Raw genomic sequence first — 144,179 nt, 5'->3', positions numbered from 1 at the left:
TAAAAAGCTTCGTGATAAAAAATCATGAGATGTGGTTGAGTAAGTCCATCAAACGGTTGCAATATGAACATATGGTTATCAAATAACCATGGTTTTCCTCCCAATACTCTAAGCTTGTCAGATTTACTGGAAGACTTGGTAATGAATAGGTTCGAACAAATTTCCTAAAAAGAAATAGACTTCCCAACTTTCAAGATCTTTGTCATTGTGGAGGGCACAACCACCTTCCCTATAAAACATCCTGAAATGAGTTTGCCCACTAAGCAGAGTTCTCCCTTCCTTGTCGCCACCTCCAAATTCCCTAAGTCCAAATCAACCATAGAATTCTCCTCCTCCATTAGTCGAAGTTGGTCCCAGATGTCTATGAGTTCCTTCATAATCCTCTTCCTCGAGTTGGCAAACTAACCAGAGGACTCCAATCACTCTTACTATATCATTAAGACGTGACTAAATAGGGCTCCAGTTAAAAACCCAACCACTGATCCAAAAATCCTAGAACTGTTGGATATTAATTTGGTTAAACCTTTAACCCTCAAGATCATAACATTCCACTATGCTTTCAAATCCAACGTCCGCGGCGGCCCACTCTATCGACACTGACCTGGTGGTAGCCCTTTCCCTTTTGACGACTTCACTCATCTATCAATATTCAATGACTTAACACTATGCACATACATTATACCAAAACATTTTAATCCAGCCTATAGGTCGCCTTCTCCGTAACTTGAACCAGTGACGTGGTCTGTACTCTAATACCAATTGTTAAAGACTCAACCATTGATCCAAATATCTTAGAACTGTCAGAAATTAATTTGGTTAAAGTTTTAACCTCAGTATCATAATATTATTGTAAGGACAAACTCAAGAATGACTCACGAATCTGATCTTCAAGGGATTAGTTCCTCCAAATTCACTTTACTCTACTTTTTTCAATGGTTTACATCTACAGAGCCCTTCCTTTTATACACAATTTCTATAGTTTATTCTGTTATGAAGATAAGGGCATTTTGGTACACTATGACAGTTAAGTAAGGCCACTATCACAATTATAGTGTATTGCTTATCACCTAACTAACTAACAAAATTAACAGAAGCATCTCTCGATCATTCTCCCTTTCAACTTCATCTGCTTCCATTTCTCTTCAGAATTTCTTCATTTCCAGTTATTAGTCATAACAATTCACCCCCTTCAAAAGACCTTGCCCACAAGGTCTGGATATTGTAACCTCAGCTATTCTTTACAAACCCAAGTAGCATCCTCCTCAACAGCTCCACTCCATTTGATCAACAATTTAATAGAAGGTTTATTATCAACAACAGTCATTCTCCTTCACAATATTGCTTCAAGTTCACTTCTAAATGCACCATGAGAATCTTGCAATGGTTGTAATGGAGAAACAGTTGACAATGGACCTACATGCTTCTTCAATCTGGACACGTGAAATACTGGATGCATAACTGAACCCTCTGGTAATTCCAATATATATGTAACTGATCCAATGCACTGCAGTATCTTAAAGGGAACATAATACCTTGCTGCCAGTTTAGGATTGACAATATTCCCTACTGAATGTTGTTTATATTTCTACAATTTCAAGTAAACCATATCACCCACTTGTAATTGTCTGTGAACATGCTTCTAGTCATATTGCTGCTTCATAGGATTCTGAGCTGTTGCTAAATTCTTCCTCAATAAGGATAGATTTTCTTCTCTTGATCTTAACTAACAATCCATTGCTTCATTTTGAGTAGTGCCAGCCACATATTGTAATAAGGCAGGAGGAGTCACACCATACAAAGCCTCAAATGGTGTTATTTTAGTTGCTGAGTGTGGAGAGGTACTATACCACCATTTTGCCCAAGGCAACCAATGACTCCATTGCTTAGTCCTATCAGATACAAAACAACTTAAGTATTGATGTACACACTTGTTAACATTTTCAATCTGCCCATCTAATTGAGGATGGTAAACAAAACTAAATTGCAACCTAGTCCCATGAAGCCTAAAAAGCTCCTTCCAGAAAGTATTGTAAAGGTAGCATCCCTGTCAGTTGCGAGCATGCAACTTAAAAACTTGGGAGATGAAAATCTTGGCTACTAAAGCTACATTGTAAGGATGAGAAAGGCAAAAAATGAGCATACTTCGTTAAATGATCCACAACTACCAATATTACAGAAAACCCTTGTGACTTGGTAAGAGAATCAATAAAGAACATAGAGATATCACTCCATGACTTTATAGGAATCAACAATGGTTATAGTAAGCCTGGTGGTAATAAATTCTCCCCTTTACATTTCTGGCAGACCTCACATTCTTTAATGAATTGCTTAATGTCCCCTTCTCATTCCAGTCTAAATAAAGTCTACTCTGGCCCTATGCAATGATTTTTGATACCCTGAATGTCCACCAAAGGCACTGTAATGTACAAATTGCAGTACTTATTGCTTCAAAGAAGACTTAGCTGAAAGAAACAACGTCTCTTTCTTTAACAAAACTCCATTCTTGACAGTAAAAGCTTTATTCACCAACACTCCTTGTTGCAACCTCGTGCAAATGTAAAAAATTTCTTCATCTTGTAAATAAGAATCCTTAAATTGTTGCAGCCATATAGGATCTAAGATAGTAATGGCAGCTAACACTGCTTCATTCTCACTAGTTTCATCCATTCTTGAAAGTGCATCAACAACTACATTTTCTTTGGCTCTCTTATATTCAATTATGAAATCGTAGCCAATCAACTTGCTAAGCCACTTCTGCTGTGATGGTGTGCCTATTTTCTGCTCCAACAAAAACTTCAAACTTTGTTGGTCAATTTTTATGACAAACTTAGTCCCCAAAAGGTAAGGCCTCCACTTCTTGACAACCAACACCAAGGCTAAGAATTCCTTCTCATAGGTAGATAAATCCAAATATTTCCCTCTCAAAGGTTGGCTATGGAATGCCAAAGATCTTCCACCTTGCATCAAGACTACTCCAACTCCTCTACCTAATGCATCACACTCAATAAAAAATGGTTTAGTGAAATCAGGTAAAGCTAAGGCAGGTGGCTAAGTCATAGCTTTTTTTAGTGTCTCAAAAGCTTGAGTAGTTGATGGTCCCTAATGGAAGGCATCATTCCTGAGCAGATTAGTTAAAGGGGCAGCAATCAACCCATAGTGCCTAAAAAATTTCCTGTAATAACCAGATAATCCAAGAAATCCTCTTAAGGATTTAATAGACTTAGGTTGAGGCCACTCAATCATGGCCTTTATCTTGGATGGATCAGCCTACACTCCCTTAGCAAACACTAAATGACCAAGATATTCAATTTGCTTACAAGCAAATCTATACTTGCTTCTTTTAGAAAACAATGAGTGATTTGCTAAAACTGTCAGTACCATAGTCAAATGTTGTAAATGATCAATCTTGTTCTTGCTATATATTAGTATGTCATTGAAAGAAACTATGGAAAACTTCCTTAGAAATGGCTGGATTACTTCATTCATCAAGGACTGAAAAGTAGCATGAGCATTGGTTAAGCCAAATGGTATAACCAAAAACTCATAGTCCTTGATGGGTTCAAAAAGTTGTCTTCTTAGTGTCAGATTCCCTCACTCCAATTTGATGATAACTAGACCTTAGGTCTAGTTTAGAAAAAATAGTAGCCCCACACAACTCATCAAGGAGCTCATCACCACAAGAATATGAAACTTATCTTTAATAGTTTCCCTATTCAAAGCCTTATAATCAATGCACATACACCAAGACCCATCAGCTTTCCTAATAAGAATAACTTGGAAAGAAAAAGGAGACTGACTACACGTTATCACCCCAACTTCAAGTAATTCCTTGACTATTTTTTCAACCTCAACTTTTGTACAAACGGATACCTATATGGCCTAAACAGGCATTGTACCCTTCTTTAAATTAATCTTGTGATCATGGCTTCTTCTTGGAGGTAATTCTTTTGGTTCCTCAAAAACTACAGAGAAACTTCTTAAAACCTCTTGTATTTCTCCATCAATTTCTTCTGGAACATCAATCTACTGCTGCTGAATTAACTACAACAACATTCCTTTCATCTCAACTGTGGTTAACTGACATATTTGAATGTCTTCAACTATTTCAGACTTGTTAGCATTCATACCTTGAATGATTACTGACTTGCTACTATGCTGGAAGGACATTGTGAGACCATTAAAATCCCTCAGCACAGGACGTAAAGTCCTTATCCACTGCATTCCCACCACTACATCATAGCCTCCCAGTGGTAATAAGAAAAAATCAGTGTTAAACTGATGCCCTTGCATCTGAAACTGCAACCTTTCTATCATACCCTCACTCCTCATCATATCTCCATTTGCTACTCGTACCTCCACTTGTTGTCTAGCATTTACTATCAATCCCATCTTCTTAGCAACCATGGGATCAAGAAAATTATGTGTATTGCCTATGTCCACAAGAATGGTCACAGAACAGTTTTGAACCCACCATGGATTCTCATGGTTATTCGGCTCAAGGATCCTGCAATAGCATGCAAGGGTATCTTGGGAACTTCACTCTGAGATGTAAAATTGTAATCAACAATTCCTTTTTATATCAAATCACAGTCTTGGACTTCATCCTCTTTAAACCACTCTATCCCTTCCATCAGAAAAATTCTTACTTTCCTTCTTTCACTCTTATGACTAGGGTTCCATTTCTCATCACAGAAATAACACAAACCCTTTTCCATTCTCTCCTTCATTTCATTTGGGCTAACTTTTTGTATAGATAAAGAAAGCTTAAAATTGCTAGCTCTTCGTACCACAGTACTCTCCTTTCTTAAAGTACTATTATTAAAGCCATTCCCTCCAACAAAAAATAGTACATAGAAATTTTGATAATTCCCTCCTCTACTACTGCCACGAGTAGTAAGGATGTACTCTCCTTGAATCTTGGCAAGGCCAAAAGGAGAATTAAGGCTCTGTGGATGTAGAATTCTCACAGGCAACCTGATTTCATCTTTTATAGCACTAAAAAATACACTCAACTTGTAATTTTCATACAACCCCATCAATCTATTAGATATCACTTGAAATTGTGTTTTATAGATAGCTATTGTAGAATTTTATTTAAGTTGAGTGAGAGCTTCCATGGGATCATCATAAGATGAATTCCCAAACCTCAATTGTAAGGCATGCACAAACCCACTCCAAGAATCAAAGATACCAGTAGATTCAGCATCTTGAAACCAAATGAAAGCACTCCCTTCCATATAAAAGGATGACATTAGAATCTTTTACCCATCTGGCATGAGATACAAAGCAAAATAATGATTTACTTTATAAACCCACCCTATCGGATTCTCCCTATCAAACCTTGGGAAGTCAAGTTTAATGGTACAAAATTGCATACCTTTGTGTTCAAACCCACGCTCAGAATCTTCTTGCTTGCTACCCCTATTTTGATGATTTTGATGACCCACTCTACCACCATTAACAGCTTCAATCCCATGTGACTATGCCACTTATGTCAAACACTATTTCATGCAACCAAAATATTAATTGGTAACCTAAAAGAGTGTTTCCAATTGAGCCCACATGGTTAGGCCCATGTTTGGCCCACTAAAACCACCACCAAGCCCTAGCTTCTTGAGCAAGCTTCTTCCTCCACTCAATTCCACCCTTTTTCTAACTTGATAGCCTCAAATAATGAAATTATGGAAATAAAAAGGCTTCAAACCACCAGCAATCCACTCAGCCAAGTTTGCAACAGAAAACCATGGGTTGTGCAGCCCATGTTTTCATCCTCATTTTGGCTACCAACCTCCCATCACTTGGTCACTCAACCACCCCATTTTAGCCACTCTCATTTATTCTCAAGCCCTAGCTTCTTTCCTCTACACTTAAGCACATTTCATCCTTTTCTAGAGAGAAACCATGAGAGAGTGGAGAAGTCATTTCTAGTAGTTTTTGCTCTAGCTTCCCAATCCTTTGTAAGCCAATTTTATGACTCAATCTTCTTTTACTTTGTTCTATTTTGAGTCTAGTTTATGTGGGTATATGTTGAGAATTTTTTCATGGAGTTTTGATTGGCAAAACTTTTGTTTGATGATGCAAAGGTCCAAGCGGTGAATTTTGATGTTTGTGTGAAACTTTGAAAGTTTGGTGAGATTTTGGGTAAATCTTGATATGGTGAAGTGCTAACATGTTTATATGCAAGTTAGTATTTGATTTATAGCATGTTAATATTTTTATAAAAGAGTTTTGCATGTTAATATTTAATACTGGAGAACTCAAAACAGTTTCTATTTTGGTGAAGTTGTGATTTTGGTTCTAAGAGCTAGACCAAATGGCTTTGATCTTCAGATGTTATTCTTGAGGCTTTGATCTAAGTGTTAATGGTCTATTTTTGGATAATATTGGTTTAGATATGCAAGAGTTTGTATATGCAAGAGTTTGTTTAAAACTCCACCTAGAGGCTCTCCAGTATGATATATGTTTTTGATGAAATTCTTGTCATGCCATGCAAGATTTAATGCTTAGATCAAGTTAGAACTTGAAAATGAGGTTTATTATTTTATTACTTAAAGATTCATTGAATGAAAATCAAGGATCTAGTGATTTTGTTTCAAGTCCAAAGCATGATATATCCGCTTTTAGTGTTTTAGTGCAAGCTGATTATTTTGTGAAGCATTTTGTAATTTGTGGTTGTTTAATCAAGCATGCTATTACTTAGGTTTGGATGATGAACATGTTAGAGAGAATATATGGACTTTTGGAGTCCTAGGAGTTGATTTGGAGAGTGTTAGACCAAGTACATCAAGGGTTGGTTTTGTTTGACCTAAACTTTATGTTTTGGCATTTTTATTGATATAGTGAGTCTAAGATTTTTGTAAAGTATGTAAATTGATGTCTTAGCATGATTTAAGAATTAAGGATGTGATTTTTTAAAGTTGATAAATTCGGTTTATGCATGTTAATATGTTATAAGGTTAAATTACATCAAAAATCAAGTTTTTTGAATCCCTAGGTTGACAAAGTACCATCAACAGGCTTCGATTGAGATCTAAGTAACTGGTTTCTGAAATGAAGTAAAGCACCCAATGCCGGTGGTGTCAACTACATGTTTACTAGTTTTAAATTGGTTCAGTTATTATGACGTACTCATAGTTGGGGCAGATGTCTGTGATGTGATGCATTATCGATAGGACATCTGTAGTTTCACGTTAAATAATCATGTACGTATAACATATGTCATATTCTTGTTAAGTCAGATCATATTCATGTCAAGCCATGCCACGTTCAAGCCAAGTTATGTGACATTCATTTGTAGTCACGTTATTTATCAAATCAGGATCACATCATACTATTTGCCAAGTCATGTCCCGCATGTTCAAGTCTATCCCATGATACATACATGTCACTTTACGGTCATAATGCATATGTATACTGTTGCTAACTTAGTATCTCACTTGCTGAGATTTGTAAAAATCTCAGTTGGGAAGCCCAGCACCATTCCCCCGTGAAATGGTAGACGATGTGTCAAGATCTGGAGAACCTATTCCCAATTAATTGGACGAGGTTGAATAGACAACGAAAAGATGATAAGGAGCTAATTGCATCGATACTTCATTTCCTAGACATGATTGTAGAAATTATAGTCGAGATGCTTGAGCGGTTCAATGGTTGAATTCAATACTTGTTATCCTGTCTGTATTTAAGAAGCGGTGTCTCTAGTACTTATTTTGTTACGAACATTTTGGGAAAGTGTAGTAACATTTTAGGTATCTATTTATTATGAATATATGAATCTTGTTTATGTTTTTGGGATATAGTACTCCTGGCACATTGTGTATTGCTCAAAGAAAAAAATATCCATTACGAATATTGCATACTATTAGATGCATACTAGGTGCACTACATCTTTTATTGTCATGAATGAGGGTGTGTGACCTTGTGTTCTATGTCCCGATACTTCAAGCTCCATCAAATCCCAAGCAGAGCATGCGTGCATCACACCAACTACCCAAGATATGTGGAATCAACTCAAAATTGCCTATGGTGGAACATCTGCTACTAGGCTCCATTCTCTCACTTTGAGGTTTGAACAATATGTTATTAACACTAAACATACCATGACTGAGTGTTTAACTTCAATGTCTGCCTTGATTCATGATTTAAAGGTTGCCGACAATAATCTCGTTGATGAATACTACTGTGATACGATCTTTGCCCATGTAAATATAGGGTAAATGAAGCTCATTTTGACACAATGAGAATATTAAAACTTTTACTGATATATCTCGCCATTTGGAGCTAGAGGCAGTGTACATAGCCACGCACCATAGTACTCTTCTTGTTGCCCAAGCTGGGAAGTACAAGACATTTAGGCCTAAGTGCAAGCAATTTGAGAGATCTGCTAGAATGGCAAATAGTCTTGGGCCAAGGGATAGAAATTTAGCAAAGCACCACAGAGGCAAGCGTGGTGGCAAGGACAAGTCCAAATTGAAGTGATACAACTGGAAAAGTGTAACACTTTGCTCATGAGTGCACTAAGGTAAAGAAGGTATCCACTAAATACAATTATCTCATTACCTATGTTTGTTCACATATTTTTGTTGGTCACTCAATCTTTGAATAGATTGTAGACACAAGAGCAACCAAACATGTAGCTTGAGATCGAGTTTAGTTCATAGATTATAGAAGAATACTAGTTGGCAGACAGTACATTCGGAATTCGAGAGAAAGCGCTTGGAGTTGGCATCTGCGAACTCAAGATGCATCTGAGACACTTGTTACTTCTTCATGATGTGTTTTATCCACTTGGTGTTCAATGTAATCTATTTTCAGTTATTTTTTATGTTGGAACTTAGTTTTTACTTTTCACCTTGACGGCCCCTAGCTAGAGTTTTATTTGAATAGGGCTTTGCATGGACATGGTTTTCTTTCGAATGGTTTCTTTATGTTGGGTTTTGATAATTTCTTAGTTTCTTTTATAGTTTCAAATGATGATGATGTTGTTTCTAACTCATTGAAATGGCATGCTAGACTACGCCATATAGGAAAAAATAGAATGGCTAAACTAGCTAGAAAATGCCTATCGGGGTCTTTAACTAATGTAAGTATATCCGTGTGTGGGTCTTGTTTAGTCAGGAAAGCATGTAGGAAGCCTTTTGGAAAGGCTCCTAGGTCTTCTTATCCAATAGAGTTAGTCCATTCTGATATTTGTGGACCTATGAATGTGAAGGCACGCCATAACGTCTCTTATTTTCTCACCTTTATAGATGACTACTCATGTTTCAGTTATATCTATCTAATCTCCCATCATTTGAAGCATTGAACTGCATCAAACACTTTGTGGCTGAGGTTGAGAATAAGAAATAAATGAATTTAGAAATTATAAGAACTTATCGAGATCATGTGTACTTGTCTATAGAGTTTGAGGGACTATGTGAGAAAAAATGGATACATAGGCAATTAATAATTCCTTGCACACCTTAACAAAATGGTTACTGAAAACAACAATCGTACCTTATTGAAAATGGTTCAAATAATGATGGCACTAGCTAACCTGCCCATATCATTTTGGGGGGATGCACTTCTAGTTGTTGCCTACATTTTGAAATGTGTATCTTCGAATGTCAATTTGGATACATGGATAAAACAAAAACCATCTCATCTGAGTTGTAAGTTTTGTTTTATTTGTGTATCCAAACTCCCAAATGTAAAGTTTTTAACTCATCTGTATATCTCTACATTGTACATTGATTTCAGACAAACTTTTGACCCTTTTAACATCCTACTGCTTCATGCCTCCCTGCCCCTGCCAACTACAAATTTTTGGAAATGTCAAAATAATCATACGGTCAATTTTATCAAATCCCTAACTTTATCCTACACCTCCCCTTCCCATGCCTACTTATTTCTAATACATGTTTAATATTTTAAAAATATATTCATAGTAGTGGGACCCACTACTTTATCAAATCCCAAAAAATCTAAAATCATCTCATATCTTTATCTAAACATAAACTTTTTTACAAACCATCTCATCTCATCTTAACTCAAAATCTCACTACTATTCAAAATATCTCATTTCATTTGAACTGCGTAACCAAACGAGGCACTTCTAAGTCTATTCCTTTAACCCAGTATGACCTATGGAATGGCGCAAAATCAGTTTTGGAGCATTTACGGCCTTGGGTTTCTATGTTCACACTACTTCCTATAGATATGGGAAACTTAGCCCTAGAGCAAATAAGCATATCTTCATAAGATATTTAGAGAGTTCAAAGGGCTATGTAATGTATGGTGAATATAACGAAGGAATGGCAAAAATAGAGTCGCGTGATACCACATTTATCGAAAATGATTTTCCTAATATTGGTGAAGCAAAAAAAAATCTTAAACTTTTTAAGTTGCAAGAACTTGAGAGAGTTACACCATCTTTTGGCGAGGGTGGAGAATTATTACATCTTAGAATCATAAAGATTGTGGAAGTGACTTGCTTCCTAGTGGAAGTGTACGTGGAACCATTTCTCGTAGTAATTCTAAAATTTATAGGGAATCTATTTGGTGTGCTCTATGTGACCTTGATGAGCTTACTTCTTATGAGGAAGTACTAAGTTCACCTACTAGAGATAAATGGCTGGCTACTATGAGAGATGAGATGGGTTCTATTGCAAAGAACCAAGTTTAAGAGTTAGGCCTCATTTGCTTTTGGGGATAAAACCAAAAATCTTGAAAACATCTTAGAGTTTTTGTACGGTCAAATGTTTTGCAAAAGCAAACACTCACTTTTGGACTATTGGTTTTCATCTCACAATTCTCACTCGTTCTCTTCCTTATTTCAGAACTGTTCATTGATGCTAAAACCAATCAGTAGAATCTTCTCTCACATCTCTCTCATCTCACTTGTTCTCTGCATTACACTGATTAATATTTCCATGCAAATCTTCCTCCATGCCGCTCCTTTCGATCCCATTTCTCTCGTGTTGCCCTTTTGCATGCATCCTCTTCTGCACAACAGTGTCGTCGCATGAGTTGGCTTCCGAACAAGGCCTCGAAATCAAATCTCCAAGAATCGAAGACTCTGCACTGAACCTTTGTGGAGCTAGTCATGCAAATCTCCCCTATTCTTCTACCCATCACTCAATGATTGCAACCACTTGGTCTTCTCACTTTCATTGCCCCAAGCTCCCAACATATAGAAAATGCACTAAGAGCCCACTATGTTTAGGTGATGCAACCATCGTTTATCCCTAAAAAATGACTGTCATAAACATTTCATCACCGATTCAACGGGCACCACGGTTCCGAGAACGAGGTCATACCAAGTATTCCATGGTACCCTCTAAGCTTTTTTTTTATATCAATAATTTCTGCAAATATTTGTTTATCATTGGTATATGCGCATTGGGACTGATTTGTTTGTAGTTGTGGATCGATTAGTGGAGTTATTTATGTGTTTGAATGGGAATTGTGTGTTTGAAGTTAAAATGGTAGACGGAATAAGGATTCGGTTAAAATTGTATGAGATGGTTTCTTTGAAGTTAAAAGGATTTGCTCAGCAGCCCAAAATGTACTGTAGTTGGCCAGCCTTTAGGTGAATTAATAAATAGCTACTTAAGTTTGGGTTTTGATGGTCTTTGCTTAGTTTTCTTTTTTTCTATTTATGCTGTTTCTAGGAACTTTTGAGGCACATTTTAGAACATAAAATTTTACTGATAGCACATAAAATGCATATTGGTTATAATCAAATCAGTTGCACTATATTTGTGATGCCGATTTTTGCATCTCTCGATTTCAAATCTTAGTACAAACGAGGCCTTAGTACTTTCGATGTATGCACAACTCGGTGGGAATACAGGTCTTCAATAATTAGGGTATGCTTAGCATAGTGTTTATATATTGCAAAGATGCATGCGATACCCAATATAGTTTCGAAGGTTGTTGAATTGAAGGGAATATTTTGAAACAAGAACTTCTTGGTTCTTTTTCAAGCAAAAGGCAGAGAGAATGCTATCTTATGTTTTGAAGTACCCAAATCATATCTAAAGAGAGTCTGAAATTTTATATTTAAAAACCTATGCTGCTATGTTGGATGACCATCTAGGGCTCAAGTCTCATTCTCTCAAAGAAAGTGGAAAGATAACCATAACATTTCTTACACTCAGAGTGGAGTTGTAACTCCAGGAAAATCTCATAGAAGAATGTTGGGCCATTTGAAATCATCTCTTTAACTTTTTTATTTCTTGGATGTAACTATGTCATGAGTAGAGAAACTCATTGTTAACAATGATTATGCTTTCGTCATTTTGTAGTCATTTTTCTTTTAGAACTCTCTAGCTATTTACAGTCCAGCATATCATCTTTCAATACATTGCCAATCTTGTGTATAAGCTTCCAGGAAAGGTTTTCCAACTAAGAGCCAAAAAGTATTGTTTGCTATATAACTCAATATATTTCCTTAAAGTGTGAGTGACAAAAAATGAAGTTTATAGGTACATTGACTTAAAGAGTTTACTTGGATGTTGTGTTTCCCATAGTTTGTTTCTTCTATCGCATATAAAACTTGTTTGGATTTTCAACCTTGTTTTATATTTAAATCTAGTTTTGATTTTCCTATTTAAATCTCTCCCAGTGAAGTTGCTTACAATGTAGACCAAATGATTATGTCCTCCCACCAGGATACCTTACCTATATATATATATATATATCCAGTCCATTTTAATTGTTATCCTGATTTAACTCTTTCTATTGACGATAAACATATGTCAAAATGTTTAACTTTAAATATTTTGACCTCTGGTTATGACATGCTTGAAGGGAGCAAACCCCTCACTTTGATTTACAGGATTTATTATCGTCTTTTAAAAACGAATTTAAATCCAAAAGCAATTGCAAAACCCATCCAGGGAAAAACTCTTCTGATTCAGAGTTCAACCCCAGATGCGGAAGTTTCAACTCCAAAAATGATTTTTTGGAAAGATATAACTCTTCCCAAAGAATGGATTTTGGAAGACGAGGTTCCTCCTATTCCTCGAAACCCTGTTGATAGTTATCCAAGTAACATTCAACAGTATTTGGATAGAACCATTAAAATTAGTTTTGAGCATAATAGATCTCCAGGGCTAAGAAGAAATTCTTATGCTGGATCTAGTTCTTCTTTTGAAGGGTCAGAAATTCCAGTAAGAAGAGACCAAAATCTCAAACAATTTCTGGAAGATTCTGTTAAAACAACCCAACCTGTTAATCCTGTTTTAAAACTGAAAGGACTTTCTACGTCCTCTCAAGTTACTTCTGCTTTTTATTCTGCACAGGATGCTAGATCCTCTAAAGACCAGCCTATTCATAATGAAGCCGATAAAGAAGATGAATCTTCTTTATCACCCACAGTTTCAGAAATGGTAGCTCCTGTTGCTCCACAAATTCACCACAGTTTAACTGTGTTGAATAAACCATTTACGTTTAATCTTGTTTATCTTTTTGAAGAATACAAACTTTCAAAAAATAGTGCTAGGCGAAAAGTCTATCATGCAAGGTATTCTGAAAAAGAAAAACAACGTGTTAAACGGAAATGGAAAGAAGAAATGAATAAGCAGCAAAAGCATATTTTTTTCTTTGATTTTGTTGAAAATATTTATGTTTCTAACAACACTTTAAACGTTGTTCAAAATGATTTTGACCAGGAAGAAGGTAAGATGGTAGTTCAGTCAAGCCATCCACCTTTGGAGACTGTTCTCATCACCCATAAGGGAGTTGAGATATCTGCTTCACCTTTCAAAATCTCGGAAACTGTTTCCAGAGATCCTAAGAAGGACAAGATTCTCAAAGAAACAAAAAAGGTTATTTCTCAAAATAACTTTGTGAATCTTGCTCTTCATACGATCGGACAATAGTTGGATCGGATTGAAGAAAAGGTTGAAAAACCTTATCCTACCTTTGGTTTCCAAAACAGATCAACCAAAGAAAATGATTGAAAAACCTTTGATTATCTTACCTGAAAGTCGAGCCAAAATTGATTTTAAAAACCCTCAGGCACAGACTTTAGATAAGATTGATCAAATGCTTAATGATCTGAAAAAAGAACAGCCTTCTACTAGTGCTTTGTCTAACAAAGAAATAGAAGAAGAAGTTCTTGTTGAAACTACAGATGAGTCTTCTAACGATCACTCCTCTGAAGAAAAGGATCTTGATTTACTTGAAAACAATTTTCAAGATATTGTTTTAAAACCTGAAATCGCCAGATTTTCTTCAAAAGGACCCAAACCAATGAGTCTGACTAAGAACTGGTATTCCAGACCTACTCCTCCTGATTTACAGTTTGAAGAAAAATTTTTTCAAAATCAAGACAGCGAGAAGAAGGAAAGAAGCCGGAGCTGACTGAAGAAGAAGAGAAGGAGAGGAATGGAAGAAACATACAGCGATATTGCACAATAATTAAATTATGCAAGCACAAAATAAACAGGCGGTTAAACCGACCATATGCATGATTATGCAAAATTAATTGTAATAAACATATAAGCTTTATTAAAATTAACAAGCTTAAAGTAATTACAAGCACAAGGTAGTGCAGATTTGCACTTACAGAAATCAGGGTAAATAAGGAAAGTCAAGAACAGGGTAGAGAGGGTCAGAGGTTTTCTCTCAAGTGGGTTCTGGTATGAGCTCTGCCTTAGCTTAGAACGAGGTTCTCCTTTTATAGAGGTAAGGAGTTCCTGTTTATAATAATTAAAGTAAAACAGTAAATCAATCCGTGAGTGAACAGTAGAGTGACTGTTTAAGCACGGGGCTCATAGTGTCATCATTGTGTCTTCCAGCTGTCCTTGTGGGCGGCTGCTTTGGGCGCAAGACGACAAATTAGGATTCGGTCGACTCTGTGTCTTCCAGCTGTCTCTGTGGGCGGCTGCTTTTAGGCTCAGAGTGCCAATTATCTCAAAGAGGACTATGGTCGGTCTTCTTTGAACTCAAGTAGTATTCAATCATCTTCCAGCTTTGGAATGCCTTCTGAATCATGACCGAAAATATTACTGTATGAAGTCTCAGAGGATGCTTCCGAATTTTCTTCATAATTATCACTCGTAGACTTAGACAGTTGTTGTTCCAACAATTTTATCAAATCTTTTTTACCGAGTCTGCTGAGGATGTTATCTTTGGTAGACTTGGAAGATTTCTTTGAGGATGAGCTGGTGGCTTTTCCTCTTGATGAAATGGTTAGTGAATCAGGGGCCTGAATTATCAAAGGATATTCAGGTATTATTGAACCAGATTTGATTGCAGGGAATTCCTTCTTGTCTTGTAAATCAGGGGCGACTTGAGGGAAATCTTTAATCATCTGGTTAATCACTTTTTCAGCACATCCAAACCTATCCCACCATTTTGTGAAATAAGCTCGGTCCATTATATTAGCATTTTTCTCATAAGTCCATTTGAAGATCCACGGCAATTTGTAGTTCTTACAAAAATGGAGCTCATAAGGAAACATTTGTGAATGCCGATTCAATTTTGTATCAGCAACTTGTTGATAGAATGTGAAAGCTCTGGCGAGCTGCTCAGGGAGATTCTGGGGAATTAATCCAAATTGGTCCCACCATTGGTGAAACCAGTAAGGGAAAGTTCCTTTGAATCTTGTATCAAAATTGATGAACCATGAATGGCTCATATCTGGTACCTGAAAGAACATAAAACGTTTCCAGGCAGTTATATAATCAAAGTAATTATAACTGAGTGCAGAGTCTGGGAGTCTTTTAAGAGTGGATGGGTTGGTACCCCATTCCTCTTCTGTGGTAACTCGAAGAATATAAGCACTGTGGTAGATCAGTTTGGTAGAATCATTCTTATCATAAATGGGTTTTATGACAAGAGAGTTGGTGAGAATTAAAATACTGGAATAGTACTGGAGATTTTTGGAGGAATCTTCAGGTATCCAGTGGAAATTAGGGGGAAATATGAAGAGGCTATTTTAAACGAATCTGTAGCATTAGAACGACTGGGTTCTATATGGAACAGATGGATAATAAATGGCTTCTTCATGTATAGAGATTTTCCTTTTGGGAGGAAAAACTGAGGAGTAATCAAAGTAGGTCCTTTTGATGCAATTGCTTTCGCATATGGATCAAAAGGGGTAGAAACCGTAGACGCAAAAGTCGACGGTTGCGCAATTTTACCAAAAGGTGTGAACCTATTGGCAATATCCAGTGCTGTTGTGGCTGCACTGGGCACAATGGAGGATCCAGACTCATTCTTGATGAGTTTTATACTGGGTATTGGAGGTGGGGGGTTCACTCTCTGTTTCTCTTTTCATTTCTTCTTGCTTACGCTCATGGTTGGGTGTCTGCAAGAATTCTCTGGTAAGAAAATCAGGAATAGAGTTATCAGTGCCTTTGATGTATTCAATATCAAAATCAAAAACACTTAATATACCTTGCCATCGTGCAAAAATATGTTTTGATGCAATGTTTTGAACATCTTGTTCTAAAACAAATTTAGCACTCATGCAATCAATTCGAAGTAAAAACTTCTTGTTTAACAAATTAGATTGAAATTTAGAAATACATAGTACTATAGATAAAATCTCTTGTTTAATAGTACTATATTTTTCTTGTGCAGGGTTCCAGGTTCCAGAATGGAATCGAACAATTTGTTCAGAAGAACCTGGTGAAACAGATTGTTTCAGAATGCCACCATAACCAATGTTTAAGGCATCTGTCTCAACTATTTTGAATGAATCAGAAGTGGGGATACCAAGGCACGGGAGAGTTTTAACATGTGCTTTGATTTTCCTTACTATTTTAGTATGGATTTCTGTCCAAGGAGGAGGATTGGAAAGAAGTCTTTTGAACAAAGGACGACATTGTTTCCTCATATCCTTGTAGAAATCAGCAACATAATTAAGAGATCCTAGAAATCTCTGTAACTGGTTTTTGTCAAGAATGACATCGGGGAATTTGTCGGCAAAATCAATGGCTCTTTGGATGGGCCTGATTTTCCCTTCAGAAATATCATAACCAAGGAATCTGATCTTGGTTTGAAACAATTTGATCTTTTTCGCAGAAACGACAAGACCATTGAGTCGAATGATGTCTAGAAATGAATTTAAATGTTTCCAATATTCATCAATAGATTTAGAAAAAACAAGGACATCATCTATGTAGACGATGGTAAAAGTAGTGAACGAATTGAAAATATCGTTCATGATATGTTGGAACTCACTAGGGGCATTTTTGAGACCGAATGGCATCACATTCCATTCGTAATGACCAAAGGGAGTAACAAAGGCTGTCTTATACCTATCTGACTCGGCTATCTGGATTTGCCAAAACCCAGATTTAAGGTCAAATTTGGAAAAGACTACAGCATCACTCAACCTATGAATTAAGTCATTTTTGTTGGGAATAGGGTACCTAATCCACTGTAAGACTTTGTTCAAATGTTTGTAATTAATGACTAGACGAGGGGTGTCTCTTTCTAGTTCAGCTTTTCTTCGGACATAAAAGGCTGGACAAGACCAAGGGGACTTGCTTTCCCTAATTATGCCTTTTTCTTCTAGATCTGCAATTTCCTTTTTGCAGAATTCTAAAGTCTGACTATTCATCTGAATTGGTCTGGCTTTAATGGTGATTGTTTTTTCATCAAAATTTTTGATATAGGGTAAAGAAACGATGTGTTTCTTCCTATGCCAAAAAGCATTTGGTAAATCAGAACAAACATAAAAAACAAGACGCTTGTTAAAATCATCAATTTTTGAAATTAAAATGGGCGAAGATAAATGTTCAGAAATCTTTTTGTATCTTATTTCCTGTTTGAGGAAATTCAGATGCTTTTGTTTTGCAAAAAGTAAAGATTTCAAACATTTATCTTGATCAATCTCTTGACGAGATGCAAATTTGAATTTGACTTTTTGACCAAAAGGGTCGGTAGTAATACCATCTTTTTCAGTCAAAAAAGGATATAAAGCATAAATAAAAGGAATGCCTAAAATCACTTTGTCAGGCATGTTTTTGACTAAAACAGAAGGGATTTTAAAGCAAACATTATCTTGGCAAACATGAGCGTTATTTAGCTCATAGGTAATTTTCATCTGAGATCCATTTGCAGAAAACAATCTCTCAGAAGATTTTTCAAAATACTTGCTAGGAATGAGTCCTTCCTGAATACAATTCAGGTCTGATCCGGAATCAATCATAGCAACAACAGAAAATTGAAAATATGGGCAACCACAATGGTAACCCTTGAAAACCATTTCGGAGGAATGGTATGATGGATTAAACAAATCTGGTTATCAGCAGCTAACTCATGTTGGCTAGAACCAGAGTCGTTCGTTTGCTCATTATCAGAAGGGATGTCCTGATCAAGTTGTTTATCAATTTTAAACACTAAAAATTCTTGTTTTAAAGTCTCATTTTCAGACTTAAGGTTGTTAATCTCATATCTGAGTTCAACAATTTCTTTTTTAACAAGATTTATTTCGTGTTGCAAATCATTTGTGGAAATCTCCTTGGGTTTTTTCTTTTGAAATCTCTCCAAGGTTTCTTGAAAACTAATCCTATGTTTAGAGGGTTCTGGTTCTTGACGAATCAGAACCTTCCTTAGCTTAAGAAGATATTATTCTTTGAGCTCAGGATTTGTAATTTGAGAAATAAATTCTCTTGTTCTTCAGACTTGGTCAGAGTATGAATCGTCTTCCCTTTAGTTTGGCAACAAGTATCATTACAATTGCAACCTAGCTTAGGACCAGTAGAATCTAGAAATTCAATTTCTGAGTAATATTCTGAATCACTGGAACTGAATTCGAGGATATCAGATGATGAAGACGAAGTTATTTCTAGGAGTCGAAATAATTCTTCTTTATCATTGGTATCAATATTCAATTGATTAAGTTTCTTTTTAAATTTTTTATCTTTTTTGGCTTTCTGGGGACATTTATTGGCAAAATGCCCTGGACTGCCACAAATATAACATTTTCCTTGAGAAGAATCTTTAGATTTCTTTTTCTTAGAAAATGGCTTAGAAAATGGTTTTTTATAAGTTTTCTTATAAAATTCATCATGGGGTTTTCTCCTGATACCACCATGAGGTTTAGAAAACTTGTGTCTCCTTTTAGAGGGAGCTATAGCAGGAAGTCCAAATTGTTCACAAAATGTTCCCATTTCATATTTGGCTTTCTTGCTATTTCTCATCTGCTCTCGGAGCATCCTTTGATCATTACACATACTAATACCAAGTTTCTTTATTACTGCACATATATCACCATAGGTGTATGCATCGTAATTAAGAGACCCAGTAATAGTAAGTTCATCCTTCACTTTGTAGGCAAACAAGCGAGGTAAACCATCAATAAATTTCTCCTTCCAGTAAGGCTTCTGGCTATCCTCACGAAGCATTACTTTTAAAATAAAAACATCTTGGTACCATCTATAATCAGACATCTGATGACATCTAAGATTATTTAACTGGTCACTGATACGACTGGTTATATCAGATGGTGTGCCAATAAAATGTTTTAAAATTGTATAAATCAAAGTATTAACTCCATCGGACTGGGCTGTGCCAATCTGCACTACCTATATATATATATATATATATATATATATATATATATATACCTTTATCACCTATCAAAGAAGTCAATAATCTTCTACTAGTGTTTTGGATTTTCAATTAGAATTTAAGTGGTTGCTAAGAAATTGAAATGAATATCTGGGATTTGATTAGTCATGTACTGCAGTTCATGATTTTGACAAAATGCTGAGTGGTTGTGTCATCTGCCCATCCTTCTAAAACTTATCAATAATAGACATAATGTGAAGCCAACGTATATCTCATGTACCAGGTGATATTGACATCATAAATAAGGTCAGAAGATGGTTAATTTCAAGGTAATTAACAAAACCCACATCTATGACTTTCCTCTATATTACTAGTATACTTTTATTTCTAGCACTACTGAAGCTTCCAATCCTTTTTTTAACTCGCCTGTCAGGGGTAATTCACAGTTTCATTTTAGGTTGGGAAGAGATTTATAAATGCATCCAAATAGAATAAAACACTTTATTCCTTCAGTTTTTTAATTCTAAAAATCGGAGTCACCCAAAATTTATTTATTAAAAAAATCATTCATTTTTTTAACAATTAATAATTTGTCTACTAATTTATAACAACATTTTTCATTTGTTAGCGTTACTACCTACACTCCTTTTGACTATCTCACCCTCGTCAGGTATGGCCCACTTTTCCAAAAAATAGCTTGGATTTCATTTATCATTTATGTAGCCACGTATAATATACATGTCTTTGCATATATCTTTCATATCATATTATTAGCATTTTCACATGGACCCCAATTCCAACATTTCACATGTTGAGCGTGAAATATGGGTGAATGGAATGAATGACGTCTTCATTGACATGATGTTAGCTGACACCCTTAATGGTGCACTGAGGGCTGGCAAGATCACTTCTAGGGACCATGCTTCCTATGCTGCACACTTTACGACTTTGGACGTAAGAACGTATGATGCGAGCCAAGTCAAGGAAAAAATACATAGGCTCAAGATGATGCAAAAGCTTTTCACCGACCTAATCCACCAAACTGGTATGTGATGGGACCCCGAAACAAAAAGGGTTTTAGGAAGCAACGAACATTAGGCAAATGCCATTAGGGTAACAAAGCTCTAACCACGCCATTTATAATATTATACAATAATCCCTCTATTGATTAGCATTTTTTTCGCCTTAATCCCTCTATAATATATAGATATTAAAATTTTGACCAGGTTAAACCACAACTGAAGAAGTTCCATACCTCGGGTTGGCCATGATATGCAGACCTTTGTACTATTTTTGGCACTTCAGGGGTACACTCCACCATGCGTCCACTGAACCACCACCAATTTCGGACGAGGAGGAGCGTCTTGACACTGAGATGCGGCGTCTAGGCCTGGCACTTGGCACCCAAGTCGGTCGGGATTTTGTTTATGATGGCTCGTCGCAGTTTTCCATGGACATGGTGTCACCATTGACTCGCTGATCTTGACGTCATCAGAAGGGAGGGCAAAGCAACTAGCAAAATGAGGAGATATCGAACATGGTTGCAGCGATCATGCGTTCCTATGAAGCACACCGAAAGTGTTATGAGGGCAGAGGAGAAGCATCAAGGAAATAGCGTAGTAGAGGATCCACACATGGCATGGACAGTGATGACGCTTGGGATCTTTTTTCACACTATGTGGCCTTGTTGTAGGCACTTCAACCCCCCTGTCGGACGATGTTTTCTCTTGTGCTTTTGATCGATTAATGAATCCCCTGGCTCAGCGAGGATTTCTGACGATGAATGATGTCCATGGGCCATGCATAGTTGATTAGTGACTAGCTTGTGTATTAGGCTATGCATAGTCGCTATGTTGAGTTGTAACTTTTCATTGGCGATGTTATGTATTTTTATTTCTTATGTATGCTTTGTTGTTGTTAACATTTGTTAGTTTGGAGACATCTTTGGAATTGAAGGGTATGTTATTATGTTAAAAACAGTTTGGTATGTTACTTTTACATATCTTTGGACCTAGTCATATTATGTTATATTGTTACCATTTGCTCTAATTTTTCTGCTACATTGTGGGTATTATTTCTTTTTTGATTATGTAATTGTTAATGTTATTAGAGTTTGTGGAGTCCTCCACTAAATTTAGAGATTATGAAGTCATGCCTCTTTAATTAATAAATTGCTAGATAGTGACAACTTGTCTTGTGTCATATTTAAATTTTGTAGTCTTATTTCTCTATTTATTGGCCAACAGGCAGCTGTATGTTTTGATCAAAATCCAGAGGGCATCAAAGGTATCAAATTCTATCAAAAGTAGTTGATGCAACAGTATGGTTATTTTATTATTCTCCTTCCATTCTATCATTTTTGTTTATTTTTCTGCATATATATCCACTACAACAACATTGTGCTTGCTGAAGTTGGTGCTATTTGGTTACTGTCCGAGATGCCTTAAGACTTTTTTAAGCTTTGATGTTTGTTGTCCTGAATCATTGTCGTGCTGCTATCTTTGGTCTAAACTAGAAACATATTGTTGTCTTTGGTTGTTGTTGTTGTTGTTGTTGTCATTTCTTACCCAAGTATCGTTGATGCTCGAGTTGTTCCTGGTTTCTAGTTGTTGCTACTAGAGTGGGATTTTGCTGAAGCTTGCTAAGGTAATCAACTGAATTTGCTGCCTGAGATGCTGCTTGTGCTAGTCAGCCATCTTATATTTTCTTCTAGGTTTCCCATTTACACTGCTAATTGCTTTTATCAAAATATTTCTTTAACTTGAATAAAAAGAAGAAGGACAAAGTAAAGAAAACTTTCCTATAAACACGCAAGGTTATTTTTCTCTCATCAAATCCAAATCTCTCAAAACTGGATCAATCTTATTTAAAAAAACTGCTTATTTAGAAATCTCATTAATGGGTTATAGTACTTATCAAAAAGAAATTTTTGAATTGAGTGTTAGGTCCAGTACCATTTAAAATATGATAGCTTTTGCTTACTTATAAAGAATTTCATATCTCTTAATATAATTTCTTTTAACAAATCTATGGGTCAGAAAATTGAAGTGGATTTATATGGTTTTGTTGGAAGCCTGAAACTTTATATCGGAATGACTAGATGCAGTTGGTTTGCATTAGATGACCACTAATTTGTGCAAAATGGTCACTAATTTATAGGGTTTTTCGTTATGGTTCTGTTATGGTTAAATGTTTTAGTTAAATATATATTGTGAATGATATGGTTCAAGAATTGGTTCTAAATTGAAAAACATTAGGTTTATAAAAGAGAATTATAAAATAAAGTTATAAACTAATGTTAGTTGAATTATTCTATTCTCAAATTTATTGTATAAAATAAACTATTCCCATAATTTTATTTTTATTTTTTATAACTGAAACAACTTCATTCAAAGCAAACAAGGATAACATACTGTTTAACAAAGTTTGGAATTGAATGCCACAAAATCTTAGCATCCTTCACAATTTTTACAAAATCTAGTTAAAGTATCTGCAACAAAATTTGCTTCACGAGGAATATGATGAAAAATTCAACATCTTGAAAACCCCTTATCCTAGCTAGAGTTTGCAATCATCTAGCTAAGGTTTTACAAAGCCCATATGAGAAATAAATTGCAAACCCCTTTGAATTGCAAGAGCTTCCACCATTTCAACATCATAAAAATCATTCACCACATTGCATATATACAACATATAAAACAGTACCCCCTTCATCCATTAAAATAGCACCCACACTTGACTTATTCAAATCAGAAAAAAGAACTCTATCCACATTTAACTTATCACTTTCACAATGAGCTTTTTGCCACATATAAGACAACATGCATCCTCTAGCAACCTCTTGTCGTTGTGAATGTACCTGATCATGAAGGCTTTGTAACAAGTTACAATCATTCTGGACAGTAGCATCTGGTGCAATGTGTTTATTTTGAAAAATAGCAAAATTTCTTCTATACCATAAACCCTAAGAAACTGTAAAGAAATCAGCAAAATTCACATTAACCACATTCTGTAGCAAGTAAATAGATACTAAAAGCACCAACACTTTGGCATAGACGAAACTCAAGAAATATACTAGGATATCACCTCTTGTACTTCAATGGAAACTTCAGTATAGCCTCTTGTACATCAATTGAGAAATTTTTGGATGGTGCCTCCCTATTCCACTGAACTGTCACCATGTCAATAAGCTCCCTTACTCCAACATTAGATGTCAACTCACCTCAGCAATAAAAGATATCGAAATGGGAACCCAACAATCCTTGAAGATTCTAATGTTCTGATCAATCCCAACTCCTCACCTACAGCCTTGTCTCATAATCCATTTAGCTTGACTAATCCCTCATCAAGTATAGGAAGGATGATTGCCCACTAACGAATCAAGAAAACAAGAGTGAGGAAAATACTTTGCTTGGAAGACCTTATAAAACAAAGATCCTGATTACCCACTTAATTGTTTAAAGCAACTCATAGAATAAGCTGGAATGAATTGTGCTTATGCTAGCCAGCCATCTTATATTTTGAATCTTGTCTATACTTATAGTACAATTCATCTTCATGTGTTAGAGAATGAATGATAACAATCTTTGGAGTGAAAGGAGTGATAGTGATGATCTAGTGGAGGTTATGGATATCATGAACGTAATTAGGATATTGTCCTGCCAATGGAGAAGGAATCACCCAATGCCACAACATAATATAGGCCTCCAAGGGCATGAATATATTTTAAGAATTTTAAATGGCCATCCAGATAACTGTATGGAAATGTTTCATCTGGAGGTACCTACATTCCATTGTTTATGCACATTGTTACGTAACAACCACTTGTTACTTGATTCTAGAAGAGAAGTGACGGTGGAGGAATCTGTGGCTATGTTTTGCCTTCTTGTGGGCCACACAGAAGGCCAGCGAATTGTTGGGGACATGTTTCAACATTCGACACAAACAATTAATAAGCATGTCAGAAAGGTGCTTAACACATTATGTGAGGTTGGGAGACATTTAATTGTGCCAACACACATAGACAACGTGCACTCTTATATTTCAAGCAACCGTCGTAATTATCCTTACTTTAAGGTAAGAAATAAAATTCAAACTTTCTTTACAAAATAAAATGTAACAATCACTTCATGTAAGAGGTAGTTGTTTATTGACAAATTTATTTATGACTTGATAAAGATGCATTGGTGCGATGGACGGTACGATGATACCAGTTGTCGTCTCAGCTAAGTTGCATAAGGCATACCGAAATAGATTGGGGCGAATTCCCCAGAATGTGCTGGTCATAGTTGACTTCAATATGAAATTTCTATTTATTTACACTGGATGGGAGGGATCCGCGCATGATGCACGTGTCTTCCACCATGCTGGCAGTGATTCACGAGCCTGTTTTTCGTGACCACCATAGGGTAAACATATTTTTTTTTGGAAACTTTTTCAAATATTTTAAAGTTGGAATTGATATTGTTTTTCCCGCTATATGAATTGAATTGTGTGCTTTGAAAATAAATGGACTCTCATGTCAATATTATCTTGTGGATTCAACTTATCCATGCACCACGTGATTGCTACCCTTATCCAAGAGAACGTTATCACATGAGTAATCGTCACAACTAGAGGCAATTTCAGGAGTATAAAGAATATTTCAATTACTGTCACTCAACAATTCGTGATATTATAGAATGAACTTTTGGTGTTGTAAAAGAACGGTTCAAAATTCTCTCGTTAATGCCTGCATATTTGGTTGGGCAGTAAGGACTCATTATTACAACGTGTTGTGCTCTGTACAACTTTATTAGAATTGTCACCCCGAAGATTGGATATTTCAAAAGTGAAGTAGGATGCAGCTACCAATTATTGAGCCTACGATTGGTGACGGGGCATCCTCATCTCGTAATGTAGACTTGACGGCTGAAGCACAAAACACTATGGCTGCAATTAGAGATGAGATTGACATTTCTATGAAGCAAAGGGTGGCCATTGATTGTGTTTTTTAAGGATCAGTGTGTATTTAATACTATTATTTTATTGTTGGCATTGAAATTACTCTAATTTTGGACAACTGATGTACTTTATGCGAGTTATGAATTTAAACGTGTTATGATTGTCGATGTGGATTGCTCAACATTTCATCATACATCCTATTTGATTATTTATTTAATGAGAAATGGTAGATGAATCGAAATTTTGGATTCAATTATTTATTTATTTTTACGTGATATTTTAGGAATGTATTTTTTAAATCAAGTTGTGTTTAATTTTTTTAACAAATATTTCTAAAGGGTTGCAAGTTTTTTTTATAAAAAGTAGGATATAACCAATCTTTGATAAATGAAGGAAGCAAAAAAAAAATAAATAAATAAAATAACGTTTCAACCCAACACACAAGAAAAAGTAAAAAAATGTTCACAAAAATTGCTTCACTGTTCAACAGTTTTAACAGTATTTAGTGGTGCAGGCTTCAACGGTTTTATGCAATTCTTTATTATAAAAAAATAATATAATTATTTGTAGTTCCCACCAATATAAATACTTAAAAAATGGTGTAAGAAATGTGAATTATGATCTAATTATTAAAGCAAAATAATTGGTAAATATATTTTGCTTGATGGAAATCTTTTTTTATTCTATCTAATTTCATATTATTTAAAGATTAATACACACTGATGTTATGTAGAAAATTGATTGGTATTTACAATTTTTTTAAAATTAAAATAGGTTTCACAATAATTGGTGTATTAACACATTAATTTATGTATAACAAAACTCTAAAATCTCACAAGAACAATATTAAATATTAAAAGAAAAAATATATTCATCATCTCTACATCACACACTTATTTTTATTTTATCTCTTTTGTTTTTCTTAACAAGTGTCTGGTGTAGTAATAATTAGTAGAAAAAATCATTACAAAATATTAGGAATGACTTAGTAAAATATTTGATAAAAAGAATATATTTTAGAAATATATTTTAGCATAATATTTTTTAAATGAAGTTGTGTTTTTTTTCTTACAAATATTTCTAATGACTCTGCAAATATTTGATAAAAGGAAAAAAAAAATTACACATAATTGGTAAATAAAGGAAGCAGGAAAAAAAAAGATGCAAAACGTTTTACATAAGCACTCAGGAAAACGCCCAAAATGTTGATCAAATCAGTTGTACTATTCATGCACAGGTTTCAAGGGTTTTCTGCAATTACTTAATATTAAAAATTAATATAATTATTTGTGAGTCCCGCCAATATAAATACTTAAAAAAAAGTCAAATTAATGTCATCTCATCTCTAACAAACACACATTCATCTTATCTCATCTATACTCAACATATCTCAATACTATTAACGTATATCTCAAAAAATCTCATCTTATCTCTGAAAGCAAATGAGACCCTTTAATCTTCCACCAGGGTGCAAGTCTATTGCAAACAAATGGGTTTTAAAAAATTAAGCAACAAGCAGATGGATCAATTGACAAATATAAGGTCCGACTCGTGACGAAGCGTTATACCCAAAAAGAGAGTATAGATTATGAAGAAACATTCTCCCCTGTGGTGAGATTTGTTTCTGTTCACCTCATTCTAATTATAGTTACGCATCTAGATTTAGAACTTTTCCATATGGATTTGAAAACTGCATTTTTCAATGGAGAACTAGATAAGGAGATTTATATGAATCAACTTATTGATTTTGAGGTTGAGGAATAAGAGCACAAAGTAAGCCATCTTAAACAATCGTCTAGATTATTGTACTTCAAATTTCATGAGGCCATTATTTCCAGGGGCTTTGAGATGATAGAAGGAGACCATTGTGTGTATGTCAAATGTATATGGAAGAGTTTTCTAATTTTATCTATGTACATGAATGACATTTCATTAGTTAGAAATGATCTGATAATTGTTACCACAAAAGAGTGGTTATCCTCTACTTTTGAGATGAAGGACATCGGTAAGCAAATTATATATTGGGAGTCGGGATTCCAATGGATCGATCTAGGAAGTTTCTTGCGTTGTCTCAAAAGATTTATATTACAAAAATTCTAAAACGATTATGTATGCACAACTCCAAACCCATAAACACTCCAATTGAGAATGGTTATACATTGAGGTTAGATTATTGCCCTAAGAATGATGAGAAAAATAAAGAGATGATCAGAATTCCTTATGCAAATGCAATTAGAAGTTTGATGTACGCTATATGTGTACACGACCTAACATTTGTTTTGCAATTAGATTTGTTAGTCATTATCAGAGTAACCAAGAACTTGTTTATTGGCAAGCACTTAAAAAGATTTTTCGATATCTCCATAGGATAGCATGCATCTTTCTTTGCTATCAGGGTGGAGATATGAGATTGAAAAGTTATAGCGATGATGATTGGGCTAGTGATAATGATGAGCATAAATCCACGATGGGTTACATATTTATGTTTAGTGGGGGAGTTGTTTCTTAGTGTAGCAAGAAACAATCATGCATTACATTATCCAGGATAGAATCGGAGTATGTTGCTTGTTCCACAGCTATACAAGAGGTTGTTGGCTGAGGAGATTTTTTTAGCGCCTAGAGGTTACGACTCTTGCAAATGAAACCGTTAAAATATGCAGTGATAGTATGGCAGCTTTGACATATGCCAATGATCCCAAATATCTTGACAGAACCAAATACATAGATATTCATTTTCACTACATTCAAGATGTTTTGCGAGGTAAGGTGATCTTATAACATTCCTCTACTAGCAAGATGTTAGCTGATCCTCTTACTAAGGCTACTAGTAAAAGTGTTTTCCAAACTCAAGTTAGGAGTTTAGGACTTCATTGGATTTGATGTGTTGTATTAAGGATGCCTTAGACTTTATTTTATATTTGACACTATTAGTATCTATTATATCAATGAGACTATTATTTTCATCTTATATTATAAACTAATTGATACTAAGTAAAAAACACACATTATAAAGATGTCACCAGATAAAGATTAGTCCACTCACATGGATGATCACCTTGGTGCTTAAATAGCGAGCAACATGAGACAAATTAATTACTTTGATGCTTGGAAAGCGAGCAAGTAAACATCTTAGTGCTTTGAGAGCATTCAAGATAAATTTAAAGAATGTCACCTTAACTTAGCTAAAATGAGACTTCCAATAGTCGTAGATAAAGTATTTACACAACTATATGAAGCTTGATTAAAGCGAAATGTGAGATCTTAGACAGGTGTTAGATGAGTAACTGTACTAAGAAACTCAAGTTAGGGTGCTTTTGTGGAAACTAGATTAAGATTCTTATTGCATCTGAATGTGACAAGTCTAATTGAATGGGAGTTATGCCGTAACATATATGTCATAATGTATGTGTTATAAACGATCATATGAGAGAGTGATTGTAAGGGTCTCTGCTACATCACTATGTGAGTTCTAATGGATTAATAAATGATCTATTTCTATACCCTTGAATCTAGAACTATGTCATGAGATGAAAATTTGATGTTGGTACTTTAGCATGTTTTCTTCGAGTCACGAATGATATTGTCTTTCACGAAGCATGTTTAAGGAAGTAGTCAAGTCTAATTGAAATGACATGAGTGTCTAGAGAAGATTATTTGAATTTTTACTTGTTATTTTATGACTTATAACCAGGACGCTTATATCATTTTGACTCGATATAATTATGAGTATATTGAAAATTGTTTTGAGTTATAAACTCTTAAGGGATTAAGGACCCTTGACCAAGTGAGATCAAATTGTCAAGTGCATAGAAAAGATGCCCCACACTTCAAATATTTAATTAAATATTGCACATGTTGAGCTAATTTATTATTATTATTATTGATAATCAACAAACTTTCATTCATAAGAAAACATTACATAGCAAACTGATCAAACCAAAGTGCATGATCCACAAAAGCTGGGACATGCACCCACGACATCTGGATATCAACTACATTCTATGCAAACCATGCCAAGCTATGAGCTACCCCATTTCCTTCCCTATAAACATGTTGAATATGCAAATTTGTAAAATGTTTCATTAGATCTTTTACATCCTTTATCAGATTACCATTTGATGAGGAAGGCTCGTGACTAGCTTGTAATCAACCATGTAAGGTTAATTTGATTACTTCAAGTGGAGCGAAATTCCCATAAACCCAAATCTTTGCTCGTCCAAGAACCCACATCAAATTATCGTGATTGTTGATATAAAAGTTTGTTAGATAGGATTAGATGACTATGACCTATTTGAATTATTGAATTAATGTAATTTGTCTTTATCTTTATCTATGAATATTTAGCTTCAAAGATAAATAAATTAATAGATAAAGATTTGTCTTTATCTTTATCTATGAATATTTGAATTCGAAGATAAGTGGTTGAATAGATAAAGGTTCAAAAGACTTTTGATTAAGATTTAAAATTACCCAAGTACCCCTGTGATGCAGCGGAAATATCTACCAATTCATTCAACAAATTGGTTAGTATTCAAGCATGCAATTAACTTAATAATAACATAAAATAAATAAATTGCATAACACTAAGATTGGTATCGAAGGGAAACCCTTTAAAGAACTCTTTAAAGGTAAAACCCTACGGGGCAACCAAACCCAGGAAAGTCAATCTTATTATTTGAAAATCAATTACAAGTACTTATCAATTACAAAACCTTTGCAACTTGACTCTCTTACTTGCCCAGACAAACGACTCGTTTGTCTTCTACCGCAGTAGCAGCTAGAACCTCTGGCGATCTTCAAATATTGCCTTTCCTCCTAGAACTCTAGAGGCTGAAGTCTAAGCACACGATCCTCCATGCTCGAAGCACAATCACACTCAAAGAGATATCACAAATATGAAAATTCACTAAAGAATTTTCTTACCAAAATAATACACTAGAAAGTACTCTAGAAAATATGTAGATCTGAATCTTTATGGATCCTAACCAATAGGATCTTTTAAATAAACAATCTAAAAAGAATTTCAGTTTCAGTAGGATTCTGCTGACAGATAGAATCTGTCGCGAAGACGTCTCCTGATGGATTGCTGACATGTCGCGATAACTCTTTTTTGTAATTACTGAACTGTATTCAACTTCTATTCTGGATAATTGCAGATCTTTTTGAATTCGAATTTCATGTTGCTGACTTATCTAACCAACCTTAAAGACTCCTAGATAAACTTAATGTTGTTTAAAATAAAGTCAACAATTATTTTACATTCATTCAAATTCAAACTTATTGATAAGATAAACTCTATCATTTTAGTCACCTAATCTTATACAAACTTATCAACTTAGTTACCTAGTCCTAGCCAAACTTTACATCTACAATCTCCCCTTTGGCGGATTGGTGACAAAGTCAACTTGAGGAATGTCTTGCATGTACAATCTCCCCCTTTGGCGGATTGGTGATAAAACCAACTTGATGAATGTAAAATGTACCTGAGACAAACACAACCAGTAGACCATAATCTCATGAAGCATCATTAACTAATATTAGAAGTTCAGTTCAAACCATTCACTTGAAAACAATGAAATTAGACTTGAAACTGAATTAAACCATATTTCACAAGATTTAAAAATTAATTCAAAGTATAATCTTGTTTTAGTTCAACATTAAATTATGTCGAGCAAAAATAAACTTTCTCCCTTTTAACATCATTTATCTCGCCCTCAACAAATTCATTTCAGTAGCAAATTCTTCAACTCCCCCTCAACAACACACTACTCAAACTCTCCCTAAAATTCACAATACCAAAATATTTTAATTTGCTCTAGTACTCCCCCTTTTTGTCACTAATCTGACAATACCCAAAAGAGAATTAATACCACTTATGTGTTGAGATGGAAAAAAAAAAAAACTAAGAAAGTCATGATGAAAAACTCCCATGTGTCTCAACTTCTCATGGATAAAATGCACCTGATGTATGAGCGTGAATGTATGTCAAGCAATGAGCAAATGATTGAGACAACTTGGTTGAGACAAAAAATCAAACACTTGGTATGCACTGAGATAAAACTGAAATGTATAATCACATAACTCACAAAACATTGTCCTCAATACATTAATAAAATACTCTCATATGAGTAGTCAAAGAAACAGTTATTCATCTCAAATAATTAGATCAATCCAGCCTCCATATAGGCAATACCCACATACAAATTTTCCATAAATGCATACCGAACCCTAGAACATGAGTATTTCGAACACCAAAAGAGACTTATCTTGATTTGGAAGAGGAGAAAAGGAAGATAAGTTTGTGTGTTCTTGATTCCAAGAGAATTGAAACCGATATGAGTGAATTTTTGTTGAAACACCAAGTGAGATGTGGAAAAGGAGTCGTGGGCTGCTATATCGCATGAGATGAGGGACATAGGCTCGACTGGGTGTGTTGTGACCAAAAAGAGCACCGTAAGTCACTTAAGTGACAAAGCCCCATGTGCATGCTGTAAGTCAAAGAGTCCTACTAGAACTTAAGTTAAAAACTTAAGAGTCCCTAGAACGAGAAAAAATTTCCCCAACAAACAATCATATTTTATTTATTTATATATATTTTTTAAAAAAATTCATGAGAATATATATAAAATAAAATTACCATAAAAATAGTATAAATGAAAATGATGCAGATTTTCTTTTAATTAAAAAAATGAATAATGAGACTAGCAACATGCTTGAAAAAATCTTAGTTTAACTATAGTGTGTTCCACACAAAAAAAAAATAAAAAAACTGATCATTTACACACTCCCATTTGTAACAATCACTATGGATGTTCACTCCTCATAAGATCATCAATGTCAAAGTTCATGTGAGTGTGTGAGTGAGCAAACTTATAGCAACTTTTTATCTCTTTTTCTCTTAGATATTTTTTATTTTTTATGAGTATTTTCTTCTCATAGATGTAGTATTTTCTTCTCATAGATGCTCTCAAGAGATTGTACTCACCTCAAAAGTCAAACTTTATGCTAGGGCCTAGATCTCCTCCAAACACTAGTTTGCACAACCCCTTTCATGTCCATTTTTGTTGCTCATATTTTTCCACAATGATTTGAGCCACGATTCTTTCTATAAGAACTTAAGGGATTGATCCGTGTATGATGTTTGTCTTTTTCCATAATGATGTAACACCGACTTTTTCTATATGGATCAACTATTTGTATTTGGCAATGGAAAATCTCTCTATTACTGTAATAGGTTCAACTAGTATTAGTCAATTCAAGGCATGAACTCTCTCTATGTGAGCATCTCAATAATAAATATGGAACTTAATTATAAGGTGCATACACATAAGTTTCTCACAGTACTTTGTAAATGAACTTTGTCAAGATGACTCAAAGGGTTAGTATGCACAAAGTGAACTGCACAAAGTAGAGAGATGTATAAGTTCAAAATTTTATTTTGTGAGAACACATGTGCTCAAAACGCAGATATATCAAGCATGTACTTCCCAAAAAAAATAGAAACAAACCAGAAATTTTTTTTTTATATTATTTTTCTTATTAAAAAAAATTGAAAACAGAAACATAACTTAAAAACAGAAAAATAAAATGCATGTCCTAGACTAATAAAATGAAATGCAAGAATGTAAAAACATGCAAGTGGTCCTATCAATTGATGTGACACGGTATCTTCTTTGATCACCCACTTTGCTTTAGATTTTGGCCTATTATTTTCATTAATACCACTTTGTATGATCTTTTCTTTATTGTGAAAGCAAAATTCTGCTAGTTCACCAAGTTTTAGAGTTATGAAGGTAATTTGTTGACTCATCTCATCAACTTGATTTTCTAGAGTTTTTTCCTTCCTTTTCAACTTTCTTTCACCTTCATTTTTCTTCACTTTATTCAAGTTAAAGCAATATGGTCTTATATGGCCAAGAATACCACAATGATGACAAGTAGGAATAAACTTACCTTCAGACTTACCTTGGTTGGGCTTCTTTGTCATTGATCTATCATGTGAGGCTCTCGGAATATGAGTTTTAGATACGGCATTCTTTGGAACTTCCTCATCTTGACTTCCTTTAACAAATATGATATTTTTTTATGAAGTGGCAGCGGATGATGAGCCTTTAAGTTCCATACCTTGGGAAGTCATATACCCCAAACCTGTGCAATCATAACTAGATTTTTGAGAACTCAACATCTCTTCTAATTTTTGTGTTGCTGTTTTCTGCTTGCACTCCTGAAACTTTTCCAATTCTTTTTCAAGTGCAACCTTTTGATCTTTTAATATTAATATTTCATCATCAAAAATTTTTAATGCCTTAGAGAGATTGTTTTTCTCATTCTCCACAGTAGTAAATTTATTGTACAGCTTTTTGTTGAGTTTCTTTAATTTGACCACTTCTTCACACACATCATTGTATGCTTCCTGTAAACTTAGTTCTTGATCAGCATCAACAAGTGATACATCCGAATCACTGTAATCACAACCACTTTCAGATTTTGTTAGTGCAATTTCAGAAAAATCATTCACAATAGAAGGAAAAACCATAAAAGATTTTTCATCATCAGATGATGAGCTTGAACTTTCAGAATCTGAACTATCACTAAGCGTGACATTCAACGTTTTTCCTTTACTTTTCTTGAAATGTGGACATTCAATTCTTATATGGCCATAACCCGAACATTCATAGCACTTTACTTTATTTTTATCATCAAAATTTTCTTTATTCCAATTTTCAGAATAATTTTTCTTTGCAAAAAATTCTTTATCTTGCTTTTGTTTTCCACTAGCTTTCTTGTTAAACAAGAATTTTCTGAATTTTCTTACAATAAGATCTATATTCTCATTGTTAAAATTGTCTTCATCAGAAAAATCATTTTGATCATCTTTTACTGTTTTTAAGGCAATGGATTTACCTTTTCTTGTTTGAGGAAGTGAGGATTCATACGTTTGTAAGGAATTGACCAGCTCTTCAACCCTTATTACATCCAAATCCTTAATTTCCCCAATGGCAGTAACCTTAGGCCGAAATCTTTCAGGTAGGGACCTCAAAATCTTTCTCACGACCCTTGAATCTTCCACCTTCCCACCGAGATTAAACCTGGAATTAACAATATCGATAAGCTTAGCATAAAAATCATTAAAACTTTCATCTTCCATCATCTTAATCTCTTCAAATTTTGAAGTAAGCAATTGCAATTTTGAATTTTTCACAATTTTTGTTCTTTCATGTGTAACCTCCAAGATGTCTCATGCTTCTTTAGCAATCTCACACATGGAGATACAGCCATGAATATAGCATTCAGTCCCTTGCTATTCCAATTACAGTTGTTGATCTCATCTTTTGTCCAAGCATCAATACTTGTTGTTGGTTTAGTCTATCATTTTTCAACGGAATACCACACTCGTTCATCCAACGATTTGAGAAAATCCCTCATACGAACTTTCCAATATGCATAGTTTTCCCCATCAAAGTGTGGTGGGACATGCAGCGACATAGTCAACAGGGGAATGGATCACACTCGGATGAGTGAACCACGCTCTGATGCCAATTGAAATTACCCAAGTATCCCTGTGATGCAGTGGAAATATCTACCAATTCATTCAACAAATTGGCTAGTATTCAAACATGCGATTAATTTAATAATAACATAAAATAAATAAATTGCATAACACTAAGATTGGTATCGAAGGGAAACCGTTTAAAGAACTCTTTAAAGGTAAAACCCTACGGGGCAGCCAAATCCAGAAAAGTCAATCTTATTATTTGAAAATCAATTATAAGTACTCATCAATTACAAAACCTTTGCAACTTGACTCTCTTACTTGCCCAGACAAACAACCCGTTTGTTTTCTACCGTAGTAGCAGCCAGAACCTCTGGCGATCTTCAAATATTGCCTTTCCTCCTAGAACTCTAGGGGCTGAAGTCTAAGCACAAAATCCTCCATGCTCAAAGCACAATCACACTCAAAGTCAGATCACAAATATGAAAATTCACTAATGAATTTTCTCACCAAAATAATGCACTAGAAAGTGCTCTAGAAAATATGTAGATCTGAATATTTATGGATCCTAACCAGTAGGATCTTTTAAATAAAAAATCTGAAAAGAGTTTCAGTTTCAGTAGGATTCTGCTGACGGATAGAATCTGTCGCGAAGACGTCTCTTGACGGATTGCTGACATGTTGCGATAACTCTTCATTGTAATTACTGAACTGTATTCAACTTCTATTCTGGATAATTGCAGATCTTTTTAAATTCAAATTTCACGTTGCTGACTTATCTAACCAAACTTAAAGATTCATAGATAAACTTAATGTTGTTTAAAATAAAGTCAACAATTATTTTACATTCATTCAAATTCAAACTTATTGATAAGATAAACTCTATCATTTTAGTCACCTAATCTTATAAAAACTTATCAACTTAGTTTCCTAATCCTAGCCAAATTTTACATCTAAAAGATTGAATATTCGAAAAGATATGAGATATCAAGTGATCTGGATAGAAGATTCAAAAAGAAGATATCAGGAAGAAAGAATTTCGAACTATCAAGAAATTATCTAAAGTAGTTATATGATGAAACTTCAGGCTATTAGCAGTCTGTCAGTAGAGTTCTCTCGTCAGTAGATTCCTGCTGCACCTGAAACTCCTATCAGATTTGTTCCGACAGTAGAATCGTATAGCAATTAGAATTGATTTTCAAATTGTTTATTTAGGGGATCCTATTGGTTAGGATCTATACAGATTCAGATCTACATATTTTCTAGAGCACTTTCTCTAGTACATTGTTTGGTGAGAAGATTCCTTAGTGAATTTTCATATTTGTGATCTCTCTTTGAGTGTGATCGTGTTTCGAGCGTGAATGATCGTATGATTGGACTTCAGCCCCTAAAGTTCTAGGAGAAAGAATAATATTTGAAGATCACCAGAGGTTCTGGCTGCTACTGCCGTAGAAGACAAACGAGTCGTTTGTCTGGGCAAGTAAGAGAGTCAAGTTGTAAAGATTTTGTAATTGATGAGTACTTGTAATTGATTTTCAAAAAATAAGATTGATTTTCCTAAGTTTGGCTGCCCTGTAGGATTTTACCTTTAAAGAGTTCTTTAAAGGGTTTCCCTTCTATACCAATTTTAGTGTTATGCAATTTATTTATTTTATGTTATTGTTTAATTATTAAATTAGTTGCATGTCTGAATACTAACCAATTTATTGAGTGAATTGTTAGATATTTCCGCTACATTACAGGGGTACTTGGATAATTTTAATTAGCATCAGAGTGTGGTTCACTATTCAAGTGTAATCCGTTCTCCTGTTGACTATGTCGCTACATGTCTCAACACACTTTGATAGAAAAAACTATGCATATTGGAAAATTTGTATGAGGACTTTTCTCAAATTGTTGGATGAACGAGTGTGGTATTCCCTTGAAAAAGGACGTACTAAACCAGCAACAAGTATTGATGCTTGGACAAAAGATGAGATCAGCAACTGTAATTGGAATAGTAAGGGACTGAATGCTATATTCATGGCTGTATTTCCAGAAGAATTTAAGAGAATCTCCTTGTGTGAGATTGCTAAAGAAGCATAGGACATCTTGGAAATCACACACGAAGGAACAAAAATTGTGAAAAACTCAAAATTACAATTGTTTACTTCAAAATTTGAAGAGATTAAAATGCTAAAAGATGAAAGTTTTAATATTTTTATGCTAAACTTAACGATATTGTGAATTTCAGGTTTAATCTCGGTGAGAAGGTGGAAGATTCAAGGGTCGTAAGAAAGATTTTAAGGTCTCTACCTGAAAGATTTCGGCCTAAGGTTATTGTCTTTGAGGAAAGTAAGGATTTGGATACAATAATAGTTGAAGAGCCGATCAGTTTAAACGTATGAATTCTCACTTCCTCAAACAAGAAATGGTAAGTTTATTGCTTTAAAAACAATAAAATAGGATCAAGATGATTTTTCTGATGAAGAAAATTTTAACAATGAGGATATAAATCTCATTGCAAGGAAATTCAGAAAATTCTTGTTTAACAAGAAAGCTAGTGGAAAACAAAAGCGAGATAAAGAACATTTTGCAAAGAAAAATTATTCTGAAAATTGGAATAAGGAAAAATATAATAATAATAATAATAATAAAGTAAAGTGCTATGAATGTTTTGGTTATGACCACATAAGAATTAAATGTCATATTTAGTGATAGTTCAGATTCTGAAAGTTCAAGCTCATCATCTGATGATGAAAAATCTTTTATGATTTTTTCTTCTATTGTGAATTATTTTTCTGAGATTGCATTAACAAAATCTGAAAGTGGTTGTAATTTCAGTGATTCGGATGTATCACTTGTTGATGCTGACCAAGAACTAAGTTTATAGGAAGCATACAATGATGTGTGTGAAGAAGTGGTCAAGTTAATGAAACTCAACAAAAAGCTGTACAATAAATTTACTACTGTGGAGAATGAAAAAAATAATCTCTCCGAGGTATTAAAAATTTCTGGTGTTGAAGTATCAATATTAAAAAATCAAAAGGCTGAACTTGAAAAAGAATTGGAAATGTTTCAGGAGTGCAAGCAAAAAATAGCAACACAAAAATTAGAAGAGATGTTGAGTTTTCAAAGATCTAGTTGTGATCACATGGGTTTGGGGTATACAACTTCTCAAGGCATGGAACTTAATGGCTCGTCATCCGCTACCACTTCATCAAAATGTGTAATTTTTATTAAAGGAAGCCGAGATGAGAAAGCTCCAAACAAAGCCGTGTCTAAAACTCATGTTCCAATAGCCTCACACGATAGATCAAGGAAGCCCAATCAAGATAAATCTGAAGGTAATTTTTTTCCTACTTGTCATCATTATAGTATTCTTGGCCATATAAGGCCATATTACTTTAACTCGAATAAAGTGAATAAAAATGGAGGTGAAAAAAAGCTAAAAAAGAAGGAAAATATTCTAAAAAATCAAATTGATGAGATGGGTCAACAATCACCTTCATAACTCTAAAACTTGGTGAACAAGCAGAATTTTGCCTTCATAATAAAGAAAAGATCATACAAAGTGGTGTTGATGAAAATAATAGGCCAAAATTTAAAACAAAGTGGGTGGTCAAAGAAGATGTCGTGTCACATTAATTGATAGGACCACTTGCATGTTCTTTCATTCCCTGCATTTCATTTTATTAGTCCAGGATATGCATTTAATTTTTTTGTCTTTAATTTATGTTTTTGTTTTCATTTTTTAAATAAGAAATATAATAGAAAAAATTTTTTGGTTTGTTTCTATTTTTTTAGAAGTGCATGCTTGATATGTCAAAGTTTTGAGTGCATGTGTTCTTACAAAATAAATTTTTAAACTTATGCATCTCTATACTTTGTGCAGTTTTCTTTATGAATACTAACCTTTTGGGTCATATTGATAAAGTTCAATACTAACCTTTTGGGTCATATTGATAAAGTTCATTTACAAAGCACTGTGAAAAACTTATATATATGCACCTTATAATTAAATTCCATATTTATTATTCAGATGCTCACCATAGAGAGAGTTCATGTCTTGAATTGACTAATGCTAATTAAACCTAGTACAATAATAAAAAGATCTTCCATTGCCAAACACAAATAGTTGATCCATATAGAAAAAGTCAGTGTTATATCATTATGTAAAAAGACAAACACCATACACAAATCTATCCCTCAAGTCTTTATTGAAAGAATGGTGGCTCAAATCATTGTAGAAAAAGATGAGTAATAAAAATGGACATGAAAGGGGTTGTGCAAACTAGTGTTTGGAGGAGATACTCATGTATTTAGGCCCTAGCATAAAGTTTGACTTTTGAGGTGAGTGACAATCTCTTGGGAGCATCTATGAGAAGAAAATAACACATGAAGAATAATATCAAAAATATTGAAGAGAAAAAGAAATAAGAAGTTACTGTTCTATATAAGTTTGCTTACTCACACACTCACATGAACTTTGACATTGATGATCTTATGAGGTGTGAACATCCATAGTGATTGTTGCAAATAAGAGGGTGTATTCTATTGAATGTTTTTTGTGAGTGACACTATATTTGAATTAAGATGCATCTAGGCATGTTACTTGCCCCATTGCTTATATATATAAAAATAAAGATTTTGTTAAATTTATTTATTTATTTTAGTTTATATAAGATAAATAAAATAGTGAAAATATAAAATATATTATTTTTATGGTTGTTTGGTATGTTTTTTTTATTTTTTGTTTTTTTTGTGATTTTGCATTTTGATGCACAATTCTGGAAGGTGTATTTCTGTTGGTCTGAGAATTTAAGTCACAGTGGGACTTTGAGCTGTGATGACTTAGCCATGTGCTTACCATATGAGTTAACTAAGCCGTGCCCCCTCCCCCCACCCCCGATATTTTAGTCTTTGTTCACCAATGGCTTTCTCACTCTCTGTGTCCTAGACAAACACAACTTCTCACCCTTATCGTATCCTACTTCCTTGTTATTTTGAATTCGCATAGACCTTCTCGACTCATTGATTCCGAGTCACGGTAAGTGTATTTTACATCTATATCCTCTCCTGTTTTTATTTTAGGGCTTGGCGCACATGCATTTTGGGAGTGTTGATATTTGTTTTGATTTGTGACTTGGAGCTTGAAGTTTCTTTTATATATATATATATATATATATATATGTTTGGATGTGAAGAAGTAGATTGTGTGAAGTGGGTCTTTTTTTTTTTCTTTCTTTTTTTCATGTACTGAGGAAGGATTTTCGGTGGTTGATGCTTTATACACTTCGGTTTTAAACTAATGCCTACCAAGTGTTTATTTTTATGTCTCAACCAAACTACTTCATTCATTGTCATGATTTTACTTGTATTCATGCTCATACATCAGATGCATTTAATCCATGAAAAGTTGAGACACATGAGAGTTATGAGTCTTGTCAGATTAATGACAAAAAGGAGGAGATATATTAAAAGATTGATTTACTTCGGGTATTATGAAATTCATATTGTGAATTTTATGGGAGTTTGAGTAAGTGTATTGTTGAGGGGGAGTTGAATGAATTTTTATTGTTTTGATTAATAAAGTTTAATATTGAGGGGGAGAACTAAAATATGGATATAATTCAACTTCAAGACTAGAACATGCTTAGATTTTAAATCTTGCGAAATTTAATCTTAATCATTTTTCTATGTTATTATTTTTTGCTTGGAATCTCTACTCAGTCTCTTGATCTACTTTTTGTGTTATTGAAAGGTTTTATATTACATTCTTCAAGTTGGTTTTATCACCAATCCGCCAAAGGGGGAGATTGTTGATGTAAAAGATTGTTGGCTAAGATAGATGATTAGGACCTATTTGAATTATTGGATGAATGTAATTTGTCTTTATCTTTATCTATGAATATTTAAATTCAAAGATAAATAGATTAATAGATAAAAATTTGTCTTTATCTATATTTATGAATATTTGAATTCGAAGATAAGTGGTTGAATAGATAAAGGTTCAAAAGACTTTTTATCAAGATTAAATGTTCAAAAAGATGGGAGCTATCAAGTAATTTGAATAGAAGATTCAAAAAGAAGATATCAAGCAGAAATAATTTCAAACTATCAAGAAATTATCTAAAGCAATTATCTAATGAAGCTTCAGCACTGGCTGTTAGCAGTCTGTCAGCAGAGTTCTCTCGTCAGTAGATTACTCTGCACTTGAAACTCCTATTAGATTTGTTCCGTCAGCAAAATCCTACAACTAGGGGTGTAACCGGTCCGGTCCGGTCCGATTTTGGACAAAATTTAGGACCTAACCAGTATGTACCAGTTTTGCATTTTCAAAAACGATTACGCATCGGTTACCCCCTAAACCGGTACATCTAGTTTTACCAGTTCCAGTCCGGTTCAGTCCGGCTTTTCGGTTTTAATTTAGTAAATACATGAGATTTGTGAGAGAGTGAAGCATTGAAAGTAGCTAGCAATCTGGAACTTGGAACAAATATAGGTGTGAGAGAGAGACCAATAGCTGAAGACAAATGCTTGGAATCTGAAACTGCATCAAAAGGATACCTTGCTAGAATATTATTACAGATCAGATTCATTACTATAGTATAGCTATATATTAGTAACAGTACATGCATCTCGAAGATGATTTTAACTCTGTTTTTTTTTTTTTTTTTTTTTTTTTTTTTTAATATCTTGAATCCATCTATGTATGAGAGCAAATAAATCTTTCAAAAGGGCATCCAACTGGTAGGCAGGTTATTTTTTACAATTCAATAGATGTTTTATTTTTCATTTTTGACTTGGTAGAAATGGGAGATTTCATCTTTGGAAGTCATACAAGAGATATGGGACTGAAGGCAATAGAGCAAAGCCACTTGAAAGCTTTCATTCAACTCAAATGCTTAATCAAACATAACAAACAGAGCTTTAGGCTAACGTGGTCCTTAGGGAAAAAAAAAACCTAGAAAGTCCACAACCCAACCATATCATTGTAGACGTAAGAGTCTCACTCAACTTGGAAGTATTAGACTTTCTTTGTTGTGTTTGAAATCGACAACCCAAAGTAAAATAGTTTCTTTGTTCTGCTTTCTTTTAACAACTGGGAGCATATGTCTAAACAATCCTAACCTCAAAGAAAGATGCACAAAATTGTATAGGAATTAAGTCCAAAGAGCAACACCTAGACGAAAATTCTCAAAGATGTCTAAAGTTCCCATTTAACCAATAAACCTTTGAAACAAAAAAGTTTCCATAACAATTAAACCAACGAAGATTAAAAATGATATACACATCCGAGATTGTTCCAAGAAAAATTACCGTAGAAGATAGAGAGGCGTGAGAGAGGGGCTATCGACTGCGTGAGAGATGGGAGGGCTGCGTGAGATGGTGAGAGACAGAGAGAGGGCAGCGCAGCGTTGAGAGAGGGGCCGAAGGGTTGTGTGTGCGACGGGAACGAGTCGAGAGGTGAGGCCGTGAGGGGAGGTGCAACGACGAGAGAGTGGGTCTGTGTTTCTGAGGGGGCGACGGCAAGAGGGAGGGGACTCAGGCTGAGGGGGCGACGACGAGATGTGCACAGTGCAACGGCGTGGGCCGTGGCCACGTGAGAGGGTAGAGATGCAGAGAGGTTGCGAGGTAGAGTGAGAGAGTGAGAAAAGAGGGGCGAATCTTAGGGTTTGGGAGACTGGAGGTGCAATGATGCCGTTCAAATTATTACTAATAGTCTAATTAGACTAAAACTCTTATACTATAAGTCTATAAATATATCAGTAATTTTGTATAAGTATAACTATAGTCTATATTAGACTATTAGTATTAGAATAAATATTAGTATTAGTTATAGCTATATAATATATTAGACTATATAATAGTATTAATATTAGACTATTAGTATATATATCAATATTAGTTATAGCTATATAATATATTGGGCTATATAATAGTATTAATATTAGGCTATTAGTATAGCTATATATTAGTATTAGTTATAGTGATTTAGTATAACTATATTAGTATAACTATAAAATTATAGTCTATATTAGACTATTAGTATTAGTATATATATTAGTATTAGTTATAGTGATTTAGTATAACTATAACTCTAGTCTATATTAGACTATTAGTATTAGTATACATATTAGTATTAGTTATAGTGATTAGAATAACTATATATTAGTATTTGTTATAGTGAGTTTAATTTATTATAACTATATATAGTTATATTTATTTTGTTATATTGATTTAACCTCTTAAAAAAAATTGTTATAGTGATTATATCTAATACTATAGTATAGTATTAGTTATAGTGATTTAGTATAACTATATTCGTATAAGTATAACTATAGTCTATATTAGACTATTAGTATTAATATATATATTAGTATTAGTTATAGCTATATAATATATTAGACTATATAATAATATTAATATTAATATTAGACTATTAATATAGCTATATATTAGTATTAGTTATATATTGGTATTAGTTATAGTGATTTAGTATAACTATATTAGTATAACTATAACTATAGTCTATATTAGACTATTAGTATTAGTTATATATTAGTATAGCTATATAATATATTGGACTATATAATAGTATTAATACTAGACTATTAGTATAGCTATATATTAGTATTCGTTATATATTGGTATTAGTTATAGTGATTTAGTATAACTATATTAGTGTAAGTATAACTATAGTCTATATTAGACTATTAGTATTAGTTATATATTAGTATAGATATATAATATATTGGACTATATAATAGTATTAATATTAAACTATTAGTATAGCTATATATTAGTATTAGTTATAGTGATTTAGTATAACTATATTAATATAAGTATAACTATAGTCTATATTAGACTATAATAATATATAACTATAGTCTATATTAAACTATTAGTATTAGTTAGACTATATAATAGTATTAATATTAGACTATTAGTATAACTATATATTAATATAGCTATATAATATAAGTATAATTATAGTCTATATTAGACTATAATTATAACTATAGCTATAGTGAGTTTGTTAATTGTTATATTAGTATTTGTTAATTGTTATAGTAAGTTTAATTTATTATAACTATATTATTGATAGTATTATAGTGATAGTATTAGTATAATAATTTAGTATTAGTAATTAGTATTTATTACTATATCATTATTTTTACTAAGATGAATGTTGTTTTAAAGCAAAGTCCATTATTACATATATGTGCATTGGATAATTTATAATTTATATTTAATTTTGTTCCATTGGTCTGGGATAATGTTTCTCTTGTTTTTTCAAAATATTTAGAAGGTATTAATCCCTTTTGTATACAATTTAAGTCTGCTCCTGTATCTAATAGGGCAATTGTAGTAAAAGAAATTAACTCTTTAAAGAAAATTTCATTAACGAGAGAAATTAATTTCTTAACAAAAAATAAAATTAGAAGAAAGGAAAACCAAATAAACGTCTTAAAACAAGAATTAAAATATAAAAGAATTCGAGAACAGTTAAAAGACCCATTATTAACCCAAAAAATTGATAATTTCAAAATTACAATTGAAAATGAAATATGTGCTAACCTACCCAATGCCTTCTGGAATAGAAAACAACACATAGTTGAATTACCCTATGAAAAAGAATTTTCTGAGAAAAACATTCCAACTAAGGCTAGACCTATCCAAATGAATAACGAGTTACTAGAATATTGTAAAAAAGAAATTAATGATTTAAAAACAAAAGGATTAATAAGGAAAAGTAAATCACCATGGAGTTGTGCTGCCTTTTATGTCCAAAAACAGGCATAATTAGAAAGAGGAGTTCCTTGTTTAGTAATAAATTATAAACCTTTAAATAAGGTATTACAATGGATTAGATACCCAATTCCTAATAAAAAAGATTTATTATCCCGATTATATAATGCTACAATATTTTCAAAATTCGACATGAAAAGCGGGTTTTGGCAAATCCAAATCGCTGAAAAAGATCGATATAAAACAGCTTTCACAGTCCCCTTTGGACATTTTGAATGGAATGTTATGCCCTTTGGATTAAAAAATGCCCCTAGTGAATTTCAAAATATTATGAACGAAATCTTTACTCCATTCACTTATTTTTCAATAGTGTATATAGATGATGTATTAATATTTTCTTCATCTATTGAACAACATTGGAAACATTTAAATATTTTTGTTCAAGTTATCAAACAGAATGGATTAGTTGTCTCCTCATCAAAAATAAAACTATTCCAAGAGAAAATTAGATTCTTTGGACATGAAATTTATCAAGGAACTATTACACCAATTAGTAGAGCAATAGAATTTGCTGATAAATTTCAAGATGAAATAAAAGATAAAAATCAATTACAGAGATTTCTAGGAAGTCTCAACTTTGTTGCAGATTTTTACCAATCTCTCAGACCATTATGTAAACCATTATTTAAAAGATTAAAAAAGAATCCACCTCCTTGGACAGAAAAACATACTAGTATTATAAAACAGATTAAAGCTCATATTAAGAAATTACCATGCTTAGGGCTTCCATCTCCTCATACTTTTAAAATTGTTGAAACAGATGCCTCTGATATAGGATACGGAGGAATTATGAAACAAAAATTATCATCCAACTTGGAACAAATAGTTCGATTCCATTCAGGATGTTGGAATCCTACTCAAAAGAATTATAGTACTATTAAAAAAAAATTTAGCTATTGTATTATGTATTTCTAAATTTCAAGATGATTTGTTAAATCAAAAGTTTTTGCTTAGAATAGATTGCAAATCAGCCAAGGAAGTTTTAATTAAAGATGTAAAAAACCTGGCTGCCAAACAAATATTTGCCAGATGGCAAGCTATATTAAGTATTTTTGATTTTGATATTGAGCATATTAAAGGAGAATCTAATTCTCTTCCTGATTTTCTATCCCGAGAATTCTTACAGGGAAAATCATGTCATCTTCAAAGTCCAAAATAAAGTCCAAATCTTCATACGCACGGCCGCCATCTCCTCCCTATCCTTCACCTTGTCCTTCTGCAACTCCAAAACCTTATACGGTATTGGGATCATTACCACAAAATATTAGACCCTCTTACAATCCATTTTCACCATTAGCCTCTCCAAAATTACCAACCTATTCCAAAGCTGTTTCTCCTCCTTCTCCTTCCCAAATTATTAATTCTCCATTATTATCTCAACCTTCTTCATCTCCTATTATTATCAAATCTCATTGGCATCCGGTCTTTCCTATTGAATCTGAAATACAACATCTGTCTGACCCTCAGAAATTACTTGATGCATTTCTCTTACCGGACTGGCATTATGTTCCACAAAACATTAAGAAAACCCAGCATTTTTATGAATTTATATTAGTAGATACTGACTCAATTATTCTCTCAGAAATTCCTTGTTCCCTTCAAACTCAACCTTCTCTACCAGCGTCTCCAATTATTGCTTTTCATAAAGTCACTATTAAGCAAGTTCTCACCCTAGAACAATGGGGAAAAAATCCCTACTTGATAAGAAAATTCTCTCATCCCTATGATCCTCCTTATTATAATTATTACGATTACCAGCAAGCATGGACAAAAATGTTTTTAAAACAAAACAAAAATTTGCATCATTCATGGTTCCTTCATTTTGATAAACTACAGGAAATTAAAACACTCCCGAAATGGTTCTCACTATGGTGGGAATATTATGGACCTGAACCTCTTCTCCTTCCTCTTCCCCTTCAGGAAAGTCTCCAAAATTTCATCTCACAGAATGACAGCCCACCAGCATTAAACCATTGCTCACCCCTCTTGCTCTTCTTTCTCAAAACAAAATTAAATTGGATTATGAAATGGGAATACGTTATCAAACCTCATCCCTCTCTCAAAACCATTATGTTCCAAGCCCGTCAAATTTCCATCAAATGGTGGGAAAAATACAATTATGATCATGTACTGAAGACGTTTTCAAAAGTTACCAAAGCTCCGGAAGTCCTAGTCCAGCGAAGCAGATTTCAAGCACAATTGGCATCCATTACAAACAAAAAGGATTTGAAAAAATTAGCTGAAGTAATGTCACAAATATCAGACAGTGACAATGAAGAAGAAGCACAACCCAGATTAACTCCACCACAGCAACCCGCATTATCACCAGCCCATCAGGCCCCAACTTCTCAACAGGCCTCTCAATTTCAAGGCAACCAAGCTGCATCTCCTTCTCAAAATTATTCACCTTACCATCCGGTACAACTGATGGATTCTCAAGACCCTTTTGAACTGGAATTAGCAAATTATGATCCTCAGAATTTGTGACTCCAAAAAATTATTATCTGACTAACCAGCATGACATGCAGATATTATCCCTCTAAAAAGTTATTCACGACAGATTATTGCCCAGCAAAGCGACAAATAATTCTGTACTAGATTACGTGTTCTGTACTGTGTTTGTTTTTAGCGTCGGCTGACACTGTTCTTATCTTTAATGTCGGCCGGTACTGTGTTTGTCTTTAGCATCAGCTAATACTGTTATTATAACGGCCGGTACTATTCATGTATTATTAAAGTTACTGTTTTAGTGTCTATATAAGGGGGTTCACGAGGCAAGAAGGGCATTCAGAATTCTAATCGGATATCCCTTCCTCTCTCGCCCAAACCTCTCCAGTCCAAGTCCTGTCCTCCTCTCTTTGTAAATCTTCAATCGTCCTTCCCTCATATCTTCAGCTCCCAACTCCTTTGAGAATTAATCTCCTTGTAAGTATTATATTTTTAATGAAAAAGTTTATTTCATATCTCTTTTCTTTAATTTTTATTTCCTCATGCATATGGTCGGTTATACCGCCTGCCTACTTTGCTATCATGCATATGGCCGGTCTTACCGCCTTTAATTCTTAATAATACATTATTATTCTATTAATACCTTATTATATTATACCTGGGATATACGCCTTTGGTATCAGAGCCATTGGTGATAGTATTGTTATTGCTATTTTATTTTATTGCTTATTTTATTGCTATTGATATTTCTATCTTATTTTCCTGATTTTTACGATGGATTTTTATTATGCTCATAGTACTGGATTTCGCGATTTGTATGAGTTAAAATGTACAGAATATAATTTAAGAATGGATCTACAAATCTTGATGGATAATATAAAAGATTTTAAAAGACAACAACAATTAATGAGGCAAAATTATACATTAATGATGACTAAATATCATGTATATCAAAGTAGGCAGTCTGCAATAGAATACTATGAAGCTGACTGCACTTTCCTTAGAAAAGAAATTAATGCCATAAGAAACCATCTAAAAATACTTGCTTTATAAAAAAAAAAAAAAAAAAAAAAGAGTAAAGGAATCATTGATACAAATTTTACAAAGATAACCCATAACTATAGAGAAAAATGTATATTGGGAAGCTTGTGTTGGTAAGCCAAGAAAAACCGATGGTCAGCCCATTTAAGCCAGAGGGCTCTAAGGGTGGTCCCGGTGGTGTTCCCTCAAGTTCTTAATCTACTTATTTCTCTTTGGAAATAGGAAATTTTTGTTGAAAATCTGAATCAATGAATTCTTTATTCAAACCTAATGAATCTACCACTAGCATCCCTATTGAATCTGATAATATTAATCAAGAAGACTATAGTATATTAGATATAGAAAGAAATCTACAAGATTGGACAATTCCCGATGTTCCAAAAAATCAAATATATAAAATCTCAACTTTTTCTTCTAAATTTTCATTCCTTACAAATTATACAATTAAAACAGTAGAGAAAACTATTAGTTTAAATAATGACTATGAATTATTACATCTCTTAACAAAAAAGGCTATTGATCAACACAAAAAGCAAAATTATTCTTTTATCCATATTGGATTAGTACAAGTAGCTATAAAGCCACTCACTCGAAACGGCTTAAATATCTCAGTATTGCTTTGTTTAAGAGACGGAAGACATTATAACTTTCATGATTCATTACTTGGAATGGTAGAATCCAGCTTGTTCCAAGGACCGGTCTATTTTAACTGTTATCCCAATTATTCTTTATCATTATTTGATGGTAACATTTTACACGCCTTAATACTAAATATTAAAACAAATGGCTATCAAATGATGAAAGGGTCACATGCTTTAACAATAGTTTACAGAATTCATTATAAATTAATGAAAACAACATTAGAACCACAAGCTCTAATTACTAGCCCTAAAGGATATACATTATTATTACAATCTAGCACACAAAATTCTAGTATACAAATTCCTAAACAAATCAATTGGAATCAAGTCACACTTCCTAATGAATGGCAATTAGAAAATATCACTCCAACACCCAAGATAGAAAATAATTCTAAAGATAATCTCGAATATATAGATCAAAAAACGGATGGGACGGTTCAAATAGCTTTTCAGCCTTTCAGAAGATCTTTCTCACATTATTCCTCTCCAGCACCTTCCAGTTATCATACACCCAGATCTATTCTTACATCAATTTCTAGAAATAGATCTCAAAATTTTGACACCAGATCTTTTGATACTAGATCCTAAAATCTTGACACCCAGATTCGATGGATCATTCCTGAAAACATTATTGATACACCAGTATATGCTATTAGGAATCCTGATAGAGCATCTACCTCCCATAATCCTGAAAAAGAACCCTCTTCTCCAACGTATTCTCAAGTAGTTGGAGATGATGCCCAAATATATACCATGAATAAAGAAGAATTTAAAATTAACAAAGAATATCTCAAACAAGATTATATGAAAAAAGAAAATAGTCACAAAAGAATAACATTTTTCTCAACCTTTACAAAAATAGAAAGAGATTATATTCAAGAAAAAAATATTACGAAGATTTAGAGAAAATACAGATCAATATTCCTTTCTTTATATGGTTTGAGATATATAAATCAAACCAATTATCTACCATAAACAGGACTACTAATCAATGGATTAAAGGAGAAAATAACCAAATTATTTATAAAGAATATCCCCCTTTTGAAGACATCAAGTACAATCAAAGGAATACTCAAATTCTGGCTACACCAATAAAAAAACATAATATTGCAAATACTGAAAAAAACCTTGATAATATAATACAACAAAACAATTATACTAATTTATATTTAAAAATCATGGGTAGCAATTAGAAAGGATTGAAACCCAAATATCTCCTATAAAACCCACTATTAAAGAAATAGAAGAAACTCCCTTATTTGTTCCCCACGAAATTCCATCCCATTTAAAATCAATATTTTCCAAAAACAAAAATGATTTATTGGAACAGATCTCTAGTAAATTAGAAAAATTAACTATTAGTAACACTGCCACCACCTCAAAACAACCACATATTAATGTATTAAGCAAAATAGACTCACCCGTAATATTTGACTCTGAAATTAGTAATATTGAAAACCAATTTAAAAATCTAGATTTACAGATAAACAAGATTAGAGGAGATCATGTTAATAACTTTTCGGCTAGAGATTCAAAACATCATGTCTCTATTACTCGTAATTGGTATCCCAGACCTACTCCACCGGATATGCAATTCGAGGAAAGAGAACATATAGTACGATCAGCCTTCGCACCAGATGTATTATATGAATGGAATATAGACGGATTATCTGAATACGAAATACTAAATCATTTTCAAGAAATGATTATGGTAGCCAACGTCTATAAAAGTAACAGAAAAACTGATCATCAGGTAGCACACATTATTGTTACAAGATTTACTGGCCAACTAAAGGGTTGGTGGGATCATTATCTTTCATATGACCAAAGGTCACGTATATTAACAGCCTATAAATATGATGAAAATATGCAAATAATTAAAACGGAAAATGATTTACTCCTAGAAGATGCTGTCAATACATTAATATATGCATTAACTAAACACTTTGTAGGTGATCCCGTTCAATTTAAAGAAAGAACTAGTGATTTATTGATTAATCTTAAATACCCTCAATTATCTGATTTTCGTTGATATAAAGATGTATTTCTAACTAAGGTTATGATCAGAAATGATTGTCAACAGCCATACTGGAAGGAAAAGTTCATAGCCGGACTTCCATATTACTTCGCCCAAAAGGTACGAGAATCATTATTAAGATCAGACGGTACTATTGATTTTCATAATCTTACATATGGTGATATAATAAGTAAGATTAATAGAACTGAATTAACTATGTGCAATGATTTAAGATTAAAAAAGTAAATGGAGAAAGAAAAGAAGTTTACTAGAAAAGAATTAGGTACTTTTTGTGAACAATTTGGTTACACTCCTTTATTAGCCCCCTCAAGAAGACACAAAAAGAGAAAAAGAGTTTATAACAATTATTCCAATAAAAAACGAAAATACAGAAAACCTTATAAAAAGATAAAAGATAAACAAATATATAATAAGCCACTAAAAAATTCTAAAAAGACTAATAAAAAGAAAAAACAGATTGTTTGTTATAAATGCGAAAAAATAGGACATTACAAATCAAACTGTAAAGTTAAACAACAAATTAATGAATTAGATATACCCGAAACACTAAAAGATAAATTAATGGACATTTTTATAATAAATTCAAGTGAAGATGAGGTTAGTTCTTCAGAAGAAGAAGAAATTTATCAATTAAAAGAATCAAGCTTTTCAGAACAATCTTCCGATAGTGAATTAGAAGAAGATGAAATACATATCTGTAATTGTCTAAGTAAGGATAATTGTATTTGTAACAAAACCATTAATGTACTTTCAAAACAAGAAGACATTATATTAGAATTAATAGACAAAATCAACAACCCTCAAGAAAGAAAAGATTATTTAGAAAAATTAAAAGATACATTTAATAATCAAAATACTACAATAACTTCATCCTCAACACCCTACAATTTTTCAGAAATAATAAGTAGATTTAAAATTGACAAACAGAAAATTACGATTCAAGATATACAACAAGAAATCAATGAGATAAAACAGGAAATTAGAAATTTAAAAACATCCAATCTTAAATTAGAAGTTTCAAACGAACAACTATTACAAGAAATTATATTATTAAAAATAGAGAAAAATGGGAAAAACCTCTATGAAGAAAAACATAATATTGAACAGGGAGAATGTTCAACATTAGATGAAACGGACAATTTCATTAATATTCTTAATAAGATAAATTTTCAAAAATGGTATGTTGAAGTAACAGTTTCAATTAATCAAGAATTCTCTTTTACTACAACCGCCCAAATTAGTATATAATAAATCAGTATTAGTTATATATTAGTATAGCTATAAATAAAATGTTATTAATAATTTAAATATATATAAAATTAAATTTTCATCTTTAAGATTAAACTTTTATTTTTTAAATTATAATAACATTATCTTATATATAATTATATTAATAACATATGATCAAACAAATTACAAATGTTCATATTTAAAATTAACATTTTATGTTATAATTTATAAATTATAATATGAAATTATTTCATATATAATTATATATTATATATAAAACTTATATATTAAAAATATTTTGTGTAATATTAATTTTATATAAAACTTATATATATATATATATAAAATATTAATTTTTATATTTTCTTTTTCCCAATCGGGCCGGTCCGGTCCGGTCCGGTCCCGGAAACCATGAAACTGGGACCGGACTGGATCCAGCCGGTTTTACGGTTTCAAGAACCGGTCCCAGACCGGACCGGTTCAAAACCGGTCTAACCGGTCCGGTCTGGTCCGGACTGGTTTTCCAGTTCAAATTTACACCCCTACCTACAACAATTAGAATTGATTTTTAGATTGTTTATTTATGGAATCCTATTGGTTAGGATCTGTACAAATTTATATCTACATATTTTCTAGAGTACTTTTTAGTACATTGTTTGGTAAGAAAATTCCTTAGTGAATTTTCATATTAGTGATCTCTATTTGAGTGTGATCGTATTTCGGGCGTGGAGGATTGTGTGATTGGACTTCAGCCCCTAGAGTTCTAGGAGGAAAGACAATATTTGAAGATCGCTAGAAGTTCTGGCTGCTACTGCAGTAGAAGACAAACGGGTCGTTTGTATGGGCAAGTAAGAGAGTTAAGTTGCAAAGGTTTTATAATTGATGAGTACTTATAATTGATTTTCAAATAATAAGATTGACTTTCTTGGGTTTGACTGTCTCGTAAGGTTTTACCTTTAAAAAGTTCTTTAAAGTATTGTTTAATTATTAAATTAATTACATACTTGAATACTAACTAATTTGTTGAGTGAATTTGTAGATATTTCTGCTGCATTACAAAGGTATTTGAATAATTTCAGTGATTACATCTTTAAGTTGTTTAGGAGGCTACTAGAGTCTCCTAAAATAATTCTATAGTTCAAGATCAAGAGCTCATAATGATTGCTATAGGAAATTGTAAAGATAGAGTAAGATTTTTGCTTTGATACCTAAAAGCATAATATATCCCAAAAGTTTGATAGAAAGATATATATTTTATTATTTATATTTATGTCTTAATATTTTTCTCCCTAAAAAAATGACACCATATTAGAAAATAGAAATATGTTAACTAGAAAAAGATCTTATAAAAATAAATCTACAAACTGATGTGGTTTGAAGTTGTATGTTAAATTATAAAACTAATTTTATTTTAAAATAAATCTAATATATCATATGAAATCATATGTAGATTTATTTTTATAAAATCTTTTTTTGGTTGTAACATTCTCTTAAAAAAACTAGTCAATGAATTTTTGCCGAGTACTTAAAATAATTGTACATAATCAATCTATCAATTCTTAAGCAAAATTTCCGTTTCAATTAACTATTTGACTAGTAAACCCATGTCTATTATCCAATTCGATCACTTTTCACCCGTTTTGTCTTTAAATTATCAAACTTTCAAAGTTATAATATGGGAGAAATCTTTGAAATTAGACTAATTAAATGTAATTATCCTGAACAAAAAAAAAAAAATTCTTAATATAAAACGACGATCTGAGTTCAAATTATGTAGAATTATTTATATAAACTCAAAACTGAACAAACTTGAATCTTTGTACATACGTAAGTTACATGTTAGTGATTACTTATGGAAAGGTCAATACGAGTTTAGAAGAATTGATTTGATCCGAGCTAAAAAATAATAATTATTTGCAAACGGATAAATTTTAAAATGAAAATGATTGAATTTGATTTTTCATTTTGATCATTTATGTATTTATTTATGTATTTATTTTTATTTTTTTACTTAATGGTTAAAGAATTAATTTTTAGTATATTGTTATATTTTTTATTTTTTAAAAATATTTTTAAAGATGTTTAAAAAATGTTAAAATGAAAAGAAAAAAAAGGTTAAAATATGAAATTTGTATTAATGGATATACTCAACAGTCAAAACTGGGTAGCACACTAGCAATACTTATTTTAAAATTTGAATTTTACAAATCAAATCTTACCATATAAGTTATTTAGATAGTGTACTCTATACACTAATTTAAAGATATAATAAATGACATTTTTACTATAAATTTTATTTTATTTGTTAAAATAATGAATAAATTAAACAATTTACCTTAGATTAGTAAAAAATCTAAGTTAACTATATAATTTACAGTGAGATTTCTTATAATTATAAAAAATTAAAACATGTATATTCTATATTAAATAATATGATAAACTTTTAAATCAATAATAATTTGAAAAATCAAATCATAACAAGGCTGATTATTTTATTAGCGTATCATTATCCGGTTTTAAACGGAGTGATTTCATAGTGTATACTGTATAGTGATTGAACCGTGCCACGCACACACTTAGAAGTCGCGTGCGTGACCTAACACTCCACTCAACAACGCATCTAACCCCGCCGTCTCTCTCAAAACGACGCTTTCTTTCCCCAACATAAAACTCTTACCATGTTTCCTCTCTCTCTCTCTCCCAGCTGTAAGCCTGTAACCCCTCTACTTCGCATGTTCTCGGAGCTCCGGCTCCACTAACGGAGCCCCAGTTCTAAATTGGTTATTAAAAAAAAAAAAGAAATATATATATATATATAAATATATATATATATATTATAGATTAAGCAACTATTTCTCGTTTGGATCTCCTACTTTTCTATTTTTTGTTTGCCAGATCTCGAGCCGAAGAAATGTCCGGAAAACCATGGGGTAACATCGGCGCCTGGGCCGCCGACGCAGAGCTGGCCGAAGCGGAGGAACGCGAGGCTGCCTCTGCGGCGGAGTCTTCTTCCCATAGCTACCCCAGCCTGAAAGAATCCGTTAGCGCCAAGACCAAGAAGAAGAAGACGACCTTAACCTTGTCTGAGTTCTACTCCGCGTCCTCCGGCCAGCGCTCCGCAACCGAATACAGCCAAGGCTTGACCACCGACGAGATGCTCCGTCTTCCCACCGGCCCCAAAGAGCGCTCCCCCGATGAAATGCAGTACGGTAAGCTCGGAGGCGGGTTCTCTTCCTACGGGCGGTCCGGTTCTTTAACTGGTCGTGGCAGAGACCGAGACGATGCCGATGGGTCCTGGGGAGGTGGTGCCCGGAGGTCCTATGGTGGATTTGATCAGGAACGGAGGGGTACCCCTTCGTCCAGGGTTTCGGATTTCGATCAGCCGTCGAGGGCTGACGAGGTAGACAATTGGGCATTGACGAAGAAACCTATGCCTTCACTCGATTCGGGTAGGCAGGATCGGTACGGGTCGCTTGGGGGCGGGTCTAGGGCCGATGACGCTGATAATTGGGCGGTTGGGAAAAGGCCTGTTCCCTCTAGATCTTCGACATTCGGGTCAGGCTTTCGCGATTCGGCTCAGGAGCCCGATCGTTGGACTAGAGGAGGGGGAGGGTTTCGTGAGAGCGAGCGGGAGCGGCCAAGATTGGTATTGGATCCTCCTAGGGGGATTCGGGTGTGAATGAGCCGCTGGTGGTGGCGAAGACTAATAAGCCGAACCCGTTTGGTACCGCACGGCCTAGGGAGGAGGTTTTAGCGGAGAAGGGTTTGGACTGGAAGAAGATGGAGTCGGAAATTGAGGCTAAGAAAGCGAGTACACCAACGAGTACACACTCGAGCAGGCCTTCCAGCGCGCAGTCAAGCCGGTCTGAGGGTCAGGGGCTGCAGCAGGGGGTTGAGAATGTGGTGAAGCCAAGGCCAAAGGTGAATCCTTTTGGGGATGCCAAGCCTAGGGAGGTTTTGCTTGAGGAGCGAGGTAAGGATTGGAGGAAGATTGATCTTGAATTGGAGCATCGCAGGGTTGACAGGTCCGTACGACTACAATCTGTGTGCAATGCATTGCCAATTTTCCCGTAGAAGTTTCTTTGCTAGTTATGATATGTTATTTTAAGTGGTTCTGACGTAGTGACTGTTAGCGAAGCACTTAATGCTTAGGACGTTAGGTAGCATAACTTTTTAATGGTAATCGAGTGAAGTTGAATAAGATTATTTTGCTGTAAAACTCATTATCCGATGAGGCTCAAGTGTGCAAGGGTAAAGTTTGGGATAAATTTAATGAGGATGACTCTAAAGTTATCTTTGCAGCTACTTCAACCTTAAAAAGAAAATTAATTCTATCTTGTATTTCTTATTTAGCTTGACCTTTTCATTCAGTTAAAACAGTTTAATTGACAAATTTGTGGCGTTTCTTTGATAACTTAATATTTAGTTGTAATTGGTCTTGATATGGTAGTGAGCCTTACATAGTATTCTTTAGTGTTATTATGAATTTGATGTCCTTCTACTGTAATGCTGTTAAGAAAGTTCCTTCGCGTACTCTTGGGTAGCCCTTGTGTTTTTAGGATTGCCTGATTTTTTATACTCTCCCATTCCTTTATTTTTTGGCTAGCTCCACTGTTCTCATGTAAGCCAAGTTGAACTGATGAATGGCTCACCATGATTATTCCATGTGCTGTCAATGAAGATAATTTAATTTTAAAAGTTTTATCTGCATTCCAGGTTTAATAGTTTGTTATATTTGGTAATTGGATTTTGAACAATAGAAGGGCTTTTGAGGCTTTTTATTTCTTTTTGTTTCTAATTTTTTTTCCTTTTGTTTTGGGAGTAGTTTTGTTTGACATGTATATTGATTTAATTGTCAATCCAAAGATTTGATGAAACTAATTACAGAATTAGTGAATTGTACCTTAAGAACATCAAATGGAAGTCTTTTGGGAGTTAGTTACTTTATAAATCATGAGGCAACCTGATTTTTTTAAATGGAAAAACGGTCCAAATATTCTTAGCTTAGTAAGAAGGGCTTTTAGGCCTGCTAGCTAGGTTGATTATATTAGAAGGGTGGTTTACAGCTATTGGATGCACAAATGCACGCATGAAAGTAATACACTGATAGCTTATCAAACCTTGTCCGTAAGACTAGTCAAGGAAATGATGTCTACTTAGTTAACTTTTTCTTTTCCCGGTTAAATCTATGTTTAAGTTCTTTATTAAACAATATTATAACTATACAACAATTTTATTGATTCTTTTAATTAGTTTATGTCTGTATCTGATTATGCCATTATAGTTCCCAGTTCCCCTCGTATACTTCTTCTCTTCATGGTCTTGTGAGGACATAAGGCCATTCATATATTAATCTTTGCAGGGATTTTGTCCTCTATTTACCAGAATTTAAAGCAAAGTATGTCCTTCATTTATAGATAATTATCTGTGCATCATAAAGAAAATATGCTACTTGATTTTATCAAAAAAATTTCTATAGCTCCATCTCTGCCAGTTATGTTTGTCTCGTCTTCCATATACTAGAACCCGTTTTAGCTTATGCAGCTTTAGGTTTCTTTCAAGATCTCGTAAGTGGTGTATCACTTAGTCAAACTTTCCCTCTTGCTGATTTTAGATTCCACTTTCTGTATGCCCACAGCTGGTTGTCAATTTTATATGGTGCATTTCCTGTATATAATACATGACCTATGGATCTCCTATGAACTTGTGTTTTTACTCTACGGGGAAAATATTGCAGGCTTGAAACAGATGAGGAAAAGAAGTTAAAAGAAGAAATAGATCACTTAAAGAAGGAACTTGAGACAGAATCTACCATGGAAGCAAACAGTGAATCTCTACAAGGGTCTGGTGGTGACCAATCCAGTTTACGTGACGTAATACTTCTCAAAGAAAGGGAATTGGAAGCACTAATTCGTGATTTGGATGGTAAAGTTCGATTTGGGCAGAAAGCTGTTGAAAGGCCTGGTTCGGGGCCCAGTTCTGGAGCAGGTAGGGTGGCTGGTTTTCCTGAGAGGCCACCTTCTCAATCTGGTTCAATTGAGGAAACAAGAAATATGGAATTCATGGATAGGCCTCACTCGCGGGGTGGAGGGGATGTGTGGGCAAGGCCTGCTGATGACAGAAGATCCTTTGGATCTGGCAGGGATAGAGGATTTCTAGGCAACAGAGACTTGGATAGGTAAGGACATTTTAGCAGTAGCATTGCTTATGCTGTTTCGATCTTTGCTTTTCCACTTTTAGCAAGTTGTTCTCTGTTCAGCTGGTGGAGTAACTTGTTACGTTTATGTTTAATTTTGACTCTTTGAGATGAATTTTGATGATTTTCTGAAACAAGCGGAGCAAAGAATTAAAATTTCTATAAATTTACCGAAATACAATCAGATTTCTGTGATTGGTTGAGATTCAGGAAAAATTTGGGGAGTGAGATGAGATGAGAATTTCGTGAATAGCAGTAAGATAGTTTATAAATAGTAGTGAGATAGTTTGAATGTTGGGTTTTGGAAATTCTGAAATCTTTTTGCTGTGAAGTATGGAAGCTTAGAAATGTTCAGAATTGCACGCACATTTCTGGCTTCAACATGCGTGCTTGATGTCTTTTGGAGGTAAAATATAGTTTGAAATGTCTTAAAATGCTACTAACGACAGTGAGCTTGATGTTTTGGCAGGCCGAGGTCGAGGGATAGGTGGTGAACAGCAATGTGTGGATTCATTGGATTGTACTCTAGTTTTGACAAGCGGGAGAAAATAATATTGTCTCACATTTTTCTTGGTTTTAGTTTGCTTCAGGAAGTGGAGCAGAAATTGTTGAGTATTGGCACTGGGAACTCAATGCGTTTATCTGTTACCATTTTGAAACTATGTAAAATTGCTTGTTTGTTTTTTTATTTTTTCCCCATCTGTTTTGAATCAGTGAGCCTGTGTTGTTCGTATGATAATTGTATTGGAAACTATGGGACTCAACAGTTTATTTTTGACAGTCATTCTGAGTGATATACGGTTAATTGTTCTAATTTTATTTTATTTTATTTTTGTGACCGAGGACTTTTTGTAGTTTTGTACGGTCGATGTTGTTTTACTGTAGATATTATGTCTCCTATTGTAATGTATTTTGAGCATTCTCATTGGCATGATCAAAGTTGAAGGATGACTAAAATTTAGATAATCCGTGTTAAAAAGACTTTACATTGGATTTGGCATCTCTAAAATAATTTTAGACTTCTGCTACAATGGTTGGCCAAAGATGGAGAATCACAATTGATTCACCAAGTATTAAAATTTTAATTTCTCACTCTAACCTCTTGTAGGTGTTTATGTAGGTGTAGATTTTTTATTGATATTGAAATGGGTATGTTGCTAAATATATGATTAGTGAATAAAAAATTTAGATAAAATTTTAGATAAGTTTAATCTTAATTTTTGGTTATTAGCATTAAATGACTTTTGAAAATATGATTTTTTTTTAATATTAATTTAATTAGAATATAATTATTATTAATATTAAATTGGTAGATTTATAAAATGTGATATAAATAAATTAAATAAAAAAATTATTAATTTAATAATATTTTATCATTATATAAAAAGTGAATGGCTAGTTCAATGTGAAGATTGAATTTAAATAGAATGGACAAATGTAAAAAAATATAATATTGATTAAATTTTAAAGATTTATTTAGCCAAGCCAATGAAAATACTCTTAGTTTCGTTTGTTTTATGATACAAGGGGCTACTGGATTTCCCCTGTCGCTTACTCAGTCACACCACCCTAAATTCAAGCTAAAAGGATGACTTGTTTTTTGTTTTATGTTTTTTCCTCCTAAATTCAATTAGCTGCATACGCACAAAATTAGAGCAATGTGAACTTGGTATGGTCGTATTCAGGGACAAAATCAGGAGCATTGGCATTTGGTTAGGCTGAATGCAGAATTTTACTCGAAGAGCTTTGTTACTCATCATTTCCACACATTATATTTATTTTATTTATTTTTGTTTAATTTTTCTTAAACTAATTGAATTCTTCTACTTATCATTTATATATCACATATTTGGTAAGAAAAAAAATAAAAATAAAAATAAGTGATGTGTGGAGATGATGAATAAAACTTTTCTTATCCAAAATGTCTGATTTTGACCTACATCTTATTACCTATTAATTAGTTAAAATGCATTTAAAATGATTTTTTTTTTATTTAGAAAAACACTTCTCATTAACTACCAATCAACATTATAAGTGTAAATCAGTCCATAGGACTTGTTGATTTTTACAACATGTCATTGGTTGCCCAATTCTAGAAAACCTTGTTAGTTTGTATGCAGACTCATTGGCTTCTCTATTGATGTTTACAATTGAACAACTTTGAAATCTGCTCTTGAATTGCTGATTGTCTATTATTACATTCCCATAAATGGAATTTGAAATATCAGAATTGGTTATCTCTTGGACTAGTAATAGTGAATCAGTTTCAATGCATAAAGACTGAAGACCAAGAGGAATGTAGAATTGCAATCCTCTCAGTATCGCTATTAGCTGAATCTCCAAAAGCTCCATCATAGCAGCTTCTTTCTTACTCACTACCATTAAAACTTTTCTTTCGCAATCTCTTAAAATGAGTCCTACCCCTGCACTGCCCTCAGCATGAAAAATTGCCCCATCCACGTTGAGTTTTGTCATTCCCTATGGAGGTAATTGCCATTGAGATATCTTCTTAATACTACTTTGTAGGTCATATTCAAAGAAAGAGCATAGTTGATGACCTTTTCTGGTGTGATCTTTTTCTCTTCAAAAACCCATCGATTTCTTCTCTACCAGCATGCCTAAGTTATCATAAACAATTTCTCCAACTCATCATTACGACAACTGTCTTGTATTTGAGAAACCATCTCCTTAAAATCTCCACTTGGTCTTGTTGATCTAAGCTGAGGAAACTGCTTACTCCACATTTTTGTAACTAGTTGACAGTGACAAAGGGCATGTGTTGTGCTTTCTATATCTGAAGAACAAAGTTGACTTGTTGCATCTTCAACTACTTTCCTTCTTTTCAAATTGCTTCTTGTGGGAAGAGCCTCAATGCATGCCTTGCAGGCCCTTCAAGCAAATACCTTAACCTTATGAGGAACCTTCATACTCCAGATATCCTTTCATAGTTTCTTATTTGCATTGCTAGTAGAGCATTCCCCCTTTGCTGGTTCTGGATTCAACATTCGGAACATTTTATAAGCACTTCTCACACTAAAACACCCATTCCTCTCCATATTCCATATAAGTTTATCTTCATGATTTTCTGCACTGAGAATGATTTTCAAAACTGCATTAGCAGGTTCAGGGGGCAATAATCTTCTTACTTTTTGCACATCCCACCAACTAGTATTCTAATCTATCAGATCCTCCACCTTCTAGTCATTTCCTCTAGTTACCTCCCCCATTTGTCGTAGATTTGTGAAACCAAGGACCCAATGATCTTCCCATAATCTAATCATCCTCCCATTCCCAACCCTCCACTTGCACACATAAGATGGGTAATGTCCAAGATTTGATGTCTGAAAATTTGTTTTAGGAAAGTATCTAGCCTTGAACATTTTATGAAGTAGGTTATCCTCATTCTGCATTATTCTCCACCCTTATTTTGCAAGCAAAGCATCATTAAAAAGTCTCAAATCTTTGAACCCCATGCCCCTATCACCTTTAGTCTCACACATCCTCTTCCAGCTCACCCAGTGTATTTTCTTCTCTTCATTTTTCTAACCCCACCAAAACTTGGCCATCATCTATTCTAGTTCATAGCAAAGAGAATTGGGCAATTTAAAATAAGTCATAGCATATGTTGGAATAGCTAATGCAACTGCCTTGATTAAAATTTCTTTGCCCCTTGAGATAAAAGCTTTTCCTTCCCTTGTTGCAGTTTTGACCAAACTTTTTGCTTAATGTCTGAGAAGGCCCTCTTCTTATCTTTCCCAACCATAGGTGGTAGACCTAAGTACCTGTCATGATTCTGAAAAACTTGAATTCCCCAAAATGAGAGCAGTTGTTGTTGTGTTGCTGAAGATACATTCTTACTAAAGACTATTGAGGTCTTTTCTCCATTGATTTTTTGTCTTGAGGCATTCTCATAAACTCCAAGGATTCTTTGTACCTCCATGTTCTCTTCAATAAAGACCTTATAGAAAAGGACACTATCATCTGCAAACAGCAGATGATTCACCACAGGGTCCCCTTTACAAACTCTTACTCTACTAATTTCCTTCCTTGTACTAGCTTGATTCAAAAGAGAAGTAAGGCCCTCAATCCCCAGCAAAAACAAATAGATAGATAAAGGATATAAAGAGAAATACATCTCCATGTCTTATCCCTCGAGAAGGATGAATAGGACTAATGGGTTCACCATTGATGAGGATGAAGAAAGTAACAGATTTAACACAAAGTATTACCAACTAAATCCATTTGTTTGCAAACCCCATATGTAGCATAACTGCCTCCAAGTAATGCCATTCAAGACTATCATAGGCTTTGCTCATGTCCTACTTAAGAGACATGAATCCTTCTTTGCCATTCATTTTCCTTCTTAAAAAATCAATCATTTTATAAGCTATTAGTATATTATCATAAATGACTCTACCTAGTACAAATGCACTTTGTGAAATAGAGATAACCTGACATAACCTTTGAGATTAATTTATAAATGACATTACAAAGACTGATGGGTCTGTATTCTAACATTTTCTTAGGCTTTTTTGTTTTAGGAATAAGGGCTATGAAAGTGTAGTTTATAGCAGAAGGAAATTGACCTTCATTTAGAACATGCAACACAGCCTTAGATACTGACTTCCCTACAATATGCCAATATTTTTTATAAAAAATAAGGGCCATACCATCGGGTCCAGGAGCTTTTGTGGGATTCATTTGGTGAAATGTTGCCTCCACCTCAGCCTCAGTAAAAGTTTTGGTGAGTTCCTCATTCATTGCTTCTACCACTCTACCTCTTAGAGATGTTAAAAAGTCCAAGTTACTGGAATGAACACTTGACATCTCCTCAAAGTACTTCATGATCAACTCATCCCTACTATCTCCTTCTTGCCACTCTCCAGTCTCATCTTTCAGCTTTGCAATGGCATTCTTTTTTCTCCTCTGACTTGCTTTGCTATGAAAGAACTTTGTATTCTAATACCCAGCCTTTAGCCAAAGTGCTTTTGATCTCTATCTCCATAATATTTCTTCCCTTTCTAGCCATAATTGTACATCCTCTCGAGCTTTCTGTAATGCCTCTTTGTTGACAGTTATTGAATTTGCAACTTGAATTTTCTTAAGGTTTGCTCTTGCTTGTTTCAGTCTCTTGTGTACTACTTCAAAGCTATGCTTATTCCATCTTAAAAAGCTCTCATTGCAACCAGATAGCTTTTGCATTACAACTCCAATTGATCTATTTCCACAATTTACCTGCCAAGGCCTTTCCATCACCATCCCACATTCTTCAGTTTCTGTCCACATTGCCTCGAATTTGAATGGTGTAGGTCCTTTGAATCTTGGGAAATTGCCTTCAGTTTGTAGAACAATAGGAACATGGTCTGAATGGGCTGCTGCAGTGTGTATGACCTTTGCATATGGAAAATCTCGACACCATATATGGTATTGTTTTTCTCTCACATCTCTCATCTTCCCTAGGGTATATTTTTTTCTCCAGCTCCGCTTTGCAATGGTCCATCTGTTGCTAAGCCATTAACAGCATCCAATAGAAGTCCTCCACGTCAGCAATCCCATACAAAAACCATAAGGATCAACACACGAAATCAATATTTCTGTAGAAAACACAAAAACCACAACCTCAGTTGAAAGAACCCCTCACAAACTTCAGACTGCAGGTGGCTGCAAGATCCGTTGCCCATAGCCGCGTTTTGCATCACCCACCAGTTCCGTCGCCACCAACTCAGTTAGCATCTGTTTCATCGCCATTTGTTTCGTTGACCATCAAATAACAGAAGCCCACCAATAATTTTTTTGGGAATATTCCAAATGAGATTGGGAAATTGAAAGACATGGAGGTTTTGGACTTGGAAAATTAGTTTGTTCATGGCTGACATTAGTGGCCTTGGTGTTGCTTAGGTAGTTTTGTTATCTCTTTGTTAATTTATTTTTCATTGCTGATTTATTTTGATTTCTTTATGATTTGATTGGTTATTGTTATATTCTTTGGGATTAGATCTGTGAAATAGAATCGACGTATTTGTTGTAGATTTTCTTTATTAAATTGAAGCATATATTCTGAGTTAGGACACACTGTTCTTAGTTAACTTATGAAATTGTCTAAAAATATTGTGTTATTCAAGTGAGTATACTAAATGAGGTGCTTAACAGTTGTCACCAAAACCTTAAACTATAGTTTTTTGTAATAAAAAAAAAATGTCAAGTTCATAGACACACTGAAAGTTTTGCATGAGCTATTATCCATTAATTATAATCATTCAAGAATGTTAGTAAAGTCTACTAGCCTCACTTCAAAATATTGCAAGGCAATGACTTTTGAATGAATATTGCAGTTTTTTGCTGACATGGATTGGAATTATGATCTTTTCAACATTACTCTAAATGTGTAGCTAAGTATTTTCACAAACTAATAAACTAAATAATCAGAACTTTTTATATCTATGAAGTAAAATGGTCATGACCATTCTGCATATTTGGGTTATTTTTCAACAAAACAAAAATGATTGGTTTTCAAAATACTTTGTACTGAAATAACATATACCACTATAGAGATAGAACAAAGATGGAACTCTAATATAAAACAGTTCATGTACCAGAACAAAAATAAACAGTTCTGAAGGGAAAGAGAGAAGATCTCTTTGTGTGATTTAAGCAAGGTATAATTTCTTTTTCTTTTTCATATTGCATTGAAACTGTTCAGAAGTTAAAGATGCTAGACTTGAAGCTAAAAGTGTAGAAGAACAATGTGATGTGAATGCGGAAGACAATGTGAATGTCGAAGATAGAGTCAATGTGATTTCCTCTATGAGTAGTGGTCATTTGGAGCCATTCATTGGTATGATATTTAATAACGTGAAAGATGCCCAAGCATTTTTCAAGGTGTATTCAAGATGAAAATGTTTTGCAATTTGGACCAACCATACACAATTGTCAAAAGATGAGAAAAAACTTATTTTAGTAGACTATATTTGCTTAAGGGAATGATTTTGGCAAGAAAGTCGTGTCCAAAAAGAACGAACAATTCCTAAACCTGCTGAAATAAAGATTGGATATAAAGCAATGATGGAGATAAAAAAAAAAAAAGATGGTGACAAGATAGTATGCAAGTTTGTGCTTGAACATAATCATGTTCTACTTATATCGAGAAGTATTAGTTTGCTCTGTGGACATAGGGGAGTTACTAAAGTCCAAAAAAAATTTATTATGACTTTGAATGAGTCCAGTGTACCAACAAGAAAGATAATGTCGGTGTTGAGTAAATAATCAAGTAGTGACTTTAACGCTGGTTGTATTGTCAAGGATGTTAAAAATTACTTGGGAAACAAAATGAGAAAATTATTTGAAGGAGGGATGCACAAATGTTATATGCATACTTTCTTGATCGACAATGCAAAGAGTCTGGATTTGTATACTCCATACAAGTTGATGAGGATGCGTGTATGAGAAATTATTTTTGGACAGATGCTCGATCTAGAGCAACATATCAATATTTTTGAGATGTTGTCACATTTGATGCCGCGTACCTAAAAAATATTTAGAAGATGTCATTTGTGCCATTTTCTGGAGTTAACCATCATCATCAAACCATAATATTTGGTTGTACTTTGTTAGTTAATGAAATAGTCGAATCATATGTATGGTTATTGAGAACATGATAAAGGGCAATGCTTGGATGTGTCCCTTCAACTATAATTATCGATGATGACAAGGTGATGGCCAAGGTCATTCCCAAATATGATTTATAGGTTTTGTTTGTGGCACATTTTACAAAAACATTTCGAACATTTGTCTCACGTATATAACAAATTTCAGAACTTTCAAAAAGATTTTCATCATTGTGTCCATCAGACAATTAGAATTGATGAGTTAGAGCAAGAATGAAGTTCAATATTAGTGAAGTATGGGCTATGAGATAATACGTGGCTGTAAAATCTTTGTAACAGACGGTGTGAGTGGGCTTCGGCTTACGTGCATTCAACATTCTATGTCTGTATGTCAACTACTTAAAGGAGTGAAAACATGAATAAGTTTTTCAAGAATCATGTTCATTCAAGCACTATAGTTTGTGACTTTGTGTATCAATATGAGAAAGCTATAGATGCACATTATTTTAAAGAGAAAGAGAAAGATGTACGAACAAAATTTACACGAGCAATATTGAAAACATGTCATAAAATTGAAGAGGAGGTGGTTATAATTTATACAAGAAGGTCTTTTATGATCTTCCAAGATGAGCTTTTTAATAGTCAACGGTACAAATCAAGCAAATTTTTCAAAGAGGGTGAAAGCAAGACATATGGAGTGGCAGTTCATGGCAAAAAAACACCTCTTTATTATGTGACCTTGGAGAGTGGAGGAGAAAATGTAACATGTACATGTCATCTATTTGAGTTTATGGGGATTCTTTGTAGGCATATCCTGTGTCTTTGGCAAGAAATCGAAATTAGATAGATTGTCAGAGTATTATGTTCTAGAAAGATGGGTTTTTAATGCTAAGAGTCGACCTATTCCTAACATACCATGTTTGAAAGGGAAAGTCTTGACACAAGATGATCTGAAGATGAGAAAAAATAAGTTGATGATGCAATTTTATGACATTGCAAAACTTTGATCGCAATTAATAGAAAAACTCAACCATCTCTCTCTTGCATTAGAGAAGGTTCACAAAAAGTTACTTATGATGGAAGATCATGTAGATACTCAAGAAAAAATTTTTGTAGGTGGAAGGGAGTCAACCAATGATTCTCATATGTTAAGAAGTCAAGTTGTATCAAACTTTTCATAAACGGTCCAGGATCCTCTACGAGTGCCAACAAAAGAATAGTAGCTTATAAATGTTGTGTTTTATTGATTTTTAATCGAAGAAGTTAATCTTTTTTGTGTTTTGTTGTGATTCATGTAGAGATCTTGGGCCACAAAATTTGTAACTTAGAGGATGCAAATTCTTAGTGCCAATTTTTTGATTATGCTTTGTCTTTTAATGTCATAGGGAAGAATGCAGTAGGTTGTGAGTTTTGGAGAATGGACTGAAGCTTTTGCTGCTTTTATGTGTTTTGAAGTGTGCATTTCATGTGGATGTAAATGAGATTGAGATGTAGATATTATTATGACTTTATGTAATTCTAAATACATTATGACTTTGAAACTGAGATGTGGATGTGGATGTTATTGTGACTTTATGTAATTCTGAATACATTATGTCTTTATAATTGAGATGTGAATGTTATTATAACTTTATGTAATTTTGAAGACATTATGACTTTGGAACTGAGATGTGGATGTGAATGTTATTATGACTTTATGTAATTATGAATACATTATGACTTTATCACTGAGATGTGGATGTGGATGTTATTATGACTTTATGTAATTCTGAATACATTAGGACTTTAGAACTGAGATGTGGATATTATTATGAATTTATGTAATTCTAAATACATTATGACTTTGTAACTGAGATGTGGATGTGGATGTGGATGTAATTCTTTCATATGTTTTCAATAACTTTTGTTGGCCTTTATTTTTTGGACATACTATGCTTAGGATGAAGAGGATCTCAGAATATGGAGAGAGATGAGTGCCCTTGTCCATTAGATTCCAAAGACGTACAAAACAATTCCAAATAGTGTTCAAAACATGTGCAAAATTTCCATTACATTCAACACATATCCATTACATTCACCACATGTTCATTACATTCTGTTGAAAAAAGAGTGCCCTAAAAATTACAACAGCCTACATGAGTTGTAGCATTGGCTAACATAAATTGTGATTTTTTTTAATACATAAAAATTACAACAGAAATCACCATAAAGGACAACCATGACAATAACAACACTTTCAAGATTCCCTTATACTTCTTCCTAGGGCTGAGCACTGACCACTTCGGAGTCAGAGGGCCCAACCTCCGACTTCGACTCCGACTTTGTAGGAGGTTGAATCTGACCTTCAACTCCGAGATGTACAGAATCCGCTCCGCCTCTGAATCCGACTTGTCGGAGTGGAGTCGGATTTTTAGATTTTTTTTTTTTTTTGTCTTTTTTAACTTCATATTTGACCCACTTTTAAAAAAAAAAAATTGTGGGCTTTCAAATTTCAATTTTCTCAATATTACAATCTAAACTAATTAAATTTTTTATTATAACAAAAAATACAACTAAATAAAACAAGTAACATACTAACATGCATTCAAAAATTAAAAAGAAAGTTCTATTTTTATATGTATTCCCATCATCCATATCCTGATATCCACATCCAACTAAATGCTAATCACTACAATAAATATCCACAGACCACACCTACCATCCATCATCCACACCTATTATAATAATATTTACTTAGCACTACTACAATAACATGCATTCAAAAATTAAAAAGAAAGTCTTATTTTTACATGTATTTCCATCCTCCATATCTTGATATCCACATCATTCTAACAACAAAAGAAATCCAAAATGTTCTAAGTGCCAACCAAAATAAATGTTCCTAACAATATTTAAATATTTAATTACGAACTTTCAAATGCACCAAAATAAAATAAATTACAAACTTCCAAATTATAATATTCTAAATGCCCAACAAATGAGCCAAAATATATTAAATGTTACAAACTTCCAAATGTTTCAACTTTCAAGTTGTGCCTAAAAAAAATATATTAGTAAGAAAAACAACCCAACTTTAATTACATATGAAAAATAAATTTAAACAAACATAAAAAACATGTATATTACATCTTATTAGGAAGATGTAGAATCTTACATAACTGTAATATTCTCAAACAGCCTATTAGGAGGAATGGATCCATTTAGCTTGTTTGAATTGAGGTCTCAGAAATTTAAATAAATATGGTATAAACAAAGTAGAAGTAGCTAGACGAATTGTCTTTAAAAAGTAAACAGAATTCAACATGAAGCATTTAGTATTTTGGATAGTAACTCAAACCTCAAAGGCTCAATATGTCAAAATTTCAATCATCTTCACGAAGTAAGTTGGCCATACCAGTGATTAATTCTATATTAAGATGTTAAAGTATAGGAGGTTAGTATCACAAAATGTCAAAATCAACATATATAACAATTTAAAAAAATCTCTAAATACATTACTTGAGTCTAACTTATAACTCTCCATCATCAATGGCATCCGTATAATTTTGACTTAAGCATATAAGAGTTGACTTCAAACAGTTTTGCGTGCACACAAGAGCTTTGACAGTTCTAGGAGTCAAAGAACTCTTAAATGGATCCAGGACACGACCTCCTGTGCTAAATGTCGACTCAGATGCGACGGTGGTGATCGAAATGGCCAAGATATCTCTTGCCATTAGAGCAAGAAATGGATATTTGCTCAAGTTGACTTTCCACCATACCAAAATTTCAAAATTCCCTGAAGGAATATCAACATCCTCCAACAAATATTGCTTTAGTTCAGACTTACAATCCATCAAGGATGCTGATTTTCAGTCTTTATGGAATCCCAACAAAATGTCCATGGGATCATCATCATTACAGGTACTACTACTACTCCCCAATGTCCCCATTGATGCACTACCTTCACTACTCTGACTCCGAGTTGACTTAGACCCAGTAACACAGCCACCACAAAACCCTACATATTATTCATACAAATATTCCATATCACTCTTAAGGAGTACAACAAATTCCTCACCCCTCTCATTGCTCAATATTTTGTTGAATCAATATGCTTGAGCAACCAATTTGTACCGTAGATCAAGAATGGCAGCAACAAACAACAATAGATTTATTTTTTCAAGATCACCTCAATATTTATTATACTTTGTCTTCATTCTCAAAATCATTGAACTCAAGCGTCAATTACTATTATTACAAAAAGTATTCAAATTTTTATGAATATTAATGAGCTATTGGACTTACAAATTTGAAGTGACATATAGTGTACCAGAAATACACAGGGTGACATTATAAAATACAAGAAGAAACTTCGAAAAGTTCCTTATGGTCTCCCAATCATCAGCCCCAGGAGCTCCTAGGCCCTTTTTCCCATGCCCATTCTCAGACAAATAAACTCGTGAGTAGGGATCCTCATCAAGCAAAAGTTGGAAGGCTTTTTGATACTTGTCAGCCATGTCCAACATAAGAAAACTTGAGTTCCATCTAGTAGGCACGTCAAGACACAAGAAACTAGAACATAACACTTTTGACCTATCAATACAAGAGTTGAAAGTGGCAAGTCTTTGGGGAGAAGACTTCACATACTTAATCAAATTTCTGACTCTTATGATAGAGTCATCAACATCTTTCAAACCTTCACTCACAACAAGGTTTAAGATGTGTGTCGTACACCTCATGTGAATAAACTCGTGAGTTGCAACACAATCCTCACTTCTTATTTCCCTTGTTCTCAACCAATCAATAGCAGAGTCGTTAGAGGTAGCATTGTTCACCGTAATTGTGAGGATTTTGTCAATGCTCCAGTCAAACATACACTCCTCCAACTACCTCCCAATCGTTGCCCCCTTGTGGTCGCTAATCCGAACAAATGAAATGATCCGCTTCTGCAACTTCCAATTACTATCAATAAAGTGAGCGGCCACACACATGTAATTAATATTTTGGATAGAAGTCCAAGTGTTGGTGGTCAGACACACTCTTTGTTTGGTGGTCAAAAATATTTTCTTTAAGCTATCATTCTCTTTCAAGAATAGCCTCATACAGTCACACATTACGGTAAATCGAGAAGGAATTGAAAACCTAGAATCAAGGAATTTAGTGTATTTCAGAAACCCTTGGCCCTCAATAACCCTAAAGGATAACTCATCCACTATCACCATCCTAGCAAGGGCTGTCTGGATTTTTTTCTTATTATACTTGGTCATCCCTAAACTCTTCTCCTATTGGCTTTCAATTCTTGCTTTCGGGACCAAGAATGTTTGAGTCTTGTCCAACTTACTCTTACGGTTTTTGGAGCAAAGTTGGATGTGTATTTTCATAGCCGAAGTGCCTTGCCTTTTGGGATGACATTTCTATTGCCACCCACAATGGTTACAAGTAGCTATAAGCTCTTCGGGATCACAATCGGGCACTCTTGTGAAGTGGACCCATACCAAAGACCTATTCTTAGGAACTCTACTACCAGGTGGAGGGCGATGGTTAGAACAGAAGGCATTAGGAGTGCCTACCGAAGATTTTATTGGTCCATCGGACTCTTCAACTATGGGACCTTAATATCAATAGGCTGTTCTGGGATGCTAAGACAAGATGTAGCTGTGGATGTAAGAGTGCTTGTGCCTTCTATATTCATGATTTAAGAACTAAAACACAACAAACAAACAAAATAGTACGGTTAAGATAATCACTAAAACAACTAAACACAGCCCCAAAAGCACAATACAAACTCATTAACTCAACTTGTGGATGTCTTACAATCACTAAAACAAAAATATATTTGAGAAAATATATACTCATCTTAAACAGAAAAATAGAAAAAAAATCAGACCCAACAACATGAATGAAAACACCACTAAAACAATATCAGAAATTACATATTTTTGGGTAACGAATTCCCCGAACACAATCAGCAAAACAAACCCAAATTACCAATCAGCAAATTAAAACCCAATCATTTAACCATATAAATCAGTACACGACAGGGGCAGTCTAGGAGCTTACTGTGGTGAACCAAGATCTGGAAAAAACACTATCAAAAGTCAAATCTGAAAATAATCATAGAAAAAATCAACATTACCAACCTCAAAGATTTGATTAACAGAGACATGAGTTTGGGTAACTTACCGACTTCGAATCTTCAATGGGCAGTGATTAATCTATGATCGAGGGACGATGTTCCGTGTTTGCACAGCTGCAATACACCTCAAGAGGCCATCAACAGCGATGACGGGACCTAGGGTTTCAAGGGAAACTTGGGAGAACGAAGGAATTTTAGGAGGCTACGCAAGAGAGGGGTTGCGTGAGAGAGGGTTGTGCAAGAGGAGCTGCGAGAAAGGGCTGTGTGGGAGGAGCTGCGCAAGAGATGGGCTGCGCAAGAGGAGTTGTGAGAGAGGGTTGCGGGAGAGAAGGGAGGGTTGCGAGAGGGAGTGAGACGGCTGTGAAGAATCTGAAGATTGAAGATGAAATGGAAAGGGGGGGGGGGGGAACTCGGGAACCCTCAGACCTAATTCGGAATTCCTAAACGATTAAGTTATTAACAAATAGAAACGGCGCTGTATAGTAGCATACTAATTACTATGAATCTATTTTATATATTATATATATATATATATATATATATATATATATGAAGATTCATAAAAACATATATGATATATATTATTATATATGAATATTAAAAAAAAGGGCACCGTATACGAAATATTAGTAATACACTAATATACTTTATATATATATATATATATTAAATCTCTAATCTCTTATACTTAATATATATATTAATATATATAAATATTAGTAATACACTAATAGTATTAGTATATTAGTATTAGTATTAATATTAGTTATACTAGTAGTGATATTAGTTATACTAATAGTTATATTAGTATTAGTTATTATTAATACTATATATTATACTAATAGTGATATTAATACTATATATAGTTATAGTGATTAGTATAACTATATTAGTATTAGTTATAGTGATTAGCATAACTATATAGTAGTATTTGCTATAGTGATTTTAATTTAGTTTAACTATATAGTAGTCTTAGTATAAATATTATACTAACTACATCACTGATAGTATTAGTATACTAATACTAGTATATCACTATAGTTAATAGTACCATATAGTAATATAGTATAGTAATTAATACTATAGTGATTTATATAGCAATTTATATATAGACTTAAAGTGGTTTACTAATAGTATTAGTATTAGGCCATAAATCTAATTATTATATTAATGTATATTAGTATTACTAATATATTTATCAAAAGGAAAATGTTGAGAATTTATTAGGTCAAAAAATATAATTAATACAAGATATTGTTATATAAAATTTATATGAATAATACTTTAGTTATTATACATTAGTATTATATGTTATTATAAATTTATAGATTAGTGTTTATCCATTAGTATTACAATATTATATGTTGATGTTATTATGCATCTTAGTGTTTATAGTATATTATATATACGTTAGTATTACATGCTATTATATTTATACATTAGTCATTTAGAATCCATGGTAGTAATATTGTAAATTTGTAATAGTATGATATTTACATATAGTCATATACTAAACTATTATTAGTCAATTTAGTCTATATATTATAGTATAAATATATTATTTAACTAGTATATTATTGAGTTTAACTAACTATATAAGATATAGTTGTATAAAATTTAAATGATTAATATATAGAAAAACACATCTTTTTATAAATTATGTATAAAATCAGAGGCGGAGTTGAAGTCAGATCGGAGCGGAGTCGGAGTCGGTTCATCAATGACTCCGACTCCGCCTCCGACTTCCAAGAGGAAAAAACCTCCGACTCCGACTCTGACTTGTCGGAGTCAGAGCGGAACCATAGCGGAGTCGGATTGTCAAATTTTTGCTCAACCCTACTTCTTCCCCTTTGCTTTTTTCGATCACTACACTTTCATGAAGTACCCGCTCGTTTCTTCATTCAGCTAACTCCAACATCATCTTACAACAATTCTTTTGTTCACTTTGAAGATCAATCCATTCAAAAAATACACACTGTTTATGGATTTTATAGTTTGGATAATTGTAAAATCTTCTACAAAAACTATTAGTTTTTCCAAAAATCCATAGCTTCGATTGAATGCCACAATAGCAAAGTTGTCTCTCCAAACTAACTTTGTCTTCCCCTCTTGTAGTCTAAGAACTTGAACCAGAATGAGAATCTGAACTTGTCATTTGCTGGAAAATATAGAAGAAAGTAAGCATTATAAGAACTAACTTCAAGCTGCCTAAATCAACCCAGTATTATAAATATAAGAAAGTATTATGTGCCCTTGGCAATGATACATTAACACATGGACTTTAAACAAATCATAATCACAAACAATCTAAACATGGGCATTACACCAAAACCAATTTACTCTAATCAATTAATAAAGCCATGCAAATGAACATGACAAGAGAAACCTAGAAACCGATTCAATCCAATCCTTCAGAAATAAACTAGCTTAAACTGATAGAAATATTAGATTTTCATATACATTAATTTCGATTAAAACATACATTCAGATCAGTTTCAATTGGTCCAGTCTAATTAACAAACCATCCAGCTCAGTTAGCCATACCCAAATGACAATAAACATGACATATTTATGTGACTGCAAGAAACTTGTTTGTCTCTATAAATAACTCTTGTCTTTGCTAATGCTTGCCAGTAGAGTTTATTTCTACACAAGGAAGCGGGCATTGATAGAACTAAGTGAGGTTGAGCCTCCAAGGTAAGACTTAAGTATATATGACTAAAAGCCATTAGAACTAACATTAACATAGTAAAAGTTTAAATTTCAGCGTCTATTTATAATTTAGATTCCGATGGGGAGACTCTAATTTCACTTGGATGTTTGTGCTATAAACATTCAACAAATGGGTTTATCATCGTAGACCACCTGCTACAAATGTTGCAGCAGTAGCCAAGATCGATATTTTAACAGTTGCAGTATGAAAGTAGGCCAGCAAAAGACTACAAATGAAATTGTGAAGTTACCAATGTTACAAAGAAGTGAAAGAACAATGGCATCATCAAAGTGCTATTTTCATATCAACACCACCACTAGGCATCATCAGAGTGCTATTTTCATATAAACACCACCACTAGGATTCATGCTGAAACTCTAATTCCTAGGGCTAGAGAATCTCAGACAAATTCAAAAATAGCTGCAAAATCTCAGACGAATTCGTAAAAGGGCATACTAGAAAGGCTAATTAGGGCATAACAAAGAGGCTAATTAGGGCATAGAGAATCTCGAGGGTTACGTCGGTGGCGGTGTCTCGTGCTCAGAGTGTCACAATTTCAAGGGTTACGTCGGAGGCAACGGCTTTGAGTGAGGAGGGTCATGAGGTTTCTAGTCTAGTCTAGGGAGAGGGGGTGGTTTTTGTACGAGATGATCTGGAGAGGGGCGAGATGATTTGTAGAGGGTCACAAGGTTTTGTGCGAGAGGATGGGAGATGGGGGAGAAAGGGGAGAGGGGAGACATGGGAGATTCTGGAGATGATGAATTATATTTCCGTGGGGTTTCATCTAATCTTGAGGCACATGGGAACTAAAATGGAAAGTCTATTTGTCATTCACCCATTGGAGGGCTATTGTTTGGGGTTTATTAGACTGGCTGGTCAAAGATTTCCTTTTTTTTCTCTCCTTTGTTCACATGTGCTGCTCTCTCATCTCTTTCCATAATTCCAATGTCACTGAACACAACATAGTTAGTTGTGCTTTACACTTTAGACCATCACAACCTAGCTACGACACCCTTCATTGCATCTCCTTTGTCTTTAAAAATCATTTCAAACATGATTTCTTATCTCTTTCCATTTTATATTTTGATTTTTAATACTGTGTTCGAATTTTATTTATGGTTTGGCGTTGGAGATAGATTTAGAACTTAGCTTTTTGTGGATTAAGGATTCTAACTAGTAAGTTTGAGCTATGGTTTGGAGTTGGATTTAGAACCTGACCACCCTTATTCTTACCTTTCCTGACCATACCCTTTTCAACATGTGTAGAGTTACTAAAAGCATAGTGATTGAAATACATTGATAATGTAGCTTAAAGGTTAGGATTTTGGAGATTTTAAGAATTACGAATATGCATAAGGTTAGAATTACAGGGCTTTTAAGAATGATTTATTATCTAGTCCATTTTTTTTTAAGTAAGATTTATCTAAACCATTTAGCACTAGATATGGATACAAGAAAATTATAAAAGCTATCCTCATTACAAACAATGGCAGAAGCCTAGGAAAATAGTGAGGAATCACTTCAACTCATCCAAGTAATGCTCCATGTTTTTAAAATATCTATTATTTCTCTTTATCCACAAACAACACATAATAAGTGAGGCATAAATTTCTACACAACGACAATATGAATGTTATCCCTAAGACTTGTCCAACACTTCAAAATATCCATTACTTTTCCAGACATAACTCATGTTACACCAATTTGGTTAAAGATCTCATCCCACAAGAACCTAGTCACGTCACAACGTAACATTAGATGATCCACAAATTCCTTATAATTGTTACACAAGAAACACTAATTTGTAATAATGAGACCCAATTTCTTCAAATTGTTAGTGGTGAGGACTGTACCAAGGGACGCAGTCTAAACAAAGAAAGTAATTTTGAGAGGAACCTTACATTTCCAAATACTCTTCTAGGGAAATTAATGGTCATTATGAAATCTCAAAAGGGCCTTATAATAGGATCACATAGAGAATTCGATACTCCCACCAAGAGTCCAAATCATCATGTCCTCTATGGCATTACCAGAAGCCATAACATACAAAGAACCGAAAAAATCAGCAAAAGTTCCGAGTTCCTAAAGTTGAGCCAGTATCCAAAAATAACATTCCATTAGATAGAGCCATTAGAATACACCAACAAGTCAACCACCAAAACCTCTTTGTCATTTGCAATCGAGTAGAGAGTGGGGAGGAGACATTTAAGAGCCCTTGCACTACACCAAACATCAGGCCAAAAAAAACATCATGGCCCCTCCCAATCTCAAATAAAAAACAGTTAGAGAATCTCTTCCAACCTAAACAAATATTTTTCAACAATCCCACACCACAAGTTCCCTTAACTTCATTAGAACACCAGCCCTCTTTAATACTCCTGTATTTAAAATTGATAACTACACTCCACAAAGTCTCCATTTCCTGGTGATGCATCCATAACCACTTCCCCAAGATTGTTTTTATTGAAAACTCTTAGATTACACATCCCAAACCACCACAAGCTACTGGAAAACAAAATTTGTCCCAAAAAATGAGATAGAACTTAGCTTCCTCCCCAATACCTCCCCATAGGAACAAATGGAAGAACTTCTCAATACGAGAAGCCACACATGCATGTAGGTAAAGGAAACAACGAAAGAAAGAATATTAAGAGGTTAGATAAAGTGCTTTTGATCAAAGTTATTCTACCCCATAGACAAAATTTTCCATCTTGTCAATCGTCTTTCAATTTTTTCATGTACCCCGTCCCAAATAGATTTTGCCTTGAAGGTAGCTTCCAAAGGGAGACCAAGATATTTCATGAGAAGTGAAAGAAACCTTACAGGCCAAAATGCTAGCCAAACACTGAACATTAACCACTGAACCCAGAGGAATCATTTCGAACTTCAACAAAATCACCTTCAAACTCGAGACAACTTCAAAAAAAGTCAATCGAACCTTCAAGTATTGAATATGACCAATATCTAGCTCACGAAAAAGAAAGGTATCATCTGCAATGAGGAGGTGGGAGATATTGACACAACCCACTGAGAAGCTAGAGAGGAAGCAACCATCAACGACCACACCTAACATATGACTAAGAGCACCCATAACAATGATGACAAGAAAAGAAGAGAGGGGGTCCCATTGTCTTAGCCCCTTATAACTGTTATTGGAAATCCATTCACCAATACTGAGAAACAGGTTGTAGAAATACAATACTTAATCCATAAGATCTATCTTTCTCAAAAACCACACCAAGTAAGTAACACAAAAACAATTCAATTGACATAGTCATAGGCCTTCTTCGTATCTAATTTACAAAAGGATGCTTGGCACACCCGCTATTAGTCTACTATCCAGACATTCATTAGCAATAAGAACAAAATCCAAGATTTTTCTTCCTTTAAAAAAGTCATTCTGAGGTTTGGAAATAATACTATTTATGACAATAAGACTATCTTATATACCTGATTAATAAGATTAATGGGACAAAAGTCCTTAACCTCGACTGTCCAACCCACTTAGGTACAAAAGCAATAAAAGTCACATTAAGGTTTTTTTTCTTTTTTTGAATTTTCCAACAGAGTGAAATTCGTGAAAACTTTCATGATATCCTCCACAATAACCTCCCAACAATCATGGAAGAATGCTATAGAGAACCCATTCAGGCCCAAAGCTATATCCTTAGTCATCCCACTGATCACCTGATAAATCTCAATCACCTTAAATGGTCTCTCCGACCAACTAGAACTCGACTGGTCAATGGACTCAAAAGCCATGCCATTAAGATTAAGCCTTCAAGGGAAATGTTTAGAAAGAAGACTTTCATAATAATTGACAATATGGCTCTCAATAACTTCATGATCTGAACAAACCTGACCATTAATAAGAAGCATCTCAATAGTATCTAATTGACAATATTAGCCACTCGATGGAAGAATTTAATGCATTTATCCCCTTCTTTTAACCAAAGGACTCACTAGATTTCTTCCATCAAAAGAAACCTCTCAAGCTCCATGGTGAGAGGTCTTTACCTTAAAGACTCTTCCATAGATAGAGGGGAGACCACTTCCCTTTGCTCCAAAACCTATAAATCCTAAACAAGTAACCGCTTTTGACTATCAATATGCCCAAAGACATACGCATTCCACATCTTCAAGGCTTTGAGTTTATCAGACAAAATAAAACTTAGTATGCCCTTCAAGGGATATGAGGATCACCACGATCTCACATTCTCCACAACGCCCTCAACTTTCAACCACATGTTTTTGAACTTGAAATATCTATTATCCTAATGAATGCTCCAACAATCTACCACAATAGGAAAATGGTTTGAACAAACCCTACGTAATCTCTTTTGGAGTATTGTAGAATAATGAGCCTCCCATGAAGAGGATACCAAATGAGACCAAGCCCGATTATTGTACCATGTGTACGTACCACCGGCTAGAGGTAAATATAGTAAATCTATATCAAAGATAAATTCAGAGAATTCATTCATTGCACGGCTAATCCAAACTTCTCTTGATGTTTCACTGGGGTATCGAGTGATATCAAGATGACCACCAATGCACCAAGGTAAGTTCTATCAACTACATAGACCGACTAACTCATCCCATAAGTCATTCTTATTACTATTCGCAAACAGTCCATTTACTCCAACAAAAGGCCAAAATAAAAACATCCTCCACATTCTTAAAAGAACAAGCAACTATTTGGTTCCCAATACACCTCAATATACTCAACCACCCTCATATCCCATATAATAAGAACACCCCCAAACTCTCCATTGGAAGCAAGGAACTCCCAACCCACATACAAACATCCCCACAAGGTTCTAATGGTGCATCAACTAATAATCTCAAGCTTATTTTTTCTGCAAACAAACAATGTCCACTTTTTATTAACAAAGAAGACCCTTAACTTGAATACTCTTATTGGGATCATTAAGACCCCGAACATTCCAAGAAAGGATTGTAGATTTCATGGAGAACAAGCCACCCTTCCCTTAGATCTTCCTTGATCAGCACTCCCCTCTAGTGTTTCATAATTAATAGAACAAGACACTTAAGCTCTCTTTCTTTTATGGAAGCAGGTTTGGGGGATAGAATACGACCCACAATGGCAATAAATAAAACTTTGAATTGATCCTCAAACCCCTCACAATAGACTCCCATAAACTTTTGAATTTCCTTCACTTTCTGGATTATCCATTTCGAGGGTAAGTCAACCATAGAGGGCAAATGTGATAGAGTACATAACGACACAAGAGACACCTCAACCTCCCTAGTCACTAGCTCTAAATTGCTGCAATCCTCCTACTCAATCGCAAGTTAAGTGCACTAAGGCACTAATTCCTCCCCACAATCTCCCATCCCAATCTCAACACCTTTTTCTATTTTCTACAATAGGGACACACCGAAAGTCCACGAGATTAGTACTGTTACCCACAGAGCATCCTAAAAAAGATGACAAAAATACTCCCTACAACCTGATACCGAGATACCCTCAACAAGAGCTACATACAGAGGGGCAACAATGACACTCAAAGTTGAGAGGCCCTGGGAGCACAATTGCAGTTTCCTCTTGCTGCAACATAGTTGAGGCCTAAAGGTAGCCCCCCGTTGCACTTTATCACCTAACTCGCATGGCGACAACTCTAAAAAGTGGGTAAAAGAGATGTCACTCAACAAGGAAGAGGTCTCCTGCAACACCTTCTTAGAATCTCGTTCACCTACAAAACAATGTCGGAGAATAGTTCGGAAGCACCCGTCCACCGATTTTTGGCCGGGCCCAGCAACAAAGGACTGTCTAGCAATGAGTTTGGCCTTGCGGATGAAGATGTATCTCCATCAAATGTAGGGGACCCGAGTGGAGTTCTCACACGCCACATGGCCAAGGTATGATTCTAGGGCCTAGTCCCCACCAAATCCTTCCTTTCCCACCACAAGTTGGCCCATTAATAGATGGCCTGGGAGAAAAACCCAAAACAGTCATCCCATAAAAAGCTAATTGGCTGGGGTTAGAAGATGAGCTTACAGGCAGACCCAGACACATTCTCAGAGTAACTCGGCTTCACCGTCAATAGTACACGTTCTCAAAGTTTTCGACAAAATTCCCTCAGGAAGGTGCATGAGTACACCGAACATTGCGTGAGAAGCCAAACCAGTATTCGAAGACAACACGCACCTATCCCTGAGCCATCATGATGACAAGAGTTTCCTTGAGAAGTCAATAAAGGCACCAGCTTAACCAGCATGGCCTTATATGACGCTGCAAGACCTAGGAAGAGCTAGACGAAGGCTCTAGTCCATACTTCAATCTATAGACAAAAATACATTTTGGATTGAAGTATATTTAGTCAACTACATACTTATATAGTATGCCTTGGGATTTATAATTGAGGTATTAATGTTCAGGTTTGTGTTAGCAATTCTTTTATATGTCAGAATCTATTACCGGCAAGAAACTAACCCATTGAAGCCGTCTTCAGACCTAGTAATTTTTTGGCCAATTTATTGGTATAGTTGTGCATTAATGTTGATTTACTGTGAAATTATGTGTGTGCGTGTGCATATATGTGTATATCGGTGTTGATGAGTCAAATAAGCGATGATTTGCTCTTAATCTTCACAAGTCGGTATCAAAAAGTTTAATTTTAGTATTTAATCCTTATAACATGAAAAATTCTATATGTAATCTTGAGTGGAGGACTGCGTGTACAATCCTAATGATAAATGAGAATAAAAGAAAAAAAAATCATTTTAAAAATGATATTATTATGATTTTAATTTTTTTTTAAATATAACTGTATGAACTTGCATGAGTAGTTTTTATTTGGAGACTATATATAGACTAACTCTTATAACATATACTACCTACATTAGATATGAGGACATTTTATAATATAATTTTTTAATCCTTATGTTTTAGTCATTAAGGCCTTGTTCAGCAATAAAGATGTTTTCATCTCATTTTAAAATTTCTCACAATTTTTTTTTTCTAAATATTATTCAAATACAAAATATTATTCAAGTTCAAAATTTTTAAATTTTTATCTAATTATTTCTTAATCATTATCTAAACACAAAATTTTGTACAATTTGTCAAAATTTTTAAACAAAACATAAAAACAATACAACTTTTTAAATTTTTAAAATAAAAATAAAAGACCATACAATTTTTAAAATAAAAATAGTAAAAGACAATACAACTTTTTTAAATTTTAAATTTTCAAGTAGAAAAAATGAGTTGAGATAAAAATTGAAAGTTGAATAAAATATTATTAAAATATATTTTTTTAATATTATTTTTATTTTAAAATGTGAAAAAATTAAATTATTTATTTTATTTTATATAAAAATTTAAAAAATTAGAATCACTTGTTGGTAGTTATGAAAAATTTTACGAAAGTCAACTAGGCATGTTCGGGGCATCAAGCATGGTCAAACTTTTTATCGGATTAAAATCCTCCGAGTCTCCGACAATGGCTAAACCAGTTAAGTGTTAGATTCCAGGGACAATCAGGCAAGCATATCGTGACAACTCTCAAGATTCTCATCAACACCGAGGTATAGTTTCGATTTCTTTGCAGAAATTACTCGATTTAGAATCAGCATATTAGATGTTTAGCTTTATCTTCGGTCCAAGATAGAATAGAATCAGAAACTGTAAACCGAGAAATTGACTTTTTCTTTGCATTCTTTCCTCAACTTTTCTTACCTGTACATGGTTTCAAACTCATATATTTTGCTGCATTAAGCAGTTCGATGCTCAAGATCCCATTTCAATGTGTAATATTTCTTCGCTTGATAAAAATGTCAGATAGAATTAAGTGGATTCAATGCTCTGGTTGAGACTTTTCGGTAGGAGATTGGAGGGTTCTTGGTGGGGTGTGAAGACAGCAGCAATCGGAATTGTTTTGGTTGCTTCATTACTTGGTTCATCATGGGGTTGTCACATTCCAGCAATTTATAATTTTGGCGATTCCAACTCTGATACAGGCAGTGTCTCGGCAACTTTTGGTCGAGTCCCCTCTCCCAATGGTCGGACTTTCTTCGGTAAACCTTCTGGTCGCTATTCTGATGGGCGTCTAATCATCGACTTTATAGGTATGCAGGTGGCGCGCTTTTCTCGGCTGCTCATTTATCTTCTAATTTAGAGGATATGGAAGGTTGTGTGTTTTGTTTTGTTTTGGTTGGAGCAAGGAGGATAAAGGAATAGATAATGCTGCTGTAATGGGATTATTATCTCTGATGATTATACCTCGAGTGATGATTGTCTGTGCTAATTTCCGATGCAATGCAGTGTCATTAACAGTTAAATACAATACTTAACTTGTTAACCATTTTCTGCAGCTGAGAAGTTGGGATTTCCGTTCTTGGGGGCTTATCTTGACTCTATAGGACCAAATTTTAGACATGGGACAAACTTTGCTGCAAGTGGGTCTACAATCCAGCCAGCTGATGCCAAATTATTTGGGGCTGGTTTTAACCCCTTATCTCTGGATATACAGCTTTCACAGTTTGAACAATTTAAGGAGCGTACTAAGGACCTATATAACCAAGGTTAGGAATACTTATTGCTGATTGTTCTTGGTGTAAGAGATATTTTACCATCTGGTCCTGTCATTTAGAGAGAAGCTTTTTCCATTTTGGATTTTTATTTATCATTAGTCTATATATGCTTTTTGGTATTTCAGCTGAAAGCTCTTGGGTCAAAAGCAGCCTCCCAAAACCAGAGGAATTCTCAAAATCCATTTACACATTGGACAGTGGACAGAATGATCTTACTTTTGGACTATTAACAACAACAGAGGAGCAAGTGCGGGTATCCATCCCCAGTATAATCAATCAGTTTGCCCTGGCCATCGAGGTAACTTAACCTATTACATTTACATGTTTTGTAAGGGAGCCCAGCCTTTCTTTCTGGGAAGGGGGGTGGGAGAGTTGACCAAGAAGCATGTAAACTGAACTGAACGCAACTCAAATGATTATTTATGTCGTTCATAACAGGCCACTTCTTCGTTGACTTAAGCTTCAGCTAAAAAGAGAGTTCTAGTCCAATGGCTACCATAGAAGTATGAATTTCTGGACAAGGTTTTTAAAGTAAGGATGCTATTTAGTATAAGTTGGAGGCTCTTCAGCATAAAATTGTAAGTTAAAAGCATTGATCAAAAGATTTTACGAACTATTAATATACAAGGATTATGTTTTAACCATAAATTTTGGGAGTGCAGCTTAAAGATTGGGGTTCTTACTTGTCAAAAAAGGATTGGGGTTCTTACTCATTCCTATTGATATTAATGAATATAGTTCCTCTCAACTCTTCTTGCTACATCTGGCTCCAACTAGATTTAAAACTTTTAAACCATCGTTGTACATCCAACTCTTATATATGTATGTGTATGGATTAGACAAAAATAGAAAATGGTTTAAGATCTAATAGTTGTATGATCAGTGGGATCGTAAATAGATCAAGGTGCTACTAGATCATACAATCAGTACTGGATCCCTAATAAGTAATAATATCATTATATTGTAAGATTCTAGATTGGATCTGTTTTGATTTAGGTCTAAAATCTAGTCTTAATATATTAAAATCCTGATTAAGATTTTACCCACCATGCTTCTTTATATCCCAATAAACATTAAGCGTGTGTAAAGAAATCATTAACAACACAATTCTCTTATCCGTCCCTCTGATAGTAGAATTCTTACCCTAAACGCTGTGCTTGAATGCATTATTTTTTGGGAATTAAACTTTTTACACACAAACTACTACTTGTTTTTCAATTTGCACTCCTAACTACCAAAGGTTTTTTTTCATCCTAAACTACCTGTTTTCTTACATTGTCACCCCCGCTTAAGAACTGACCACAGGACTAATTTTTCCTTCATCTCAAAGGTTACATCTTAACAACTAAGGGTGACAATTGAAAAATATAAGTAGTGAAAGTCAAAATTTTTGCTAGTTAGGAGTGCAAAGTGAAAAACATATAATTGTCCCTTCTTTTTTTAAAGCATGTGCATGTGGAAATTATACATATCCGTTATGTCTCACCAGCTCTAATCTTGTTCAGAACAAAAGCAATCAGTTTCCTTTGAACTTTAAATCAAAGTGTTGCTTACATATCAATGATATCATTCTTACTATAATTGTTTAAATCGAAATTCCTATGAACTTTAATAAATATTCTGCACATAATATATTTTCATGGATTAAGAGCAAAAGGTGGGGTAGAGTACCGATATCTTTATCACTATTTTAATGTTGAAGCCCACAACTTGACCAGTGAACCGTTTCTTTGTTTTGTACATGGAAAAATATTTTAGAAACTCTACCAATATGGAGCAAGAACATTTTGGATACATAACACGGGTCCCATTGGCTGCTTGCCTCTTTTTTCTGTAAAGAATCCTCCCAAGCCTGTTAATGCTGACCAGAATGGCTGCATAAAGTCCTACAATTTGTTGGCTCAAGAGTTTAACAAGCAGCTTAAAGATAAGGTGTTCCAATTGAGGTCCCAACTCCAACATTCATTGCTCATCTATGTTGATATCTACACTGCTAAATACACTCTCATCAGTGAGGCAAAGAAACAAGGTAACTTTTGAGTTTTTTAGTCCTTTTGATTACAAGGACCCATGATTCGTGGGCCTACAAAAATCTTGGATGCACAACTTCACCTGCTAGAACCATGCATAAGGTTCTTGAACCATGTCTTCCACAATTGGAACGACCCAAATCGGTGTAAAATCTTATAAGTTTCTTCAAAAGTTAAAGATAAATGACCTATGATGCCACTGTACTACTTGACTGTCTCTTCCATACGACAGCATTGGTTTTATTAAATTTTTTCTTTTTGGGACTACAAGAGAAGCCTAAATGGAAAACTGGTTTCACTCAGCATTTGTGAATTGCAGGTTTTGTTGGTCCTCTTGCGTACTGTTGTGGGCATTTAGGTGGTGCTGTATGTTGGAAAACATCGATAGTGAATGGAACTGAAGTTTTTGCAGATTCTTGCAATGATACTTCAAAATACATTAGTTGGGATGGCGCTCATTATACTGAAGCTGCCAACAAATGGGTAGCTAACCGCATTCTGGATGGCTCACTCTCAGATCCCCCAATTTCCCTTACAAAAGCATGTCACAAGACTGATTCTCCTAACTGAAGCATGCAACCATCAAGTTCGTCCTTTTGTTTGAGTTCACAATTGGTGTCTTTGAATATTCGATTTTTATTTTGCTGCATTTAAAGGTCTTAATAATGGCACTGCTACCGTGCTACGTTTGAAATGTAAATTCCAGTTAGGTCTGCGCAAAAAATGTGAGTGCACTTGGTGTCAAATACCAATTAGTTGATCACTTTATGTCGACTTCTTCTGGTGGCTTACTTTATAGCTTCAGGTGCAAGACTTATGTCAACTTCAAAGTTTGTCATGTATTGTCGACCTTCACGTATAAAAAGTTTTCGTCCATAAAAATATGCTTCTGAAAGTTCAGAGATCGGACAGCAGATAGCATATAGCACAAGAGATATGAGTAATTCTATATGTTGTTATAAAGTGTGTAAATATAGCGTAATCTTTTTAAAAAAGAATAGAATTTATTATTTAAAAATTAAATTTTTTTTATATGAATCTTATATTTTATTATTTTTTTAAAAATAATTACACAATAGTTACACAATTTACGAATGTAAATATATTTTATTTAAGATGTATATATGCAAAATGTAAATATCCTTGTAACGAGATTGCGAGAGTTGAGTGTATTGAAACTTTTGTGTTTGAGTGATTATTTTTTATTAGTAAATTTGTTTAAGATCGTCAGCGTAAAGACTCCATTTTCACAACAGATACAAGATCTAAACAACTTGTTGCGGGGTTTGATGGACTATTCGGTGAGACGCATTGACCGGGGCAGGAGATGGAGTCGTCCTTGGACACTAAGAAAGAGTGTGGAAGTAGTTGCGGTTTTAAGTTCTCTGGTGGTTGGGTTCTCAATTTTCTTGGCAATTGGGCGCCGTAAAACTCTTGGTCAAATCCCATTGGCTAATTCAAGTCATTGTGATTTTCCGGCGATATTCAACTTTGGTGATTCGAACTCCGATACAGGAGGCAAATCTGCGGCGTTTCGTCGGCTCCTCTCTCCTAACGGCGACACCTTCTTTGGTAAACCCGCGGGGAGGTACTCCGATGGACTAGTCCTCGTCGATTTTATAGGTGACTTCTCCTGATTTCCCATTTTACCAATTCCTTCGGGAAACAAAAAGGATCTTTGTAGTGTAAGTCTGAAAATTAGAGTAGCGATGTGTTGGAACAATAACCCATTTGAGGGTTTAGGACGATTATGCTTGAGGATTGAGTTTGTGCAGCAAAAAAACGCTAAATAATTTGATGAATTTGTATGTTTGCTGTGAAACATCGTTTGTTTATACAATGCACGTTCCGTTTCTGATCGATTGATATGCTTTTAATCCATGTAATGCATTAAAAGCCTCGTTTTTGCTAGTCTTCTCGTTGTGTAGCATCGTAAGATAAAAATGATTAATCCAAAATAGATCATGATCCCAATTACTTCGTTCTGGCTTATAAAATATGAAACCTAGTGAATCTGGACCTAGGCAGAAGACTAGATCTAACGGTTGCATTCTCCACATGTATTTTGACTAGTACACTATGTTTGCAGCTGAGAAGCTGAGATTACCATTCTTGAGTGCATATCTGGATTCTATGGGGACAAATTTTCGACATGGAGCAAATTTTGCTACAGGAGGGTCTACAATTCAGCCAGTGGATATGAGAATCTATGAGATGGGTTTTAGCCCCATCTCTCTTGACATACAGCTTTTGCAGTTTGAACAATTCAGAGCTCGCACATTTGAGCTATACAGGGAAGGTTAGATATATAGTTATTATGAAGTTGGGATATGTCTTTATGCTTTTGCTTGATCAGAACTAGTTACTAGTTTCTGGTTGTCAGGTAGAAACTCATACACCAGTCTCCCAAGACTAGAGGACTTTTCCAAGGCACTATACACATTGGATATTGGACAGAACGATCTTCATTTTGGGTTCTCGTCAATGACAGAGAAACAACTGCTGGAATCAATACCAAATATTATCAATCAATTTTCTCAGGCAGTGGAGGTAACAAAATTGATTTTTATATAGCTCCTTAACAAATCATACCTTATTTTAGGATCCAAAGTAGGCACTATTGATCAATCATTTAGATCATCCAAATGCGAGCTGTGACTTATATGGAGCATGCCATTGAGAGCACAGTTGATCATATTGATTTTGGACTTCTCTAATCTGCAAACCTTCTCTATGATTCCTTGCAATGTTTTAACTCACTCAATTTGGTAATCAGCAATGATTTGTGTCATTTAAACCTTGTGATGTTGTCCTGATATGCTGTTTTAGAAACTATACCAACTTGGAGCAAGAGCATTCTGGATACATAATACAGGTCCTATTGGCTGCCTGCCTTATTCTGTTACATATTATCCTCCAAAGCCAGAAAATATGGACGAAAGTGGCTGTGTGCTTTCCCACAATAAGATAGCGCAAGAATTTAACAGGCAGCTACAGGAGAAGGTGTCCCAACATAGGGTGCAACTTCCTGATGCAATACTTACTTATACTGACATTTTCTCAGCCAAGTATAATTTGATTTCTGAAGCAAAGAAGCTTGGTAAGCTTTAAATATGATCTTTGGTTTTGTTTCATTAGGAATATATGAAAGAAAAAAAATAATAATTTAGCTTGGCCACTATCATGTTCATTTTATCCTGTAATATCATTCATTTTCTAGTTTTTGGTGTTGGGCGTTTGCAGGTTTTGCTAATCCACTAGGATACTGTTGTGGGCATTTTGGCGATTACAATGTTCGATGTGGGGAAAAGGCACTAAATGGAACTGAAGTTTTTGGGGTTTCATGTAGCAACCTTTCAGTTTACATTAGCTGGGATGGCGTACATTATTCTCATGCCGCCAATAGATGGATAGCCAACCAAATTCTTGATGGCAAGCTCTCTGACCCTCCTATCCCCATTACTGAGGCCTGTCGCAAGCCTGCTCATTTGTGACCATGAGCCCAAAGAGTGCAGTTTGAGCTATGGACTGCGTAATTATGGTTTGTGTTTCTGTTGATAAGTTCTCTTTTTCCCCCATAAAGAAGAATTTTGAATTTCATTTGAAACTGAGACTTATACAGATTGAGATGATGTAGTTATATTAATTGAAGTTGGGGACATTTGAAAACTTCTTGTGGGTCTTCATTGAAATTGGATAAATATTAGTTTCTATTTTAAATGAGATTTTTTTTACTAGCATCATGATCAAAGAGAGGAAAATTTGCTCTGTTTGTACTCTGGGTTTTCTTAGAATCTGTGCTTCAACGTTAGAACTAGTATTCTACAACATTGCAGCTAGTAGTCGGCAACTCAGCAATGGAATCTAAGATTAAAAAGAAAAAAAAAAATAGAGCATAACAGTTCTGTTTTGTGATTTTGTTGAACACGTCAACATGTATTCTAGGCGGAAAGTTGCCCATTATTGAGAGTATGGTGATCTCATATGGGCCAAATCGGTATTCTGACTGCTGTTTTAACTCGGTGTAGGCATGCAGTCTACATTCTTCTAAATTCACCCTAATTAGCATAGCAAAGCGGCATGGTAGGCTAAATTCTGATCTTCATCTCTATGATTCAAAGTGATGAGGTGGTAACTTGCACTTCTGTGCTCTCCTTGGTTTTCCCGATTCTCTCTTTTGTTGGTATTGATTACTTTTTTCTCAAGTATTGTTGGTATTGAATCCTGCAGGTCTTATGAAACTGTTTTCCGCTGTTGTTGTGGACACTATGGATATCACAGTTATTACTTGCCGTGTATATTACTATCTAATGCTGGATGATAGTGACCATGCATGGGGACTAAAATTGATGAGGCTTCTCGTTGAAATTCTTAGGAGTACATCAGTTGGGTGGTGCATTATATTCCACGCTGCAAACCAATGGACAGCCAACCAAATATCAGACAGCTCCAATATCAATCACCATAGCAAAGCATGTCTCAAGGCTGCTCAGAGAGAGAAGAGCTAGCAAGGGAAGAAAAGCTCGTTCCATGTTAGCAGCTCGTCTTTTCTCTATTGGGACCATCCACAGGCAGCCGGCGGGCTCTAGCGTAGGAGAGGATTGACAGGTCCAATACAAGGAGTAAGAGTTTTGGGTGGTCTAGTGGAACTTGGCTAAGGGAGTGACTTATGGGCGTAACAAGACCCCACTGAAGAAAAACACAATCCAGATATTACAAAGAAATATCATCACCTTGGTACTGAATTGGGATCAAAGTTTTAAGCCTTATGAAATGTGAGTTCTGCATGGATTGTACTACAACTGCATGAGTAATGTCATTTTTTTTTTTTTTGGGGGGGGGGGGGCGTCCAGCTGCAGCAGTGTGCTATTTCAAATCGTTCTATTCTCAAACCTGTAAGCATTGTATGTAAGAAATAAAATCAGCCAAGGCCAATTGGTGTGGCGACTAAACACAAGGCAGAAGAAAGAAAAATACCTGCTCGAAATAATGTCTCTTTGTTTTGTCCTTGTTCTAGTTCCAAAATAACTGATGGAGACTTGGGAGTCTTGGACTTCTCAAATTGCATCAATGACTGAAAGCAGTACTGATCCAGGATTGTGCCAAACCCCACTATTATGGACCCGGTGGCATTAGAGGTCTTGGGCCATATTTTTGAAAATATGAAAATATTTTGTGGAATATTTTCTTTACTATTTTTTTAGCTATACATAGGGCTTTGAGACAGAAAAACCCCGAAATACCATATACGACAATTATTTTGCCTTGATAGCCACATTTTTTATTCAAAAGGAATTTGTAGAAAATCTTGTTACTGAACTTAAAAGTAATTAAAATACTGCTACCATGGATATCTCATTAGAGATATTCTATTCTGGTCAAAATGGATTTGGTGACACTGTTCACATCCTTTGACGATGGAATTGCTTTGTCCTAGCTCCCTTGTTAGATGAATTTAGATTCCTTGGAGTTTGGATGGGTTTAGATTCTCGAGTTTTTAATCAAACTCTAAGTTCTAGGGTAGAAAAGAGACAGACTCACAAAATGAGTCTCATAATATGTATTGAATATTTAATGTTGTTTGATAGATTCACTCAAACAATTATAAATAATGTGGGATTCACTTTGTATTAGAGGTGTGACCGACTGGTCCAGACTAAGAAAGTTGGGAAATTCGGACCAGACTGGACCGATCGAATTTACTATTTATATTTTTAAATAACTTTTATATGACATTTCATAAATTTTTAAATTAGTTATATATATTAAAACCAAATAATTATGTATTTTCTTCTAATCTAATTATTTATGCTTAGATTATATAAATTATTAAAGGTTAAGAATTAGAAGATAGGGTATTAACTATTAGAGCACAGGCATCCGCCCCCTATATATTCTTCTTCTCCAAATCTTGAGATGCGATTTGGGGGAAACTTGCATTTTGTCCTCCCATATGATTCTCTATTTTAGGGTTGATGTTTACGCTTGCTATAGTTGTTCCCTATCTATTGGAAACCACTGTACATCCTCTTTCTCATTTTTAATTATTTTTCCCTGATCCTTGCTCTCTTCCCCTCCTATGTCTTCGATGTCCCTTGTGCCCTAGTTGCTAATCGGCTTCTCTCGCACTCTTCCATCGACACAGCCCCTACGACATTTTTCACTATAGATAAAATTCCTATCTCACAAACTCACACAAAACCTCACGATAATCACTTCATCTCTCACAAACTCACACACACAATCCCTATCTCTCATGCCGTCAGCTCTGAGAGAAATTTTGTGCTTAATTTTGTTTATGTGCTATAATTTTGGGTCTTTGTAACTCCATTGTTGAATGTTGAGGTAGATGTCAAAAACCCTAGGCCACTAGACCAAAATGGTTTCTGTGTATGCTTCTTTAGGGTTTCTATAATGGCGATTTTTATATAGGTTTTGGAAAAAAAAAAAATTGTAAAATCAATGACCAACCCATCATGAAATACTGCTTGTTTGCTTTGTGTTTTGTGAAATTGATGTGTTTGCTATTCAATCTAGATTTGCAATTTCAGTGTGCTACGAATTTGACATACTGCTTTGTTTCACTATCAGTGAGTGTTCCAGCAACCTTCACAGCTTGTTTGATTTTTGTTTCATGAAATTTATGTCAATGAGCATTCAATCTAGCTTTGCCATTTTAGTGTGCTTAGAATTAGAAATAACACATGCTTTGTTTCACTGTCAATGACCAATCCATACAGATTCACTCCTTCCTTTCCTTTCAATTTTGTGAAATTTATATAATTTATTGAATCTAGCTTGCCATTTGATTCCTATGAAGAATTTCACATGCAACTCTAATGTGCTTTGTTTCACTGTCAGTTACCTTGCCATTGACATTGTACTGCTTGTTTGATTTCTATTTTGTGTAATTGTTGTGTAATTTATTTAATCTAGGTTGCCATTTCACTCTGTGTAATTTAAGATGCTGGTGTAGTAGTTGAAATCAATGAGCTTGTCATTTTCGAGGAATTGCTTGTGAAATTCATGTTGTGTACACTTTCTTGGGTTTATTCAATCTAGCTCTACATGTATGATTCTATTAAGATTTTCACTTGCTAATTTGCTTCGATTTTCACATGAAAGTGCTTTCTGTTTGGATAAATGTTCTATAATATATTTAAGTGAGCTTGCCATTTTTTTCTATGTTTGGTAACTTTTTTCTATTTTCAAAGTTAAAAATGGTAACTTTTGTGAATTGTAAATTTTGGTAAATTTTTCTAAATTCAAAGTTAACAATCGAATAAGGAAATAATATAATCTAAAATTTTACTTATATATGCTTCGTCGTTTTTTGTTTGGGCAAGCTGACACTTCATTTTGCTCTCCTATTGCTGTGTTGTTTGGCTTCACCAGTTGTTGGCTTTCTGGTTCTTGTTGTTGATTCCTTATTTGCTTCTTCTTATTTTCATTGTTTTGTTCTTTGCAGCTTTAATTCTTGACTTAGTAAAGGCTATCGTTGAGGCTGTATGTGTAATTAGGTTGTAATGATGGTTAGGCTGTAATTAGGCTATGATGATGGTTAAATTAAATATGATAAATGTATAAAATCACAACTTCTAGGAATTGCATTTTTTATGAAAGTTTCACAAAGACACCCATTTTGCAGCTATTCGAACTTGTGTTATGTGCTTACCAATGCTTGAATAAAAAAAACCATTATAAGCCTCCTGCCAAAATGTTTTTCCATTGTTCTATAATTTATGTGCTTTTTTGTAATTGCAACTGCTTTGCTGTGATTTAGGCATGCTATTCAGTTTTGTTGGTTGGATTACTTTACCATTTTTACTGTTCTGCTATTTAGTTTTGTTAGTTGGATTAGTTTCATCTCTTTGCTATTCAGTTGTGTTTAAACTTGAAAGTATTATTTTCATACTTATCTTGTGACTTATCCATGCTGTTTCAACCTAAAGTCTTGATTATTTTTTATAAGCCCCCTAGTTGTGAAGTTTTTTGCTTGGTTGAATTATTTACTTCTTTGAAATATTAGAGTTGTGATATATCTATGCTGTGATATTTCATCTAGCTTAACAATTTAGAGATGTTGTTCAAAAAAGATGGATGTGAGATATCTACAGGCATGCTTACCTAAATCACAAAATTTTATACATGTTGTTAAGTTTTGTAAAACTTGGATGTGAGATATCTATAGGCATGTTGTTCAGTTTTGTGAAACTTGGTATTCATTTTTGTGATTTAGGTATTCTACTACACTATAGGCATGTTGTTTAGTTTGTGATTTAGGTATTCTACTACACTATAGGCATTCCATTTAGTTTTGTGAAAGTTGGATTACTTTGGTATTATTGCTATTTAGTTGTGATTGGGTTGTGATATTCATTTTTTATCCTTTTATTAGTTTCTTATTTCACTAGTTTTGATGTGAGATATCTATGGTGAACATCATTTCATCTTCTTCAAACCTAAAAGCTTTGTATAGTTGGTTGTCCTTTAGTTTTGTTTAAAAATTGTAGTTTGTTATTTTCAAAGTTATGCTGTGAATTTGGAAATGCTCTTTCAACCTAAAATGTTCATTATCTTTATAAGCGCCCAGTTCTTTGCTTGGTTGGATTATTTACTTCTTTGACTTGTTGTGCTGAGATACCATCCATGCTGTGATATTTCATCCTGCTTAAAAATATAGATCAAGTTGTTCAACTGTTTAGACATGATAGGAAATGTATTTTTTTGTTGGATGCTTTTCTTCTTTAGTTTGATTTTGGTTGTGTATTCCCCTCAGCTGTAATGATAATAAACTTGAGTGGAAATATAAGAAATTTATAACATACTCCTTGGTAGGGTAACCCAAACGGCCAATCACTACTGGCAACTAATTGTTGCAGGTATGGAGGATGTTGCCACTACCTATGTGTTACCATTTCTTTTCTTGAGCTACTTTCTTGGGTTAATGGTTTGGGTATGTTTCGGGGTTTGGCAAGAGAAATTTCAGTGTCGACAACGGAAATGGACAAAAACTCTATGGCAGGATAGCTCAAACGACCAATGAATATTGACAACAAATTGTTGCAACCATTGAGGACATTGTCGGCCAATCAAGATTTTGTGAATTGTAGTAAAAAACTTTGGAATTTAATTTCTACTAAAGATAAGAACTATCCTCATTGCTTGTGTACAGACTTGAAGCAAAACAAAAGACCACACTACCCAATGCCTGGGTCACGTAATAATACTAGTAATATCTCACGCTCAGTAAACTATCATCAAAATGAATACCCACTATGTTATTGTGGTATTAAAGCATGTCGAAGAACTGCTCATACGGATGATAATGAGGGGCACCGATTTTTAAGTTGCCAAAACTATGAGATACTTTTCATTTGTTGGTGGTCTTATTTGCTTATATGTGTTGGTACTGTTGTGCTTACAGATTACAGTACTGTTCAATTTTACAGGATGGGTAGCCTTGCGGGGTTTTCTGTTGGTATAATCCAGAAATACCAGCATAACGCCAAAAGACAATTAACCGATTAACAATCAAACTTCTAAAGATAAAAGCGTTAATGGATATCCAAATCAGTTGACATTGACAAGAAAATTTTCAAAGAGGCATAAGAGAAAACTAGTTTCATTATAGCAATTTCAATGTCGTGATTATTTGTTTTAACAATTTATTTAAGAAATTTCTGAGCAATCTTATTGCAACATGTTACTAAACTTTTGGGGCCGATGTATGGGCAGTTTCAGTACTTGTAATTATAATATAGTTTTGTTATTCGCACATATAATTTGTGTTTTGGGGTTGGTGTATGGGAAATAGTAGTACTTGTATGTAGAAAATATTCAATCTAGTACACATTCTCTTTTTATTAACTATTTCCGTTATTGAGAATGAATCCGCAGTTTATGAAACGTGGAATTTATCTATTTGTTTCCTTCGGGTGTTCCTAAAGTTTAAATCATTTCAATCACCATTATATTTGGGCAAAAATCATAATCTTGTTTTTTATTTATCCGTTACAAATAAAATGCTATTGGAAAAATGTGAATATTTATTATTTGTAAAATCCTAATAATTTCAAAACTATTCTCGTACCCAGGATAAAAAATTAGCTTCCTATTTAAAATTTACATACAAGTTGATATTGCTCAACATAAGAAAAAAGACAAAATAGTGAGTAATTAAGATCGTAAATGGAAGTAAGAGGAAAAAAATAATAAAGAAAGAATAGAGAAAGATTATTTTAATAGAATAGAGAAAGTATAGGGAATAAGATGTATGAAGTTTTTGAAAGATTAGTAAAATTTTGGATAACAATTTAGGAATAGTGTATTTTATCTAAAATTTAGGAAAATTTATAGGGGTTGGTATGTGCATGCTCTTAACACTAATGATACTTCCAAGGGAGGTTTACGGGTAACAGCTTACGAGTTAACATGGCACATACATGTGTACGTGCAATGTCATCCTAAATGGTGATAGCTACTGTTCATTACTTTTCCCCCTTTGAATTTGAATTCAAATTCCAAATAGTACATGAAATCTCTTCGCCAATACGTCCCAAACCCTCTAAATGTTCCAGAACATTCCAAGACCCACTCTTTGCCTTTGCCACTCTAGTGCCTCCTGTGTTAGCACAACTACTAAAGACTACGAGAACACCTTAGTCACTCGAGCTTCATCATACTCTCCTATAGCCAAACAATCTCGTAAGTCTTTTTGCATATTCTTCTCTTTTTCTGTTGAAATCACCCTACATTACTAGCAACAATGTTGTTTGAGATTCAAAACCAGACCAATAGTAGCGTCGTGGGTCCTTAGTGTAAAGCCCATGAAAACAACAATATCTTGTGTCAAAATTGACCCATGGCATCAATGTGGGTCCAAATTGACCCAGAGATGGACCAAGACATTACCGTGTATCTAGATCGACCAAAAGATGGACTATGTCACTGTGGGTCTAGATCGACCAAGGGATGGACCAGAGCGTGGCCTAAAGGGCGAGCACTTTGCCTTCCATGATGCTCACCGAGGTGGTGAGCACTTTTTCCCTCCATGGTGCTCAGGCGAGGGCATGCACTATCCCTTTCCACGATTCTCATTGAGTGGTGAGTTTCATGCTCATTCACTGTACTTGCAAAGGAGATGAGCACTTTGCCTCCAATGGTGCTTGCCTAGGTGGTGAGAACTTTTGCCCCCATAATGATGGCCAAGGTGGCTAGCACTTTGCTCCTATGATGCTAGCTTGGGTGGCAAGCATTTTTGCTCTCCATAGTACTTGCTTTGGGGGCGAGCACTTTCCCTCTTCACGTGCGGAGGTGGTGAGGTGAGGTTCATGCTCTTTCCCAATGCTTTTCAAGGTGAGAAGCATTGTGCCTCATCCAAGGTGCTCGCCGAGGTGACAAACACTTTTTTCTCCCGTTGTACTCACCTAGGTGGCTAGCACTTTTGCTTTTCATGGCGCTTGCCTAGGGTGCAAGCACTTTTGCTCCTGTGGTGCTCACTTGGGGGTAAGCACTTTTGTTCTTCATATTGCTTGCCTAAGAGATGAGCACTTTACGTCCCATGATGTTTGGCGAGGTGGCAAGCACTTCTGCTCTCTGAAGCAGTAAGGTTCATGCTCTTTTATAGTGTTTGCCGAGGTGAGAAGTGTAACACCCCACTTCCTTACGCCATTAAGTTAACTCTTAAGTTAACCCTAGATTTTAGAAGGATAACTCGCTTACTTAGAACAATATTGACTTTCGTTAGGCAAGCGTAGTTCAATTTCTTTCTTCGAGCTTTGATTTGAATTTTCCTTCTTTGATCATCCATTTCTAGCATTCATTAGCCATACTTGCATTTTTATTGAGCCTTAATACGTGTCATTTTGTGTGGTGAAATGTCAAACCCTAAAACTGTTTCATTTGGCAACCCTATGTATTTTGTATTCAATGGACCAAAATACCCTTAGCCCAGGTTATTTTCAAGGATGATTCTGTCTTTAGTTCCATGAATTATCTGTTAAAAACTCTAGGCGAAGCCCTAAATATTTTCAAAATGCCAATTTTGCCCTTGGGAATTTTGGCCAACCCTTATGTATTTTGTTTTTCTATTTATTTTATTTTTTCTATCTTAGGCCACCTCTCAATTGTCCAATCACCACCATTTGAGCCACCATAGAGGGCACTTGATTACACTTTGCCTAGCCACTAGAAACCAAGGGAGTAAGACGAGAATAAGACAAAATTGCTAACCCTTGTCCTAACCCTAACTGCCGGTCATTAAAGGCTTAAACCCTAGTATTAATTACATCACCTTTTCTCTCTCCACCACCCACACGACAACTTTCTCTCTCTCTCTCTCTCTTCTCCTTTGGTTGATTCTCTTACAACCTAGACACCATCATGCCAACCTACATGGAGGAGCTAAGTTTGAGAGGCATCATGAGCCACCACCCAAACCGCCAAATGAGGAAGCACCCAAGCCCAACACCACCCTTATCTCCATGGCTATATAAACCTCTCTTCACCTCACTTCTTCCTCAATTCACTTCACTTCCTCCCTTTTCTTTAAGTGTTCTTGAGAGTTCTTAGAGTTTGAGTGAGAAGCTTCAAGGGCTCCAATCTTTTTCCCTCTCTTGATCTTAGTTTCTTTGTTATTTTTTATGTTAAAGATGTTAGTAGTCATTTTACCATAAGGATCCTTAGTAGCCGAATTGTATATTTAGGATAGGGTTAAGATTAAATATGGTATAGTTTGATCATAGGATTATTTATGAAGGTTTAGATTAAGATGAAAAACATGCCATGATTAGTTTTAAGTTCTATCTTGTTTTGATCATCAAAGCATGTATAGTTCGGAGCCTTGTATTTTTGCTGGTGACTTTAAATTTATTTGAAATAGTTCGGAGAGAATGGGTGGGTGTCTGCGACCAAATTCTGCAATGGTCAATCAGGTCTCACTCGGTCTTGGGCGAAGTCAGATTGGGTTTTCATTGATGTTTCTTTGCTCTCTTCATTTCCGCATGCTGTCTATTCCTATCTCCCATGCATTACATCTGATCATCCTCCTATGGTTATTGAATTCAAGATGGATCATTTCTCTTATGACCCCTTGCCTTTTCATTTTCAACAAATGTGGGTGGACCACCCGTAGTTTTTAGAATGTGTTTGTCAGGCTTGGTCTGGGTCTGTTGTTGGCCAGGGACTTTCTAAGTTGGCAGCAAAGTTGAAGACAACTAAAGTTGCTTTGCGTGAATGGAACAAATAGGTTTTCGGTCGAACCATTACTCATATTAATCTTCTTGAGAGTCATATTAAGGAGCTTGAAACTAAACTACATCAAAGCTGGGATGAAGAGATGGAAAGGGATCTTCTTTTCTCGTTTGCAAAATTGGACAATTGGATCCACCGAGAAGATACCAAATTAGCCCAAATGTCTAAGTTAAAATGGCAAATGGAAGGTGATCGTAACATGAAATTTTTCCACGCTTGCCTAGCCAATAAACGACGCAAACAAGTGGTGGAAATGAGGTATTCGAATGGGGTTAGTTTTAATTCACCAGAGAGTATTCATCAGGGGGCTATGGATTCTTTTTCTAATTTTCTGCAAACGGTGCCGACTAGAGCAGTACCTGATTTGTCGACTCTTATTTGACCTGTTATCTTGGACACTGATAATTCAAGACTGGGCTCTGTTCCTTCTATGAGTGAAGTTTTCTCGGCTCTTTTCTCTATACCGTCTAATAGTACTCTGGGACTTGATGGGTTTGGTTCGGGTTTCTTCAAAAGTTGTTGGGAGGTGGTGAAAGAAGATGTCTTGGAAGCCATTTCTGAATTTTTTGTTTCTAAATAGCTTCCGAGATTTTTTACAGCTTATTTTCTTGTCTTAATTCTGAAGGTTGATATACCTTTTAGTTTTGATAAGTTTAAGCCCATTAACATCTGCTCGGTTTTCTATAAAATATGCTCCAAAATCATTGTTAATCGCTTGAAAAGTCTACTATCAAGAATGATCACGTGGGCACAAGGCGCTTTCATACTGGGGCGACGTATCTTTGAAAATATTAGTTTTACGTAGAAAATGGTTCATTCCATAAATAAGAAGGCCCACGGTGGTAATATCATGATTAAACTAGATATGACTAAGGCTTATAATAGAGTGGATTTGTCTTTTCTTCTAGAGGTTCTTTATGCATTGGTCACATCAATGCATAAATCAATCTAAATCTGCCATTTTTTGCTCCTAAAAAATTCCCTTAGCTCGTAAGAGCTCGTTGTTACGGAAGACAGGATTTTTGGAAGGATCTTTCCCCTTTAAATATCTTGGTGTGCCTATTATCTTGGGTCGACTCAAACATGTGCATTTGGAAGATATGGTGTCCAAAGTCCAGAAGAAAATATCGGGGTGGAAGATGAAACTTCTTTCGGCGGGTGCCCAACTATCTTATTATGGCATGTTCTTTCTAGTATGGCCCTTCATCTCTTTGTTGTTTTACAGGTCCCGTAATCTATTATCAAAACCCTCCATCGCATGATGAACATAATCTTTTGGGGGGAGGCAAATGGCAAAGATAAGAAAAAATGGGTGGCCTGGAATTCTATTTGCCGTCCTGTTGAGGAAGGTGGTTTGGGTCTAAGACATCTTGATGATATGCAACAAGCCCTCCACACTAGATTTGCTCAGAATCTCATTCAAGGTAACTCTTTATAGACCAATTTTTTTAAGGGTAAGTATGTGGGTGCTAAGCCTTGGCCTTTGATTGACTCAACTAGGGGTACAAGGTTTTGGAAAATGATTGTTAAAACCCTTCTCATGGTCTTGAATAATGCTAAGTGGCGCCTTAAGGATGTAAATGTTTTCTTCTGGTATGACAAATGGCGGGATAACGGACTTTAATGATATGCAAATTGTGGGTAATCTTTTTCTTCAAGTTAAGGATTGCAAATTATCAAATAGTTGGGATGTGGATATTATTCTTCAGTTAGTGGGCCCGGAAAATCTTGACGGCATCTTAGAGGATATTTGTAAAAATAAACCAGGTCTAGATGTGCTGATTTGGACAAAAAATGATAACTACCTGTTTTCCTCCAAGTCAGTTTGGGATTGTGTTCGTATCAGGGGAGGCACTCTTGAAGGGCATTCTTGGATGTGGCATAAGAATCTTCCTCTTAAAATGTCCATCAATATGTGGAAAGCTTGGAATATGGCCTTGAGTGTGGATCATCATTTTCGCCGTATTGGCATTCCTATTATTTCTCGTTATGATTGTTGTGCTAACGGTCACTATGAAGATCAGAATCACGTTTTGTTTGCAGGTGAAATTGCCAATGCAGTTTGACATTATTTTGGAGCTATCTTTGGTATTCCGATTGGCCATAATTGGAAAGACACGGTGCATACTTGGTTTCGCCATGCGAAATCATTGTCTCAAGTTGGCATATTTGTGGGGATTATTCCAACTGTCCTTACTTGGAAAATTTGGCATAGGCGTTGTTTGGCGCGCATGGAGGGACACTTCGAATCTGCCTATGATATTATTCATTCTATTCGTCAGTGGATTAGTCTTATATGTCGTGATATGTATAATAGTTCTCACATTTCTCATTTTGATTTATAGGTACTGGAGAGCTTGAATGTCCAGCATGCGCTTCCTCCTGTACGGCAATGCAAAGCTATTTCTTGGCAACGTCCATCAGCTGGTTAGGTTAAACTAAACACAGAAGGTAGTAGTTTGGGTAACCCAGGCGCCTCAAGTGTGGGTGTGATTATTTGAAATGATCATGGTACTTTAATACATGCATTGTCTTCTTTCATTAGCACAAGTTTTAATAGCCAGGCAGAGCTTTTAGCTCTCCTTCATGGGCTCCAGGTTTGTAAATCTTTATCTCTCAATTATGTGAAAATTGAACTTGATTCTATGACTGACATTTCTTAGTGGAGGAGTAAAAGATGTTGGGTATAGTACTTGGAGGAATTTTGGGAGGAAATTCTTGACATTATGAGTACCAAGAATTGTTCGGTTCATCATGTTTTTCGTGAGGGAAATAAAGTTGCAGATTGGTTGGAAGAACAAGGGGCTTCTGGTGTTGATTCGGTTTTTTCCCATTTGATGGAGACTCCCCGAGTGCTGCGAGGGCTTATTCACATGGATTACTCCGGGATGCCTTCGCTTCGTTTTAGTCAGGTTCGGTTTTTTTATTATTATTTTGTTGCTTGTGTTTTGTTGCTTTTGTTTCTACTTTGGTTTGGTCCTTTTTTTTTTTTTTGCATGTTGGGCTTCTTTTTTGTAATCCCCAGACGTTTGATCAGTAACCACGGTTTTCCTCCACCACAAGTGAGGGTTATTAATAAAATTAGAGAATGGTCACTCTTGGACAGGTAGCCCTAACTCTTTCTAAAAAAAAAAAAACTATAATTAATAATAACTTATTAAATATTCCTACCATTATGAGGTTCCAAATCAATATATATATATATATATATATAATGAAAGTAAAATACTCTTCAAAAAAAAAAAAGTCTTGAACCCACCAAATAAGTAGAGAGTTGAAATAAATAAATATACTTATTTAAAATAAAATAGAGACTAAATAAATAAGGATCGAATAAATGCTTCATTAGAAATTAAGTATATAAATGTTAGTAAATATTTTAGACATAATAACTAATTATAACTAATATGGGATTACTTTTGTAAGTAATTAAAATAAATCAATTTATATTGAGTTATAATATAAATAATAAGGGATAAATAAGTATCAATTAATAAGTAACTAAGATATATAATAACAATTAAGTTGCCAGATAGTTATGCTTCAAATATTGGTAGATGTGTGAGCCTTGATGACTGAAAAATTAGTTGACTGAAAAGTCACGACTGTTATGTATTTTTGCGGAAGTTATTACCAGTGGGAAGTCGTGGGAAGCTAACATCTAATGTAAGTATCGCCATATCCGAACTCTGTATGTTTTTTAAAGATTTGTGCGCTCGGGTAGTAAATCGAGATATGTTGCGAAAGATGGAAGAAGACGTTGATCTTTTCACCATCATTTTTTGATGTCATGGTCTATTTAGCAATACATTTACCGCGAGAGGTACTGTTGGGTGGACTGGTGCAGCTCCGTTGGATGTATCCAGTTGAAAGATATTTAGGTAGACTGAAGCGCACTGTTGGAAATAAAGCCAGAGCTGAGGGTTCAATAGCAGAGGCCTATATACACGATGAATAGTTAACATTTTGCTCTCTATATCTTTGTGGTGTTGAGACACAATTTAATCGTCAAGAGTGAAATGCTAATCTTGCTACTCCGTCTCCTCGTGAGCTATTAGTGTTTTCTTAGAATGTACGACCCTTAGGTGCACAAATGGGTTACTATTTAATTGATGGAGAGTTGACTAAAATTCAGTAGTACGTGCTAAATAATTGTCGGGAGATTGATGACTATCTCAGGTATGTCGTTGTATGCTTCGAATAATTCTAGTTAAAAAAGTTTAACTATAATTTTTGTACTCAAAATAATATTCTTTTGCACTTATATACAATGAGCACATGGACAAACTTAGGACAAAAGGTGTAGAGAATATAGAGGCAAGATATGAGGAAGAATTTCTCGGATGGTTTGAACAACGTGTATGAACTAAAATTACATATATGTTAGATTTTGAAACTTTCAAGTTTGGGTAACTTTTAATAAGTATATACTATTTCAATTGATAAATTTTGGAACAACGTGCTCATGATCTCGGATCAGTTTCTTCTGAATTATATAGATTGGCCCATGGTCTCTCAAATAAAGCACTTCGATACACTGCATGCACGGTTCGAGGTTATAGATTTCATACTCTGAACTGTGAACGTAATAGAAAGAATCAAAATGTGTAAGTCGAAGGGAGTCATGGAACAAATGATATTGACTATTATGGTGTCATACATGATATTATCGGATTGAAATACCTGGGTGGGTCTGTAACATATGTCTTTAAATATGATTGGTGAGATCTAGGTGGTGGTTGAGTTTCAATACATTGGGATAATCACTTTACAAGTGCTAATACGGCATCTAAATGGTACGAAGATGATCCATTCGTATTGGCTTGTCAAGTTACCCAAGTCTATTACTTGATTGATCAAATGAAAAGCGCTGATGAATATAGTGGAGAGATAACTTGGCGAGTCATACAAAAATTTGTCCCTTGATATATATATATGAAGCAGGAACGAGTGCGGATTACGAGAATAGTAGAGATGAAGATGACACTCTGATTGTAGAGGCCAACCAAGAAGGTGGAGAGGGTATTAACTTGTTTGTTGACCTCGTTGCACTCGAGTTGCTCCCCTTGTATAGAGATGATGTCCCACTTGTCCATCTCGACCTGTTTGTATTAAATGATCATTCAATTCAAGTAAGTGAGGAGGAAGACGAAGAAGAATCCAGGGATGAAGTGGATAAGGAGGACGAAGAAGAGGTTGATGATGATGACAAATATGTTATTAAGGGAGATGCTGAAACAAGCATGAAAAATACATCCGAAGATGAAGAATAAAAGTACTAAATATTTTATTTAGATAGGTGACTATAGAATATTATACTTTTCATAATTTCTTCTAATTAATTTTTTTTATCATATTAATCATTTTCAAGGATGCCGCCAAAACGACAATGAAAAAATATGCCTCTTCTGCCAAGTCTAAGTCTTGAACCTATTGAGGACTCCATACTCGAGGAATTCGCTCTTGAAGATCAAGTTAACACGCAAGAGAATGACAACCAGTTGACACCTACCAGTAAGGAAATGTTGTTGATAATTAATTATATATTAATACTTTTGTCTCAATAAATATATAACTATAATTATACTATTATCTATTAGTTGATACATCCGCTCATCGCAGTCATGGTTGTATACGTGACCTTTCTCTTGAAAAAAATAGAAGGCACAAAAAACTTAAAGTCACCATTCCTGATAATTCCACTGGAGGAATGGATGATGGTGCAGGAGCGATTTCCTCCTATATTGGCACAGTAGTCTGAGCTTATACTCCATTTTATGTGCGAACATGGCGAGATGTTCCGAATGAGATTAAGGAGCACATTCGGAGTCATGTGCTAGTGAGTTTACTTTAAGTGTACATTTTTTTCACCTAGATTAGTATATCATATTTTTAACGTAATTCACTTATTAGGATAAATTCGATCTCGACTTTGGCCATAGCGAGGATTCAAGAATTGTGAATGAGTTGATGGCTACATTATTCCGAAGTCACAATGGATGATGTCATGACCACTTAAAAAAGTTTGAGATGTTGGAAGAGGCTATGCAGTCCCCTTTCTAGCAGATGAAGTTATTGGAGAAAGTGTTGTGATCTTTTCACAACTCCAGATTATCAAGTATTCTAGATTTATATCATTTAATTATTTACATTTATATTCGTTCTATATGTTATATGTATATATATTACAATTAACATTCTTAATTAATTTTGTAGTACTTAAGTTTGACAAATTTACAGAATAGATCCGCTCTGACTGTCCACCACCGTGCCGGTTCAAGGTCATTCCACCGTTTTACTGATAAAATGATAATTAATAAATTATAGAATTCATTTATTTTTTTGATATTCTTTTATTTAAGTACTAACATTATCTTTTTAAAATTGCTAATATCGCTTTGTTAGAAATGTGATGATCCTAAAAACTTTTCTTTCATTCATATCTATGCTGCTGCTCACACTAATGAGCGTCGTGAGTGGATGAATCCTACCGCTGCAGATAATTATGTAAGCGGTGTTAATTTTGTTAAATAAATTATACAACATGTGAATAATTTATTTTTTATTTGTATTTCTTTTAATATGTTACCTATTGTGTGTTTTCTTTCAAATTACAAGAAAAAATGATGGAGATGCAGTTAGCTTTTGGGGAATCCTCTCTGAGTGACATAAACATATTTACACAAGTGCTCGGACCCAAGTCTAGTACGGTAAAAGGTTTGGGATGACCTGTCAAGCATTCCAATTCATCCTCATCAACCTCATCGGCTTCAAAAATTAATAATCTTACCAAAGACTTAGAAGCTGCACGGCGCGAAAATGAGTATATGAGGTCAAGACAACAAGAGTTGGAGTCCCTCTTAGAGTGATAGTCTCATTTAGAGACGCGTTTGCAGGATCAACAGAGAGACTAGGAGGAAAGAATACGTAGTGAAATCTAAGAGCAAGTGCATTGGGAGATGATGGTACAAATGTAGCGTGTTATCTCATTGCAACAGAATCGTTGTGGGCGAGGAAAGAAGAAGAAATGAATTGTATCAATTTTATCAGTGTATATAACTTTTAATATCTAATTTTGAAACTTTATAAGACATTTTTAGTTGTTAAATGATGATGTGTAATGATACAATTGATATGTTTTTTAATTTTATAAAATTAGTATTTCTGATCTGTACGTTCGAATGTAAATAAAAAACGTTAGAACATTGGTTCACATTCGAACGTTCGAATGTACGACTCAACGTTCAAACGTACTCACCCTCAAATAAATAAAATGTTCGAATGCTTAAACGATTATCGTTCGAACAAACCTCTGAACGTACCACTTGTGTTCGAACACTTCTTTGTTAACATTCAAACTAACGTCCGAACTTTATACTCGTTACGTTTGAACATTGGTTGACGTTCGAACGTTCGATTGGACTTCTGAACGTTACTTTCTATAACAGATCTCAACCGTCACAAAAAAGGAACATTCGAACGTTACACCAAACACCTCCAACAGTCACTAAAAATATTTTTAGTGACGGTTCAACAGTAAACAGTCACCAATTGTTTCTGTGATGCACATTAGGTGACGGTCGTGGTGACGGTTTCAAACTGTTACCAAATATCTTTAGTGACATTTTGGTTATTTTTTGTGACAGTTTCCTCTGTCACAAAAGACAAATTGTGTTGTAGTGTAATTTGTTGGGAACCAAGCTCCATAGCAAACTTTGAGGCATAAAAAATAGCATAAGATTCTATCTCGTTGGGCGGCTGACCAATTAGTTCTCTACTGATTTCAGTCTGTTTCGATATCCAACGGCCTATTCTAGTCAGTTCTGGCCGATGTGGTAGATTATTATTCACCCATAGATGATTTATTTTATTCTATGGGAAGACAATTATGTTTAGTGGTTGTTAGTTTGTCATATTTTATCTTATATCCTAGGTAATCAGGTAGGTGCCTTCTAACTATTTTATCATAGCTTCTCCGCTTCATCATTTTTTTTTTTAATGAAACTAATCTTTATTAATGCTGAACACTTACAACATCTCACTTAAAACAGTGGAATGAATACATTGAGGATAATCCTCCAAATCAAATAAGTCTTTGTCAACATTGAGAGCATCTTTAGCAAGGTGATGAGCAGTCACATTAGCACCTCTGTTGGTATGTGTCACTAACCAAGAGGCGAAAGAATGCAAAATTCTCCTTGCATCCTTTATCAGTAAACCCCCTAAGCTCCAATTTGATTTGTTCTTCTTCAACAAGTTCACCACTTGCAATGCATCACCCTCTACAATAATCTGTGTTAAGCCCATTTCTTTGCAAAAAAAGCAACTAACACCAGGGCATGAGCTTAAGCATCAAATGAGTTACCACTCAGACTTCTCGAGGCTCTAAGAGTGCCAATGAACTGTCCCTTAAAGTTCCTAGCAATCACACCTGTGTCAATTCTGCCTTCTGCACTATTTACAGCAACATCTCAGTTCAGTTTGTCTACTCCTTCCCTTGGTTTCTACCACTTAGGTTGCGCCGTTTGAATGGATCTCTTCTAAGATAGCTATCTTGAGTTTTTAAATAACTCCAATTCATCACTAGCCTTTTTTAGCAGAAGAGTAGAATGTTTGAAGCCTTTCCCATGTGAAAACTCATTTCTTATAGTCTAAATCAATCTCGATATTATAGCAGCCTCCTCAAGTTCCTCTTGTTTGAGAAGATTAACCATATTGTTCCGAAAGAACTCATTGTGGCATACCATCTTTTGGACTTTTCTACAGCTTTGGCTCCACACATCTCTAGCAGCACCACACTCACATAAAACATGTCATGAGGTCTTAGGCTCCAATCTACAAATGAGGCATAAGTTGTCCTCAACCACTTTTCTTTTCCTTAAACTGGACAGAGTGGGGAGAGCTTCACTACAAGTCCTCCAAATGAACATCTTCACTTCTGACAAAATAATTGCCATCCACAATATGTAACCATACTAGTTTATCTGCCCTGTTACCAAGACTAATTGGTATGGACTTGATCAGCTCAACTTCTTGAGTAGAGAACAACTATTGCAATGACTCTTCCTTCCACTGCTTCATATCAGGATCAATTAAATCAGCCACTTTCTCACAGCATTCTAAATCAGCTCTAGATGATACCACTTTGTAAGATTGTGGTCTTGGCAGCCACCTATCTATCCAAATGTTTACACTTTTACCTTTGCCAATCCTCCAAAATAGTCCCTTTTTGAGCAGCTACAAACCTGCATAAATGCTCCTCCAAGCATAAGAAGACCCTGACCCCAGTTTAGCTTCCAACATATTTACTTTCCTGAAATATTTCTACTTGAAAACCTATGCTAGCAAAGAATTTGGATTTTAAATTGTTCTCCAACTTTGCTTGGAAAGCATGGCCAAATTGAAACTCTTGAAATCTTGAAATCACAGCCCACCTTTGTCTTTTGGATGACTCATCTGGTTCAATTTTCACCCACTGAATTTTTGAGTGATCCTCATTGTATCTCTACCAAAACCTTTTAAGCAACTTGTTTAGTCTTTGATTGATTGAAAAAGGGAGTAAGAAAATCCCCATGGTATAGGTAGGGATTGCTTGAAGAATAGCCTTTAACAACACTTCTTTCCCTGATGCTGGCAGGAACTTTGTCTTCCAATTAGTAATTCTTGCCCAAGTTCTATCAATAAGAGAGTGAAAAGCTGTTATCTTTTATCTTCCCACCACTGCAAGTAACCTAAGATATTTCTCAAAAACTCTAGTAGACTTTACCCCAGCCATTCTTAGGATTGCTCTTTATGCCTCAGTAGCCGTGTTCTTGCTAAAATAAATTGAAGTCTTTTCTTTATTCAAGACTTGTCTAGACGCTTCTTATTCATACAGTTCAAGAATCTTAAACCCACTCTTTAGGATTAGTCTTGGAAAATAAGAGACTATCATCTTAAAAAAATATATGATAGACTCTGGTAAGGCCCTTACCAACTGGAACACTGGTTATGTCTGCACAAGCTTCAGCTTTAGATAAAAGAGAAGATAACACTTCTGCACATAGAATAAACAGATAGGGGATCTCCCTGTCTAAGTCCCTAAAAGGTATGAGTTTTTGTGGAGGCGCTCCATTAACCAAAATGGAATAAGAGACTGATAATATGTAAGATCTAATAAGGGTAATCCAGTGTGGTTAAACCCCATCTTGGTCATCACAACTTTCATAAAACCCAATTATACTTGATCATAGGCCTTACTCATGTCCAGCTTTATAGACATAAGATATCGTTTGGATTCGAAGATGAGTTGAGATGGATTGTGAATAGTAGTGAGATTTGTGAGTTAAAGTTTGATGAATAGTAATGAATAGTAGTGAGATGAGTTAAGATAAGTTGAAATGAGTTGAGATGGGTTGCGAATACAAATTGAGCAATCTTGTCTTCCCCTTCATCCGAGAGTTCATGGAATGTAGAGTCTTATAAGCCACCAAAATATTGTCAGAAATTAGCCTTCTAGGTACAAATGCACTCTGATTCAAAGATATAATGTTAGGTAGGGTAGATTTTAGCCTATTAGCCAGAGTTTTAGAGATAATCTTGTAAGTTACATTGCATAGGCTAATAGGCCTAAAATCAGCCAATCTTTTAGAACTGTTGACTTTGGGAATGAGGGTGATGAAGGTATTATTGACATCTTGGAGAGATCCACCGTAATTGAGCACATGTAGAGTGAATTTGTAGACTTCCTTCCCTAACACTTCCTAGTGGTTTTGGTAAAACTGAGCTAGAAAACCATCAGGACCTGGCGAGCCCATTGGATTCATTTGAAAGACTGCTTCTCTCACCTCCTATAAAGTAAATTTCAACGTTAACCTTTAATTCATGTCATTAGTAATCTTGGGGGCCAAACCATGCAAACACCTCTCAAGATTAGTATGAAAAGAAGTGGTAAAGAGATTAGAGAAAAAACATGTAAAAACAACACCAATGTTATTCTGCTCAGTCACTGTGACTCTATTCTAGTCAATTATGCTTCTGATTACATTAGCTTTCCTTCTTTGACGGGCTTGCATGTGAAAAAACTTGGTATTTCTATTCCCATGCTTCAGCCAATGCTACTAGGCTCATTGCTTCCACCTCAGATCTTCTTTTGCTAGAGAATGATCCATTTCTTTTTTAATTTCTTGAACTTTTGAAATATGATTACGATCTGCTCTTGAAGCTCTCCAATCCTAGCCATTCCTCATTTAACTACCCTATCACCTAAATTCTGCTTAGTTGAGTTCCAGCTCTTTGACATTGCTCAAGTTTGTATCTAATCATGGAGGCCCCATTATCACCCACAGGCCTTTTGTCCAGAGTTGCTTCTACAGTCTTAGAACACTCTTCCGTTAACTCCCAAGCAGCTTCATATCTAAATATCACATTAGACCTTCTTTTCCTTGGATCACTCATTTGCATGCTGATATGGAAGGATGAGTGGTCTGATTTAACTACAGGTAACACATTGCAAACTGCATTTGGAAACAGGTCATTCCATTATTTGTTGGCCATGGCTCGATCAATCCTTTCTTTTGTAAGCTCCTTGCTATGCCTGTTATTTGACGAAATAAACTTCTGCCCAGAGAAGTGAATGTCATTTAGTAAGCAATCCTCGACTATTTGTCTAAGGGACTACATCTGTCTATAAGGCCTGAATGCTACCCCAAACTTCTCACTTTGGCTTAATATCTCATTGAAATCCCCAGTGCAAATCCAATTCATAGGTGATAGGGGTTTAAGATATTTCATAAGTTTCCAACTATCATCCCTCTTAGAAGTGTCCAGTGACCATAGAAACCTGTGAACATCCGGGTGAGGCCATTCTCATGTTCCTGAACAATGGCACTAATGTGCCACCTTGTATAGTTGCAAATACTCACTTGCCATTCAGACTTCCATAGTAATGCAAGTCCACCACTGCATCCCAAACTATCTATAGCAAAACAGCAATCAAATCTCAAGGTTCTTCTCATTTCTTCCATACGGTTCTTTGAGCTTTTGGTTTCCACCAGGAAGACCAAATTGGGGCACTTATCATTAGTCAAAAGACTAAGTAATCTAACTGTCCGAGGATTTTCAAACCCTCGATAGTTCCATACTAATAGACTCATTGCATTTGGTAGGGCTGGGAACCATCCACTACCAATGAATTGGTGTATTCCACATTCTCATCCTGTAAACATTTACTCCTCTTAGACTCTAAGTTAATTCCCTTTCCCCCTCCCTCCTCTTCAATCCCTTTTCCTACTTGCCTTTGGGCTCTCATGGGATATGTAGCCTAAGTTCATGTTTGTGTGGTCTAAAGACATAGCATTCTTATCTCGAGCCCTCCTCTTCCACCTTCCCACCATGGACTTAGTCAGGTTATTTTCAATGCTCATAATTCCTTCACTAGTTCGTATACTGTTGTTTACTTGAGAAGGTTTCTGACCATCCTTGTGTTGAGTTAATAGACTGCCATCTAAGCCTCCCCTACTAATAAGTTCAAAAGTTTCCAGTTGAGTAATCACATTATAACTTTTGTCCACATCAGCTCTATCAATTATCCTCTCAACATTCACCACCTTGATTGCCTCAAATCTCTCAATCACCTTAGATACAAAAGCTCTTCCTCCTGTAAAAATTTCAATCAAATTTCTACGTTCCATATTTAAAGTTTGACCCCTGATATCTGCCATCTCTTCTCTATGGAAACTTTCCTGATATCTTCCTGATTTCTTGGGTAATTCCATTGATTCTGCCACCTTTTCATCACCTCCCACATCCTTCCAGAATTAGCCTTGCAACCTGCCACACCATCATCTTCTCCATGCAGCTCTGAGTTTTGTGCAGCTGTCTCCTCCCTCCCTTCACTGCCACTACGACTGGTTTTAGGCCCATCTCTCACCATCGGGGCTCTAAGCCAAGCTTCATATTGAGTCTGAGTGTTGCCATGCATGGAACTCATAGTAAAGTCTGCAAAAGATCCCTTCTCCCCATGTTTAATTATTCCACATTTGAAGTAAAAGGATGGTAACCTTTCATAGAGGAATGAAATCCAAACTTTGTTCCCATCCAAGTTAAGAAGTATCATTCTCATAAGAGGTTTAGTAATATTAATGGCCACTTTTACCCTCAAAAAAGGTCCCCAACCGATACCTTCTTCATCCACATCCACCTCCTCAACCTCGCCAACCTTACTAACAATCTGTGTGCCAATTTCTCTGGTCATGCCTCCGAATGGAGTATTGTGAAATTGCATCCATAGCGACTCCTTCTCGATGATCATGTCTTCCGGAGCTTGTCGACCCTCAAACGTGTTTAGACATAACAGGTTACGATCAAAAGACCACGGTCTCTTTGCACCTTCATCAAGTCCTTCTCATATTGGAACTCAATCATAAACATGTTCATGCCAACTTCCTTAAACATCACTGTTCCATTTGGTCTTCAAACCTTTAACATCGTGGACTTGAAAGCTTTCATATTAATACGTTTGTCTGATACTACCAGACCTAACAAGCATTGCTTTCCTCATTTTCTAACCACTACATCTGCAGTGATATCAAGGTTGATCACATGTTGTCCTCTTCTGTCAAACTAAACATACTCCACCCTTTGATTATTTCTTCAGCCATTTGTCTCTTCTCTTAACTAGTAAACCTCCTTCCAGCCCTTCTTAGTCAAAAGACTAGAAGACAAATCTTGCCTACCGCAAGAGACAAATCTAACTATAGAAATAACATAAAAATCAATAGATAATTGGACGATTGCAAATCTAACTATAGAAATAACATAAAAATATAATATCATTTCAAAATAAAAAGGAATAAATTTGCATAACATATATTTACTGATTCAATACTTCTATATGCAACCGCCGGTGCGAAACCAGCGTGGAACCGGCTGACGTGCTGATATTTATTTTTAAAAAAGGGGGGAGGGGGGGGAGGATGAATGAAATGTGCAGAAAGGGAGGGAAATGGAACAAAAGAAGCCGAAGTCCCTTGCTCGAGCTGAACCACCAGAGACCCATCCTCGGAAGGATTTTGTCTGTCGTCGTCGCCGCCGTGGATTGAAGAACCAGTTGTTACGGTCGCCGTCCATCACATATTCTGAATTTGAGCCGGTGTCGAGTGGGTCTACTCTTGATTTCACTGTCTGCTTCTTCCATTGCATAACGACATAGTATTTATTTCTCTTGTTTTAGATTTGATTTTCTATTGTTCTTCACACATTCTCAACGAAATATATAGAAGAATTATTATTACAGCAGATCAACAGCCTTTGGTTTTATGGATTCAATCTTACAAAGCTAACGTTAATATCTACTAATAAGCATTGCTGTTTGTTCAACGAAATATATAGAAGAATTAAGGCGAGTTCAGAACTAGGTAGTTTTTTCACTTCTTTTATTTGATCTAAGTTTTTGCTCTTTATCTGTAAATAGAGGATTTTTCAGAAAATACTAAGAAACAAGGAAAATCCAGCAAGATAAAACGAGAAGGAATCATAGCCGGAGCTGCAATATTAGTCAATGGAATGTTTGTTAGTAATCAATTATGAACAACCCATCTAGATAGGGCTTACAAAAATAAATCAAATTCCACTAGGATTATATTTTCATTCCATTTAATACTCCTTAAGTTTCCTGGAGTCCTCCATTATTCTGGTCTTTTCAAAAACCATACTTAGTACCTCAAAATTAACCATGCAACTCATTCTACCATGTCATGGCATTGTTATCTTTTCATTTATGGGCAGAGACATTGTTCTACTGGATTGAAGTTCTTTCCTTGTGATTAAATAACATCATATTCCTTATTGAACCTTATAATTATAACTCATGGTTATGTGTCCTTTCCCTAAAATTCAATAATGTGCATATTCACTTTATAAATACCATTTCTCAATCTACTGAATGGTGATTCTCTAGTTTATCTTGGGTGATTGAATTGGGAGGTCTGATTTCAAGTGATTATGGATCATCATGATACGATTGTACTAGTTATGCTTCCTATATCTGCCATCAGCATAGATATCCTACAAATTGGGCTGGTGCAACATCTTAATTAGCAATAAACTCCTATGATCACTACGTGCAACAACAGAAAAGTGTTTTATTTCTCAAAAAAGGTATTTCGGTTATTAAGATAACAGCTATAGGAGAGGACAATATATGCAATCTTTACAGTTTGTGTTCTTTTCTTTTTAACAGATTCTTGGCAAACAATTAGCATGTAAATGAATAGAGCATGAAAAACTTTATAGTGTAGACAACAAGATTTCCTTATTTTTGTGCATTTTATAGCTTATATCACATTTCACTAACTTGAAAATACAGGTCACATTAACATTTGACCGTGGGTATGTCTTGGTAGGAAAAATACTTAACTACACCAATTTGATAAAGTTATTTTCATTTTCAAAGTAGAGGAGAGTAAATATGATAATTTTATAATAAGCAATTTTCAAAAAGAAAATAAAAGAAAGAAAAGAAAAAGAAAAAGAAAAACCCAAACTGAAAAGAACATGAAAAGAGCATAAAAAAGTCAATATTTTCAATCTAGAATCATAATATAAAGTATTATAGATATCAAGATTCTAGAATCATAACATTTTCAATCTAGAATCATTTCAAATAAAGTATATAGATATTAAACTTTGCATCGCCACATGCTCATGAATGAAATAAATATTAAACATTTTATTTGAAATGAGATCTATTGTACCAGTTCATAGATTTTAATGTGGTTGGAGTTATACAATATTGTTATTGACAAGATGCATTTGTCTCCCTCTCAACATGGAAAAAGAAAAAGAACATCCATCTACCTTAAGACCATCTAGCTCAAATCCTCCATCTGCGGTATGTTATTTTATTTGCAATATATCAATAACATTAGATTCGAGATTAGTTGATATTTATTTTTTCAACATATCAATAATTTATCCAAACACATTTCAGGACATACCAACAACTTCTCCAAACATTCCAATGCACGGTTATTATGGACCCCCATCCGCGGTATGTTATTTTATTTAATATATCAATAACATTAGATTCGAGATTAATTAATATTTATTTTCTCAACACATCAATAATTTATCCAATAACATTTCAGGACATATCATCAACTTCTCCTAACATCCCAATGCACGGTTACTATGGACCTTTGCCTACGTGGTCACTAGGTTTTCTCCCATTTCCCGCTGTCAACCAATATCCAAGCAACCTACAGGTGGTGATGTCATGTTTTCCATTTAATTTTAATTAAGTTAGTTTTTTTGAAGAGTTTAATTACAGTTGGTTTTTTTTAAGAGTTTAATTGCATTTTGTTTTTCCTTTTTGCTAGAAGGCTAGTTACACATTTCAACATGGCATGAAAGGCCAGTTGTCTCTCAGCAATACCTCCGTTACAAGCAGATTTCTTGGTACGGAGGATAATAGACCTGATGTTAGGAAAACTGAATCACCAACTACATCTTCTAGAGTTGAAGAAATTCATCCTGATAGACCAAATGCAGAAGAAACCGAGGATGGCAGTGCCAGAACATCTGATAAAGTGCAAATGGATGGTGATGATGAACCAGTTTTGGGGATGGAGTTTAATTCCTTAGAAGATTTAATGAGCTATTATAAGGAATATGGTAAGAAACGCAGGTTTGGGGTGATGAAAAAAATGAGTGAGAGGGGAGAGGATCAGACTGTTAGATATGTCACCATTGCTTGTGCCCGTGGAGGGAAGGCCTAGAATATAATTTTGAATGTCACCAACCCACGTCTGACAGGAAAAACAGAATGTAAGGCAAAAATTAATGCCTTAAAAGTTACTGATGGAAAGTTTCGGCTGACTACTGTTCACAATATCCACAACTACGGCCTAAGTCCAAAGAAATCTCGCTTCTTTTGATGTAATAGAGAAGTGAGTGAATCCGTTAAAAGAGTTCTAGATACGAATGATTTGGTCGACATCCGAATGAATAAGAGTTTCGGGTCTCTTGTTGTTCGCACAGGTGGTTTTAAGAACCTATTGTTTTTTTAAAAAGGATCGTCGTAACTACATCGACAAGGCACGATATTTACGATTGGGCGCAAGTGGTGCTGGAGTGCTTCGAGACTACTTTTTATGGATGCAGTATAAAAATCTCTGGTTCTTTGCACTAATGGACTTGGATGATGATGATAGGTTAAAAAATGTATTCTTGGCAGACCCCCGTAGTAAAGCAGCCTACCAATATTTCGGAGATGTTGTAACCTTCGACACCACATACTTGACGAACCGATATGGGATGCCCTTTGCACCATTTGTTGGTGTAAACCACCATGGGCAGTCAATTTTATTGGGAACTGGCTTGATTTCCTCTAAGGATACTGACACCTTCGTGTGGTTATTCCAAACATGGTTGCAGTGTATGGATGGTATAGTACCAAAGGCTATTATCACTAACCAAGACAGAGCCATGAAAAATGCAATTGCAATTGTTTTCCTAGAAAGCCGACATAGATTTTGCCTTTGGTATATCCTGAAGAAAGTCCCTGAAAAACTTCGTTGTTATGGTTCTTACAAAACTGGAATGAAAACTGCACTGATGAAATGTGTATATGATACCCAAACACCGGATGAGTTTGAAAAATGTTGGGATCAGTTGATTAGCACATACAACTTGCATGAGAATGTATGGTTGCAGAGTTTATATACTGAGTGTAAGCATTGGGTACCGGCATTCTTGAAGAATGTTTTTTAGGCTGGAATGAGTACAACGCAACGGAACGAGAGCATGAATGCCTTTTTTGATGGTTGTGTTCATGCTAAGATAAACTTGAAAGAGTTTGTCGATCAATATGATAATGCCTTGAAAAAGAAGATTGAGAACAAAAATTGCGCGGACTTCCAGTCATTTAATGTCACAATTCCCTACATCTCTAGATCTCCAATTGAAAAGAGATATCAAGATTTGTACACAAATGCTAAATTCAGGGAAGTTTAACAGCAACTTACCGGCATTATCGACTTGGACCCAGTTTTACTTAAGGTGGATGCTACAGTCAAGACCTATCTGGTAGAGGATGAAGTTTGTGTCGAAGATTTCACTAAGCTGGTTACACATTTAGTAGATTTTAGTGAGGACGATGCAGTTGCCAAGTGTACTTGTGGTTTATTTGAAATGGGGGGGATAATGTGTTCAAATGTAACGGCATTAAGACAATACCAGATAGTGACATTTTGGATAGATGGAAAAAGGACATCAAAAGAAGATACACATTAATCCACAACCAGCTATGATGCAGGGGATCAACGGGAAGATGCTAATAGATATTCAAGTCTGTTGAATATCTGTTATAAGATGATTACTTGTGCGACGAGTTCGAAAAAGCATACTGAGGATGCAACAACTAAGTTAAACGCAATGATTGACTTGTATGAAGCGAACCAAGAATTGGCATTGATGACTGAGAAGTGTTTAAATGTTGATGGCACAAATGCTAAGGACACAACTACAATTGATAGTTCAACAAAAGTACTCAGTCCACGTGTTGTGCGAAGAAAAGGCAGACCCCCATCTCTGAGGAGAGCGTCCAGGATGGAGAGAGACCTGCGAAAAGTTAAGGAGAAGACGAAGAAAGTGCAGGGAAAGGGAAAACGCAAACAGGTGTAGATTTGTAATATTACCTTGTTTATTTAAATTTTCATATAAATGCTATCTGACAAATTGGTTACTATTTTATTAGCAAGATGGGAAAGATACACCAGTCGTGAACACTTGCAGGAGGCTATTTGACCCTTTCGATTTGGACGTCTCTAATGTTGGACACGTGCAGGTAATATAATAAGTATATATTTATATTTGAGTTGTGATTTATTACTATGTTTATTACAAGTATTTATCATCAGGCCATTCATACCAGTTGTTGACATTAGTGAAACCCAATCCCAAAAAACAGTACTTCAAAGTCAAGAAAATGTAAATGGATCCAAACTGTAACGGTATTTTAATGACATTAGTCGACGAGATATTAATATGAGTTAATATTTTTTACATATGTAATTTGAGTTTGATGGATCACAATCGCTGCATGAATTTTTTTTTATGGACCATAACCACGAAAATGATATGATTATCGTGGGTATGTTTTCATAATATTATTCTTCTTATTCTTTTTCCTTTATGTATCCAAGTTGAGTCCTTTTTCATAATATTATTATCATTGCTGTTGTTTTCACAACTGCTACACATTGGAAATGTTCATGCAGTGCAACTGATAACTAAATATGGTGTTGTCAAAATCTTGGAAAATATTAGAAATTTGATTGACTTTGGTGTTGGCCTGGTTCAACACCTAATGCAAAGCCAATGTTTCTACTCTAGCTTGAAACCTGACAATGTGGTCAATTCTTTTTTGTTTCTATAAAATGAATTGAAAGGTATCATTTGATCTTTTTTATTTTGATATGCTAGAATTTTGTTATAGAAAAATTTATCAAAAAAAGTAAAGAATCTTTTTTTATTGGTATATGTATCTGCAATTCTTTTTACTGCATCCTGTTCTTTTTCATATTAATGATGAGGTTTATTTTTTTTCAATTTTTGACAGCATAAAATTACATCGTCGCTGACTTATCTTTTAACTTTTTTGCAAGTTAGTTGTCCTATTAGATCATTTTTTTTTTTTTTTCATGAAAGTCTGAAACAAACTACTGAACTAGTTTAAAAAACTTGGCCAACCCAGGAAGACGAGTGAGGTCAAAACTTTTTAGTTAATGAAAAGGAAAGAAAATGGCAATGTCTAAACAATAAATGGAGCATTTTTACAGAAATTTCTGGAATTTTTATGGTGAGGAGCTCATTGGATATTTATTTTCCTACCTTTTGTTTTGCCCTCTGTTGCTGGTAAATTTGAAATTGTTTGGTTTAAGTTTAAATCCCTCTGCATAATACTAGTTTCATTTTCTGTGATGAGAAAGCAAAATTTGTTTATGATGAGAAATGTAAATTTGTTGGAAGAAAAAAGAGTAGTACTGAATGAGGGAGTTGGAGGTGGTTGAGCTAAGGCGATAAATAGCCATGTGTTTATGACTCCTTTAGCTGTTTTTGTCTGTATGTAGGTGAGTTTACTTGCATTGCATTTATAACATTGGTTGACTAGTTATATGTGATGAGCAATTAATGGGTCTATTTCTTCCATTTTGGATATACAACCGGTTGTATATAGAATAATTGAAATATTTATCATCACTTGGAATGACAGTCTAATTTGGCTTTCGCTTGATAAAAATTAAGGAAACTGATGCTATCATTCTGGGAGTTACAAGCAGTTTTGAGGATCAAAATATGTATCAACATGTTCAAGAATTATGGCTATGTATATGACTAATATTATGATGTATATAGTTTAGGATTTCATACACTTCTTCTCTGTTATGTGCTATTAATGAATGTAAGTTGGTGAAAAAATTAATGTACAAGTTTTTGAAAACAGCACTCTAATTTTACATAGGTAAGGCTTCGTAGCGTTGTTAGTTCCAATTGTATCCATAAACTAGGCTTTTTTTGTTACTAATTCTAGAGTGCTTGGTGTCATGTGACTCTGATTCATGCAGATCAAGATCGAGTATATTATATATATATATATATAGTTGTAAAGCTCTGGAGAGCAGTCTCACTTTATTATTGTTTCCGATCACTCTTTCTTCTTGTTTTACTTTTCATGTGCCGTTAACTGAGTAAAGTAACTTCAAATTCCGTGCAGATTGAGAGATGTTTTGGGACAAATATAGTTTAACATGAAGTATTGATCTTCAAGTGGGTGGCGTCCCATGCGCAATAATTGATGGGAAACCTTCAATCTATTTCTATATGACAATTAATATATATATATCTACCCTGCTTCCTCTAAATTGGAAATGTATATATTAGGAACGGAACCACTCCATGAGCTATGTACAAAAGTAAGTTTGAAATCCCATTTTTACGCAAGTATAAACACTACAAAACATAATTTGAAGTCTCATTTTTACACAAGTTTGTTTCACAAATAATTTACAAAACAAGTTCACAAACACACACTTCCCATTTTTTGACAATAACATATAAGCAAAACATAACCAAAACCCAAATAGATGGTTACTTAAACCAGCCGAAATGAACCTCTACAATTAATTATCGGAACCAAGCAAATACTATTACAAAAGTGACAACCCAATACAAAGACAATAACTTTCGCTTTTCTATTTTTAGATTCTTTGCCATCTCTCTCACTTTCTCTTCCATTTTGCAAACGGCATACTCACGCTTTAATACATCATCCCACATCTTCCAAGCCTTATTCTCTCTTAATAAAATGTTCTCCTCTAGCAACTGAAGTATATCCGCCCATACGAATAATTCACACCTCGCATCTCCCTACACACAGTACGAACTTCCAATTAACATGATAAAGTACATCCCGCTACCAGCAAATTGATATGCGAATCTGACAAATATAAAGTTGCATTGCTGTATTATATTTTGGGCAGGCAACAAATCTCCTTCCAGGATTTTTCTTAGTGTAGGACATCTTTAATGGTGTTTTCAAACCACACCAACAAGTTGGTGATTCCATGACAAAATCATTAACTAAAGAGGATAATGCCATAGGTGATTCTGAAAAACCAACTTGTTGAAAAACAAACAGCTTGATGATCCATTGTATTAGTCTAACCATGAAGGTAAAAATTGGTAAGCAAACTGATGTCTCATCCATACAAATACTGCCAGGTTTAGAAAAATGCAAAAAAAACAAAAACAAAAAAAAAAAAAACAAAAAACAAAACAAAACTAACAAGAAACAAAAAAATTATTCATATTCCCTTCTTTGAAATCGAAATATACATTGAAACACTCTAAATAAACTGGTAACACATTCAACAAATAGGACTACTTAATCAATTAAACCGATTGTAAAAACTAATTTTTATTAAACTTGTACACTGTCAGCCAAAGAAAGGGTGAGGGGGAAGAGCAGGGAAAAGAAAATTTATTACTTTTGAGCAAATTTTTATTAAACTTAATCCAGTTTATTGCTTTAGAGATTTTTTTCCCTTTCGGTTTGGTGGGAGGGGACTGTAAAAAATGTGGAACATAAAACAAATACCATGTCTCATTATCTTGACTTAGTACAGTGGGCTTTTTACATTATCAAGTAATGCAAAGGAATGTGGGCACAGTCTTCACATGCTAAGTTCTATCCTTTATTTAGTGAAAAAAAAAAAGAAGAAAAGTACAGCAGGGTACTAGTACTGAGAAGCTATAGTTGAATACAGTCCCAACCTTCACCTTACATGAAGGGGCAGCTCTCAAGAATAGACACCCGACACTTGAAGGCTCAAATATTTAAACATTGCATGTAATGTTAATGTTTATGCATCATTTGCTGCTTGAAAAAATAATATGCTTAAGTTTTTCTGCCATACAATATACATTCTACCTATGTTATGGGTGAATATGCCAGATGCATCGACATTTATGCAACTCAACTACATTGAAATAATCGATATTACCATTGTTAAAAATCCTTCTATTCTTTTTGGGGCAAGGTGAATCATGAAAGCGGAGATCATATATTTCAACTTGCATCTGGAATAAGAAAACAGCTTTAGGAAAAATAACTAAAATAAAAGAGATTCTCTAAGGGAATGGATCTACAATTTTTTTTTTTTTTTTTTTGAAAAGAAAAACAGGATGTGTTTGACTTGAAATGGATATATCTGTACAGTATATTTGCCAAATTTTCAAGGATCATGGCTATATCAATAACAAATTGACATATAGCTAAAATAGTGAAAGGTGAAGCATAAACTTTCCATTCAATAAATGATGCTCACAGTCATGTACTTGGTAGGAACAATTCCATAGTTGACACCCGAACTAAAATAAATGTGGAAACCATAAATATGCATACAAATTATACTCACTCAAATCTATATATATTCATGTACATGTATACATACGAGCAAACATACAGACATATGATGTTGTCTGCTATTGCCTAAGGGCTAGAACAATTAATAGTATATGCCAACCCTGAACCATTGCCCAACCGTAAGCTTCCTACAATATCCAATTATGCCTTGCACAACCAAACCTAACCCAAATTATGTAAATTCCTCTTTAAGAAATAAAGTCTTCAATTTCCTCTTGAGAAAGAGGCTACCCAACAATTTATCCAAAATTCTTTTATTTCTCATTCAAGATTCGATCATAATGACTGAAACTTGCAAGAAATAAATAACTTAACATTTAACATATATGAAAGTCACCTCTTAAATGCTTCATCTAACACACACACACACACACATCTATGTATGAATGCATGTATTCACATATGCGTGCATGGAAGCATGGAGAAGCTTAAATCAAATTCTCAATGGCAATTCAAAGAATTTCAATGGTGCATACAATGATATCTATTTAAAAGAATGAAAAAGAAAACTGCAAGTCATACCATTTTAACTCATAAAGCATTTGCTCAGGACTCAGGTTACAGTATATAATGATAAATTAGAAAACATCATTCCAAACAAATTATTCTATTTTCTATCATCTTCCTAAGATTACTTGCCTCTCGAGCACTATGAGATTAATATTTGCAACAGAGAGAATAAAATATAGAAATAAAACCACATGGAAGTCTTGAGCACAAAGTGAAAATTTAAGGAATGCAAAAACTGATAGAATTTAATTGAGCAATCAACTAGGTCAACTCTTTTTAGGAAATGCATGTTTCAAAGTAAAAAATGTTGAGAAATATAGTGGAAGATTTCTTCAACTCACCAACTTTGCTAAAATTCTCCTCCAAAGCCTTCAATCTGGACTAGTAGTCGCCAACTCGCTTCTCTGCACAGCTTAAGGCGTCAAAGAAATCCGATTTAACCTACAATAACGAGAGCATAATCACCACAAGAGCAAATTCCATCCTGGAAGTCATGAAACCGATTCATATCCTTTACAATAATATCTCGATCCATTAAAATTTTCTAAATAATTAAATAAAATATCCATGCTGTAAGAAATTGATTTTTCTTTTATTGGTGAACTCTACAATTCCAATACACATCCCTCAGAATCCATTGCTCATCAAATAGAAATTCAGTCCAGTACTTCTAATTTTTCTTATGATTCTTCACAGGGATTCAAAGTGAAGTTCTTAATCGGAGCTCAAAATTAGAAAAGAAAATATAACAATCAGAGAACTAACCTAATTTTGAAACTCGGCCCGATTGATTATTATGCCAAATTTTTTTAGGTTAGGGTTAGGGTTAGGGCTAGGGCTAGGGCTAGGGCTTAACATTTCAGGTTAGGGTTAGGGCTTCACATTTCAGATCTGGTGTTTGAAGAGGACAGGGCTTTGTGTTTGAAGACGACAGGGCTTCATGGGTTTGTGGTTCGTGATGTGGTTTCGTGGTTCGGTGAAGACAACAGGGCTCCGTGGTTCGGTGAAGACGACATGGCTCTGTGGTTCGTGATTCGGTGCAGAAGACCAAGTGGTTCTTCATGGGTTCGTGTGTCGGCTTCGTGGGGGAAGATGATGGGAATCAATGGGGAGAAGATACTAGATCGAGCGGGAGAAATTTTATTTTTATTGTGAAAATGAAATATGAGAAAAACGGGTACGAATTTAAATTTTAAAACAGACACGACGCCGTTTTCTAACGTGGTACGTAAGTCACGGTCTCGCACCGGTTCCCCAAACCGGTTGCGAGTAGAATTTTTCCTATGATTAACCGCTATTTTTAAAACCCTGGCAAAAACCCTTCTCGGCTTCGGCTTTCCGTGCGTTTCGGTTAAGCTCTGAGTCTGAACTCTCTCTCGAATCAATGGAGGTAGTGGTGGCTTCGTCTTCGGTTGACGCTGGCATCGGAACCTGGGACCTAGCAACCGGCGCGGAGCTACTCCGATACAAATCTTGCGCTTCTCCGCCTCACGGCCTCGTCTGTGTCGGCCAACGATTCCTCGCCTCCTCTCAGCTCCGCGACCCCTCAGCCTCCTCTGGCTCCGTCCTATACTGGTCCTGGTCCAAGGTACTCTATACTTTACCCCTAATAAGCCGTTTTAGTATTTCTTATTTTGCATCTGTTTGAAAATATGGCTCTATATATGAACTATGGAATCAAGTACATCTTTACTTTCTCATTATATTTCTTGTATTGGGATTTTTGGTGTTACAGCCTCAAGTAGAAGTTAAGAGCTTTCCAGCAGAACCGATTAAGCCGCTCGCTGCTAACCATGAAGGCACTTATATTGTCGGTGGAGGTGTATCTGGAGATATTTACTTGTGGGAGGTGAATTCTTACATTTAAGTTAATATCTTTTGGTGGGTTTCTAAATTGGAATTGTGGCCTTGGATTTAGATAATTCGAAATCTATCAACGCTAGCATGGTTGGGGTCCCTATTTGTCTTCTCTTTATCTAATTTTTGATGACATAGGTTGCAAGTGGTAGGCAGCTTAGAAAGTGGCATGCACATTATAGGGCTGTAACTTGCTTGGTATTTTCGGATGATGACTCGCTGCTAATTTCCGGTTCGGAAGATGGATCCGTTAGAGTTTGGTCCCTTTTCATGTAAGTACTTAATTTTGGGGTTCACTCTTGTTTCATGTTATATTGGTTGATTGTTTTATTACCAAGTAGAACAAAGAAAAAAAGCTTCGTATTGTATAATATTTCAGGATGTTTGATGATATAAGACAGCAGGAAGCTAGTCATCTATATGAACACAATTTTTCAGAGCACAGTTTGCGTGTAACTGACATTGTCACAGGATATGGAGGATGCAATGCCATTATAGTGTCAGCTTCTGAAGATCGAACCTGTAAGGTTTGGCACACTCTTCATAAGTTCTACTGTTTTTAATATTCATTAACCTTATCATTTTTTTTTTTTTTTGGCTTGGGAAATTAAAATTTGAAAATAAAAAGCATACTATTTTAAGCTGTTACTTTAAAGGGAATGAGTTGTGATTGTCGAGATTGCTTATTTTCATACACGTCTGCTCTATAAAGCTTCCCGAATTAGTCCACCTGCTTTGTTTAGGGTGGGGTGGGGTGGGGTGGGGTGGGGTGGTACCTGCTCTCACCCCTAAGACTGGTGGGTTCAGAGCATATTCATCATTAATCTACTGGTATTATATGTTATGATATGGATACACACACTCTAGGCCATCTTTTCCATTTCTTTGGTGGCTATGATGCAAACCCGGTTTGCATGCATCAGATTACTCAGATATATTGGGGCTGGTCCAATGCGTCCAATTTGAAACAAGTGTTTGAATGAGTGTCTTACATGATGGTTTTTCATTTGCAGAAGCAGCCTACAAACTGTGGGTATTCTCCTATTCTCCAAGAAACTTTATTTTTAGTAGCGGTTGGGAAAAAGATGAAGTTCTTCTAAACTAACCAAGGAAAACCCCTGGAATATATCTCACAAAAATCATCACAGCTTAACTACTGTTTTGTCACCTAAATGGTTGTTATGATTATACTGCTCAGAAGGAAGTGCTGTTTAATAATTTGAACTACCTAATTGTTTTGTTTTTTGATAAGTATTGAACTACCTACTTATTATCATGTGTAAATATAAATGATGCATTTGGAACAAGTGAAAGTTAGATTTTCATTAGGAAACAAGGAGGGACTATTCATACTGTGTTGAGGTTTAGTTCAGGCAACTATGAAAGTTTATCTTGTGCGACTTTAATGAAGAGATCCCTTGAGCAGCATAGTTTTCTGGGTTACCAAGGTCCCACTGGTATGCATAGCACTTAGGCCTGTGCATAAAAGGGCCTGGCCCGACCAATCCGAAAGCTTGACTTGGGCCCACCTGACCAAAATCGTGTTCAACAGGCCAAACCCATTACCGGGTTTATTTACGCCTTACATTGGTCGAAACTGATGACCCGAATAAAAAAAAACAAACGCTGCATTGTGTTGCTCCCAGAGGAAGAGAGAATCAAATTCGTAGATCTACAGGTCTTCAATTAAATCCTGTGATAAATTGGTTCCCTGAAGAATCTTCGCTCCATGCTTAATCGCTGCATAGCCTCTTTATTTTGATTTTAGTTTTGTGTGCTAAAGTTAGGGCATGAGACCCAAAATGGGTTAGAAACAACTTGAAGTTCCAATGGGTATTTCTTGTGATTCTGCTGCTGCTACTGAGGAGGTGAAGAAAAGCAACCATTTCCAGAGAAAGCTGGAGAAGCGGCAGCAGAATCGCAAGCTTGATGCACACATTGAAGAGCAGTTTGGTAGTGGTCGTTTGTTGGCTTGTATCTCATCAAGACCTGGTCAGTGTGGCCGTGCTGATGGATACATCTTGGAAGGTAAAGAGCTTGAGTTCTACATGAAGAAGATCCAGAGAAAGAAGAGCAAGGGAGCTGGAGCTGCCTAAAGTTTTGTTACCTGAACGTCATCCTTCATATCAGAATCTGTTTTGTTCATGATGTTTCCTCTCACATAGCCATTGAACTTAAGCTTAGATGAAACATTTTATGAGAAGCTATTTCTTGTGTTATTGTCAAAAAAAAAAAAAACTTGAAGGTCCAAGCATGGCGGAACGAAATAGGAGGATAAGAAGGTTTCCGACCCAACCCGACTGTCAGATCAGGTCAATATGGGGTGGCCTATTCTGCGGGTTGGACCGGGTCGGGTCCAAATCTATCTTGGATGGGTCGGTGTGCAGGCCTAATAGCACTTGTGTAAATCAGTGCCAAGTCATTCTGCAGAAAGTGTTTTTCATAATTGGGGAGCTGTCACTTTCTACTACCATATATATAACAACATAGTTTTATTCTAATTATTTAAGTTTTTTAAGTTTTGAGCCGAACCGCAAAGGCAAAGGTAACTTATCAGGAAAAAAAGAGAAGGTAAGATGGAAAGGATTGGGTGCAGTGAAGAAAGGTGGGTTTGGAAAATTTGAAAATAATGGTAAATTCAAGCTCTCAATAATTTTGCTAGTCATTTTACATATGATGCCGTGCATTGTGGCTTATCTTCTTATGTGCGTGAATATATTTTTGTGTAGTGTCACTTTATATTCAGTGTTCTCCCCCCTCCCCTCCTCTCCCCTCCATATGATGCATTCTTTACAGTTACATATTGTAATGCTTCAATGGGAGACCCAAACCACATGACCTATATTCTAAAAGGACTAATCAATAATATAATTAGAGCCTCATTGGAACATTATAAAGAGCAAGAACTTCTTTTTCCCAAGCAATGTGGGATCTCATACACCACCTACCTTTATCATTATCATATGAGGTATCACAATCTACCCCACTTAAATTCCTGACGTCCTCATCGAGCTAGTCTGTCGTAGCTGGCACAGCTCAAGTCCCACATTTTTTGTTAGGATAGGTTGTGATACTATTTGTAACGCACCAATGAAAGACCTAAACCACATGGCCTATACTCGAAAAAGACTATTCAATGATAATTGGAGCCCATTGGAACCTTATAAAAAGCAAAAACTTCTCATTCCCAAGCAATGTGGGATCTCATACATCACCTACTATTATCCTTATCATATGGGGGGTATCACACATAATGCCAATAATTAGTTTGTTGTTTGGTTCAATAGATTATATATGCTAGGTTTTATCATGATATACCTTTTGCCAGGTCTGGAGCTTATCAAAAGGGAAATTGTTAAGAAGTATTGTATTCCCTTCAGTAATTGATGCAATTACTCTTGACCCTGGCGAACATCTCTTCTATGCTGGCAGTAGGGACGGCAAGATATACATTGCTGCAATTAATGCTGAAAGTACCTCTAAGAACAATTATGGGTTGCATATCATAAAATCATTATCAAATCACAGGTTTGTCTCTTTAATTTTCACGTCTTGTGAAGTTATGAAGGTTTTAATATGAGTTATCTCTGGTTTTAATTGTGAGGTTTTCTTTGCTAAATTTTTCAGTATATTTGTTGCATTTTTTAGAAAAGTTTTATTTGATTTAAGGTATCACCCACATGGTAGTTTCACGATATACATATGGTTTATATGGCAGTTCAAGAAGCCATATGTCATTTGCCCAAGTCTCGTGATCGTGTGATATTTAGGGGTAATATTGCTTCATTGATGATCATAGTACTTAGAGAACAAACAATGAAGTGTCCTAAGTATTCATATCAGTGGAAGATTGTTGCATACTTGCATGCTTTAGATGTGACAGTGTTCTTTACTAAATTGTGACTGTAGACTTTTTGTTGTGGTAATTTCAGCCTCTATGATCTCTCAATTCACAAACTTCTTTTTCTGATTTTTGTACAGCAAGGCTGTTACTTGCTTAGTATATTGTGCGAGTGGAAATCTTTTAATTTCTGGATCGGAAGATGGTATTGTACGACTTTGGGATGCTAAAACTCACAACATTGTTCGCGTCTTCAAACATGCTAAAGGTTTTCCTCTAGCTATCTGAATAATTGCTTGATTGTGTGCATACGGTTTTGTTCAATATGAAAGAAAAAAAAAGATAAATTTATTGGTTTCAGATTATTTATTTATTTATTTTCATTCACTTTGTGGTATTTATATTTTCTGTTTTATGTTTTATACCATTCCCTCTGTGGATATCATATCTCAATAGTCAATGTACTCTATATATGCAAGCACCAGATTCTATCTGTAATTTAAAGTGAACCATATTATTCAGTTCGGCTTTGGTAGAATTGTTAGAAAGATATAGTTACCATGTCTCTCTGTGTCTGTACCCTTTTGCCTTGTTTCCCTTGACTTTTGCTTTTTCTTCCCAAGGAACTTTGGATTAATTCAACCTGATATGATAACTTTGTCTGATAAACCCACCAATAAATGCTCTAATGTACTGTTAAGCCACTCCCAAGCTCCAAACTTTACTAGGCAGTTGAAGAGAGTGATTCTAATCCGGTTCAAAATGACGCTTCTAATTTTATGCAACAGGAAGAATGACTCTTGCAGTAGCTCTTGCAGAAGAAGCAAAACTCATTATATGACAATTTTTTTTATTTTTTGATCGGTAAACAATTATATGACTGTATTTAGCTATCTAAAACGTGTATTTGGTATAAAGTTTGTAAAAACTTTTGCAATTGGTTTTTTGTTATATGTACACTAATGTACCAATTTGATCAAGTCCCAGAATTGGGTGGATGAAATATGGTAGTGTGTGTGTGTCATAATATTGGTTTTTTACTAGGCAGAATCTGACTTCATAATGTTTGCAGGCAGGCTCAATTGTAACATTGAATGACCACAACTGTGATTAGTGATTTCTTTAGGTCATTGCGAGTGGTATTAGAGATGTATGAAAGCCAAGTGCTGTTCTAGTTCCTTGCTAGATGAAACTGAGATTTATAATGATTCTAAGGCATTCCAATTGAAACTTTGACTAGATCGTTTTTAGTATGAGGATATATGATTGCAACTTTAGGCCATTATGTGTACAACATTGTAATTAGTGCTAGATATCAATAACCTTTCCCTGCCTCCACCTGCTCCTTTTCTCTGATTTTGTCTCCCGAATTTCTGGTTAGCTTACTTATGGTTTGCTTTTCCCTATTATGCTGCGCAGGTCCTGTGAACAATATTCTTATTGTCAGACAAGAACTCTGCTTGAATTCTTGGCCAATTTCGCAAGCTTCCTCAAGAAGGCGTGGGCCTTTATTACCACCTGCTCTTGAAAAATATTCAAATCCACTGGATGAAGATGCAGATGTCAAGGCTATTTTTGATCTCCACTCTACTTGCAGGAATCCAGTTAACGCTTCGTACTTAAATTCTCATGTGATCAATAATCAAATCAAAGAACTTCAGGTTTGCTCAGTGAATGTTCTTGATCCACTTCGTTTTCATTCTTTCTTTTTGCGTACGCACGCTTGCAGCTTTACCATTTCTAGGCACCTCTCTTACTCATCCTACCATGCAAAGTAGCATGATCTTCTGTGTACCAGAAACCTGCATCTGACCTTTCTATCTTTCTATACTCAGCAACAAGGTTCTTCTGCTGCTGCTGAAATGGAGGTGAAAAGGCTAAAGCTTGATTGTAGTAGATCTATGCGAACGGTTCAGCAGTGGAAGAAAATGTATGAAAACTTGCATCAATTCTATGTGAATGAGATTTTGGATGATGCTCAAGTGAGAATCTCCAACAAAAACTCTACCTGAGGCATGGCTGTTCTCTTTCTCAAACATCCGTAGAGTTTAAAGGTACGATTAGTTGAGGGTTCTATGAAAAGAGAGAGAGAGATATTTTTTGTAAGTTTTGATTTATCATATATTAATTTTAATATAACTTCTAGTTGCATATCTGAAATTCATTTATTATATTCGAGTGATTGGTCTTCAATTTGACCCTCGCCCTCTCTCCTGTTGGGGATGAACTTTATTTTGTTTTCAAAGTCATACTAAAGTGATCATCACAACCTCCATCAGATATGAATTTGCGTATTGCGATTGATGAGTAATTATTGATTTAGTACATTCATTGCGATTGTGTTGTTGTGCGTCTGATAGATAGAATTGCAGTATTGTAATGTTTGCAGGCCCTTTTTAATGCATTTCTTAACATAAGAAAGCTCTGCCTAAATGGAGTCATTTATGGTTGGTGCCTATTCATGCTCCACTACAAATTCTAAGCTATTAATGAAAGTTAGATCTAGATTTTCTAAAATTTTCAATCTAGTCTACCTGTTAAAATTCTTTAAATACATAACAATGATTTTCAACTTAAATGATTGAAATTTTAATTCATCAATCTCAACCATTTAATTTGAAAATAAGACAAGATTAATGTATAATGCAGGAATTGGAAGATATGTACATCCTTCTCTTGAATCGTGTATACTTTTGGACCAATTAGTATAGGATTTTAACTTGGCTAGCATTCCAGCTAGACCTTCCTTCTCATTTAAAACAGTGTTGTTTAAACTCCTTCTTGCATCTCACTTTCATTTTATTATATAAAATGTGACATATCGTCCTTAAATTATCCATTATTTAAAAAAAAAAAAAATCAAAAGTTGATGAGCAGTGTCACCTCATAAGCACCGTTCGAATATAATAAATAAAGCTAGAGCTCGTCTCATCCATCAGATCCTAAATTCAGCTTTAAGGGTATCAATGCAAGCATCCCAGTTGAACTCGAATGTCACCTATTTACAAACTCCATTTAAACACTTTAGTCAGGTTTATAAGAACCTTTAGAAAAACCTAGAATTAAAATCCGAGTCCATATGCCACGTTTCACAGCTAGTTCGTTCATGAACATCTCAACAACTCAAATCTATCTACTCGTTCTTTTGAATGCTAACCTTCGCTTTGAAGCACAACAAAAAATCTTTAATAGTTGCATCAAGCAAAAAACGAAGAGTTTTGTTAACAACCTGAGCCACCTGGCCGAGAACATCGAGGAGCTATCCATCGTCCACGCTCAGGTCGAGATCCCCCACATATAGACAGAATCGAGAGAAAGAGATTAAGGTGCCATTTAGATAGTGATTGAGAAGAGATGAGTTTAGATAAAAGTTGAATAAAATATTGTTAAAATATTATTTTTTAATATTATTTTTTTTTTAGATTTGAAAAAATTGAATTGTTTATTATATTTTGTGTGAGAATTTGAAAAAATTATAATGATGAGATAAGATGAAATGAAACAATTTTTATATTGAAACATGCCTAAGGGTTACGATCGGAGAGAGAGAGAATTAGGGAAAAATTGAGAGTGGGAGAAATGGATGGAGAGAGAGAGAGAGAGAGAGAGAGAGAGATGGAGATTGAGCAAAGGAGATGGCGGAATACCTTGAAAGAGTTTAAGGAATGTGTTTTGGTCAAGTTACCAAAACAAGTATATTTACTGTAAGTATATATAGAGTTACATGTAACAACCAACACGTAAGGTTGCTGTAGATAAGTACAAAGTTCAAATAATAAGAGATAAATACAAGTGATAACTAACTAGAGGGAGGCTTATCAGATAGGATAAGTCTCAGTAAATATTACTTTATCTGTGATCAAGTAGTTGCCTTGCTTTAGGAACATTAGATAACAAATGTGTATCCAGTTGGTTATCTTTGATATTATCTCTAACAGCCCCTTGCAAGCTCATGGGGAGGAAGACACATGAAGCTTGGATTTCAAAATAGAGAATTGAGTGGAAGCCAATCTCTTGGTGAAGATGTCTGCTATCTGATCTTTAGTGGAAATGAATTTGAGATGTACATCACCATTTATCACTTTTTTCCGAATAAAGTGATAGTCTATTTCAATATGCTTTGTCCGAGCATGTAAGACAGGGTTAGAGGCTAATGCTAGAGCACTAACATTATCACACCATATTAGGGGTGCACAAGTAAGTGGAATATAGAGGTCTTGAAATAACATCCTTAGCCAATAAAGTTCTGCAGTAGCAATTGTTAAAGATTTGTATTCGGCCTCTGTACTTGATTTAGACACCACTGGTTGCTTCTTTGCACTCCATGATATAAGATAGTTCCCAAGAAATATGCCAAAACCAGAGGTAGATCTTGGATAATCTGAGTTGCCTGCCCAATCTGAGTCACAATAGGCTGTAAGTTGCAGATTTTCCTTGGAATAGAATAGGCCATGATCAATGGTATTTTCAGATACCTTAGGACTCTTTTTACTGCAATCCAATGAGAAAAAGTTGGAGCATTCATATATTGACAAAGCTAGTTCACAGAGAAAGAGATATCTGGTCTAGTTAATGTGCAGTATTGAAGAGCTCCAACAACATGGCGATATTCAGTAGGGTCATGTAGTGATTCTCCCTCAAATTGTGGCAATTTGCTACCAGAAGAAACTAGTGTTTTGGAGGGTTTAGCACCTAGCATGCGAGCTCGATGCAGCAGGTCATAAATGTATTTTGCTTGAGTAAGGTGTAGACCATTTGAGTTGCGGGTAGCTTGAATTCCCAAGAAGAAACTCAAAGGTCCAAGATCCTTAAGTGGAAAGGTCTGCTGCAGTTTAGTTATGACATTGAGCAAAGCTTGAGGATGAGTACCTGTGAGAATAATATCATCAACATAAAGCTGTAGAAATATATGTATATTGCCATGATGATATACAAAGAGGGAGCTATCAACTAGAGATGTTGCGAAGCCAATTTCAAGTAGGGCAGTAGACATACGAGTGAACCAGGCTCTTGGAGCTTGTTTAAGACCATAGATGTCTTTGTTTAATTTACAAACATAATCTGGATGCTCGACTTTGAAACCCTTGAGGTTGCTCCATATAAATATCCTCCAATAATGTTCCATGAAGGAAAGCATTGGAGACATCCAATTGCCTTATATCCCAATCAAATTGTACTACTAAGGCCAGTAGAATTCGAACAGTTGGTGGTTTGATCACAAGACTGAAAGTTTTTGTGAAGTCAACCCCATACTGTTGCTCAAATCCCTTGGCAACTAATCTAGCCTTAAATCTGTCAACACTACCATCAGAATTTTTGTTTGATGCGATACACCCATTTGTTATGAATGACATTATGATGTTTGGGTCGAGGACACAGAGTCCAGGTTCCAGTGGTCATCAAAGCTTCAAATTCTTGTTCCATTGCAGCCTTCCATTGTAAATCAGTTGCTGCTTTGGTATATCAGGCGGGAGTAATCTCAGTAAGAGTGGTGTGAAAGGCTATAGGGTACTTGGTTGAATAATATAGATGGTAATCAAGGTAGTCTTTTGGTTTGAGGGAGTTGGTTTTGGCTCCAGTAATCATGGGATGAGTGGGAGCTGTAGTGGTTGTTGGATCATATTGTATGCTACCAGAATTGTCTGAATGGTTGGTACTAATTGGAACTGATTCTTGTAAGAAGTGATCAGAATGACAAGCTGAATGTTCAAGAGGTAAACTTGAGATGGGGGTAGTATGTTCAAGAGGTAAACTTGAGATGGGGGTAGCCAATACCTGGGAGGATTCTTGAGATGTTGGAGTAGCAGGATCTGAATGTTGTTGTTGTTGAGATGTTGAAGGTAGAATCAAAGGAGAATCGGGGGTAGTATGTTCAAGAGGTAAACTTGAGATGGGGGTAGTCAATACCTGGAAGGATTCTTGAGATGTTGGAGTAGCAAGGTCTGAATGTTGTTGCTGTTGAGATGTTGAAGGTATAATCAAAGGAGAATCAACTGTTGCATTCAACCTGGAGGTATGATTAGAATGAGCCAAATCCAGTGCAGGAAAGGAATTCTCATAACAAACAACATGCCTAGAGAGATAGATCTTGTCAGTGACTAGATCAAGACACCTGTATCCAGCATGACTATAACCTAAGAAAGACAAGCCTTAGAGCGATACTGAAGTTTGTGACTATTGAAGGGTCTCAACAATGGATAGCATTTACAACCAAAGGTGCGAAGTATAGTGTAATCAGGGAGCTTTTTGAAGGCTGTGAAGTGTGGGGGTTGATATTTTAAGACTGGAGTAGACAGTCTATTAATAATGTAGACTGCTGTGAGGAAGGCTTCTAGCCAATATTTGTTGGAGAGATGAGAGTGAGCCAACAAGGTAAGACCAGTCTCAAGGATGTGTCTAAGCTTTCTTTCAGCTAAGCCATTCTGTTAACTAGTGTGTGGGCATGATTTGCGATGAATTATTCCATTTTTAGTGAGAAAGGTTTGAAACTGATTGGAATAATATTCTCCCCACCATCAGTTTGTAGCTATTTTATTTTGGAAGTAAACTGATTTTCAACTAACAACTTGAATTTGACAAAAACTCCAAAAACTTTAGCTTTGGTTTGAAGAGGGTATAACCATGTATATCTAGAGTGGTCATCCACAAAAATGACATGATATTTGCAACCATTTATAGATTGAACTAGTGAGTACCAAACATCACTATGAATTAAATCAAGTGGTTGAAGTGAAACACGAGTGGAATTAGAAAAAGGCAAACAAATGTTTTTGCCCAATTGGCAAGCATTGCAAATATTTTTATTCAAATCATTATTTGACAAAGGAAAAGAATGAGTCTTAATAATGCTAGATACAACTTTATGAGATGAATGACCTAGCCTAGAGTGCCAACCAGAGAGGCTGGTTTTTATTCCTAAGAAAGCTGTAAAAGATGGCTAATTCTTGTGAGAATTTCCTTGTAGCCGCAGTGGATAAAGTCCATTTTTACTCTTGCCTTCCAGAAGGAGTGCATGCGTATGATTGTCCTTCACATAAAAATGGGAAGAATTCAGTAGGAAGTAATAGCTGTTATCAAGACAAAATTTTTGTATAGACAATAGGTTAGCAGCTGCATTAGGACAGTGAAGAACTGATTTAAGAGAAAAAGGTTGGGAAGAGTTAGAAGAGAGGAGAGTAGAGGAACCACTATTTCTTATAGAGAATCCTTCACTATTACCCACAGCAACAGCATCATTACTTTGGAAGGGCTACTGGATTTGCAGATTGTTGAGATCATTGGTAATGTGAGCATTAGCTCCACTGTCAGCATACCACTCTTGTTCTTCTATTGTAGCATTGGTATGAGCTACCATAGCTGCTAGCTGAGGAGGAGGGTGTCTACCTTGATAAGAATAGTCCATCCTATGATAGCAATCAAGGGCTTGATGACTACTTTTTCCACAAATTTGACAAGAAGCCCAAGGTGCTGTTGAAGGATTAGTTTGCTGTGACGCTTGAAATCCAGCAGAGTTGTGAGGACCTTGTGGCTGGAATTTATTGGTTTTGTTGTGATGGCCTAATCCTTTGGAAGAGAACTTGTTGAATGGAGGACCTTTTCCTCTATTCTTGGCATTGAAGTGCCCTTGGCATTGGGAAAGCAGGGCAAATGTATTGGTTTCAACAACATCAGCTTGCTGATTTAGCAGCATCTCATGACTGAGTAATTCATCCTGAAAATCATCAAATGCTAGAGGATTATCTCTAGTTGCAAGTGTGAAGGAGGTAATAAAACTGTTGAATGATGGATTAAGACCATTGATGATGAAGGAAATAAGATCTTCATCATCAAGTGACTTGCCAACAGCAACAAGTTGATCTAACCAAGATTTTGCCAACTGAAGATATTCAGTGCAAGTCTTTGATCCTTGTTGCAGACTTTGAATCTGGCGCTTGAGATAAGACACTCTAGACCGAGATTGTGAAGCAAATATATTTGCTAGAGCAGTCCACACTTGTTTAGAGGTGTGGAGTCCATAAACAGTGGACAACACTTTCTCAGAAAGAGTGACATTGATCCAACTCAAGAGAAATTGATCCTTCTTGTTCCAGAGAAGATAATCTGAATTGGTAAGTTCCTTGCCAAGATCATCACGAATTGTGGAAGGGGAGCACGACTCAGATCTATCAACGATGCCCATGAGATCATGACTTTTCAAAACAGGAACAAGTTGAGAAAGCCACAAAAGATAGTTGTTTCCATCAAGTTTGATGGAAATTAAGTGAGTGAAATTGGGAAAGGTGAAAGCGGAAGAGGTGGGATTTGAACTTGAAGTTGCCATAGGATCGTGAAGACGTGAGCCTAGTATTGCTCTGGTACCATGAAAGAGTTTAAGGAATGTGTTTTGGTCAAGTTACCAAAACAAGTATATTTACTGTAAGTCTATATAGAGTTACAAGTAACAGCCAACACGTAAGGTTGTTGTAGATAAGTACAAAGTTCAAATAATAAGAGATAAATACAAGTGATAACTAACTAGAGGGGGGCTTATCAGGTAGGATAAGTCTCAGTAAATATCACGTTATCTGTGATCAAGTAGTTGCCTTGCTTTAGGAACATTAGATAACAAATGTGTATCCAGTTGGTTATCTTTGATATTATCTCTAACATACCTTAGGCTATGACAGCACAACGATGGGGCAACTAATCAAGGAAGGGGAGAGAGAGCGAGACTGAGTGGGAGTTATAGAGAGAGAGAGAGAGAGAGATGGAGGATTGAGAGAATCATCGGCTAGGTGAGGTGGTGACGGCATGACAACGAACACGACTTGGGAAGGGGTGGCAGCAAACTCATCGAGAATAGAGAGAGTATGTAACCGCCCACCCTTGTGGTGGAACTTTTTATAAAATGATTTTAGAAAAGATGACGAAAATTACCATTCGATTTAAAACTTTTTGCTTCCATACCCAGGATGCAAGACTCTACATTATAAAATAAAATGTGCTTTGAGAATAAAAAAGGTTTATAGCGGAAAGCATTAATCTTAAGATAAAAATGCTTCTCATACAATTAAAACTCTCATACCTAGACTTCCGTGCTCTTCCCCTTGGGCCATGTCCGTCCTGGTGTGTATTGCTCATTCAGCCCCGGTGGGGGGAGGGGCATACATAAAAATTAAAATGAGTCGATAACTCTTAAGTATTACTTCATACAGTTAAAATATAATAACAAAGGTTTTCATTCATGCATTCATCATACCATACATACTATACGTATATGCATGCGTGTATTCATTTGAAAATATCATTGGATGAGATTTTTCTTTAAAAATGGGCTTTTTTTTCGTAAAACATTTCCCCCGGCAATGCCTTCATTTCTTAAAGAATGCGATGCATTCATACATTTATACATTCTTTCTTATCACTTTCATTGGTCAGTACACACTGTTAAGTCCCGTGTATTGGGGTTAGCAGTCTTCCTTTGGACTCAGACTTAGCCCGTGGCCACAGATTGGAAATCCCTTTTCAGTCAGGGGGCAGCACAGGACGGGTGCACTACCAATACTACTTACTCGGCATTGCAATCTGTCCATTCATTCGGTACCCTTTTCATTCATTCATATGGCCATTAGGTATTTTCATGCATTAAACGTTCATTTCATTCAATCCATTCATTTCAGTCATTTCAATCCTTCCTTTTTAATTTATTTCAGCTCTATCTTTTCAGTTCATTCATAGAAAAACGTCATTTAAGAGCATGGGCTTAAACATTATCTTTCATGGCATCATTTAAAGCATCAGTTCATAGTATCCTTAAAACATCAATTCCTTTTAAAACACTTTCTTCGCGTTGTTTAAAGCATCAATTAAAGTATCAGGCATAAGCCTCAACATTTCTTTTCGTGGAAAATACATACAATAGATACTGCGTATAGTCATCCATTCACATGTACTTTGGGTGCGTAAAAATGGACTGTCAAGGAGGGCCGTACATACGTATACCTTTGAACACTTATACTTATCATGCTTTCGTAAAACATCTTTCGTGTCATTTCGTAAGGCATCGTAAAGGAAAGGCATTTTTTTTTTCATTTTGTGTATTTTAGGAAACTCTAGAAGAGTATGAACATAATACTTACCTGGACTTCATGCTACTTTCATATCATGCAATCCATCCATGTGTGTGTCAGATGGCAACCTACATGCATGCGCATAACCTCAATGTCGTTCTTTATCTAATGCATAAGCAACTAAACTTAAAAGACATAAACTACAATTCACTTGGAACACACTCCTTCTATCCCCTGCTCTTACGTGCCTTTTACTATGTTAAAACCTTCGAGATCCACGTACAATCACTACATCTTCCAAACTCAAGGTCTTACCTCGAATGCCTATCCACTAAAGTGAACCCATGATTCACCTTAGGATTAAGACACTAAGACCTTCATCTTACTCTTCCTATTGACCACATTCCGACAAATGATTCCGACCGACGGAGTCACACATCCCAATCCTAGACAATGCACCCGTCACTACCTCCATGCACCTTTGCTCACACTAATCCACTAATCCTCATTCTTATCCATACACGCCACACGGCTCTAAGCCAACTCTGGGGCTTAAGCATCGTGTAACCATGCTTAGGACAAATTACCCATTACATATGGTGAATCCGTCTAACACATGTGTCTCACCAGATTACACATGTACCTTACCCCTTTATCACCTAAGACCAACATATAACACGTTGATCACATGCTTGTAGGGACAAGCGCCATACTTGATATTAACCTTCTCTTAACCTAGTTAGCATGACTCTTCATGCTACCAGTACCTTTTTGACAGTTCATCCCAACACTTATCACCTGACATCCTGCTACGTCATTTCTACGCCACTCCTAACTCATCACGAGTATGGTCCCTCATGTACTCTTGTCACATCGTGACATCTCGTCACGTTCCTGCTATGCCATTCCTGTACTAACTCCTCACCCATCACAAGCACGACTGCTAGTAACTATGTCACTTCATGACATTCCCCAGTCATGCTTTCACTGCATACTCTTACACTTGTTCTGTCACTTCACACATACTCCCAGCCATGAGTCAAACACGGTGATACCTGTCACTTCAGACTACAGGCCACATCAAAGCTACTTCGGGACATTGTTCCACAGTTTCCAATACTACTCACCCTCGATGCCCATCAATTAAGCAACCATTATTGTCTTCGAGACACGCCACATGGTGTATCGCTGCACCTCATGGAGTAGACTTCGTGTGTACTCCTTTCACACACACCACGACACATCACCACTGTGACATTACATGCCATATGGTACATTACTCCACCACATGGAGTACACTCCACGTATACTTTTCCCAATCCACATAACGCCACATCACCATTACAGCACATACTCCACAACCACACTTCACAGCACAGTCCACAACACTTCACAACACAGTTCCCAACTACACCCAACACTTCACATGCACAGCACATCACATCACCACACTATATAGCGAACCCCACAATATAGCAAACTTTACAATACTAACAACACAGTCCACAACCTAACCAACCAACCAACATTTAACATAAATAACGAGGGATAGAGGGTTATACCATCGTCGAGGTTAACCCATGCGTTGTTCACTGACGGTCACAATTGATGACTTCGGAAGGGTCATACTGCTAAGGATGTGCACAGTGGCGGTTAGACACGTACAGTGGCTGTTTTGGCCATTGGAGGTGGCTAGAGGTGCAGGTCTAAGCATATAAGGGTCGGGTCCTAGTCCTGGAGTGGTGGTCTCATGGTGGTGCCGAGGGGGCACACATCCGAGACACGGCGGCTCGTGGAGGAGTTTAAACCGTAGGTCTCAAGGCATGAAAAATAAAGGGGGAGCTTGACTGTTTGTGGCTGGCCATGGAGGAGTTCAGGAGGTTGCTAGTGGAGCTATGGTGGCGAGGTGGAGGCGGCACGATGGCCCACGGTGGTGGATCCAAGCCATGGTTGAGGGAGAGTCCGTGAGAGAGTGAGAGAGCTTGGGAGAGGTGGAGGGCTTGGCTGGCATGGAGGAGCTCGGGGAGGAGTCACTGTGGTCAGGGGAGGTGCTCGGTGGGGCTAGAACCGACGCATAATGGCGCTAGGGCTGTCGGTGGCGGTAAAATCGTGCGAAACCTATTTATGGGTAGTGTGTGTATGTGTGCGATGAAGAGGGAGGGGGAGGCCCGTGGTGGCTGGGTTTGTGAGAGGTGGTCATTAGTGTGAGGAGGTGGAGGTGTGGTGGCCTGGGTAGCCGTGTACGGTGGCACAAGGGTGATAAACCCGTGCATTGCCCCATGCGAAGAAGAAGGAGAGGGCTGTCGTGGGTGGTTCTGGCGGTGGCTGGAGATCACTAGTGAGGTGGTGGATCTGTGGTGGTGGCACGGTGTGGGGTGGCCCCCCGTGGTGGCCAAAGGTGGAGCTAGGCTAGAGGAGGAGGGATTCGGCTAGGGGGAGACGTACGCGTGAAGGAGAGGGAGGAAAGAGAGAGGGAAGGGAAAAGTGAGGGAGAAGAGAGGGGGCTTGGGTATTTAATCCAGGCCCTTCGTCTTGTGATCCTCAAAACGATCTAACGGTGGAGAATTAAAACATTGATTTAAAATGCGTAAACATTAACTTAACTAAAAGCACTGAGAGGAATTAAGGTCGAATATTATTTGAATTAAACTTTAGTTAATAATATTCCTTCATCATTAATAAAATGATGAAGTCTTATTTAATATCTTTAAAAGAATAAAACCATTTAATTAATTAGAGCTTTCAACATAATTTAAATCTCATAATATTTTAAATAACTGAAATCATTTTAATAAAATGATATTAAAATAATTTCCAACAATTATAATATTCTTGGAGTTCTTAAAAAATATTATAATTGTCTAATTTAAAATCAAGTTTAGTTCAATAACACTGGAAATACCCCATATAAATATTTTTAGTGCATTTAAAATATTGGTCATACTTTAGAAATCACATAATATCTTTAGGAACACGCCATCGAGGTTTGGCACGCATAACGAGGCTCGCAGTCACTAGAGAGAAGGGGCAGATTGTTATATAATTTTTATCCACAAAACTTGCTTATGTTAGAAGAAAGGAACGGAGTGTTACAGAGTATGGGAGAAGAAATAAGGGGGAATTGACTTAGGTTTTATAAGCATGAAAATGTCACCGTAAAAGACTCAAAATATGTCATTTTGGGACTTTTCTAGTAATATTATTTGCAATGAAGAACTCGTTTTTCCTTATGATTTTCTTACTCAATAGAAGTGAAATGAGGAAACAATCAACATCAACTTTTTGTGTTCAAATCTTAATCACCGCACAAATTATTGGCGGCAAAAATCCCTTTTTTCTTGTAATAAAATTACTTGTTCTAGCCTTAGGGGCTAACGTCAAAAGAGAGATGACTGGTAGAAGCTAGAAATTCTTAATCAAAGAAGATAGGGCCTAGGAAGAATGGTATATAGCCTAATATTGGAACATCATATTGACACATGAGTGATAAAGGTAGGTAATATATGAGATCCACGTTACTTGAAAAGAAGAAGATATTGCTTTTTAAAATGGTTCCAATGGATCTCAAATTCTATAATTGACTAATTCTTTTTGTGTATAAGCCCTTATGTGGCTTGGACTTCCCTTGTGAAGTTACAAATTGTATCAAAACTTATTCTAATAAAAAAATGTAGGACTTGAGCCTTGCCACTTACAATATGTTTATGATACCTAAGCCGTGCCACCTATGATAGACTGACCCGACGAGAACCTCGAGAATTTAAAAGGGGAGATTGTAATACCCCCATACTAACTTGACGGCTTTTACACACTACTCTGACTTAGTTTGCATGGTCAATGATACGTTTCCTACCAAGTTTTGTTACCATTGGTTATTCGTTGCCATGTCAATATCTTGTATGTGATTCATCATGATTGTGACAATCAAGCAGGTGGTTTAATGGTTCTTGAGTTATTCTTAAATGGCTTAATATCTACTAGGTTTTGGGTTTGGATTTGAATATGGATTCATCTTAAACTCTTAGTATTAGCCGCGTAAGAGTCCATTGAATTTCCTATTAGGGTTAGAATGTAAGCTACTATTCAAACTCGACTTGAATGAGTACCTATTGTTTATACTTTTCATGCATCTAGACCATCGTTAAAATACCTAACGCCAATAAGATGGACAATTCATATATAAACCAAGCCAAATCTCTTTTGTTTAATTAAATGATTTAAGTCCCTCCATTCTAATACCTCAATTTTCAAAATAAGTGTTGTGGACGTGTTCCATACTCCTATGAATGATCTCTAGTAACCTACACATCAAAGGAAAGAGGGGATTGGTTTGGTAAGGGATACCTCCGGTACTTAAGTCAGTAAGAATCGAGTGTATGGAGTGTTTTTATTTTTGGATGGTGATGTTACCTTTGGTGTCTGCTTTGACCTCCACTTATAGACTAAGTGTTCAACTGGTCAGGCCTTATGGTCTGATCTCTCTAATCTTTATTGGATTGCAGGTTGTTATGGCTTCGCATTTTCTTGTATGCTGAATACCATGCTAAGATGAATTAATGTACCGAGCGAATATCATGGGCAAGTATCATGCTAGAGATTATTACCTTTTGTTCGTTCTGTCATCAAATCATTATTAGTAATGGTTAGACTTGAAATTCGCATCAATGGTTCTCAGGGGCCACGACCTTGGTTTCCATTGGGTAGGCTAGCCTTGGGTCATGGGCCTTTATGATGTGGGGTTTGGCCCAATTTCCAAGAGGGAATATTTGATCCACTAGTTATCCCGTGAATTCCTATCATAGAGGTGGTATGGGAATTCTTATTCCATTTTGTTTCATTTCAATGGCCTTTTACCCTTTTCGTTTCACACATAGCCACCTTTTTAATGACACATATTCCCAAATCTGGGCTAGCATGTGGCGGCTTACCTTTCACTTCCTTTTGTGCAGCATGCATCACATGCCTTCTTGTCAGTGACACCTATCATTTCCTTGTTGGGATTCATTCAATCGTCATCGTACCTTTTTAAATTTCTCTCTTCCCTACGTTTTTTCCTCCTGTCGTTGCACTCCCCTTCAGACTTTGAATTGTTTCCTGTCATTGTGCTCCCTTTCAAACCCTAAATTATGTCCTTCGATTTTCCTTTCAGCTTTTGCTCCTTTCATCATCAATGGCTCCCCGTAATACTTCTTGTTTAGACTCCCATGGTTCCCATTCCTTGCGTTCCTAAGATTCCCTCAACAAGTCTGGGGGTGCTAGCTCGCACTATCTAAATGATTTCAAGCGGCACTGTTGGTCTATGACTAATTTTCAAAAGGATATAGATTCAATGAGGAGCCGATACGGGGTCGTAGATTTGGTGACTTTGGATCTTCCTAAGACCCGTTGTGTGGTTGTCGACTCAAAAGGGTTTTATGAACGAGTTTCTCTATATATGAGTATGCTTCTGATGGGGCCCTGTTCGCCTTGTTGTTGTGGCCTAGTGTCAGGTTTTGGAGTCTACTGGTGAGGAATACCCTGACCTTACTGCTAAGGAGTTCGTTTTTACTCATGGCATCCTAGGAATACCCCTTTGCAACACCTTCCTAATGCTTGGAGAATTTTGTTGCCATGTTTTGTGGCCTGGCATCAGGTTTTGGAGTCTACTAGCGAGGAATACCTTGACATTACTGCTAGGAAGTTCATTTTTACTCATGGCATCCGACGTCATGACGGGAATCAATGCAGCTTCTCCTCTCAAACTAACTATAGGGTGGCGTGTTTGGAACCTCGCTATTCTCACACCAAGGAGTGGTATAAGAAATTTTTCTTCTTTTCAAGTACTGGTTAGAAATTCCCTCTGAGTGAAGCCAGCCGTCAGGAGTTTTCGGTTCGTACTCTGTGGGGTGTCAATCCCAAGGACCGCGATCTTTCCGTGATGCTTTCCAACCAAGAGCAGGCTCACCTGCATCTGATTTATTCTTCGGTTGAATAAAATCCTGAGGCTACTTGGTCTGACATGCTTCTTACTCGGGCGAACATTGACCATTTTTAGTGCTACCAAATCGTTCCCATGTTGTGGGTCACCAATTTTTGAGTAGGCTGCCTAATCCTCGCCAGTAGAAGAGGCCCCCTTCCATTCTGTTGGAGTAGAAGGGGAAGAAACCTCATCAGGATAGCAACTCAGTTCATGATGCAGATAGAGCCAATAGTGGGTCGAGCTCTAACTATGAGGAGTCCATCCCTCCTCACGGTCTTGAACAACAACGGTGGGTTTCATTGCCATCGGGAGGCAGTGGGTCAGTTCAACTATCTTTTCTCACTCTTGATAGCCTCGAGGAGATTTTGAACTAGGCGGA

General features: G+C 35.3%; 4 protein-coding genes, 1 long non-coding RNA gene and 1 other non-coding gene across 13 annotated transcripts; 4 read left to right on the top strand and 2 right to left on the bottom strand.

Annotated features, from left to right (window-relative positions):
- Nucleotides 1-54,842: 54,842 nt before the first annotated feature.
- LOC121255562 (eukaryotic translation initiation factor 4B2-like) lies at nt 54,843-59,124 on the top strand. Its single transcript, XM_041155932.1, is given in 4 exon segments — nt 54,843-55,806; nt 55,809-56,169; nt 57,882-58,322; nt 58,810-59,124. Coding segments are annotated over 4 exon segments (1,578 nt in total). The 5' UTR covers nt 54,843-55,055; the 3' UTR covers nt 58,835-59,124.
- Nucleotides 59,125-82,165: 23,041 nt separating this feature from the next.
- LOC121254908 (GDSL esterase/lipase At3g27950-like) lies at nt 82,166-90,347 on the top strand. 8 transcript variants are annotated; one of them, XR_005938743.1, is made up of 8 exons: nt 82,171-82,329; nt 82,409-82,414; nt 82,578-82,869; nt 83,116-83,325; nt 83,460-83,632; nt 85,093-85,363; nt 85,684-86,020; nt 88,194-88,313. XR_005938743.1 is itself a non-coding variant. In XM_041155140.1 (7 exons), the coding sequence occupies exons 2-6, from the start codon at nt 82,602-82,604 to the stop codon at nt 85,932-85,934; spliced, it is 1,173 nt and encodes a 390-aa protein (XP_041011074.1). In that variant the 5' UTR covers nt 82,166-82,329; nt 82,583-82,601; the 3' UTR covers nt 85,935-85,950; nt 86,621-86,751. The 8 variants fall into 8 exon arrangements, 6 of the variants coding, with proteins under 6 accessions (XP_041011074.1, XP_041011073.1, XP_041011071.1 ...); XR_005938742.1 differs by lacking the exon at nt 82,409-82,414 and having other exon boundaries at nt 82,166-82,329; nt 82,583-82,869; XM_041155140.1 differs by lacking the exons at nt 82,409-82,414; nt 88,194-88,313 and adding an exon at nt 86,621-86,751 and having other exon boundaries at nt 82,166-82,329; nt 82,583-82,869; nt 85,684-85,950.
- On the bottom strand, nt 85,510-108,490 carry LOC121254910. Its single transcript, XR_005938744.1, has 3 exons — nt 108,479-108,490; nt 97,687-97,692; nt 85,510-85,641 (listed from the first exon to the last, which is right to left on the bottom strand). It is a non-coding gene; the product is annotated as an uncharacterized LOC121254910 (long non-coding RNA).
- A 3,962-nt stretch (nt 108,491-112,452) lies between these two features.
- LOC121256160 (protein ROOT INITIATION DEFECTIVE 3-like) lies at nt 112,453-129,868 on the top strand. The gene is made up of 9 exons (XM_041156830.1): nt 112,453-112,474; nt 123,379-123,682; nt 123,830-123,943; nt 124,090-124,223; nt 124,331-124,478; nt 127,280-127,479; nt 127,933-128,060; nt 129,212-129,453; nt 129,628-129,868. Exons 2-9 carry the CDS (start codon nt 123,479-123,481, stop codon nt 129,802-129,804), a joined length of 1,347 nt encoding a protein of 448 aa, XP_041012764.1. The 5' UTR covers nt 112,453-112,474; nt 123,379-123,478; the 3' UTR covers nt 129,805-129,868.
- Nucleotides 122,716-122,795, bottom strand: LOC121256773. Its single transcript, XR_005939066.1, has one exon. It is a non-coding gene; the product is annotated as a small nucleolar RNA R21 (small nucleolar RNA).
- On the top strand, nt 125,655-126,170 carry LOC121256161 (40S ribosomal protein S8-like). Its single transcript, XM_041156831.1, has one exon. The coding sequence runs from the start codon at nt 125,781-125,783 to the stop codon at nt 126,045-126,047; it is 267 nt and encodes an 88-aa protein (XP_041012765.1). The 5' UTR covers nt 125,655-125,780; the 3' UTR covers nt 126,048-126,170.
- Nucleotides 129,869-144,179: the final 14,311 nt, after the last annotated feature.

The sequence above is a fragment of the Juglans microcarpa x Juglans regia genome, chromosome 3D (genome assembly GCF_004785595.1).
Source record: "Juglans microcarpa x Juglans regia isolate MS1-56 chromosome 3D, Jm3101_v1.0, whole genome shotgun sequence".
Lineage (NCBI taxonomy): Eukaryota > Viridiplantae > Streptophyta > Magnoliopsida > Fagales > Juglandaceae > Juglans > Juglans microcarpa x Juglans regia.
This window is presented reverse-complemented; position numbering and strand designations above follow the sequence as displayed.

Coding starts and splice junctions, on each gene's coding strand:
- LOC121254908 (XM_041155137.1), top strand. Junction 86,988..87,453: donor AGTCCTCGTCGATTTTATAG/GTGACTTCTCCT, acceptor CTATGTTTGCAG/CTGAGAAGCTGAGATTACCA. Junction 88,465..88,607: donor TTCTGAAGCAAAGAAGCTTG/GTAAGCTTTAAA, acceptor GGGCGTTTGCAG/GTTTTGCTAATCCACTAGGA.
- LOC121256161 (XM_041156831.1), top strand. CDS start 125,781: ATGGGTATTTCTTGTGATTCTGCTGCTGCTACTGAGGAGGTGAAGAAA.
- LOC121256160 (XM_041156830.1), top strand. CDS start 123,479: ATGGAGGTAGTGGTGGCTTCGTCTTCGGTTGACGCTGGCATCGGAACC. Junction 123,944..124,089: donor GAGATATTTACTTGTGGGAG/GTGAATTCTTAC, acceptor TTGATGACATAG/GTTGCAAGTGGTAGGCAGCT. Junction 124,224..124,330: donor AGAGTTTGGTCCCTTTTCAT/GTAAGTACTTAA, acceptor ATAATATTTCAG/GATGTTTGATGATATAAGAC.